Here is a 144,179-nt window from a genome sequence, read left to right as displayed (position 1 = left end):
TCAACTGACACAAACTCCGTGTCCTTTGGAGTTCACCACACTTCACCTTGGATGGAAATTTCACTTTGGGAAAACTTGGCTGAAGCTATGCTTTCTGATTGCTAAGATCTGCTCCGCGCAGAGTGTCAACACTTGACCTTGGCCTGGGGCTGCTGGATCTCTGAAAAAGTTCATGTTGATTTTCCTCCACCAGCCCTTGGTTGACATATGGCCCAGGCACAGCAGTAGAAGTATGTCATCCTCTGGCCCCAGTCCTGACCTAAAGATGGGCATGTGACCAAAGCCAGGCATGGCAGGGATGGTGATATTCGTCAAACATTCTAAATTCTCCCTCATATTCCTAGTCACCTTGCAGTTAGGCAGGGTCATTGAGCTAGCTCTGTGCAAAGAGTACTATTGGTCACTTCTGGGCTGAAGCAATGAAAAACCCATGAACAATTCTCTAGTTTTCTCCTTCTGCTGCAGCAATAAAGGAAATCTTAAGTTCCAGATGGTGCAGCTATAAAATGGGGGAACATTCAATATCCTGCATGTCTGAGGTTCAATGATGCACATCAGACATGTAATGTGAACGGAAACATGGGTGCTGAGCCTCAGATTTGAGATCGATTATTACCACAGCTTAACCAGCCCATGCTGCTGACTGATGGACCAGCCCAGAGCTCCCAAGAAAGGCCCTGCCTCTCTCTTGCTCTAGCACTGCAAGCTCATTTTGAAATGTCTTCATCTTAGAACTTCCAACTGCCATCTTGCCATCATGAAGAGAGGGCCTATCAGAAAAGGAAGCCACTCAGAAGCAAGCAGAGCCATGAGATGAAGGAAAAGAATCTTGCCAACCAATTCAGAATTCATCTGAATTCTTTGATACATTTGGGCACAAAGGCTTCTTGACTCTTTGAATCTCTCAGCTATGAGAGAAAGATGTTGCCATTTTTGCTTAAGCTAATTTGAATTGTGTTTCTGTCCTTTTCAGTGGCAAGAGTCCTTCCAACCCCTTTCTTCTGACTGGCCCACATAGCAACATGGAATTATCCTTCCCATAGAAAACAAGATTCCTGGATATTGGAGTGGGGCTCTCAGCACATTTTGTTGCCCTTAGAGAGTATGATTCTCCTCTATTCTATATGGATGTCCCCCACTGAAGTATAATTACATACCTCTTTTCCATTTCCTGAGAAGGATGTGTTTATAGTCAGGAGTAGGGAGGCAACATCATTATCAAATCACTAAAGGGAAGAATTCATCAGTGATCAAAATTGAAACAAAGGGAAAGTGAATATTGATTGATCTCATCTTACAAAAACAATGGATAGAAAATGGTGCTGCCTTTATTCTACTGTAATATTTTCTCTAGGCATTGTTTTGCCTTCACATGTTTCCTGATAGTTGGGGCCTTTGGGAAAGTGACTAGAGGTTTTGAGGGTTCTTCCCCCTGTAGAAATGATGACTGCGCACAGACCCACCCCCAGTCTCTCTTTTGTTCTCTGTAGGAGCCAGGAAGGAGGCACGTAGGAGGTGAATGTTAGGAATGAGGTTACACTCTGTGGCCATGGGATTGCACCAAGCTAGCAGGTCCACTGACGGGTCAAACCAACAGAGCTGACCTCCGCTCCACACTTTGACCAACAGTGTCAAATCCTGACCAGCTGCCTAGGCTGGGCTGAACCACACTTTGATGTGACCTGAACTGACCCCCAGTCCCCACAATCCAAACACATGATTCCTCACAAACCATCCTGAATTGACCAAATGGAAACTCCTGGCTTAGAAATGGCCAGTGGCCTGGAGGTAACAGAGTCAGCATTGCTTCAACCTTGGCCACAGCTGTGAGTCAGGGGGTAAAACTGAGTCTTCACCAAGTGTTCTTCTGGTACTGACTTGGGAATTCAGCCAGATCCAGAGGAGGGATGGCATTTTATGGAGTGCAAGATGTCAGGTTCAAGTTTTCAAAAAAAAAACTCATTATTGCCTTAGAGCCTTTTTTTTTTTTTTAAAGATCTTATTTATTTATTTGGCAGACAGAGGTTACAAGTAGACAGAGAGGCAGGCAGAGAGAGGAAGGGAAGCAGGCTCCCTGCTGAGCAGAGAGCCCAATGTGGGATCGTGACCTGAGCCCAAGGCAGAGGCTTTAACCCACTGAGCCACCCAGGCACCCCCGCCTTATAGCTTTTATTTAGCAAGGAAACATATTTGTAAATTCCTGTGTATATGTGTGTATTACGGACCCAGATGTTATCATTAGAAGATTGGGAAACTTGTTTTCTTAGTCATGATGGCCTCTGATGGAGAGTCTTCAGGTGCTTTCCCCCACAGCTGACCAAAGCCAGAATATGTGAACACATATTTCAAAAGGATCTATTTATCCATTGTAACTACTACCATCTTGGGATCAAGTCTAGATAGTACCTGATTGGATGAAAAGGAGTTAGATGCTATTGACAGTATTTTTTTAAGTTATACTTCTCATTTCTCTTGATAATTATAATGTTAGCAACATAACACATTTATTTGTTGCCAAGTGCGAACTTTGCTTTGCGAATTTAGAATTTCATATGTGAAGGGATTATCTAGCCTACATGCTCAGATCTTCTCTGCAACATTCCCCACTTCACCCTGGCATGCCACTGCTTCTAGAAGCAATCTATAGTAAGCATTGTTGGAGCCCTGTACATCACTCTGGCCCACCTCTGATCTTAGCAGAGGCTCAGACCAGACTCTTTCAGCTGACGGTATCTCACCTCTGTTGGGTGCCCCACAGATTTCCACATCTGCTCATGAGCTTCTCCCAGGCTACCTACTGGACTAGTGCTGCCTGAAGTAGAAGAGTGCTTCAGCCTTGGAGACAACCCTCAATAAGAAGGGGATGGAGGTGGGCCCTGGGTCATTCTCACTGACTGCCCTCCTCTAGGTGAATGATTGGGGGTGTAGTTTCTGCCCAATTCTCAGAGCTCTGGATAATGCTCTTTTCTATTGACTCCTCTTCCTTTCCTAACTCACTCCTCCAATCCATTCTCTTTTTTATTACCTGGGATCATCTCCCAAAGAAATGGCTTGCCTTCAAGCCCTTATCTCAGGCTCTAAATAGGAGGGAAAGCAAACTAAATTGCAGTCTATTGCATTGTAATGGATAAGAATATGGGCTTTAGAAATACACTGCCTGACACCAGCTATGTGACCCTGGGCAAGTTTCTTAACCTCTATGCCTTAGGTTTTTTTAACCTGTAAAATCAGGGTAATAATATCACCTATATCCTATGATGATTTTGAAAATCAAATATTGTAAAAGCACTTAAAGGATTGTCCTGCTCATCGTAAATGCTCCGTGAGTACTGCCCCCTATGTCGGTTTGTGGGCACATAAATAGCAGCTGTGGTTTAAGGGCTTTTCCCTAGTGTGAGGTGGATCCATCACCCTGTGAATTTCATCCTCCAGACAATGATGGCCAAGAGCTTCAGGTCACAGCCGCTCAGTTGGTTAGAAGTGTGGGGGATGGGGAAATGAATTGAGGTTACTAGAGATTCCTAGGTCACTTGTAAGTCATTTCTCTGGGGCTGGCTTTGTCCTAGGCTCTCAGGCCATTATAAACGAACAAAAAAAATTCTAAAGCAGTGAGACAAATACATTATTTTAATAAATCTGGAAGTGAATGGCAGTTGTTACAAAAATTCTAATGAAATGCTATTTAATCCAATAATTTTCAATAACTTTGAATTCTTTTCTTTAAATTTAATTAGCCAACGTACAGTACATCATTAGTTTCTGATGTAGTGTTCAATGATGAATTCTTTTCTTTTTAAAAGCAGGGTCATAAATATCAAAATACAACATCTACCCGTCTGACAATCTGAGTTTGTTACTGTACATGTTCTACTGAGAACACCCAGCCTCCTTTTGATACAGGGCCTACCACTACATACAGATTTACTGTGCAAGTACAGAGAGGAAGTTTCAAGGAAGTGATAAAAATCAAAGATTGAGAGACTACAATGGAGATTTGTGGATCACCAACTAGCAGATTGTATGCGACAAGGAATACAGGGAAAAAGACTGATTGTGATTGCAGGCTCCTACTAGCCCATGCCCCTTCCGCTCTTCTGCGAACATATTTGGAAACCCAGTTTCCAAAGCCTCTTTACTCCAAATGTGGTCAGCATCCACTACACCAGCGAGCTCAGCAGACTACAGTCCTGACAGAGGATGCTCAAGCACGTATGAGTATCTATGAGATGTATAACACCTCTGCTTCCAGAGAGCTTTTCCCCTTCACAGTTGTTACATTACGAAGACACTGCTGTTAATCAAAATACTTCTAGAATTTCACTAACACCAGAAGCACATTCTTTTGACTATCATCACAGAAGGGAAGTCCTTATCTTTGGAAGAAAGTCTTACTTCTGTAGATAATCAAAATCAAATCTTGTAAAAAAAAAAAAAACAATTATCAGCTGAGCAAAAACATTTTTGGTCAAACAATGACTAAAATTGATTTTCTGATGTGGTTCTAGAGCAAAGCACCCATCCTAGTTGCCCAAGGCTAGGTTTTTGCTGGTTATCCCAACCAAATTATTAATAGCACCCACTGTCATTCTCAAAGGGCCCCAGTGTGTGTGATAAATTGTGATATCCTGTCCTAAAGGCAATTCCAAAAAAATAAGTCACAAACATGTAAGTAGTGTCAAGATTTCAGGATTGAGTGCTCAGCTTCCTAATATGACTACTTTTAAGAACACATTGATATAAATGTACAAGTTCTGATGTGTTTGCTTTGGGGGGGGAACCCCAGAAACAAATAAACCCCCTGTACATTTTTCTTGGCTTCTTTTGGTAAAATCGTGAGCATGCAGATAGTGGGTAAACAGAGGTGAGGCGTGACAGTGATGGGCAGCAAGCCTCCCCCCTCCTCTTTCACACACTGTCAGGATGAATTTGTAGGACTCTCCCCCCTACGGATGGTCCTTGATGTTATTTTCTGTAAGTAGAATTTATTTCAGTAATAACGTTAGGAGAAAATGAAGGATCTCATTTAGTGTAATGTCCTGAGTCCTCCAGTCCCACAGGAATGGCCTTGAAAGTGTGAGTTTCTTCTTGGGTCCAGGATAAAACCAGGAGGAGTGGGCTGATCCCTGACACCATAACACAGGAGCTGTGAGAACATTCCTCTTAATGCAAGCAGCTTATTCCCCTGCATTGCCAACAACTTAATTCCATACCCGCTCTATCTCCTTCCATTTTGGGGAGGGATATACTGGCATCCCTCCATAAATACGACCTTAGTCATTATCATAATATGCTTTCCAGTAAGCTGGAGAAAGGCAAAAATACCTCCTGGGGACTGGGGATTATTGCTGTAACATCATAAAATTCCATTAGAAACATGAAGACATAATACTGACACTTCAGACTATTTTGGGCCAAGGAATGTAAATAGACAATGTTTCAAATAGAAACACCCCCAACCTTCTGATATCAGAAATAACAACTTTGCAACAGGCTATATATCTAAGGGTTCTGGCAACAAAGAATTTCAGAGTGGAATCACAAACCATAGTGATGAAACACAGAATCAAAATAACAGTTTCAACTATTTTTGGAACCCTTTTCTCCCAAGGAGGTCAACACAATGAAGACGTTTGATCATTTTTCCCAAGCTGGCTTTCTTTGAGAAGGTAGCGTAGGCAGGGCCAGGGAAGAGGAGGGGTGGGAAAATCAACAATTAACTGATGAGCAAATATTTATTGAGTGACTGTTGTGTGCAGGGCATAGCCTGGTGGTTAAATACATGAACATTAGCTCTGCCTGCCCCACGACTTACTAACCCCTGGTGACTTGCCTTCCCTCTCTCTGTCCCTGCTCTCCAATCCAATGTGGGGCTAATAACAGGACCTGCCTCGCACGTTTGTTGTGAAAACAAACAGTTTGAGGCATTTATAAATTATAACTCATCATTTGTAAAGTAAGTGGCCCAGAGCAGGCCCTCAAACGTTTTATTTAGGGGAAATAAAATACCTGTAGACAAAAATACCCATGCCAGAAGAAGGCAGCATGTAACCAGTAGGCAGTGGTAACCACAGTGACTTAAGAGGGGGCAGATCTTTCTGAATTAGCATGGAGGGGTCCCTCCTGGAGGAAGTGGGTCTCACCCTAGTCCTGATGTTAGCGGCAGGTGGAGGAGGTCATCTCGTGCCCCTCCCAAGGTACAGCCACCACAGGTACCCTGTGCCGGCGGGGAGCAGAGACGCAATAAACAGGTCATTCTGGCTGGAGTTGAGGAATCCTTCAGGAGAGACAGGAGAAGAAAAGTGGCAGATGTGGTTTGGGTTAGTTTGGAAGAATCTTGAATTTTCGCCAAAAAGGCTTTCCGACAAGGCCTTGCCTTGGTGGAACTGATGTGGTTGGAAGCATCATCCGGTGAGACTGGTTTGCTGGGCCTGGAGGATAGATGACCCTTCGGGTGCGGATCAGCTGCCCTGAAGCTTTTGCAGGGAAAGGTGTGAGGGCCTGGAATGGGGGCAGGTGGCTGAATAAAGAAGTCTCCTGTGGATTCAGCTAGACAGGAGCAGCCTCTGCTTCACTCGGTGAGGACTGACCCCAAGGTTCTGGTGGTGCTGGGGGCAGGCCTAAGGTCACAATCCAGCCCGGATTGCCAGAAAGGAGAGGTCTTAAGAAAATGACTGGTGCTTGTATTTTGTTTTTGGTGTTGGACAAGAATATCCTCAGAGTAACCATCCTCATTCATCATAAAACAATGTCCGGTAACATTCAGAAGCCATATGAAAACCAGTTCTCTAAGATCCCAAAGGATCTCACAACCAGGGTAGGGTAAGGGAGAGGAGGGATTTAAAGAGAGGCATTTCTTCAGAAGAAGACCAGATACATGGTGTCTGTTTGTTCCAGAATCGAGGGAGTAATGTGAGTAACGTGGGCCACTGAAAGTCCCAGGAGATTACAATAGTCACAGCAGTTATAGAAGGCTGATTTGATGATTTGTTATAAATTGAGATACTTCTAATTTCAGAGACAAAAAAAAAAAACAAAACAACATTTTACGTTTGGGTAGAGTGGAGAGTAAATGAGAAAAACAAAGTAAAACTCGACAATGTCTCTCATCTTTTTACTCTTACAAAGAATTCCGTCTAGCTCATAGACTTGAACTAGCAAAGAGATTTAATGGTAATAGCTAACATTTACTGAGCACTGATTTGTGTCGGGTACCATGTAACACCAATTATACCGGTTCATTAATCCTCTCAAACTTTCCTGAAGATGTCACTATTTTTTTTTTTAAGATTTATTTATTTGGTAGTGGGCAGGGGGAGTGGGAGAGGGAGAGAGAGAATCCCAAGCAGTCTTCACACTGCGTGCGGAGTCTGACACAGGGCTCAATGTCACGACCTTGATATCATGACCTGAGCTGAAACCAAGAGTCAGACACTCAACCGACTTAACCACCTAGGTGCCCCTAGGTCCACTATTGTATTCATTTTGCAAGGGGTCTAGTTCACTCTCTAAAAGATTTACTTTTCAGATTTGCTAATTAGATCTGACCCATCACGGCCCCGTTTTTGTCACCGTCTCTACCAGTCTTTTGAGACTGACAACCTTATGTTTGGGCAGCTTCAACTGTGGGGACCTTGGAGCTCTAGCTGAGGCAGATCCATGCATGCACTCTTGGCGGGGTCACCCCATCACACCTGTCCTGGATTCAGGGCTACCTGTGTTGTGTGAGCACTTCTAACTGCCACTGCCACCAGCTATCCCCTGCAGGACTCCCAGGCCGGGTCACCTGCTCTGCCTGGAACACCTGTGTGCTTGTTGGGACGCTGATGGGGAAGTGGCTGAGCCATCTAGGGTCTGGTTGGGTTGTGTGTTTCGTCGGCCCCTTGGTCGTTGTTGAAAAGGCTGGCAGCTCATTACACTTCAGTCGCTGTGTGATCCAGACAAAGTTTGCGACTCTGCCACCATCAGTTTCTCCATCTTCAATATGAGGATGAAGATAGTACCTCCCGCTTAGTGCCATGTGGTTCAGTAGCTGTAAAGCACTCAGACTGATACCTGGCACAGAGTCAGTGTTCCGTCAGTCTTTGTTCATTATTATTTCCTGAGCTTCTCCAGTGGTCACTGGGGATATTGGGTGGATGCAGGCACTAGAACCAAATCATGACTTAGGAATTGTAAATAATTATATGTAAGAAGAAGTTGTAATATGGTTACAGGACAAGGTGGACAAGTAACTATTTTATATGTACTTTGGGCTGTAACTGAAATTTCTTTACCAATTAGGAGGTAGAACCAAAGGGAGGACAGACAGCATTGCAAGGAGAGCCCAGCACCTTTGATTTGCATGAGCTGAAGGTTGTCATAAGTGCTGATCAAAGTGAAGTCTCTTGCCTGGTTACGTTTAAACAGGCAAACGCCTACTGATTCAGAAGCCATGGGAATTTCTTCCTTCTCTCTCTGTCTGCCTCTTTCTCTCTCTTTTAAACAAGTATCTTAGCTGATCGTTAGGCACTTGAAAGTTTGGCTACCATTCATCCAAGGATTGAGAAACAGCATCTCACCAGGATCAGAGTAGACATACAGCTGGGCAAAAGCACGCCTGAGCCTTGAAGTTTGACAAATGATCCCAATTCCTAGGCCTTTAGGACATCAGTTGACCAGAGTTATAATAACAAACTGGCCCCATGGGACATTTACTGAGGAAAGAGCATTGATCATCTTAAGATCCAGCCTTGCCTGATACCAGCTCTATAGGACACCCAGTGATCAAGGGACTCGGGGCTTAACAATAGCCAAGTAACAATGGCCTGATCTCCTCTCAAAACTCATCCCCTTGGGGTGCCTGGGTGGCTCAATTGGTTAAGTGACCACCTTCAGCTCAGGTCATGATCCTGGAGTCCCAGGATCGAGTCCCACATAAGGCTCCCTGCTCGGCAGGGAGTCTGCTTCTCCTGCTGACTTTTCTCCCCTCTCTCTCTCTCTCTCTCTCTCTCTCTTTCAAATAAATAAATAAAATCTTTAAAAAAAATAAAAACAAACAAACAAAAAAACAAAACTCATCCCCTTAATAACAGGAAATACAAGCAACAGCAACACCAACACAGCCATCCACATTACTAGAGGCCAAATAAAGCCCAGAAACATGAGCTACGGGGACAAAAAGAAGACGGAAGCTTGGTAAACGACTTAGTAAAATAGTACAAGGTCAGAACTAAGGTTCTGCAGAGGAAGAGCTAAGTCAAGTCAATTCACCTACGCGACTCTGGAAAGGGATCAAAATTGCAGGCACCAAGTTATTATAAAAAATGGGAAAAGATTGGGTGGATGATGCTGAAAAAAGATGAGGGGGCTAATAACAAAATATTGGCAAAACAAACCTGTTTTTAAATAGCTACATTAAGCAGGAAGCTTGACTCTCTCTCACACACGCACACGTACACGCACACGCACATGTGCACACATAGTTCCTTCCTCCTGCCCTCTCAGCTCACAGGAACCACAAGCCATTTTGCCTCCTTTTCAGGACGCCCCCCTGGATTCCAAATAACTACCCGACCCAGTTTTCCAGGAAACTGCTGAAGGATGTACTGACCAAATAGGGTATAAACTAAGAAAGAGGAAGACAAGGATTTTAGGAAACAAGAGATCCACACAGGAAGGTGGTGCAGGGAATTCCCTGGATGATGGCACAGGGAAGTCCCCTGAACAACAGCTGTGTAGCTGTGTAGCAAGAATAGAGACAAACAATCCAAAGGGGAGCAGGAGAACGGAGGACTCCAGGAACAATGTCTCCAAAGAGAGAGATAAAAACTTAAACAGTTATCTGATGGGTTTGAGGATATGAAACACTGTATTGAAAGCCATGGTACATAGCAATAGGAACACATGGAAAGATGTTGCCCTTGATTAAAAAAAAAAAAGAAGCAAGTAAAAATTTTGGTAATAATTAATTTCAGGAAAAACAAAAAGTTATACAGTATAGGAAATGTAAATAATATACATTTATTGGCTTAGAAGTGGATAGCCATCAAAAAAATGAAAACTCTGAATATGAATTTAACTAAAAATTATGATTACACTTATATTGAAGGAATAGGAGAATGAAAGTGCTCATCTACCATCGTAATAATTAAATAGATTTGCCAAAATTAAAAACCAAGAGATAGAAGTATATGAATATTATTTAGAACTCTAAGGGTAAATATCCAAAGACATAGCCTCGGAGAGTTAAAAGTCAGTGCTTCTGAGAAATGGGACAATTAGGAGAGAGAGAGAGAGTGTGTGTGTGTGTGTGTGTGTGTGTGCATGTGTTAGGAATCTGCTGCTTTTTTCCTAAGACTCTAAACTCTAAACTTTTATTATAAACTTTCTTGAAGCAGAATGCTGTAATATTATACGTACTGATTCTGGAGGAAGACTGTCAAAGGTCAGATTTTTTTTTTTAAGATTTTATTTATTTCTTTGACAGAGACAGATCACAAGTAGGCAGAGAGGCAGGCAGAGAGAGAGGGGGAAGCAGGCTCCCTGCCAAGCCGAGAGCCCGATGTGGGGCTTGATCCCGGGACCCTGAGATCATGACCTGAGCCGAAGGCAGAGGCTTAACCCACTGAGCCACCTAGGCGCCCCAAAGGTCAGATTTTAATGCCACTACTAAATAGCATTGTGGCCTAGAGGAAGTTACTTATGACCCATGTGCCTCAGTTTTAACATCAGTACAATGGGCATGATTTGGCTTGGAGGGGACTGAGAATGAAATGAGATAATACTTGTAGAATACCTGGTATGATTTTGGCATTCAACACATCCTATCCATTATCATTTCACTTTTTAACTTACATTCATGTACTATTTTGATAAGAAAGAAAAAATTTTTAGAAGCAGGTAAGACAAACAGATTTCTAACAAGAGACTTTGGGCTTCTATCCACTGCATCCTGGAGACTGCATCCTGGTTCATGATGCCAGAAAAGGAGGGTAGCTGGGCTGGGGTTCCTGTGGGCTGACAGGGAGGGAAGAAGAAACTCTGCGTGTGTGTACTCACGTGCGTGTGCATGTATGTGCGCTTTTGCACGCCCACGTGCTTGAGAGCATGTATGTTAGAGAGAGAATGAAGCTTCCTGGTTAATGTTAGTGAAACAAACCTGCTCAAAAACAGGTTTGTTTCACTAATATTTTATCATTAGCCTTCCTCTCCTAAGTCTTCCCGAGCGTGGAAACATCTCCCCTCTTAGAAGGTAGGAAGGAGAACAGTCTGGCAATTTCCTATGACTTAGCTTGGGTGCAGGCATAGTCCTGCTGTTTGCTTGGGGTGGGCATGTGCGATTCACAGGCCTGGGACAGCGGGGTTTCATGCTGCGCTGTCTCTCCACTTGTCTAGCTGGGGAAAATGACAAGTGAAGATTGGAGATAGGCTGAGCTCAAGGCTGTTTTCCTGACTGCTGCTAAATCAAAACAGCTAATTGGTACCTTTTGCAGCTCACTCTAGGTGCAATTGGCTGAAAATCAACCATAATAGCTGATACAGCTGCAACTTGATTTTGTTTCTCTTAGAGAGGTCTGTCTGCAGGGCTCTTATTAGGAGCAAATCGCGTCTGCTGATTCACTCTGCTCTGAAACTTTTCAGGCCAGCATCCACCCCCACCCAAAGGTTGATCTCCTGGGGACCCATTACACTGCAGGTGTCTGGGGTACCGCTTCCCTTACGCACTACCCCGTGCAAGGAGGTTCATTGACGTTCATGACACGCCGCCCTTTCACAGAACTCTTCTCAGGACTGACCACTGCAACAGAAATACTAACTTCTCACTTCTTCCTGCCTGGCCTTGGAAGTGTGGTCGTAGCTCTTCATGCACTTACCCTTGACCTGCATGGGTACATTCTTTTCTTAATGATTCAGCATTTACTGTTTAGGTTAAACACTTCCTATCTTGTCCCTGTCTTAGCTGGTGAATGCCCCGGGGTGGAGGGCTCTGTTTGTAGTTATTTCATTTCATATGGTAAATTCTTCTTGCCTCTATAGCTGCTTTGGTACATGGGGAGAAGTGAAAAAATTCTGAAGCTCCAAGAGCGTTTAGGAGAGGAAGAGAAAAATCCCTGACTTTGGGATAAGAGAACAGGAAAACTAAGCTCAGGGAACAGGTGTCATTTTACAGTTTGCCTCTTTGCAGCATGCCATGCATGTTGTGAGGATTGTTAAATAAGGAGTCCGGCCAGAGCTGCCGAGCTGCTTGGGAGGATGAGCCCCGTTTGGCTGCTTGCTGGCCGTCAGCAAGTCCCCTGTGTTGTGGTCCTTCGGTGTCCTTGCCGAAACATCCCCAAAACACTAGTGAGTTGTCGAGGGTGAGATCAGGTTGAGGAATGCTTCTGAGGGCTTAAACCTCAGTAGTGTCATTTTTGGCAAGTGAGAGAGAGCGGAAAGAGGAGGGGATTAACTCAGAGGTTGTTAGAGGTGGAGTGGCATTTAAGGTTTCAGTCAGGGAAGCTGGGACATCACGCCAGAGGAAGGCTGTGGGGACAATGCTAAGTGGGGACTCCTCCTTCCTGCCACAGAAATCCAGAGGCAGGAGTTCTTAACACAGCGTCCCATGTCAAAACCAACAGCAAACACTCCCCTATAATGCATCACATCGGGGCACCTTCTGATCACAACTGTATTGGTTTTTTACTGCTGCGGTAGCAAACGACAAGGACCCAAGTTAGTTACCTCAGAGTTCTGGAGGTCAGAAGTCCCAAACAAGGGCTACATCAAGGTAGAGCTGCATTGCTTCAGGAAGCCCTGGGGGAGATCCCATTCCCTTGCCTTTTCCTATAACTGAAACATTCTGTCTTTTTGGTTTGTGACCCTTCTTGCCTACTTCTGCAACCCCTGTCTTGTCTCACAGAGTGTGGTTCTCCTGAACTCCCTCCCTCTTCTGAGGGCCCTCGTGACGACATTGTTCCTCGGCCCTAAATCACCCATGATAACCTTCCCATTTTGGGATCCTTAAAGTAATCCCATCATAAAGTCCCTTTTACCAAGGAAGGTAAATTAATTCAGAGGTCCTGGGAATGAGGGGGTGGACCTCTCTGGTATCTCACCGCACTCCATGGTGAAAGTCATTCCCTTTATTAACGACTTCATATATATATACAAATATATCTAAATATATATGGAAAGCCATGACCCTCTGCAAATGCAAAACAAACATGTCAAAGATGGTATTTAACTCTCAAATTAATTAAGGAACTGGTCCCCTGGCACAACTGTTGCAAAAATGAATCAAAAACCCGCACACATACTGAGGTCCTCAGGAATCCTGAACTCAATTTGCGTATGGCTAGAAAATTGTCAATATGGACAATAATTGAGTTCATCTCTACATAATTTGCATTTCTCTGGAAGCAGTGGTTTGCGTCACTCTCTGTGTTCTACAGTTGACAGAGCTGTGGCTGAGACTTGGAACACGTGTGGTGTGGTGTCAGCATCTGCTGCCATCAGCCAGCGCCAGAGAACTTCCAGAGTTTCCCCTTGCCCCTCCGAAGCACTTGTGTTCTTCCCCCGCCTCACGTCACCAAGCTAGCCACCTCTGGGCAGGCATTTATGATGCCTACACTGTGTGACACATACACTCATGGGTGAGTGTAAAACAAATGCAGGAAATGCAGGAAAGCTGGACGTGTAGGCAGCCGTTTTCACCCTGGTCAGAACGACCTGAGGAGATTTTTTTTAAAAAGATTTTATCTATTTATTTGACAGAGAGAGAGGGAGACAGTGTGTGTGTGTGTGTGTGAGAGAGAGAGAGAGAGAGAGAACACAAGCAGGGACAATGGGAAAGGGAGAAACAGGCTCCCTCTGAGCACAGAGCCCCATGTGGGGCTCGATCCCAGGACCTGGGGATCATGACCTAAGCAGAAGGCAGATGCTTAATCAAACTCTTAACCAGAAGCTTAACAACTGAGCCACCCAAGCGCCCTGAGGAGATTTTTTTTTTTTTTAAAGTACTAGCGCTGGGGTACAATTTTACACCAACCGAATCAGCATATCTGGGGGCAGGCTCAAGCACCGACAGTCTAAAAGTCTCCCCAGATGATTCTCCTGTGAATTCTTATGTGAATTACCAATGTGGAGCTTTGCTAATTAAAGGGTGGTTTAGACACTAGGGCATAAGCAGCATCTAGAATGTCCACAGATGACTCAGGCTTTACCTAGACTTACTGAATCAAATCCTAAAGATTAACACAGTCCTAGGTATTTTGTATGTAGGTTAAAGCTTCAAGAGCACAGGCGTGGACCCGTGGCTCTCAAACTTTGGTCAAGCATGGAAGTCACCGAGATGGCTTGTTATACTCTTGATTGCTAGGTCCCATCCCCAAAACTGCTAATTTGATGAGTCTCAGTGGGGCTCAAGAGTGTGATTCTCTTACAAGTTTCTGGGCAAACACATTTTGAGAACCACTCCTGTAGGGAAGTAGAGCATGAAAGCATCACGAGGAAGCAGCCCTTCTTCCCTTCCTTCTTCCAGCCCTTCTTCCTCCTTCTTCCAGCCCTTCTTCCAGCCCTTCTTCCTTCTTCTTCCAAACCGCATCACCTTCCTGGTTTATCCTCTGAGCTGGTTGGTCCTCTGAGCAAAAAAATGGATTCACATACCCCAAACTCTTCAGGGTGACCCTAAAAGTAGTTGCAAAGCCAGACAGGGAGATTGTCCTGGGAACAGGAGTGTGCAGAATGAATCCTGGGCAGAATTTACTCACCTTCCCCTCGGAAGTCTCTTAGCATCCCTCATTCTCTAGAAGGCTTTTTTGGAAGTAGAAATGTCTTCTTTCCCCTGAAAGTCCACTTAGATGTGCAATTACTTTAGCATTTTAAGAAGTCCCTTCCTTCCTCCCTTTCTCACGACCCCCCTTCTTCCTTACCTGCTTTCCTCCCTCCCTTCCATCCTCTGTCTGCCCCACCTCTCCCTCTCTCCTCTCTTCTACTTTTTGTGCCTATCAAACAGTCCTAGTTAAATCAGGATGACTTGCAGTTAACTGCCACCTGTTGTCCTGAGGCAGTTTCTTTGAATAGTTCCCTGCTCCAAACCTCCTCCTTTGGATAACAGCAGAGGGAGTCTGATTAACTTCATTCTATGCTTGTGGCATCTAAGGCTAAGTTATAGGCCCAAAGTTACTTAGTACATTTGGTGCTAAGACCTGGTCACTACCCACAGATGTCCCCAGGGTTTTCCAACCAATAAGCCACCCATTCAGGCTGGCTTGCTCCAGCTGTCCTCCTGGGAGGAAATGCTAGTGAGGTAAGGGGAAGTGGACAAGCCTGGGGCGTGACTGGCAGAAGTGGGCAGGGAGGAATGGGTTTGTGCCTTCTTCCAGGCTGGTGCTCACCGCTGCACCTGGGGGCTGTTTGGCAGCCCTATGGACAGGGGGTGGTGAAGGCTAACGCGGAGGGAGAGTGAGTAGGGAAATCCAGCGGTCAGAAGGCCGGAGGGTAGACCCAACCCTGTGCCTGCTTTACAGAAAGCCTGCTAATAGGTGGGTAGCCCCAGGATTTCACAATCAGTCTTATGCGTTTCCTTCATGCTTTCCTTGTTCCTCACAGAGCTTACCAAAGCCACCTTCTCAGGGTGATTAGGAGGATAAAGTCCTCTTTTCCCTGCACAGTTGCGTTAAATATAACACATTGGCCTCTTTTTCCTTTTCTCTTACCCCTCTGGTTCATTTTGTCTACATTTCTTCTTGCATCTGCCACCTGCGTCCTCAGATCCTCCCCTTAACAATGCCTCTATCCTCCCCTTGGCCTGATCTAGCTCTCTTGTAATGTTACATGACCACAACAACTTTTGGTAAGTGCTCTACTTCCGAGTGATGGAACTTTGTAAGACTCTTCCTCCTTGGAGAGTCTTCACCACTCCACAGAGACGTGTTCTCTCTGTGGTTGTTTCTTAGCAATGTCTGACATTCCCTGGGCATTCTCTGTGTGCCAGCCACTGAGCTAAGTTTTATACACAGTTTTTTGCTTCCATTTACTTCTCCTAACACTGTATGGGATAGGTATTGTTATTGTACCCATTTTGCAGATGAAGGAATCAGATAGGTCACAGAGAGGTTAAGTGCGAGTTTTTAGTAAATGTGTTATGTTCCAGAATGCTTTAGCTGATTCCAACTGGGGAGGTCCTGAGGGTAGGTTACTCCCAAACCCTCCTGTGGTCAACCTCCAAACAATGAGCTTCACGTAGAGGGATGATAGAAGAGGAACTATTCTGAGTTATCTGTTGGCAAGGTGAATAGGTGATAGGAGGTAAGGCCATACATTGTGTGGGGAAGGAGCACAGGACACAGTGCTCAAGGCCTATCGTCAACCCTAAATGCTTCTCTTTGTCTTTTAGTATTGGTCCCCTCACCTGTAAAATGCAATGGTTGAGCTATATTATTTCCAAGAATGTCTCCCAACTATGAGAGGCTATAATTATAAAAGTTTTAGAAAAGCAGAAGTCCTATTTGACCTTATACATCTGCTCCCCTTTTGTGTTTGTAAACATGGAGCCAAGTCTTCCTGTGGACTAGTGGACCAGTGGGGGATATGACCTCGAGTAGCTCAGAGGCTGTGGCTGATCAGTCCCTGTCATAAGGGGAGGACTCAACAGCAGAAAGCAAAATGTGGCTCAAGTAGTTTGCTAACACCCTGCTCAACAAAATCCCGATTATTTTTGTCCTACATATGGGGATGCTTAAAGCTCTTATCTGTATGCTCCTTCTCTCCTTGCTGTGATCCAAGCTGGGAAAACATGATCTATATCCAAAGTCTTGAGAGCTGCCCTTTAATCAAGGATTTATAAAGTGTGAGCCTGATCCAGGGGCCAAGTACTATTTCCTATCTCCTGGAGCCAGGGATCTTCTTGAAATGGAGATAGTGGGAGAAAGAAGCTATGATGGGAATAGATGGAAAGAGAAGTCGTAGAAAACATGGGCATTTCTTCTCTACCCAGAACTTTACTCCAAGTAACTGAGAAGCTCTGAACCATGGGAGAATGACATATGCTAACAGGAACTCTGAACTAAGTCTAAGCTACCCTGATGCATCATCTTTCCATCATACATTCAAAACCTTCTTTGGACAGAAACAAAGATGGCCAGAGGCTGAATGAGGCTAAAGAAGGAGAAGGAAAAGAAAGTTAGTTTGGAGATAGCATGTGCAATTCCATCACTCATCTCTCTGAGCCTGTGTGTGCTCGTTTGTGATGTATAGCTTATGAGACCTGTTCTTCCTACCTCATGTAAGGTCATTATAAGGATGAACTTAAAGGGTGAGTATTAAACACTAAGAGAATGAGAATGGTAGTGTCTTGGGATTAGTGGCTTCCCAAAACAATAAACATCTATTGTAGTAGGTCAGAAATTTGGGGGAAGGTAAGCTGAGTGGCTCAGGTTTGAGAATTCTCATGAACGCAGTCAGCATGGCTGTCAGGTTTTACCGGGGCTTCATGATCTCCCGCTTAGATAATGTGCTTACATGGTTGTCAAGGTGATACTGCCCTTTTTTTTTTTTTTTTTTTTTTTGACAGGAGTCCTTAGTTCTTCACCATTTGGCCCTCTCAGTAGGGTTGCTTGAATGTTCTCATGACATCTAGCAGACTTCCCTCATATACACCTCCCCTTGGTTACATGGGTAATGTAATCAGCCATGTAATCAGCCATGTAATCAGCCCTATTCAGTGTGGAAGGGACCACAGAGGACCATGCATATCTGGGGTCAAGAATCAGTGAAACTGTCTTGGGGGTCATTTCGTAAGCTGGCTATTGCTGTTGTCATCAGCCTTATTGCCTTAACTGAGAATGTTGCTGTAACTTGGATCCACTTCCAGCTGACGTGATGACTTTGGCTAACAGTCAGGCTTTCTCTCAGCCCAGCATCTCTTTCTGTTCTCTGAACTTATGACTCCAAAATTTTTTAAAGGACATTTGGGAGAGCAGGGGTGAGTAGGGAGGTAATGCAGATGATAGGAAAGAAAAGGCAAGGAAGTGTCAAGGCTCAGAAAAGCTTCAGGAATGCTAAACCAGTATTGTCTCAGTCAGTCTTCATTGGCCTGTCTTCAGACAGAAGCAGTAACAGACTCATCTTTAACCAATAGTTTCAAATTTCCACCCTGGTAGACCTGTAATCAGTTTTGCTGACAAAAGGCAAGCGCAAGTTTGACTTCCTGTGCTATATCCTGTTCAGACTGTGTGAAGGATCAGCCGTCATGGAAATGGTCAGCCAAAGTGGCCAAATTGGAAAGTGTTAGGCCCAGCAACCTCCCTTCTGCTCTGAGCACTGCATTTTTTTTTTCCGTGATAGTGAAATACAATCAAATCTTGACAGAATTTCTCAAAGATTTTCTTTCACTTTTTGTGTCTCAGTCCAAATTTAAAAATATAAAATGTCAAAAAAGGACATTTCTTATATGCATAGGTATGTTTTTTATACTTAAATTCAATTTTAAAGGTGTTTATACAATACCAATGATGTGCCCTAGGACTTTGTGAGAGTGGGGAGGGGGCACACTGAAGAGAGAATTAAAATCATTCCATCTTAAAAAAAAAAAAAAACTTAATGTCTATGTGGAGATGACAGAATATTAAAGAAAAGGGCTGAGAGGGACTGCAATGCCACAGGGGCAGGCACCATTGACCGGTTGATGGAGGAGCCATTCTGGTACCTTCTCCTTGCCTACCTTCCACTATAGATGCATAAGTGAGGTACTTGCTTTCCTGGCCTCACCGGAAGTTAGGGGTGGCCACAAAACCCAGTCCTGGCCAAGGAGGTATAAAGTCTGCTGGAAGCATTTGGGAAAGTTTCCTTTTCCTTGTAAAAGGAACAGGTGTAAGAAGAGGGCTCATTCCTTCCTCTCCTTTCTGCCTTGATTGGAGATACGATGGCAAGAACAGGGCAGTTATCTTGTGACCCTAAACCAAGAAAGATGAGGCCCAAAACTATCTATGCAAAGCGAAGCATGAAAGGACCTCAGTCTTGGATGGCATTGTTGTGCTGCCCACTGCCGGCTTCTAGATTTCTAGTAATAGTTATTGAAGCCACTTCTAGATGGCTTTTCTCTTATTTGAAGATTATCCTTGACATGGAAGATAGAACTTAAGACCAAATGAGTGTTAGGATGTATAGACTGACAGATCAGTGAGAAATGATTCACTGGGAGTTGAAAGGCAAGGGAGGGCTGGTTAGAGGAGTTGGATCAGCGAGGAGTGCTTGGATAGATGAACATGGAGCACACGGGTGACGAACGGCAGTCTAGAGTGGATGCACCGAGAATCTGTTTACTGTTGTCACCAAATCTGTGCCTTTAAAGACAAGGTTGTTATGGGTCCGTGTTCGCTAAGATATGACACATGCTGAAGACATTTTCTATAATTGGAGATCATATAGGCTTCTGTGTCTGAACAGAGGCTCGGGCATCAGAGAGACCTGGGTTTGGGTACCAGGTCTATCACAAATTAGTTGTGTGATTTTTGAACACTCTGCATAACCTTATTAAATCTTCAACATCTTCATTTGTAAACTCAGGGCAAAAAAAGAAAAAGAATAAGGTAACATATTTAAGGCATACAGAGCTCAGTACAAGGCATTCAATAAAGTGAGTGGTAATTATTATCACCATGACTGTGACCAGATATTAATTTAGTTGTCCATCTTTACATGTCATCATAGAAATGCTTTCTTAACCCTCTGGAACCCAGATATTCCATCTTTCAAATAGGAATGTCATCTCTCAAAGGTGTATTAAATATTAATGAAAGTCCCTGTGATTGTTTTTCTTTTAAGCAAATTTGCCTATAAAGAACATATGCACTTTTGCTTTATTTTGTTTTATTTTATTTTGTTATATATTATTTTGAAGCCCTTTAAGTAGACTAGTGAGCAAAATATCACATAGTGATTTTTTCTTCCCTAGCAGAAGATATGAGTTAGGCAAAAAGACAAAGATTAAAACTTTAAACAATGACCTTTAGGTTTGGTGTAGGTTTTAGGGTTGATATAGTCTGGAGTAAATGGTCTTAGATTTTAACAGTTTCCTAAGAAGTTTGACCTCGGGGCATGCTCTGGAAAATTCAGGGTCATGAAGTGGTCTCTTGCAGTAAAATTTTCTTGTACCATACAAGGTCTCTACCACTAACAAAATATGAAGGATAGATAAGCAGCTTGAGAGTAGGACAATGTCAAGAAGAAACCTGGAAGCTGCCATCTGAATATGCTTTTGAATTCTTGAAAACTCTCCTATGGTCATCCAGATGTGGTGGTTCCTCACGTAACTGAACCTTGTGACTGAACCGTCTGAGGATTAACATGAGCAAACACATACACACATACTTTTTCTTACCTCCACACATTTTTTCATGCTTCAAACTTCATGTCTTCCAGAACTTTCCTCTCCTTGATTCATAGTATCTCTTACACGCCTTTATGACACTCCCAATCAAAACGTGCTACTTTTGCTCTCCCTTAGATATTTGCTTTTACCATTTCAAAATTCCATAGGTGTTCCAAACTCACTGAGGAAAAACAAATAGATTAAAAAAGACAAGAGACACAACACCAAAGGCAGGACCCTCTCAAAGAATTGATAATTTAGACTTCATTAAAATTAAAATAAAAAGATAAGCCACAGACTGGGAGAAAATATTTGCAAAAGACATATTTGATAAAAGGTTATTATCCAAAATATACAAAGAACTCTTAAAACCCAACAGTAAGAAAACAACCCAACTAAGAATTAAGTCAGAAACCTTATGCACATCTCACCAAAGGAGATCTACAGATGGCAAATAAACAGGTGAAAAGATGTTCCACATCATAGGTCATCTGGGAAATGCAAATTACAACAACAATGCGATGCTACAACATATCTATTAAAAGACTCTTTCCTACTGACAGGGGTGTGCTGGAGCTGAATCAAAAATCAGCTGGCTGTATTTTCAGTTATTTTGCAAGTTGGTTGTTATACACAGTTACTATTTAGAATTAAGTGATACCAACTTAAAGTCAAATAAGTTATAATCCGAAGTACCATTAAAAATTAAATTATTTGAACTTATAATCAAATAAATGTCCAAAACTCATCACTCTCAATTGTTTTAGTACCTATGTTATCATAGGTACTATTGAGGGTATCTTTTGTGTAGTGTATCTGGATAGGTGATACTGTGCTGTCTTCCCTACTCCATGTTCATTGACATACGGGACAGCTGAGGATTGAACACTTTCCATCATACCCCTGCTGGCCCTCCCTTACCTCTAGTGTCAGTTTCTCTGAACTGGGGAGGAAATGGGGAATCTGTTATGGAGTTCTGCTGAGGTTTAATAGCTGCTTAATTCCCAGAGACACCTTTTCTTCTAATGCCTTTAATCATAGGCTTCTCAGAACCTCCTTCTATTCTATCCCATCCTCACAATTTTTTGCAAGGATTTCTAAAAGTTCTATGTACTAATGGCGATTCTTCCTCTCTTGTCCCCCTTCACAGGAAAAGGCCAGAATACTTGGCCTTCCAAAGATTCATGAAGGTTATTTAGCTAAAATTCATCATTGACATCTATCTTTGAGAGATGAAGTTAAAAAAAAAAAATGTGACATTAGAAATGAACTGGAACGAGGAAATCCCATGGAACAATGGTGAACAGAATGTAATGGCACGTGAAGGTGCGCTCCAAACCAGACCGAGCTGATGTCTAGATAAGAGAATACAGTGTCTGGTTCCCCATAGCTTTGAGATTTGGCCTTGCCAGAGAGGTAACAAGGACCTCTTGGAAAGTTGCATTAACTTTGATTACCCACATGCCAAAAGTAATGTTAAGTGGCAAAACAGATTTACCACTAAGATTCTGGCCAGGAATAGTGGAGCCTATGAGCTGTGGTCTGCAATTTTGTTGCCTTTCCTCCAGAAGAACTTGCAGATCAGCTTTCTCAGGCATGTTGAAGTGAGTTCTACTCAAAAAGTGCTAGGGAATGGACAAGTACCATGAACAGGGTTTTAGAGCCAAGCCACAGAAACATCTTTCTAAATCAGTACTCGGCTTCTGCCGTAGTTTGAATGAGAAAGCACTATATGGAATGTTCTGAGACATTTTAAAATTAAGAGCATTGTGTGAGAGCTACTATCATTTACAAAGACCCCTTAGGCAGATTCCTCTCAAGTATCTGGACAAAGGAAATGCTTAAGTCACAATGAACTACAATTTCCTCCTCTAGCAGCATTAAGACTATGAAACAAAATGTAGTGCTTTTAAATTATTTATTTATTTATTTATTTATTTATTTATTTATTTATTTATTTATTTTTGCCTGACTGATAGCTCTATTTTTCTTTAATTATTGGAACTTTCCTTAGAAAGGATTTGTTTATAACTAGACTCCAAGTCAGTGCTGGTCCCCAATCACAGGGCACTTTCGTATTGGGGTATTACTTTCCAGTGGGTTGCTTCTGGTGGCTCCCTCCCCCTTCTGTTTATCCTCCGATTATCAGTCCGATCATTCCCAGTACGCTTTACCTGTCCTCGTTCCCAGATGCTTTACCTGTCCACTGGTGTCTTCTGCCCCCATAGAGATCCAGAGATCCAGATATAATCCTACATCTCAGGCTGGTTTCATGGGTGTTCAGAGTGTTCTGGTAGACATTTAGCTCACTTTAGGGGACCAGTTGAAACAGGGTCTCCTACTTCTCCACCATCTTGCCCTGCCTCCAGATTTGTTTATATTTTTAATAACTTCTCCCTTCCCCTCCTCCTTCACTACTTGTTTTGTGTCTATTTTCTGTGGTCTTTTAAAAAAATTTTGTTATACTTATGTTTAATAAAATATTATGTTTAATAAAATATTTTACAGAATAATTACATAATAGAACAGTCAATGAATCCATGATTTTGGTGTATTGGATTGTGAGTAATCCAACACTGTGTACCTAAGATCCGATAAAAGTTAAACAGTAACATAATTTTTGGAAGACAGTGGAGGTGTAAATAAATACTTCAGAAGTTAAATACCTTTTGAATGGTCTACCATATGCCCAGTGCTAGGAATGACAGTAAATCAAAAGTTGTAGATATAGTTTATTGACAATCTTACTGGATGGGAAGACTCACCAAGAGCCATAATCATTAGCTTCTGCTTATTAGACACCAGCCATGTTCCAGGTGCATTTTAAACATTATCTCATGATCTCATTTAATTCCACCTCCCCTTCTCCACTCCCTCACCCCCGGGGCCACCAGACTCTAGTTCAGTAGGTAGGGTTTCCTATTAAATCTTTACCCAGGTGAATCTAACCTGAAGGCAGAGTTGAGAGTTTCTAATCCAGAATAAAAGAACCAGTGTAAATATATGCAGTTCACATCAGATGCGAAGAAGAGGCAAGTGAGACCCTCACAATCTGTCCTGGCGTGGAGGATAGCAGCCTGCCTGGAGCGAGGGTATGAGGTCAGCTGATGGAACCACAGATGGGACATTCAATCTGGAGAAGTTGTAATGAAGATAATGCCTATGACAGTGCTTAGAGAGAAAAACAAAACTCCTTCACTTGAAAAGTGATTGTATTAAGAGATTCAATGGCTTTGCTACAAAGACACTAGCCTAGCTCTCCCGAAGGCAGGGGAGGAGTGTTACGGGCCAAATGTTTCTTTCCCCTCCAATTCATATGCTGAAATCCCAGCCCCCAACATGATGTTTAGAGATGGGAGCTTTGCTAGGTAACTGGGGTCAGATGAAGTAAGGAGACACTCAGGTGTTCCTTATACAAAGACACACGGGAGGGTCCGTTCCCTACACGCACGCACGCACACACGCACCCGAGCTCGCACCCAGACGCTAACTCGAGGTCACGTGAGCTCCTAACAGCGTCTGCCTACAAGCCAAGAGAAGAGGGAATCTGGCTTGCCATCACGTTATCTTGGATTTCCCCGCCTCTGGAACGGTAAGAAATAGGTCTCTTTTTTCTCTTATTTACAAGCTACCCTGTTTAGGGTGTTTTGTGATGGCAGCCAGAATTAAGACAAGGAGGGACCAAGAGCAGAGCCCATTTTTCTAAACTAGGTAACATTTTAAGTTATCTCCTCTCTGAACCTTTGCCCATCCCCTCTCCCTGACTTTTTGAAACTGACTCTTCATTCCCCCTCTCGACTCTCTCTCTCTTTTTTTTTTTAAGATTTTATTTATTTGACAGAGATCACAAGTAGGCAGAGAGGCAGGCAGAGAGAGAGGGGGAAGCAGGCTCCCTGCTGAGCAGAGAGCCTGATGAGGGGCTCCATCCCAGGACCCTAAGATCATGACCTCAGCCGAAGGCAGAGGCTTTAACCCACTGAGCCACCCAGGTGCCCTCAACTCTTTCTCTTGTGGTGATGAAGTTTGCCTTCACCACGAACAGAGAACTTAGGAGGCAGCCGCCTGTCTTCTTTATGCCTGGGCTTCCAGAGGGAAGCACAATGTCCTGCACCCGTAAAGTTTGTCAAATGAATCAGTAAGCTATCTTTAGACCTCTTGGCTTCACCGCCCAAGGAAACAGATCACCCCAACTGTCAGCAAACCTATTTGAAGCCACAAACCATGTGTTATGATGTGTTATGGGGTCTCTCATAAGATGACAGTAAATAGGAAGTAAAGTGACCAGCATGTTTTCTCCATTGTGATGAAGTTATCCATATTTTTTGGTTTGGAAAGGCATGGACTATAAATCACTGAACTCTGAAATAAGTCCATAAATAAATTGATTCCAGTAGGTTAGTCATGGAATGTATGGTATATTTTCCAGTCAAACCCTTAATTCTAATAAGCAGTCTTGGTGATGAATGGAACGGTCTTGTAACTTGGCTCATAAGGTGATAAGTGGAGGTAGTTGGAGGTTGACTGTCCTGTTCTCCTATTATGGGCCAAACCTTTACATATGTCAAGCCAGGTGCAGCTTTAGAATATTTTTATTTAACAATGAGCTAAGCCTGAGGTCATGCTTCAGACAGTTGTGACTGAGCTACAGAAGGCAGAGAACTGCTATATTTCCTTCTGGAAAGCAAATGCAGATAAGCATGTTGGTGATGACTCACTCCTCCCCCCCCCCCCCCCCCCCCCCCCCCGCCAGCCCCCAAAGCATCTTAGCACTTTTCTGTTGAGTTGATTTATGACATCAGTATCCAGCTGGAGATAACAAAGAGCTGTCGGTTTTTATCTTAAGTGTAAATGGTTAACAATCGATTATATCTGTTTACACTTAAGATACCACGACCGGCTTCTCATTTTGTTTTTTGTTTATTGAGATATAATTGACGTATGGCACTGCATAAATCTAATGCATACAGCATAATGTTTTGACTTATGTATATTATGAAATGATTGCCACAGTTGAGTTGACAAGCATCATCTCACAAAAATAGAAAAAAAAATATTTTTCCTTGTGATTTACTCTTAGGATTTATTCTTAGGATTTACTCTTTTGGCAACTTTGAAATATACCATTTGGTGTTAACTCTAGCAGTCATGTTGTAAGTTACATTCCAAGTACTCTTTTGTCTTATGGAAGTTTGTAACTTTTGACCACCTCCTCCAATTATCCCTCCCCTTCTGTAATAACCATTCCAGCAGGTGTGAGGCGATCTTGTGGTTTTGATTTGCATTTCCCTAATGACTAGAAATGTTGAACATAGTTGCATGTACCTGTTAGCCACTCATGTATCTCTTTTGGAAAAATAGGTCTATTTAGGTCTTTTGCACATTTTCAATTGGATTATTGTCACTGTTATTTTGCTATTGAGTTGTGTGAGTTCTTTATATATTTGGATATTAACTGGTTATCACATACATAGTTTGTAAATATTTTTTCCCATTTTTGTACCTAATTTTTTCATTTATTGATTTTTCTTTTGTCTGAAGAAGCTTTTTAGTTTGATGTAGTTCACTTGTTTACTTTTGACTTTGTTGCTTATGCTTTAGGTGTCATATGCAAAAATCATGGCCAACCTCACATCAAGGAGTTTTTTCCCCCTTTCTAGGATTATGATTATTTAAATGGGTTTAATATTAATGGATTTAAATGGATTAAATATTTAATCTGTCTTGAGTTAATTTTTTGAGTGCCTTAAGATAGGGGTCGAGCTTCATTCTTTTACACGTGAATAGCCAGTTTTCCCAACACCGTCCATTGAAGAGACCTTCTCTTGAGCATTGGTTGTCCTTGACTCTCTTGGGATTATTTCTGGGGTTTCAGGTCTATCGATTTACTTGTTTTTGTGCCAGCCAGTGCCATACTGTTTTGATTATTATAGCTTTATAGTATAATTTGAAATCAGGAAGTGCAACACCTCCCATTTTGTCCTTTTTCAGGAGTGCTTTGGCTCTTCAAGATCTTTTGTGGTTTCATGTAAATTTTAAGACGGTTTTTGTTCTTCCTATTCCTATGAAAATACCTTTGGAATCTTGAGAATTGCACTGAATGTATATATGGCTTTTTGTAACATTAATTCTTTCAATCCACGAACACCGATACCTTTGCATTTATTTTTGTCATTTTGATTTCTTTCATCAGTGACCTGTAGTTTTCAAAAAAGAGATTATTCACTTCCTTGGTTAGGTTTATTCTAAGTATTTTGCTGTTTTTGATACTATTGTAAATAGAATTGGTTTTTTTAATTCTTTGAAAGATCATTTGTTGTCAGTATATAGAAAAGCTACTGATTTTTGTGTGTTAATTTTGTATCCTATTTTGTTGAATTCATTGAATAGATACAACCTTTTTTTTTTTTGGTGGAGTCTTTAGGATTTTCTACATGTAAAATCATGTCATCTGCAAATATAGACAATTGTACTTCTTTTCCAATTTTTTTTTTAACTTGATTTCTCTGGCAAGAACTTCTAGTACTATATTGACCAGAAGTGATGAGACTGGGAATCGTTGTTTTGTTCCTAATCTTAGAGGAAAAGCTTTCAACATTCATCGTTGAGTATGCTCTTAGCTGTGGGTTGATCATTTATGGTCTTTATTTATATTGAGGGCTATTTCTTCTATACTTGCTTTGTTGAGAGTTGTTGATCAGGAATGGATGTTGAATTTGGTCCAGTGCTTTTTCTGTGTCTGTTGAGATGATAAGATTTTTTTTTTCATTCTATTAATATCTGTTTCACTTTGATGGATGTGTATGTTGGACTGTCCTTGCATCCTAGTTATAAATCCTGCATGATCATTGTGAATGATCCTTTTAATTGCTGCTGAATTTGGTTTACTAGGGTTTTTTTGTTTTGTTTTGTTTTTTAAGTATTTTTGTGTCTATATTTATCTAGGATATTGAGCTGTAGTTCTCTTTCTTGTTAGTGCACTTTCTAGCTTTGGCATGAGGTGGCTGTATAAAATGACTGGGAACATTCCTTCCTCGTCTGTTTTTTTGGGAGAGTTTGAGGATTGGTGTTAATTCTTTAAATATTTGTAATATTTACCAGTGGAATCATCTGAACCTGAGCTTTTCTTTATTGGGAGATACTGCCTCAACTCGTTATTAGTAATTTGGTTAATGCAGAGTTCCTATTTCCTCTTGATTCAATCTAGGTTGTTTGTATGTTTCTAAGAATTTTGCCATTTCTTCTAAGTTGTCCATTTTGTTGGCATGTAATTGTTAATAGGAGCCTCTTAGACTCTTTTGTATTTCTATGGTATCAGTTGTAATGTCTCCTTTTTTATTTATAATTTTGTAGATTTGGGTCCTTTTTTTTTTTTCTTGGTTAGTGTAGCTAAAGTTTTGTCAATTTGGTTTATCTTTTGAAGGAACAAATTATTAGTTTGGTTATCTTTCCTTTTGTTTTCCTGATCTCTATTTTATTCATTTCTAGTCTTTTTAATTTTTTTTACTTTTTCTAACCGGGCTCATTTCTTTTGTTGTTGTTAGGGCATAGAGTTACATTGTTTATTGGGCATCTTCCTTGCTTCTAAATGTAGTCCTATTGCTAGGACTTCATTTTTAAACTGCTTTTTCTGGATCCTCTTAGTTTTAGTATGTTGGGTTTCTTCTATTTTCTTTTTTTAATTTTTAAAAATTTTATCCAATATTTTTCTTTAAAGTATGGTTGACATACACTATTATATTAGTTTCAGGTGTACAACATAGTGATCAGACACCCAAAAACGTAACAAAATGATCACCATGATAAGTGTAGTTGCCCCCTATTATACAAAGTTATTATAATTCCGGTGACTTACTTATTTTATGAATGGAAGTTTGTTTCCTCTTAATCCCTGTCACATATTTTGCCCATTTCTCCAGCTCCCCTCCTTCTGGCAGCCACGAGTTTCACCTCTGTATTTATGAGTCAATATCTTTTTTGTCTTGGCAGTTAATTTGTTTTTTTAGATTCTATAAAAAGTGAAATCATATGGTATTTGTGTTTATGACTTACCTCAGTTAGCGTAAACCTTCTAGGATTATCCCCATTGTTGCTAATGGTAAGGTTTCATTCTTTTTTTTTTTTTTAATAACTGAGCAATGTTGCATTGTATAATATATATCACTTGTTTATCCATTTATCTATTGATGGACACTTAGGTTGCTTCCATATCTTGGCTATCGTAAGTAATGCTGCAGTAAACATAGGAATGCACGTGTCTTTTTGAATTAGTCTTTTTGTTTCTTCAGATAAATACCCAGAAGTGGAATGGCTGGATCATATGGTTCTTCTATTTTTTAATTTTTGAGGAATCTTCATACTGTTTTCCATTGTGGCTGCTTCAATTTACATTCCTCTCAACAATGCATAAGGGTTTACTCCCTCCTCATCCTCATCAGCACTTAATTGTTTTTGTGGTTTCGATCCTAGCCATTCTGACAAGTGTGAGGTGATATCTCATTGTGGTTTAATTTGCATTCCCTGATGGTGAGTGATGTTGAGCATGTTTTCATGTGTCCTGGCCATCTGTATGTCTTCTTTAGAAAAATGTCTGTTGAGGTCCTCTGCCTATTTTTTAATCAGTTGTTTGGTTTTTTTAAGTGTTCAGCTGTATGAGTTCTTTAGATATTTTAGATACCCATATCAGATCATTTGTAAATATCTTCTCCCATTCAGTAGGTTGCCTTTCCATTTAGTGGATTATTTACTTTACTGTACAAAAGCTTTTTAATTTGATGGAGTCTCAATAATTTATTTTCATTGTTATTTCCCTTGCCTGAGCAGGCAGACAAATATATATATATCTATCTCCCTTGCCTGAGCACACAGACAAATAAATAAATATATGGCTATATGTCTATATATAGGTATATATCTTCTATATAGATATATAGATATATTTAAGACCAATGACCAAGAGTTTACTGCCTATGTTTTCTTTCAGGAGTTTTAAGGTTTAAAGTCTTAAATTTAGGTCCTTAATCCATTTTAAGCTTTTTTTTTATTATTATTATATAGTGTAAGAAGGTGGTCTAGTTTCATTCTCTGCATGTAGCTGTCCATTTTCCCCAACAGCATTGATTGAAAAGGTTGTCTTTTCCCCCTTGTATATTCTTACCTCATTTGTTATAGATTAATTGACCATAAAAGTGTGGGTTTGTATCTTAGCTCTGGTTACTGTTCTTTTCATCTCTGTGTCTGTTTTTGTGCTAGTACCATCTTGTTTTTATGACTATAGTTTTCTAGTATAGTTTGAAATGTGTAAATATGATGCCTCAATTTTGTTCTTTCTCAAGATAGCTTTGGTATTTGGAGTCTTTTGTGATTCCATACAAATAACAGTATGATTTGATCTTGCTGTGTGAAAATACTGTTGATATTTGATAGGGATTGCACTGACTCTGTAGAAATCATTGGGTAGTATGGAAAATTTAACAATATAAACTCTTCTAGTTGATGAGCGTAGTGTACCTTTCCATTTATTTGTGTTCTCTGCATTTGCTTTCATCAGTGTCTTACAGTTTTCCAAGTACAGGACTTTTATGTCTTTGGTTAAATTTTTTCCTAGGTATTTTATTCTTTTTACTGTGATAATGAAAGGGATTGTTTTCTTAATTTCTTTTTCTGCTATTTTGTTATCACTCTAGAAATCAAACAGATTCTTGTGTTAGTTTTGTATGCTGCCACTTTGCTGAATTCTTCTAATAGTTGTAATAATATTTTCAGTGGAGTATTTAGGATTTTCTATTTATAGTATCATGTCATCTACATACAGTGATAATTTTACTTCTTTTTTTGATTTGGATGCCTTTTCTTTCTTTCTTCTTGTCTTTCCAGTATTAAGTTGGATAAAGTGGCCCAAGTGAGCATCCTTGCCTTTCTCCTGATCTTAGGGGAAAGCTCTCAGTTTTTCACCATTGAGTATGCTAGGTGTGGGTTGTCATATATGGCCTTCACCGAGTTGAGCTATGTTTCCTCTAAATTCACTTTGTAAAGTTTTTCTCATGAACAGATGTTGAATTTTGTCAAATGTCAAACTTCATGCATCTTTTGAGGTGATCATACAATTCTTATGATTTGTTTTATTAATGTGGTGTATCCCATTGATTGATTTGTGGGTGATTAATCATCCTGCATCCCTGGAATAAATACCACTTGATCTTGGTAAAATATTCTTTTAATGTATTGTTGAATTCTGTTTGCTAATATTTTGTTGAGGATTTTTCTACCTATGTCATCAGGGATACTGGACCATAGTGTTCTTTCTTTGTAGTGTCCCTGTCTGATTTTGGTATTAGGGTAATGATGGCCTTGTAGAGTATATTTGGAAGTTTTCCTTCCTGTTTTGCTATTTCCAATAGTTTGTGTAGGATATGTATTAACTCTTCTTTAAAGGTTTGGTGGAATTCACCCATATGGAAGACTGTATGTTTGGAAGACTGTATGTTTCTAGGAACTTAACTATTTCTTCCAGGTTGTCCAGTAGGTTGGTATAGACTTTTTGTAGTAGCCTCATAATCCTTTTACTTCTCTTTCATTTCGGATTTTATTTATTTGGGTTCTCTATCTTTTGTTCTTAGTGAGTCTGGCAAAAGGGATATTAATTTTGTTTATCTTTTCAATGAACCATCTCTTGGTTCCATTGATCTTTTCTATCTTTCCTTTTTTTTTTTTTTAATCTTATTTCATTTATTTCTGCTCTGATCTTTTCTCTCTCCTCTACGATCTTTGGACTCTTTCTGTTCTTTTTATAGTTTTTAGAGGTGTTTTTTTGATTGTTTGTTTCTGGTTACCATGAGGTTCATATATAACATCCTAAGTACATAGTGGTGTATATTAAGTTGATGGTCATTTAAGAAGATCAAACACATTCTAAAAAAAAACTTCATTTTTACTCCCCCTTTCTCCATGTTTTATATATATGTTATTGCATTTATTTTCTTTATTTTGTGAGTCCCCTTAACTAATTTTTATGATACAGTTTATTTTATTATTTTGGTCTTTTAATTTTCATCCTAGCTTTTTAAGTGATTGCTATACTACCTATCTTGTATGTTTGTTTTTACTTATGAAATTATTTTCTTTCATAATTTTTTCTAATTATGACCTTTTGTTTTCCACTTTAAGTTTCTTTGGTATTTCTTGAAGGCTGGTTTAGTGGCTATGAACTCCTTCAACTTTTGTTTCTTTGGGAAACTCCATCTGTTCTTCAAATCTGCATGATAACATTGCCAGTAGAATATTAATTGTTGTCAGATATTTCCTTTCAACACCTTGACCATATCCTGCCACTCCCTTCTGGCCTGCAAAGTGTCTGCTAAAAAATAAGCTGATAACCTTTTGTGGTTTCCCTTGTACGCAACTAGTTGCTTTTCTCCTTCTGCTTTTAAAATTCTATATCTTTAAATTTTGACATTTGAAATAATATATGTCGTGGTGTGGACCTCCTGGGGTCATCTTGTTTGGAATGCTCTGTACTTTCTGAACCTGGATGTCTGTTTCCTTTCCCAACTTGGGGAGGGTTGTAGCTGTTATTTCTTCAAATAAATTTTCATCCCTTTTTAGTTCTCTTTTCTTTCTAGGACCCCTGTAATGCAAGTATTTGCTTGATGTTATCCAAGAGATCCTATAACTTATTCTCATTAACTTTTTTTTTTTTTCTCCTATTCAGCTTGGGTGTTTTCCTTTACTGTCTTTGAAGTTGATCCATTTTTCTGCATCTTCAAATCTGTTGATTCCTTCCAGTGTATTTTCCATTTCAGTTATTGTAGTCTTCAACTGTGGCTCTTTTTAATATTTTCTCTGTTTTTCTTGAAGTTCTCACAGAGTTCATTCACTCTTCTGTCCATTCCAATGAGCATCTTTATGAACATTGCTTTGAACTCTTTGCCAGGTAGATTTGTTATCTCCATTTCATTTAGGTCTTTTTCTGAGGTGTGTGTGTGGTTTTTTGTTTGTTTGTTTTCGTATGGAGTGCACTCCTCTGTCTCCTCATTTTGTTTGACTTTTTGTGTTTGTTTCTATGAATTAGGTGAAATAACTACTTCTATACTTGAAGGAATAATCTTGTGTATGATTATCCCTGTGTAGACTGTGTGTGTCTGGTGACTTTGATTGGATGGCTGGAGCTGTGGTTAGCAGGGGCTGGGGGTCCCGGGGAACTTTGTGCTGCCTTGGTGAGATGGCTGGAGCATAAGTGAGCATGGGCCAAGGCAGCTGAGGTTGACATGGGTACAAGTTAGAGGCCCCAGGGCTCTCTGCACAGAGGATGCCCTGGCAGGACAGCTGAAGCTTAAGTGGATATAAGCTGGGGGATCCTAGGGTTGTCACTGCAAAGAACACCTGGCAGGACAGGTGAAGCTTAAGTGGACACAGAGGAGGGATTCTGGGGCACCCTACTTGGAGGCACCCTGGCAGAGCAGCTGGAGCCAAAGTGGGCACAGGCCAAATGTTCCCAGGTGCTTTGTGAGGGTGATGCCCTGGTGGCTCAGCTGAAGGTGAATCAGGCATGGGCTGTGGGGTCCTGGGGTGCTTTATGCTGGGAATGCCCTGGCAAGTTGTCTCAAGCTGAAGTAGTAGAGGCCTAGAGTGTTCCTGTAGGCTTTGGGACTGTGTCACTTTGGCAAGATGACTGGAGCTGTAGTGAGCGCTGACTGTGGGTGTCCCAATATGTACCACCCTGGGGCCACCTGGTGGGACATCTGGGTCTAGTATGGGCTAGGAGCCCAGGACTCCTTGAGAAAGTAGGCTGAGTATGGCTTTCTGAACCTTGTGTCTTTCTGTACTGTTAAGGGGGAAAGGGAGCATAAACCAGCCCCACTGACCCACTGAGAATTTCAGCAACTCCCCCACTGTTTGGGAGGGTTTTGAGGCTAGATCTTTTAAATTCTAGTTGTTCTTTTAAACCATAGCTTTTTTCCTATGGCCCCAGGGATCTGGGGCTGGTGTAGGCTAGAGGCCAGGTGCTTGCTGGGTGGGGGTGGGGGGGAGGGCAGATCATCAACACACCCAGATCCTGCTCCCAGGAACACTATTAAGTTGGAGGAGAAACATAAACCATGGAACTCTCCAGCCCCTCCAACCCAGAGGAAGTATAGCAGTTACCTTTCCTTTTGGTACAGTTCTAGGCCTGGTTCCTTTATATTTTAGTTGCCACTTTAAACAGAGGCCTTTGCTCTGTACCCTGGGGTAGACAGATCTGCCTACAGTGTCTTAGTACTGTTCCTCACCACTGCAGTTCGCAGTGTCAGGGGTGAAGGCTCCCTTCATTACCGTGTCTCTGTCTCTCTTGCCATTCTTTTTGTGGTCTGTCTTTTGGTGAGCAGAAACTGTTTGGCTAGCCCTCAGTTCTTCAGGGGGAATTGCTCTGTATAAATCAGTGTAGATTTGGTGTGTCTGTGGAGGAGGTGAGTTCATGGTCTTTGTACCTCACCATCTTAGACTGGAACTCCCCCTTTACCATTTCTTATAAGGCTGATTGAGGGTGATAAACTCCTTTAACATTTGTCTGGAAATCTCTATCTCTCCTTCAATTCTGTATGATAATCTTGCCAAGTAGAGTATTCATGGATGTAGTTTGTTTTTCTTTTAGCACTTTGAATATATCTTGCCACTCTCTCTGGCCTGCAAAGTATCTGCTGATGAATCAGCTCATAGCTTTATGGGCATTTCCTTGTATGTAACTAATAGCTTTTCTTTTGCTGCTTTTAAGATTCCCTCTTTATCTCTAATTTTTGGCTTGCTTTCATCCTGCTTGGGGCTCTCTCTACTTCCTCGATCTGGATGTCTCTCTCTTTCCTCAGGTTAGGGATGTTTTCAGCTTTCTTCAAATAAGAATGTAAGCTGAGAATGAAGGGATAAAAATATTTATTTCAAGCAACCCTTGCTTTTTTGTTGCTTACCATGTGCTTGAAATACCTATTTTTACACTGTCATTGTCAGTTTATGTGTGTCCTTAAGGCTAAAATATGTCCCTTGTAGACAGCATATTATTGGATCTATTTTTTTTAAGTTTGTTCACCTGTTCCATGTGCTTTCATTGGTGAATATAATATGTTGTTGATAATTAGGGACTTACTTTTGGCATTTTGTTATTGTTTTATAGATCCATTGTTCCTTGTTCCATCTAGCTATCTTTTCTTGTGTTTTGATGTCATGTGTTGCTCAACTATTCTTTTTTTAATTATTAATTTTTTAAAATTTCAGTGCCAGTATAGTTAATAAACAATGTTATCTTATTTCAGGTATATGATAGAGTGATTCAGCAGTTCTATACAGTGCTCATCATTAAGCTTATTCTTAAACCCCTTCATCTATGTCACCCATCCTTCCACACACGTCCTCCCCTTGGTAAATGTCAATTTTTCTGTATGGTTAAGAGTCTGTGTTTTGGTTAGTCTTTTCCCCCCTTTGTTTGTTTTGTTTCTTAAATTCCACATATAAGTGAAACCATACAATATTTCTCTTTCTCTGACCCATTCCACTTAGCATTGTGCTGCCTAGATCTGTCCATGTTGTTGCAAATGGTAAGATTTTATTCTTTTTTATGGGTAATATTTCATTGTATATATGCATATATATTATAACTAATTTTTTTATCCACATATCTAGCTATGGACACTTGGGCTACTCCCATAATATAGCTATTGTAAATAATGCTGCAGTCAACAGAGGGATTCATAGATGTTTTTGAATTAGTGTTTTTGCCTTCTTTGAGTACATATCAATTACTGGAATTGCTGAATTTATAGTAATTCTATTTTTAATTTTTTCCGGAACCTCCAAACCGTGTTCCACAGTGATTGTACCACTTTATATTCCCACCAGCAGTGTAAGAGGGTATCTTTTCTTCACATCCTTGCCAACAGTTTTCTTGTGTTTTTATTTTAGCTATTCTGACAGTGGGAGGTAGTATCTGATTATGGTTTTGATTTGCACTTCCCTGATGTGAGTGATGTGATGATGAGTGATGTTGAACATATTTTCATGTATCTGTTGGCTATCTGTATGTCTTCTTTGGAGGCATGGTCTTCTGCTCATTTTTAGTTGGGTTGTTTAATTTCTTGGTGTTGTGTTGTATAAGTTCTTTATATATTTTGGATGCTAATCCCTTATTTAAATATTTCATTTGTATATGCCTTCCCTCTTTTCAGTAGTTTGTCTTTTAGTTGTTTTTTCTTACGATTTTATTTTTTTATTATTTTTTATAAACATATAATATATTTTTGTCCCCAGGGGTACAAGTCAGTGAATCACCAGGTTTACACACTTCACAGCACTCACCATAGCACATACCCTCCCCAATGTCCATAACCCCACCCCCCCAACCCCCCTCCCCCCATCAACCCTCAGTTTGTTTTGTGAGATTAAGAGTCACTTATGGTTTGTCTCCCTCCCAATCCCATCTTGTTTCATTTACTCTTCTCCTACCCCCTTAACCCCCCATGTTGCATCTCCTCTCCCTCATATCAGGGAGATCATATGATAGTTGTCTTTCTCCGATTGACGTATTTCGCTAAGCATGATACCCTCTAGTTCCACCCACGTCATCACAAATGGCAAGATTTCATTTCTTTTGATGGCTGCATAGTATTCCATTGTGTATATATACCACATCTTCTTTATCCATTCATCTGTTGATGGACATCTAGGTTCTTTCCATAGTTTGGCTATTGTAGATATTGCTGCTATAAACATTCGGGTGCATGTGCCCCTTCGGATCACTACGTTTGTATCTTTAGGGTAAATACCCAGCAGTGCAATTGCTAGGTCATAGGGTAGTTCTATTTTCAACATTTTGAGGAACCTCCATGCTGTTTTCCAGAGTGGTTGCACCAGCTTGCATTCCCACCAACAGTGTAGGAGGGTTCCCCTTTCTCCGCATCCTCGCCAGCATCTGTCATTTCCTGACTTGTTAATTTTAGCCATTCTGACTGGTGTGAGGTGATATCTCATTGTGGTTTTGATTTGTATTTCCCTGATGCCGAGTGATATGGAGCATTTTTTCATGTGTCTGTTGGCCATCTGGATGTCTTCTTTGCAGAAATGTCTGTTCATGTCTTCTGCCCATTTCTTGATTGGATTATTTGTTCTTTGGGTGTTGAGTTTGCTAAGTTCTTTATAGGTTTTGGACACTAGCCCTTTATCTGATATGTCATTTGCAAATATCTTCTCCCATTCTGTCAGTTGTCTTTTGGTTTTGTTAACTGTTTCCTTTGCTGTGCAAAAGCTTTTGATCTTGATAAAATCCCAATAGTTCATTTTTTCCCTGGCTTCCCTTGCCTTTGGTGATCGATTTTATTTATTTGACAGAGATCACAAGTAGGCAGAGAGGCAGGCAGAGACAGAGCGAGGTGGGGAGAAGGCTCCCTGCTGAGCAGAGAGCCTGATTCAGGACTCTGTCCCAGGACTCTGAGGTCATGACCTGAGCTGAAGGTAGAGGCTTAACCCACTGAGCCACCCAGGTGTCCTGTCTTTATTTTTGTTGATTGTTTCCTTTGCTGTGCAGAAGGTTTTAATTTGATGAAGTCCTAATAGTTTATTTTTGCCTTTATTTTCCTTGCCCAAGGAGACATACCTAGAAAAATGTTATGACCTATGCCAGAGAAATTACTGCCTGTCCTGTCTTCTAGGAGTTTTATGGTTTCAGGTCTCACATTTACATCTCCAATCCATTGTGAAATTATATTTGTGTATGGAATAAGAAACTAGTCCAGTTTCATTTTTTTGCATGTAGCTCTCCAGTTTTCTCAACTCCATTGTTGAAGAGACTGTCTTGTTCCCATTGCATATTGACTTCTTGTCAAAGATTAATTGTCCTTATTGTCGTGGGTTTATTTCTGGGCTCTCTGTTCTGTTGGATTGATCGCTGTGTTTCTTTTTGTGCTGGGACCAGACTGTTTAGATTACCACAGGTTTGTAGTCTATCTTGAAATAAGAGATTGTGATATCTCCAGTTTTGTTCTTGTTTTTCAAGATCGCTTTATTATGTGGGGTCTTTTATGGTTTCATTACAATGTTAGGATTGTTTGTTCTAGTTCTGTGATAAATGCTATTGGTATTTTGGTAGGGATTGCTTTAAACATGTAGATTGCTTTGGGTAGTATGGACATTTTAACAATATTCAGTTTGTGTGCATGTAACCTCTTCCTGTTTATGTCATCTTCAATTCCTTTCATCAGTGTTTTACAGTTTTCATAGCAGTGGTCTTTTACTCCTTGGTTAAGTTAATTTATTGGTGTTTTGTTCTTTGTGCAGTTATAAATGGGATGTCTTCTTAATTTCTTTTTCTGCTTTATTATTAGTTTATAGGAATGCAATAGATTTGTTATTGATTTTGTATCCTGTGATCTTACTGAATTTATCAGTCCCAGTAGTACTTGGTGGAGTCTTTAGGGTTTTCTATGTATATAGTATCACATTAGCTTCAAAGAGTGAAAGTTGTACTTCTTCCTTACCAATTTGGATGTATTTTATCTTTTTCTTGTCATATTGTTGTGGGTAGGACTTCCATTACTATGTTGAATGAAAGTGATGAGAGTGGACATCCTTATCTTCTTCCTGATCTTAGGGGAAAAGCTTTCAGTTTTTCCACCATAGAGTATGATGTTAGCTGTGGGATTTTTATGTATATATGGCCTTAATATGTTAAAGTATGTTCTTTCTAAGCCTCTTTTATTGAGGTTTTTTTTTTTTATCATGAATGGATGTTGTACATTGTCAGATGCTTTCTCTGCATCTATTGAAATGATCATATGAATTTTATCCTTTCTCTTCTTAATGTGATGTATTATATTGATTGATTTATGAATATTCAACCACCCTTGCATCCTGGGAGTAAATCCTGCTTAATAATGGTGAATGATTTTTTAAATGTATTGTTTGGTTTGCTGATATTTTATTGAGAATTTTTGCATCTGTGTTCATCAGAGATACTGGCCTCTATTTCTCTTTTTTTGTGGGTGTCTTTATGTCGTTTTGGTACCAGGGTAATACTGGCCTCATAGAATGAATTTGGAAGCTTTCCTTCCTCTTCTCTTTTTTTGGAATAGTTTAAGAAGAATAGGTATTTACTCTTCTCTAAATAGTTGGTAGAGTTGACCTGTGAAGACTTCTGGCCCTAGACTTGTATCTTTTGGGAGTTTTTGTTTTTTTTAGGATTTTATTTATTTATGTGAGAGAAAGAATGAGAGAGGGGGGATGCTGAGCAGGGAGCCTGATGTGGGACTCGATCCTGGAACTCCAGGATCATGACCTGAGCTGAAGGCAGTCACTTAACCAACTGAGCCATCTGGGTGCCCTGTTGGGAGTTTTTTGATGACTAATTCAATTTTGTTGCTGGTGATTGGTCTCTTCAAATTTTCTCTTTCTTCCTGCTTCAGTTTGAATAGGTTGTACGTTTTTAGGAATTTATCCATTTCTTCTAGATAGTTTGTTGGCATATAATTTTTCATAATGCTCTCTTAGAATTTTTTGTATTTCTGTGATGTCAGTTGTATTTCTGTTTCGTTTCTGACTTTGAGTACTCTCTCTCTTTTTTTTTCTTGATTCTAGATAAAGGTTTATCAGTTTTGTTGATCCTTTCAAACACCTAATCCTGGTTTCATTCATCTACTCTATTTTTTTTCTTTAGTTTCTGCTTTGTTCATTTCTGCTTTAATTTTATTATTTCCTTCTACCAGTTTTGAGTTCTGTTTTCCTGTTCTAGCTCCTTTAGGTGTAAGGTTAGGTTGTTTCAGATTTTTCTTCTTGAGGTAGCCCTGTATTGCTATAAATTGCCCTCTTAGAACAGCTTTTAGGGCATCCCCAAAATTGTGAACCGTTGTATTTTCAGTTTCATTTGTTTCCATGTATTTTTTGAGGTCTTCTATGGTTTCCTGATTGACCAATTTAGGGTTTGTGTAGCATGTTATTTAAACCTGTATGTATTTGCGTTCTTTCCAGATTTCTTCTTGTGGTTGACTTCTGATTTCATGGTGTTGTCAAAACAGATGCATGGTCTGACTTCATTTTTTTTTTTTTTAAGTTTCAGAGGTAGAATTTAGTGATATATCAGTAGCATATAACACCTAGCACTCATTACATCAGGTGCCGTTCTTAATACCCATCATCCAGTTATCCCTTTGCCTCACCCACCTCCCCTCCAGCAACCCTGTTTGTTTCCTACATTTTAGAGTCTCTTATGGTTTGTCTCCTTCTCAATTTTCATTTTATTCTTTCTTCCCTTCCCCTTTGTTTATCTGTTTTGTTTCTTTAATTCCACCTATGATTTCATCCTTTTGATTTTGTTGACATATGAAATTTGTAATCTATTCTGGAGAATGTTCTGTGTGTACTTGAAAAGATTGTGTATTCTGCCATTTTAGAATGGAATGTTCTGAATATCTGTTAGATCCACCCGGTCCAATGTGTCATTCAAAGCCACTGTTTCCTTGTTGATTTTCTGATTGGACAATCTATCCATTGATGTAAGTGAAGTGTTAATATCCCCTGCTATTACTGTATCACTATCAATTACTTTCTTCATGTGTATATTTAGCTGCTTTATGTAATTTGGATACTCTCATGTTGGTTGCATAAATATTTACAATTGTTAAATCTTTTTTCTCACCTATTTATTCCCTTTATGTTATATATTGTCCTCCTTTGTCTCTTCTGGCCTGCAGAGTTCCTGCTGAAAAATCCAATGACAGTGTTATGGAGTTTCCCTTCTATGTAATTGTTTTCTTTCCCCCTCCTCTTTAAAAAATTCTCTTTTTGCCATATTAATTACTATGTATTTTGGTGTGGACCTCTGGGTTCATTTTGTTATGTGTTTTCTGTGCTCCTACATCTATATTTCTGTTTCCTTCTCCAAATTTGGAAAGTTTTCAGCTATTATTTCTTCAAATAATTTTTCTGCTCCCCTTTGTTTCTCTTCATCTTTTGGGATCCCTATAATGAGAATGGTATTACACTTGAGGGTCTTGTTGAGTTCCCTTAGTCTATTTTCATTTTTTATTACTTTTTTCTCTCCCCTGTTCAGGTCGATTGCTTTCCATTACTGTGCCCTCCAGGTGACTGATCTATTCTTGTGCTTTTGCTAGTTTACTACTTATTCTGCCTGGTGTATTTTTAATTTCACTTACTGCATTCTTCATCTCTGATTGGTTCTTATGTTTTCTGTGTCTTTGTTGAGGTTCTTCACTATATTCTCAAGTCAAGTGAGTATCTTTATGACCATTATTGTAGATTCTCAATCAGGCATACTACTTACTGTTTCATTTAGCTCTTCTGCTGTGATTTTTGTCCTGTTCTTTTATTTGGGAGATACTCCTTTGTTTCCTGATTTTGTCTAACCTGCTTTATGAAAGTAATGGCCTTCTTAAGAAGAGTTCCTGTAGTGGCCTGCTGTGCAGTGTCCCTGTTCACCCGAACCTGGCACTTCAGAAATGTCTCCTGTGTGTGTTGCATGTGCCCTATTGTTGTGGATGAGCCACCTTCTCCTACAGTCCAATCTTCTGCAATAGTTCACTTTGTCTGTTGTGGGCAGGGTTTAGTTCCTGTGTTGTTATTGGGCTAGTCTGGGGCCACACCGGCCCTGAGTTGCGATCAGGCATTTTGCCAGAGATGCGATAGCAGGGACCTGCAGGGCATTTTCCCTGTGTTAGCCCTTGAGATACTTTCACTGCTAGGCAGTCCCTGTGGTTAGAGGAGATGCCTTCCACCAGCCCACTGTGGGGGCCACATTTAGACTGGTGTGCGTGCTTATCTTGCCTTCTCCCCAGGCTAGGGGTCACTTCCTAGTGGTGCTCTCCCCGGGTGGGGCTGCTTATGCTGTCAGGCTTATGGCATTGGTTCAGATGGGCTCCTGCTAAGGGCACATTGGACCGGGCAAGTTTGCAGGAAAACTCAGGAGCAGGGTGGCAGTGTTACCAAGGTATTCACAGGTCTGCTGTGGGAGGGGAACTGGGGACCTGGACTAAAGGCCTGGTTACAGGGGTCATGTCTGTTGGAGAATGCAGGGGCAGGGCACTGTTAGCACAAGCTAAGGGGAGAGTGTTGGTGCTGCTTTGGTTCCTCTAGGTGTCCATGTATCTAGGCTGAGAAGCAGGTGAGGAAAACCTCTGTTGTTCTTGGGAGAAGTGTCCGGACAATCCCTGCCCACCCTCCACCAGCACATGATCTTGAAAGCTGTGGCCTCTTTGTCATATTTCAGCAGGCCTGTCTGCTGTGCTGTCTCTGGAAGAGCAGGGAGTCCGACTCCGTTTCCGCTTATCCTTTGGGTTTCCAAGAGCCAACACTGCAGATTTTTAAAGTTCCAGTGTTAAGCTTGCTTACTGTAAAAACTCCAGAATTTTGGCCCCTCTAGTTTTCAAAGCTTCAAATATCACTGAGGCTTGTCTTCCCTGTATAGGTTCCCCATGCCTAGAGTGCCTGGTGTGAGGGTCTGTTTCTTTCACTTTCCTGTGCCTGTGGTGTCCTTTCCTCCTGTGGACAATCCCATGGGCCTCTTTAGCTCCTGATGGTGTCTCTGCCCTTCCTATGCACTTTGATGTGGCCTCTTCTCTACATTTAGCTGTGAGGAATCTGTTCTGCCAGTTTTTGCTGTTTTTTTCTAGGTGTTGTCTGATTTTGGTGTTGTCTAGTTGAATCCATGGGAAGAGGTGAGCACAGTCTCTTCATACAATGCCCCTTTCCCTGGGAGTTTCTTGTGAAATTACTTCAGATTTTTCCCAAGTTACCATGAGTTACTCATAAAACATCTCAAAAAAAAACTACAGTGCCTTATTTTAAACCAATAACTTCAATAGAATTCCTAACCTTTACACTATTATTTCTCCTTCTCCTCAGGTTTTAGATTAGCAATGTTACAGTTTGTCTGTTTTTTTATTCTGTTTAATAACAGAAAGCTGTATTTGGATTATTGTATTTTTTTTACTTTTGAACTAGAATTGTAAGTGAATTACAACCATTGCCATATTATGGAATCCACCTTTGACTGTGGTTTTACCATTACTAGTGAGTTTGACAGTGCCTTCTTAAGTTTTTATGATGTTAAATAGTGTCTTTTTAGTTTCACTCAAAAAACTCCCTTCAGCATTTCTTGTAAGGAAAGTCTAGTGGTGATGAATTACCTCAGCTTTTGTTTGTTTTGGAAAGTCTTATCCCTCCTCCATTTCTGAAGGTATAGTGTTCTTTGTTAACAGGTTTTTTTCTTCCAATATTTTGGATATATCATTATGTTACCTCCTGGCCTAAAGTTTGTGTTTAGAAACTGCTGATAAAATTTATTATAGCTGGGGCACCTGGGTGGCTCAGTGCGTTAAAGCCTCTGCCTTCGGCTTGGGTCACGATCCCAGTGTCCTGGGATCAAGCCCCGCATCGGGCTCTCTGCTCACCAGGGAGCCTGCTTCCTCCTCTCTCTCTGCCTGCCTCTCAGCCTACTTGTGATCTCTGTCAAATAAATAAATAAATCCTTTGAAAAAATTATTGTAGTTAACTTTTCTCTTGCTGCTTTTGAAATTCTTTGTCTTTGACTGTTGACAATTTAGTTATAATGTATCTTAATGTAGCCCTATTTGTCTTCAGCCTTTTTGTGGTCCTTTTGCCTCTTGGATCTTAATGTTTATTTCTCTTCCCATTTTGGGGGAGTTTTCAACCATTATTCCTTTAAATATCCCTTTTGTCATTCCCTTGTCTTGTCCCTCTGGGATTCCCATAATGATAATAATGTTTCTTTGTGTTTTATACATTTTGTAGGCTTTCTTCACTCTTCTTGGTTCTTCTTTCTCTTTGCTCCTCTGACTGACTGAACAATTTGAAATATAAGACATTCAAAATTAACTATCTTTCTTCTGCATGGCTTAGTCTGCTTTTGAAGCTCCTTATTGAATACTTCACTTATATTTTTCTTTCTTTTTTTTTTTTTTTTTAGATTTTATTTTTTTATTTGACACAGAGAGAGAGAGAGAGATATCACAAGTAGGCAGAGAGAGAGGGAGAAGCAGGTTCTCCGCTCAGGAGACAACCTGATTCGGGGCTCAATCCCAGGACCCTGAGACCATGACCTGAGCGGAAGGCAGAGGCTTAACGCACTGAGCCACCCAGGCACCCCTTCAATTATATTTTTCCATTGTAGAATTTCTATTTTTTTTTTTTAATGGTTTCTCTTTTGTTGTTGACATTCATGTTGTCCGTGCATTTCATTTAGTTGTACATTCTTCTAATTCCTTAAAGTTCTTTAAGAGGATTATTTGGAATTTTTTGTCTGACACTACATAGATCTCCATTTCTTTAGGGTCAGTTATTAAGAGTTTTATTAGTTTCCTTTGGTGGGGTCATATTTACCTGATGTTTCATGACCGTTGACTTCTTAAGCCAGTATCTGCACATTTGAGTGACTGGTTTCATTTTTCAGAATGTAATGGTTCGCTTTGGCAGAGACCGGTTTTCATGAGTCAGTTCAGCTCAGATTTTGGGACATGTCTGCCGGTAACGTTCTTGGGCAGATGGGGCCTGGTATTAGTGTCTATTTTGGGGTGAGGCAACTGTTCAAGCTCCGAGGTCATCAGGAGGAGTGGGAGGGATGGTATGACACTGACTGAGAACAGCTGGATAGGACTGCTGTTGTGTTCCCTGGCCAAGTGAGGCTGTAGGATGGGCTCCGCAGTTGCCTGGATTTTCTGGTCAGGCTTACTAGACTGTGGGATTGGGTCCCATACTCAGCAGTACATGGGGCTGTGAATTAATTTCCCTGCCCTGGCAGGGCAGCCGGATAGGTCCCAGGGCCTGCTTGGCTCATTGTTTTGGGACCCAAATTAAGCAAGGGTGTACACTGAATGTCTTGGTCAGGTGAGGCTGCTGGTTTTATTGTGCAGTCAGGGAAAGCCATGACCTGTGCCGTCTATGCAAGTCCACCTGTAAGCAAGGCTATTGGATGGGCTCTGTAGCTTCCTGTGAGTTTTGGTAAAGTTCCCTGGTCAGGAGGGCTGAAGATTATATTCAGCAGTAAGACAGTACATGAATTAGTTTCTCTGCCTAGTGCACTGGGTGAAGTAGCTCCAAGGCCATTAATGTTTTTTTGTGGTTTTGACTTAAGCAGACCTGTGCACCAGGTTCTCTGGCCAACAGGGCCACTGGCTCTGCTCTGAGGGAGATCAGCTTGGCCTGCAGTATTCTCAGCCCTTCCTGTCAGATGGGCCTGTGGACTATGCTCTGTAGTGGAAGGGACTGTGACTTAGTCTTTCTCTGCGGTTGGGGGCAGACCAGACTTCAGGGCTGGCAAAGCCTTTTGTTTGAAGTCCCTAATAATCAGGTATCCCTGTACCTGCCGAGTACCCTGGTCAGACAGACCCCAGACATGGTTCTGCAGAGAAGCAGAACTCCTGGGTGGGAGCTACTGCTTGGGCTCTACAGGTAGGAGTTTGGTCTGCCAACATCCAAGTGTTGGTTGAGGGAAACCCCTCCTCCTTTCTGTGTTTCAGTTCGGTTGCCAGTGGCTAGTCCTATAGAATCCCCTGTGATCTCTGTGAGACAAAACCAGAAAGAGGCTCTCCAGAAATGACCGACACCCAGTGCTGTGACGGGTAGATGTCACCCATGGCCTCCCTTTCTGCGCTGGAGGAACTGTAGGGTCAGGGGAGATCTCTTGGTCTGGTGACGCACTGGCCTGAGTTGGTCCTCTCACCCATGCAAGACAGTCTGGCTGGTTCTCTGTGGGGGCACTGAGTACTTCAGCCCCACTCCCGGGTTCTAGGATTCTTTCAGGGGTGTGTTGTTCGTGAATGGTTGTTACGTCATTCCTTCCCCTCCCAAGAACAACCATGACCCTGTCTCGGTTATGTCACTTGCTATTAATAACCATTCTAACAGGTGTGAAGTGCTATCGCATTGTGGTTTTGACTTGTATTTCCCTAGTGGTTAGTGACATAGGCCACCTTCTCATGCACCTTCAGCTATTTGTTTTCTAAGGAAAAATTTCTGTTCAGGACCTCTGCCTATATTTAACTTGGATTCTTTAGGTTCTTTTTGCCATTGAGTGGAATGTGTTCTTTATGTATTTTGGACATTAACCCCTTATCTGATCTATAGTAAGCAAACATTTTCTCCCATTCCATAGATTGCCTTTTCATTTTGTTGATAGTTTCCTTTGCTTTGAGGAAGCTCTTTAGTTGATAGAGTCCCACGTTTATTATTTACTTTGTTGCTTGTGCTTTAGGGGTCATAGCCAAAAAAATGTTTGTCAAGACCTATGTCCAAGAGCTTTTTTCCTATGTTTTCTTCTAGGAGTTTCTTGGTTTCTAGTCTTACATTTAAGTCTTTTCAAAATTCTTAATTTGTAGTCAGACTTTTTAAGGGGGAAGTTGAGAAGAAAAAGTTTTTAATGGGTTGATATGGTATCTGTTCTTAACATGCCACACTTGCCTGCCTCCTGCCATGCCCCACAGGATTTTGTGAGCTATGTCCTCTGACTCAGTGCCTCATGCTTTAGATAGATAGACAAATGTCATTTCCAAGTACACTCTTCTTCACATTATCAGGAATGTGACTTCCATTTTGACTCACCTGAAGTGTAGCTTTAAGACATCAGCTAGTGAAATGGGCCCTAATTCTGCTAATGCATTCTTGGCCATGGTCACTGATGACACAAGGGACCAGTTCTTAATTGCAGTGCTCTGCAGTCACCAGTTATGTTGTGGGTTGTCACTGTGGAGAACCAGGGGGTTGAGTAGTCTCACTCATTCCACTAAATCACATCACCGTGTCTGCCACTATTTAGATTCACAACTTTATTTTTACAGATAGGGAAATAGAGGCCTAGATAGGTAAATTGAGTTGGCCAAGTTCTCATGGCTGGTTAAAGACCGAGCTAAGACCAACCTAGGCCTCCCTAACTGAAAATCAGTCTATTTTCTATATAGAGTCAATGCTGTGAATGTAAATTATAAAGTAAAATATATTTCTATCACTCATTAATGTGGCTTTTAATTAAAATACTGGCAGCATTCTTTGAACAATTAGGTGATCTTAAGTAGTGACCATCAAACTCTGGTGTGCGTTAAAATCAGTCTGAGAGCTTGTGGGAGAAGATTGCTGGGTCCTGCTCTCAGAGCGAGTAGGTGAGGGCCAAGAATCTTGGTTTTGCACTTCTGACAGGTTTTCAGGTAGTGCTGGTGCTAATGCTGTTTGTCAGGAACCCACTGGCCTAAAGCCAACATCTGCCAATTCCTGCCATTTGTTCCTGGCCTCTTGTGCCCCATCCACCAATGGAGAACCATAGTTAGATCCCCATCAGGAAGAGTAACCAGTGAACTTTTCTCTGAACCTCCTAGTGTTTCCCACTGGAAGGCTGTTATAGCGTCGGGGTGGAGAGTCTTGGCTTGAGTCAGACCACGTAGGTGTTGGACTCTGTGCTCTAATTGTTGCCTGATCTGAGTAAATCATCTAACATCGAATGGGAATATTTTCTTTAAACTCAAAGCTATGTAAGGATTAAATGAGATAATGCACAGCACGTGTTGAATGGATACTTACATGTGTTATTGATCAGATCAGCCACGGAAAAAATTCTAGTTCTTATAGAAGGGATTGACTAAATCAAGAGAATTGGTTTCTCAAGTGATGGAAGGGCTCAGAGACCAAGCAGGTGCTGGTGAGGGAATGCAAAGGATTCGCAACAGCAGAAAGCTGCTAACACTCCTTGGGCTGGCACGGATGGTATAGCTCAGAAGTCAGAGGCTTCTACTGCAAGGGAGAGCTTCTGGGGGTGGCTGAAACCTTGGTGAGAGGGTTTGTCTGGCAAGAGGTGGTGCCACAGCAAGACTCAGGACCTAGAGGCCAGAGGGCCAGAGATCCTGGGGATTAGTACAGCTCTTTGCAATACGGAACTGGGGGGTAGGGACAGGAGGAACAGGACTTGAGTTTGGTATTGCCGCACTCTGTATGTTAGTCATTGCTGCCCTGACTCTATTTTGGTGCCCTGCTCATTTCCATCACTGGACCATGCCTCCCTGTTCAGGCCCCTTGCTATGCTGCCACGTTACATGAGCACCGTATTCTTGCAAAGTAGCCTCACTTTAAATTTGCTCAGCAGTGAAAACAAATAGGCAAGTTATTTCACATTAAGAATGATGTGTAATTAGGGGCGCCTGGGTGGCTCAGTGGGTTAAAGCCTCTGCCTTCGGTTCGGGTCATGATCTCAGGGTCCTGGGATCGAGCCCCACATCGGGCTCTCTGCTCAGCAGGGAGCCTGCTTCCTCCTCTCTCTCTCTCTCTGCCTGCCCGCGTATCTGTAATCTCTGTCAAATAAATAAATAAAATCTTTAAAAAAAAAAAAAAGAATGATGTGTAATTATTACCTAGACGCTACTATGAGAAACCTCGATCTTAAGTGTATTTTAGCTCCCCCTCCAAGCTGCATGTCACACCCCGGGTCACACTTGGCTATGGTGAACATGGCCTCATGCTCTCCCTGTACCGTGGGTGTTCAGTACATGTTGACCACAGAACAGAGACAGAAACAGCTCCCTTAACAAAACATAGTTTGTCGAGAACAATCCTGAAGGTTTGGGGATGTATGGTGGACAAGGGAAAGGACTGATGGACAGTGGCCATTACAGCAAGAACATGCTTTGAAATGACATCACCTAGAGGTATTTGTTTATGTCATTAAGGATGTACTGAAATTTTGCCAACAACACTAACCCATCGTTCTTGTGACTACTTAGTGTCTTTCTCACTTTACAAAAATGAAATAACGTGATAATAGGATGAAGACAGGTAGGTGGGAGACTATGGGAACAGCAGCAACGTTTGTTAAGCAGAGGAGGAAGAGAGCAGATTTAGAAATATTTCTTCTGTGATAATGGAAATTTCAAACCACAATGTAAGTTTCAAAACAACCTTTATTCTGTTTGAAGACCTAATACAATGCATCAGAGCAACTTAAGACATAGCTCCACTGAATCTATAGCTTGAACAAAATGTCAAGGAGGCACACTCCCCCCACCCCCCAACCCAGTTGCCTTGTAAAGGCAAAATTACAACTGACCATGACATCCTCCCTCTCGTCAAAAGACCAACTTTATTTTAACAATGTCATATAAACAGATTTGTAAAAACATTGAACAAATCATAGCTTTAAAAAATACACACATATAAATGAGTTTTTTTGTTTTGCATTTTTTTTTTTTTTTTTTTAAATAGCAGCATCCTGGGCAGCTAATGCTATCTCATGGTGACAAGTTTAAGTTAAGTTGGATAGTGTTTCCAATGAACCCAATTCTGTTCCTTTGCTACTCATAATGCTAGTATTTTATACAAGTGGATTTGTAAAAAATAAGAATTTGGCATTTTTGAACTTTGTCCCATGTGAGGCATTGTGCTTTCAACTGCCCCTTTCTTAAAAGACCCTCAACTCAGATTTCAGGGTCTGCTTTCCAACTATTTGGATACCATGCATAGCAAAAGCACAGGTGTTAAAACCAGCAGAATTTTTCTCCCATTCAGGAACATCAGTAGGACTCCCAAACACGTTACTAGCTCATAACCAGCTACATGACAGAGCACTTGGTTCCCCACAGTGACAGCTCACAGAAACACGTTTGACTTGACACACTGAAAATGAGGATTTCCAAGTAAAGCAAGTCGTCTAGACCAGCTCACCAAAAGGAGGAACTTTATAAAGCAGAGAAAAGCGAAAGAATTATGAACTTCTCACTTCACTTGCAAACAGTTTTCACCTTTAGAAGACAAAACAAAGCCACTTCAAAGGAAAAAAACAACCCATACACATACACAAGAATTGTACTAGACATGTGCTTGTTATGTACTTGAACTCAACGACTGTGGATCTGTTTTGGCTCAAAGGTGTACTGAAAACAGTCCATGCACATATACATATATACATAGATCAAGGGCCTTGACCTTGTCAGATGTTGCAAACACATGCTTTTTGCCTTCTTACACGGTTAGGATTTTTCTCTTGTGGGTAGTGGGTAGCATCGGGTCCCCGAGCTCCCACTGTCCAGTCCCCTCACAGCCTTGCTGCAGCTAGCCTAGCTTCTGGCTTTTATCTCTAGAATGCTACAGTGCGTGGGGAAAGTCACTGCATGCATAAAAGCGTGTTATCAGGAGTGCCTCTGCTGTATCCATTCATACTCATGAGCCACTCAGTGTTATGAGGAGATGACCGACCGAACCCCAAGAGCCCTTCTGGTCACCCATAGGACGGATGTGGTGGGCCTGCACCAAAATAAAAAAGGCATTTGGCAGAGGCGTGACCTCATAGCTACAGTATAACTCACTATCGACAGGGAATGATGAATCCTGCCTTTGCTGTTCAGAGAGAGACCTACAGCATTTGTGTCCGTGAGATGCAGAAACAAGGCAGGTGCCTGAAGACCAAGCCGCCTTGGGAGAGTGGTAACCCCAACAACATGAACAAAGCTATCTTTTAATGAAACAGTCAATCTTAGATCTTGTATTTTCAGTGTGAAATGAAAATTATATTTAACAGCATCCATGGGTGTGCTACTAAAAAGACCCCACTGGAACACTAGTCTATCAATCACTGTGAAAGCAGCGGCGGGCTCGCGTGGGAAGTGCAAGGATAGTTTTCAGGGCAACACTTACAGGCTACAAGTAGGGCAGTCCTCGGTCTGTGGAGAGGAGAGGGAGACGGTCAGGTCTCAGGGCTGACAGTCTGGTCCTGCTCTTGACAGGAATAGCCCCGTGTAAAGAAGAAAATAATACATTCTACAGATGATGAAGTCAGCTGGTAGACTGGTTATTACAAAAGAATTTGGAAAACTACACTGAAAAACAAAACAAAAAGCCCTCCCTGCAGTATCTGAAATAAAGCCGTGTTTGAATCAATCCTGGCAAAGGAAAACTGCCAATTGTGAGATGCCACTGGAACCTGCCAGGGTTGGGACCGTCACACTGATCCTTTATCACTTCTGACACAGGGACGGTGGCCACCACGCAGAAGGGGATCAGCCTGAGTAAATCTGGGAGAGACTCTCCCTCTTGCCCCAAGTTGGATAGGATGCTCTAGGACCCCTGCCTTGCTCCCACGTTGAAGTAGAACACACACAAGGGCTTGGATGAGCCAGAAGGACCGTTGGGATCCCTGTGGTGGCCGTGACTTTCATGAGCTCTCCACAGCCCAGCACAGGAGCAGCTCAGATCATGGGTCTTGGCCATGTGGTCCCAACTGAATGGAAAGGTGGGAAAATAACAAATGCAGATGAAAATCTTTTTTCAGGTCCGGCTTTTTCTGAAATGAATGTTTATTGGTTGTAATGGGTAATCTTATGTTAAAAAGACAGATAATCTAAATGCAGCAATTATACCTTGCGATCAGCGTTCCAAACAAAGGTGAACACTGCCCCAGGAGGCCATTCTTCCTACGAATTACGTTCTCTGACCCGCCGCCACACTGCCTTAGAGTTCCAGTAGGTCTGTCCTTGTCACTCATGTCTAGTAACAAGCAGATGAGAGCGGGAAAAGACTGAAGTTTAAGTTACTCACTTCTCCATAATCGTGAGAAAGTACACACCATCTCGTCCCCCCTCCCTCTGCCCCACCTGTACAGCCCTTTGCTACATCCCCCTCCCCAGATTCAAGAAGTTCACAATTCTTTATGAAACATTACCAGGTACCGTATTTTAAGAGTCTGGAAAGAACATTGTTGAACTCAGCGATACTTTGTCATATTTATATATCTTTCTCTTTTTTATTGAATAAAGCAGCTTTGAAGCTTATCAGGCACTGCCCAACAAAACATTTAGTCCAAAAAATCTGTTAGGAACTTTTTAACCTTGGGCTAATAGCCAAGTACTCTGTACAAGAAAAACCGTAAAATATTTCATAGTTTTAATTCTGAGGCCATTTTTTTTTAAACTGGCATCCTGTACATTTTTTTTAAAAAAGGAAAAGAATCACAAATGAATATTAACAATAACAAAAAATCAGGGACAGTATTTTCAGGCAACAGAAACTAGGGTGGGGAAGCTTATTCTGAAGGTACATTTAAAACGGAGATAACAATGACAATTAAAAATTGCATAGCACTGTGAATTTAGCCTTCAGCAAAACAAAACAGAAGCTATTTGGTATTGATACAAATCCATCTAGTTGATAGTTAGTCATCCACTGTTATGTACATATTTTATATAATGAATGTCATTTAAAGTCCTGTTCTCCAAGCTCCGTTTCTCCGTCGGTGGGGTCTTTTTTTTTTTTTTTAAAAGTCTAAACAAAAACACTTCTGACACTCTGCTAGGACAGAATTTCCTCTGTACGTGAGTGGACGTTCTCCTAAAATGTCTCTTGTGAGCCGAAGTGCCTTTCTGCTACATATCGTTCATTTCTTAGGAAATTAATCCACAGTGCGACGTGTCTGGGTCCACCGTGCACAGCAAGGCCCAGGCCCAGCCAGCCTGGCGTGAGCGTTTGCAGGCCGGGGCTCTAGAGCCCGGCCATCCTCTGGTCTCCAAGGTCCCCACTTTGAGCTGGTAAAGCTTCAGAAAGCATGAACAAGCACCATGGTTAAAGGCCTCTTTGTCCCTGCACGCAGAGATTTTTGCATTTCTTTTTCTCTTTGTGTTGTTGTGGCTTAAATTAAACCAAAAGAAAGAAAAAAAACCCTCCAAAAATGTAAGGAAGGACACGCGCTCCAGATTAGAAACCCAGGGTCACTACTCGGTGCTAGGCTGCGTGTCTTCCCCTGTACTTTTGTCAGAAGCTCGAGTCCCATCTGAAGGCAGATGGCTTCGTTTCCGCAGCTCAATGACAGGTCAGGCTGGAGAGGAGCCCTGTGCTTTCCAGAGGCCTCAGGGTGGTTGAACGTCAGGAGCAGGATGTGAGGACCAGTGCTTCATCGCCTCTGCTGTGCGTATACCGGGTAGGCTAGTGTGACGTTGAGCGAGTCATTGTGCTGCACGAGGGATGTGTGTTGGTAATGTAGCACCAGCTCTTTCAGGGAGCTGTACAAGTTATAGGGTTCGGCGAAGCCATAGCCGGTGGCCGTTTTGTTGATGACACAATGCTTGACCTCGCCGTCCACCCTGCCGAGGAGAGAGAGAACACATGCCTTTTGAGCCGGTCCTAGATAATTCTCGACTCCACGAGGTGCTGCTCCTAAAATCATCATCATGGAAAAGTACACTCTGCAGGCCATCCTGCAGAACGGGAAGCCTCCCAGGCTAGCTGTCGACTCGTGGCTCTGTCACTTACTGGGTGAGCGACGTGGCCTGGTAATCCTGCCTCCCTGAGCCACTGTATTTGCATCTTTAAAATGGGATAGAGGTGACCCGGAGGCTTTGTGTAACAGCGCTCTACTATTACCGGCATTTGTAGGATTCTCTCAGGCTAGCCTTTCACTTTGCATTTCCCCTATATGCTCCTATTCTCTTGGCCTTAACTCCGAGATGCTCTTACTTCCTCCTTCCTGTACGACTATTTCTCTGCTGAAGTGGAGGGAGACCACGAATATGCTGTATTTTTGGAACCTTTCTTTCCTAGAGGACACTCTTCTGAAATGATAGGAGGGGGGAATAGTATGAGAAGTAAAAGGAAAATAGGCCCTGTGTTAGAAATGTCATCTCTTGGGTGCCCTGATCTCAAGGGCAGTGACCTTTCTCTCGTTGTTCTGACCTGTTCCTGCTGTGGCCCTGACCTGGGGGTGGAGCTCTCACAGGAATTACCTCATATTCCACTGCTATTAGCCTTGGGAAGTTTAAAAAAAAAAAAAAAGGCGGGGTGGGGGCGGGCGGCAAGTAGTGCTATTTTCATTGCAAAGATGAAAAGATCTGGACTACTCCTGATTAACCAGTTCATGAATTAGGCCCCAAAGCCCAGTCTCTGAATTCCACAGCAGGTTTCTGTACTTCTGCGTGGACTTGAAAAACAGCATGTTTTCTTTCCTGTCCTACACTACTGCACCGTGAGGTTCTTCCACATCCTTGCCCCGGCTTGGGTGGCCGAACGGACAGGAGTGAGCACCCCGTCCAGAGCGGCGTGCCCGGCGCCCAGCAGCGGGAGCTACGTACACGACAGAGCAGGCGTAGCAGCCCTGTTTGCTGCTCTCCCGGACCAGGAAGGTGCCGTCTCGTTTCCCTCGGAGTAGGTTCTCAGCTTTGTTCCTGTTGCTGCTGCCCACGTTCCAGGTCTTCTCGTCGTGGTGTGGCAAATCCTCATCATCTTCCACCAGCGAATATTGGCTAGAGAGCCAGGAGAGAGAGGGTCTCTGTGAAGCCCCCACCGGGGACGGCCTGCCCTGCCTCCCAAGCCCCGTGGGCCAGCAGCTGCGGCTCTGACTCCAGCAGCTTCTCCGGCCTGCCTTTCCTCATCCAGCTTCAGCCTTCAATGTGCCCACCCCCGCGGACAGAGAGCACTGGTAAGTTAAACTGCAGTCAGGAGCTCCACTGAGGAACCTGGGCAGAGAGGAAGGTGTCAACCAATCCTGTTCGTCCAGTTCAGATCAGGAAATGTATTGACTAGGAGGACTGCCAGTTTTCAAATAATTCAAACAAAACACATACTTAAGCTTTGGGAGATCCACTGAATGGAACTGTGTTGTGTTTTTTTTTCCCCCCGCCTCCCAACTGTTTGAGAAACCCATAGGGATTTTTTTTATCTAGGTTGGCATCCCCCTTCCCTGAACCTTCCTTTTATAACATTCAGGCTAAAGAGACATCGTTTATAGAGGATGTTCCAAATTCAGTAAAATTGCTCGCTGTTCCGCAAACAAAGCAAGTCGTGCGTTTCCCTAAAATGAAAAACCTCCTTTGCTGCCTCCCACCTGCAGTAAGTACTTACTCTTCCGTATTTTCATTGCCCAGCCACTCATTCAGCTTCTTCTGCCGAACACCTTTCTGAGTCAACCACCTGGAAAACCGAAAAAGAAAACGCATTAGTAACGTAGCCTTAATTTTTGCAACTATCAGTTGGTGGCTTCCAGGGTTTGGCTTCTGGGACTTACATCAAGTATTGGTCTCTTGTCTTTCTCAGCTGAATGAGGTCTGGTTTAATGCTGTTCATGCGTTTGTCAATCTCCCGGTACTCAGCTGCCTGCTTCTTCAGGTCTTCCTCCAGTCTCCTTCTACTGTCCACAATTTCACTGATTCGGGACTTTAACTTCTCATAATTATGCATAATCCTACAGGAAAGTGAAAGGCATGGGTCATTACCTGCTCTATCATAATGGTTTCCCAAAGCTTTCCTCAAGTTAAGAATGCTTTCTCGGGCTGTCATTTTTTTTTTTTTTCTTTCTTTCTTTCAGTTATTCAAAGCACAGAAAGCAAGACCATCTTTCAACAGTTCTGGAGGATTCTGCTTATCTTTAGCACAAAGACAACCCCCCTGATTCACCAACCTTTGTATTTCTTTCTCATTGCCTTCGCGTTTAAATTTTTCTATGTATTCTTTGCTGTACCGTTCCTGGCTTTGGCACTGTTCTTCAAATATTTTTATGGTTTCATTAAATGCTTCAATAGCTGTTCTTTTCATTTGGATTTCCTACAATACAATGTTGAATGAGACAATGTCATACCTTTCATAGAACAGATAACGTGTTACTGTGAGACACTATCTGGACATTTGATGCTATTACTATCTAGCATCTGAGTACTCTGGTACCAAGCAAGGCCCCTAATTCATAAAACCCATTAAAATAGTATCAGAAGCATACATTTACTTTGGGAATTTTTCCAGTCTATGTCCGACAATTTCCTATAGTTTTCATTGTTTTAAAAGTCATTCCCCTTTATCAGCAATTTAAGGAATCCATGTTGCCTTTTACTCCCTCTGGTGGTCCTAGATACATCATAGCCCAGAGAAGATTAAGCCTCGAGGAAAATACTGCAGGGAACGGAGCTACTTTTTTATGACAGGGTATATAATAGTTAAATCTCCATTTTGGAGGTCAGACAAGTTTGTGTGTTGTGGGGGCAGGGGGAGTTCAATCAGGAATTATGTCAAATCCACTTAAAAACTCACAGCAACCTCTTCAATTAGCATGAGTACTTATTGTGAAATCCTTAAGAGCTTCATGGGAAAGCTTATGGAGATATACTATGGTCTAGAGAGCCTATGAATAATAAACAGTGATTCACAAATATATGATCTTTTCCCCTCATCCGATTAGCAGAAACTGAAAGGACACGTCTTAGACGCTAGTAACTACAAGTTCTGAGCCTACAATGTGACTTTTGCAGAAGACTCACCTGGGAAGTACGGGTATAATCTTCATATAATCTATCATATTCCCGGCTTTTTTCTTGAAATTGAGTGTTATATTCATGTAATTTTTTCCCTACAGCTTCAATATTATCTTCTTTGACAACTTGATCCTGGAAAAATGAGAGAGAGAACTTCAGCTGATGAGGTATTTAGTCAATGTTTTGGCCGATATCAAACTGTAGTTAAAAGTTGTTAAATCTCATTACATGCAATTCATCTGCTTCACAATGTTTTTGAAACATTGCATTACTGTAACATGAGTATTCCAGTTTGGATTACCTGTTGGTATTTGGACACTGGATAAAGTAATTTCACGTCCAGTTTGGGATTATACTGAGCTAGAGACTCATTCCGGTAGTGGTTTATTAGTTCAACCACAGAGTTGAAGGTCAGTGGGTCAGAGAAGCCGTATTTCCCATCTCGGTGAAATATTTTGATTAATTTGTTATTTCCTCCTTTCCTGTAGATACAACACAATAAATGGCATTATAGTCTTCTTTAAAAAAAAAAAAAGTGTTTTGACGTCTGCTTCCACAGCTCCATCTTTGTTACGTTCCCGGACTCACCTTAGTGTAAGAGTATAATCCCCATGCATTTTAGTAGATGCGTCTCGTACCAAAAAGGTCCCATCAGCTGTATCTCGAAGTTTTTCATTCACTTCTTCCCTGAAAGGAAAATGACACAAGACAAAGCTCACTTTGAGGATTCAGTAACTGCTTTTTGTTTTTGGAGTTTTAACTTCATAGCAAAAGCAAGCACACAGTAGGTAGAGCTCCCTTCCAGCCCCCTGCTGCTCACAGAGTGCATGTACTGTTTATATAGAAATGTTATAAAGTTCATCTCCTTACAAACTGGGAGCGACAAAACAACATACCCACTTTCAGTACTGGTGTAAGCTGTGGTACAAAGTTTTATTTTGTAACCACATACACCGAGCACAAAAACACATAATCCCCAAAGGGACTCCTTAGTCCCCCTTCAAAAAACAGCAATAAATAAAGATGCCTTTGTAAGTATGTGTCAGATAATAACACAAACCCTGACAGTTTTCCCTAATGGAAAGTGACTTTGGACCCTGCCTTTAGGAAGTACCACTCCACCCGGGTGCTTTCCTGACATTTCTGTCCAGAATGAAACTTGTCAAGTATTTAATTTCCCATGGCATCCGACACCCACGGTCCCCCAGCACTCAGGGACTTCTCTGGTCTTCTCTGGAAGACAACCAACTATGCTTCGTGCTTATGTTGGAGGACATCCTAAAAATGGAACTTAGCACGCTGGTGCGTTTCTCTCTCTAAAACAAGCTCGCTCGCTCTCGTGAAAACTCAGAGCACTTATATAGCCTTACCTTGAGATATCTCCCCAGTACCACTCAGCATCTTGTAAGGACATATTGTTATTCATACCGTTGTTGGCTACACTAGTGGGTTTTGGTGGTTTAGGAGGCAATGCTGCAGATGAAAGAGAAAAGTTGTTTGCAATCTCAACTACAGTGAAACACTTAGGTCTAATTTATGTTTCTTTAGAATACTGTGAAACACAGCAGTAATTCTCAATTCTATGAAACAGAATCATTATGTTAAAAAAAAAAGGACATCTTTCAGAATATGGGTCAAAAAGAAAAAGTGGGAAAAGAACAGCTTAACAAATGAACCCGGCTGGCAATGTGAATGAATCCAGAGTCCCGGCATTTTCTACTTCTAGGCTCTAGTTATATTAAAGTTTCAGGCCTGATCAAATCCAGCTAAAAGAGGAAACTGTGAACATATGAGCAGGAGGAATCACATGGGTTGGCTTTAATTTCCTCCTCTTATTTAATTTTAAAAGACAAATTTGGTTTCTGTCCTCCACAAATGCTGTTGCTGTAATAAAACTCATCTACAGCAGTATGTTTTAAGAGGAGGAACTGGTTTTCTCTAATCTTAGTATTTCAGGCACTATTCTGCCAAAAGCCACTTTAAGAAACTCATCTGTGACCTAAATCTCTTTAGTATTCATGTTAATATTCTTTTGGACAAATTGTGCTCTATATGCCAAGACTGAGGAAAAACCATATCCCTCTTCCTCAATGTCAAATCAGTATTCATACACCAATTGGTGACAAATAAAAGACTGCAGTGTTTCTGAATTTCTTAATTGGGAGCAGGGCTAATATTGGAATACAGTTTAGGAAGCAAAATAAGGCTAACATTTTAACTGAATTCTAAGTCACAAGTTTTAAAGGACAAGTAGTACTTCATGCAAAAATTTCAGGAGTCTACCAAGAATATTTTGTAAAGCCTAGGACTAAATAAATAATGGGAAGCCAACTCCTTTTCTCATTACAGTATCTTAATATAAGAGCAGGTAAAGTCTCAGCGTTTGATTTAGAATAGTTTCAAGTCGCCTAGGACTGAGTTGCAATCACTGCTAGGTTTTACATGCTTTCTAAAAGTACTAAGTATTATCACTGCAAAGTACCACACTGTCCTCATCCACTGTCAAAAGAGAAAAGCAGCACAAAGGACGCATCCTTTTAATTAAAGGAACAGTATGAACGATACAGAACACTATAACCCAAACAGCAAAGGACCCCGGTTAAACAAAAGACACCAGTGAAAAAGTGGAATTCAATTCCTATCTGTTCAAGTAAGAAAAAGCATTCACCACATACAGGCTGATCTGCTTGCTTCCACAGGCAAACAATTTCATGTCCAAGCTATGATCAAGCTAATTTTTATTAAATTACAACAAGTTAATAAATAGAAATCTACAGAGGATCAGTTATAGTAGTTGTCAAAAAAAAAAAAAAAAAACCCACAAAATAAACTAGCTTTCTAAAAGCATACTGCAGTATTACCTGGTGGATCCATTTCTATATAAAACATCAAGTCTGTGCCACAATTTCTATCTGTCTTAGCATATTCTAAATCCAGGTCTTCCATATTCCAAACAGTGTTGTACATTTGTGCGAGAGTTTCCTTGGCTGAGCTCAGTTATAAGAAAAGAGTCCGGCTTTCTTTGTAATGGTGTCTTGGAATTCATTTTAAAACCTATAAGGGGCTGCACTGTAACCTATTACATCACACACCCGAGCCAATCAAGTCAGAAAAATGTCACCAGACCACTCCTGCTTCATCATTTCTCTTCCACATCCAGCCCTAACACAATCCCAACCTTGCCGAGAACCTACATTTACTAGACCAGCAATGTATGTACATGCTCGTTTCAAAAAGATGTTTGATTTGACTCTTCACCACCACCAGTGAGTTTTCTAATTCCTTTTTTATTACTCTTTGCAGCATGGTACGCTCCGCTGTTGGCAGGTTGACAAAAGCCGATATGCTGCAGCACGTAGCTCCCCGCCCCCAGTGCATCTGGGTTAATAGCCTGATCGTGCCTTGGTTTAAAAATCTTACAAATGCATCAAAATGGTATATTTAAGGCGTATTTTACAATCTTTAGATACTTCCTGTATATATTAAAAGCAGAAGGGATCAAGAACTCTGGATATTTCATTTCATTCCCACCGAATTCACTGGACAACTCAGAACTTAAACACTGTTACAAATGTACACCACATGAGAAAGCACAATTAAAAGAAAAATCTACCATAGTAAAGTTAAAACTAGACCTTAGGGAATAACAGTGAAAAATCTTAATAGGAATGAAGATACGTATATTCTTAGCAGACCTTAAAATGTCACTAACAAGACTAGTCAAGGTAGGTTATAGCTTCCAAAAAGAAGCCATATATCAGAATGCAGAGGTAGCACGATGTTTGCAAACTGTTTCTCACCAGCAGCACCAGAAGTCTGAAGATGGGCTTAATAGTGCTTAAGGGGGGAGAGTGATGTAATCACTTTTGAGATTTTTTTTTTTCCCCTCCATCTCAAATTCCTCCCTCTGGGGACCCTTAATCCTGGTTAGCAATATGTAATGTAAAGAAGTCAATTCCCCTATACATCTATTTAGTTCTCTAGAGCCATTCTACATATAATCCTACTACTCTTACTAGAGCCTAATGCACATTCCCATTGTAAACCATCTCTTCACGTTTACAATATAAATCAGAGAAAACAGTGGAGCAAAGGCAAGGCATTCTCTGAGCACTGTTCACTTGGCCCCATCTAGGTGAATTCATTTGCCCATTAATGAGGAAGGCAGACTCAACCCATACCCTGCAGCCTGCTCCCGGGAACACTTTTCTATTCCTAAACTCAAAATCACACACACACATATGGTCAAGGAGGGGGTGTGGGATATGTCCTTCAGATAAGGTTCAGAAGAATTTTTTTTTTTTTTTTTTGAGGAGCGACGGCCGAAGAAATTTTTTTTTAATACAAATGCATTTCCTCCCCCAAAAAGGAGTCCTGCCAGCAGCTGCGGACAGGCTAACAGCCCCAAGAGCCACCCCATGCCCCTGCCTTCGTAGTGGGGAGCACTTGGTGTGAACCAGTCCTGCTGCTGGATCCCCTGTGGCAAACCAACCCAGGGAGGAGAGGAGGGAGACAGGTGATTTTCCACGTCTCTCCCAGGCCTGGCCAGGTCCCAACTTCCAGCCAAGCACGTTGTAATTACCTCCTTCCCCACTTCTAACCCAAACCCCATCTTTTCCTCCCACCGTGCCCCTCCAGGAAAGGGGGGAGTGTCTCCGCTCATCTCTTATCTGCCCTCCCCAGACAGCACTTAATCAGCCTCACTCACACACCCGCAAAGACAAACTACAGAAGAGTGAACCTTTCACAGAAGTACACAAAGCAAAGCAGGGCAGCGGCGAGCGGGGCACGAGGGAAAGGCAACTTACTTTGCAGGTTATGCATGTCTGCAGCCTCCCGCGGCCAGGCCGGTATCCGACAGTGAGAACAATGCCCACGGCTAGTCCCGCCGCGCCTGCTCCCAGGCACTGCTCGCGCCGGCAGGGCGCAGCGGCAGCAGCGGCGGCGGCGCGGGACCCTCGGGCTCACGCGGCGCGACACGGACGCCGGGACGGGACCGCCGCAGCAGCGCCGCTCCCTGCCCGCTCCCCTCCGAGAGAGCCACTGGATGCTGGGGCTGCGGCCGGGAAGGGAAAAGCCCCTGCGCTCGCACGTCTCGCAGATAAAGATCACGGCTTCATGATTAACTTGGGCAGGTTCAAATATTTGCTGAGCTAGGGATTTCGGGTGGGGGAGGGGAGCCCGAGTCAAAGTCAAAGTTGTCATCGGCTAACAAGTGGCCACCGCCAGCCCCGCGCGCTCATGTTCGCCGAGGAAATGAGAAGGCCATTGTGGAGGGACCTAAAATAGTCTCTCTGACTGGCTGCGGCAGCGCGCGGGGCTCAAGTGGCCACAGTGAAGCGAGGCACTATGCGCGGCCAAACACAGGAAGTGGCTGAGCTAGTTCAGCAAAAATAGAATCAAAGCCTTGCTTGTAAAGGCCTGAACCGCTCCGCGCCGCCCAGAACACCGTGCCTCCCTCGGGGGCGCCTCCTCCCACACAGCAGCAGAACAGCCCCGCAGGTGCACCGCGAGACCCCGCGGGGGAGCTCGCCAGGGCACAGGTTTGGAAAAGGCCTGCTTGTGGGAGGAGCGGATCCTCCGCTGGGTTCTCTACTCCACGACCACGTGAGCACTGGCCGAACAACCCCACTGTGCAGCTGCTCCTACGGAGCCGACTTCAAGCCACGCTTAACCGGCCACTGGCGTGTCTGACGATGAAAAGGTGTGTCTGCATGAAGTTCACGTGACCGCCAAACGGCGCAAAGGATAGGGCCAGGAGGACGGTAGGCCTTCCCAGAGGATCTCTGTCCTCTGAGAAAGTGGCAATGAACCACACTAAAACTTGACCTAAGAAAATTTTCACTGGCCTCAGGGTAAGATGGGAGGGGTTTCCTGATATCCCCAGACCCCTTAACAATGTAAAGTCACAGAATCACGAACTCTAAAACCAGACAGTAATTCTAAAGAGCACTTCAAGCAAGTCCCTCAAGCTACACTCTGGGAACCCTGGTCCGGAGGGCAGAGGGGTGAAGTGGTTTGCCGGCGATCAAGGCCGGAGCGCCACAACCTAGCCTGCAGACTTCTGGTCCTTAACTTTTTCTCCACCCACTGGCCCTGGGCTTCACTTCCGTCTTCCAGAGAGAGTTAAAAGTACACATGAGACTGAGGTTAAATTCTTTTAGGCCACATGTGAAAAATTTCACACCTACAACAAAATTGACTTTTTCTGTTTTCTATTTTTAGCTTGGTTACAGTTTTTAAAAAACTACCTTCTAATTCTCCGTGAAGAAACACGGGTCTAGCCATAGTATTTACCCTCAGACACATGACCCCGTGGTCCCATAGGGAGCTAAAGGAAGATCTAGGTGCTGACATCACATGCACGCAGGCAGCCCCCGCTGCAGGATCACCCACAGTATCTGGGAAGTGCGCTAACCTCATGATGCAAGTGACTTTATAAACTTTCCTCTGGTGCAACTGATAGAGCATGAAAAACCTACTTTCCAATGGAAAGAAAAAAGTCTTTAAGTGGATCTTCCAGCTCCTGCCTGCTGATCACTGAGACATATGGTTAGTTCGGAGAACACCCTTGCACCCTGAGCTGCAGAATCTTGCCCTACTTTTAAAAATAGTCTTTCTGGGACGCCTGGGTGGCTCAGTGGCTTAAGCGGCTGCCTTCGGCTCAGGTCATGATCCCAGCGTCCTGGGATCGAGTCCCACATCGGGCTCCTTGCTCAGCGGGGAGCCTGCTTCTCCCTCTGCCTCTGCCTACCACTCTGTCTTGCCTGTGCTCATGCTCTCTCTCTCTCTCTCTCTGACAAATAAATAAATAAAATCTTTAAAAAAAAATAGTCTTTCTAAAGCTAGAAAGCTTGGAAACATCAGTCTCTTCAGCTACCTGATTCTACATGATGTTTCATGTCAAAACCTTCCAAGATGATAGTGTCTTCTAGTCCGAAAGTATATTTTCCATCTCAGAAAACTGTCCCCTGGAAAGCAGTACACTCTCCACTTAGAGAAAGCAAGTGTTAGATTTGAGAACTTTGCGTCGTTTCTCACAATAGGTACAATCCTCTACCATAGAGCTTCTGTTCTATTACTGAAAGTGTGAGCTGAGTCTTTTCCCATTTAGTTTCAGTCTTAGAAAAGTGATGGGCAAGACACTCTCTGGTCTTCATTAGCTTAAAAAGGGAGCCCTCTGCTGGTAGAACAGAATCAGTAACTTCTCTGGGAGAAAACGCTCAACTTTCTGTGTATTTCCCACTGTGTCCAAAATTTCACACAAATTAAATGGAAGATTCATTTGCAAATAACCAATAAATCAAATGCACAGATGTCATATCAACTTAGGAAGTGTTTTTCATCATGTGGCTTCTAAGTTCTTTAAAAAAAAAAAAAAACAAAAACAAAAAAAAAAAAAAAACAAAAAAAAAAACCCTCATATTTTAATTTTGGCATGTATCTGAGACCCAAAAAGACTCAGAGAACTCACACATATATTGGAAAACTGACTTTACCTTCTGGGTTCCTTGAAACAGTATGCTTTGCTACTTTTCCTTTCCTCAAAGTTTTTAAAAACTCATCTTAGAGGCAAAAAACAGACCACACTTCGTTTCTCAGCAGGTGTTATCTAGTCAGGAAAATACTGTTAATCGTGAAAACATGCTTGAAAGGTACAGACTGCCTGAACACTGTCTCACACGTGCAAATCCCCATCAGAGAGTGACTGTTCCCTACCCAGCTTCTATCGTGCACAGTTTCTTTACAAAAAGAAATGCTGTGAGAAGAAAAAAATAAAGGAACCAAAATCTTCAAGGGTTAAATGAATGCCTCCCTCCATTTTAACTTAAGACAAATTAGGACAGAAGGGCCTTTCAGTATGATGCAAATTCTTTACTCCATATCCAGTGCTCTCACGCCGCAATAAGGAAAATGTCCATTTGAATTTATAAATAAACCCAGATTGACACAGGACACATTCTACAAAACGCATGAAAAGGTGTGACAGTTGCTTAGCAGAAGGCGGCACTGCTTCCCTCTCAAATGCTGTCCCTGGAGAGGAGTCTGCACAGTGACTACCCCACCAATATATGCACCCTGAAATATGCTGCTTTTTCAGAGCACAAATAAAACTTCCTATTTTTCGTTATAACCTAGTATGGCTTGCCTCTCTGTTTATTCTGACCCATCTAAATATATGCATTTTTTTTCAAGGTTTCATTTCTCACCTTTGAAACAACCCTCTAATGTCAGACCACATTTTAAACCCAATAAAAAATAAATCAGAGAAAAGTAAAACTCTTTGAAAGTCATTTCCCTCTACCTTAGTGCTTGCTTTCGTCTTGCTTAAAAAACCAAGCCCAGAGCATTTAAAACAAGATTTATGAATCAGGCTCTTCAGGAGGAATGTTTTGCAATGCGCCAGTGGTTAAACATTAACTCTGACAGGTGTAGAAGGGCAGGAGGGAGAAAGAGTCATTTATTTTCCACTCTGGGCTTGAGGGTGCAATATTAGACTTCAATTACACTGCATTAATATTTCTGGATATACCCATGAAATCTGAAATATGTAAATACACTTATAATGGGTTTCATTCAGAGCTACCCTGTGTTAAATGGTCCTGTTTGTCCCTTAGTGGCCCTACAGAAATCTGCTTTAGCTACCCAAGTATCAATAGGGTAAACATAGCACCTAATGAGTCATGAAAACCTGCTGTTCAGCTTTAGGTATTTTTAAGACTTTTAGAAACAAAGGGGACAGCAGACTATCCAAACGCTGAGGACTCAGTGACTCTATGTTTAACCTTTCAAACCTTAGTTTCTCTCCAAATGCAGGAGATGCCTGCTTCACAGGTTTGCTGCATGCACTAAATGAGTGGGTATGCCAAAGTTCTTTGAAAGCTGCTTAGTCTGTCAAGGAACTTTTGAAAATTCATGTGGATGATTATTATCCTTTGCTCAGCTCTATGCTAGGAGGAGCTCAACAGGAGAAGCAGCCTTTGTCCTTGAGGAATGGAGCTGAGCAAAGGGAAAGAACAGGCAGAACTACAGGGCATAAGCCTATGGAATGGGTTGATCACTGCACATCCAGCATTTCCTGTGAAGTGAAGTAGATGCGCTGGTGGGGACTGCTCTGTACAGTTGTGTGTTCTGTGCACCGCAGAGAGGCACATGGCAGGAGAAGGTGCTACTGAAAACCAGGCCCTCCACTCACCAAGCCACACACACGGGAAGGGGCATGAGACCAAGTAAGAACGTTCCTCCCTCCAAGCAATGCACCCACCGGGCAGCAACTACCCAGTGAGTGTGTATTTTGCAGATTAGCCGTGAAGCCCATGCAGGCACCTCAAGGCCTGGCTCCGCAGGCTGGCAGTGTGTGGGCTCAGTGGAGGGAAGAGCCTGACAGGACTGAGGAGTTGGGAGCTGCAGAAGGGGGCCCCCTCTGGTAGGTCCTTAAAAAACCAGAGTTGAGCAATGGGTCATGAGTTTCAGTACTTGTCACCTCACTGAAATCTTAACCACCCCAGGAGAGGCATTGTTCCCATTTCACAGACTAGTGAACAGTTAAGAAAGGTTGAGTTATTTGATATGACTTTGGCAAATAAGCAGCCAAGAGCTGATTCAAATCCAGATCCATTTGAGACTCTCTCTTCCTACCAGCACACGATGGATGGAGTGACTCTGAGTTTTATCCACCACAGCTATGGAAATCACACTGGGGCTCTTTACTGCAAACTTCAGAGGACTTCAGACTGGACACTAAAAGCAGCCCCATTCCTCATGAAGCTTCCCCAAACCCAGGAAGCAGGTGCAGTGCTGAGACCCTGGCAGGAGACCGGGACTGGGTCCCTTCTGCACGGGGCCTCCCTGGGGTGACCTGGTTCTGGCACACACTGGTTAGCACCACGTGACCGTGCAACCTCCGGGGGCGCTTCTGTCTCCTAATGAGCAAAGTTAGAGCTGGGCAATGCTTTCAACTCTAAAATGATGCTTTTTACAATATTGTCATTTAAAACAGTTACTACTTTTTTGTATCAAGCCATTCATTTTGTATTTTGCAATTTATTTTGAATAAACCTTTGAAACTCCTTGAATTGAAATACTGTTTCCTCTTCCCCTTTTCAAACTACCAATTCTTCAAAGCCCATTCAAGTACCATTTTTTTCTCTAAGCCTTTTCTGTCTACTTAATTGCCCTACAAAGTCACCCATCACATCTAAAATTCTTTTCATATTTAGAGTAAGCACCCTCCCCCAGTACTTAATTAGATACTGTGTGCTAATGGTCTTCTATGAATTGACACATTGCCTCTAACATCATTTTTGCCTAGCAGTTCAGGTTCTACCAGGTTAAAAACTATAAAAGAGGTCTATCTATCCCTTAATAGCCTTGCTTCCCTGTCTCCCCAGCAACGCCCCCCCAATTATTCAAGTACTCCTTCTATTCACAAGAATAAAGTCATTGCAAATGAATGATTTATGACTATTCACTGGAGATACCCCGGTGCTGTGCTTCCAGAGCCCTGTGGTAACAGCACGTGCTGGGGCAATGATGAAGGAGTCTAGGAAAATGTCAGATTCCTACCAGGCCTAAGAAATCATTTCTCTAACCAAGAGTGCCCCGCCAGTCATCGGCACGAAGCCATTCCTGAATACGAAGGGGTTCGGCATGAGGACATTCTTCCTGAGGTGGTCAGTATGTTTCCACAAGGCAGACATACTGAAGCATTTATTTTATTCCCAAGGGCCTGAACATTCTTCAGAATAGCTAAGAGATACCAAACAAAGGGAAGAATGGCTCAAACTAGCATTCAGAGATGACCCAGATACAATTTTCTTGAAGAGGCTGCATGAATCTCGGGCAAGTCTAGGGAATGTTCAATGCATTGCTCACCATTCAGCATGGCTGGCAGGACTAACCCGCCTCTGACACCAGTTTCTTAGTAGAGGAAAGCAGTGGGGTCCATGCCTAGCAGGCAGTCTTAGGTGCACTCAGTGAAAACGGATGAATGTGAATTTTTTTTGTTTTTGAATGGAATTAGGCTCAAACTTGTAAGGACATTTAACTGGTTTATACCAGTCAGACAAATTAAACTCCAACTGATTCTCCTTGGTGTGTAGCAGAAATTCTCAAAGATTTCATGATAAATTCATTGGTGGGTTATCTATCAAACCCTGTCTGGCTTTTAAGCTTCCATGTCAACCTGTCTCCAGAGGGGTGGGCGCTGAGAAGACTGGGACCACCCTCAGCCCTTTACTGCATGCGGTGCTCAGCTGTCCCTAGTCTGAGACAGACCTCCACACCGGCCACCAGAAAGTGGGAGGCAGGGCTCCGCCCTTTGGCCCAGGGGCCCATTTTGTTGTTACTACTCTTCTTTTGTACTCAAAAGAAGTAGTGCAGTCGTACTACTAGTACTAGTCATACTACTACGTACTAGTAGTACTCAAAAAAATACTACTACTACTACTACAACAAAAAAGTAGTACTACTACTACTCTTTTGTTGTTACTACACTTCTTTCTCCACTCTTGTATTTAGTCTGGGGTGGGGTGTGGGGGGAGCAGTCAATAAAGGACTAAAGTGTCATGTTTCACACCTGCCCCCTGTCCCCTTATCACAGGGTACTTTTAATCTACCATTGAATCTTTTCTGTTGAGCCCGAAGGTAGCCTGTGAACACCAACACAGAGTTCCCAAATCCATTAACAAATGCACCAAGCAGTCACAGGACATGAAACCTGTGGGCCGCCCCCTGGACTAAAGTCCTCAGCCACTGTTGACAGACTTCTCTGATGCCATTCACCTACAATTCAGAGTATCCCTGCTGAACATCCTGCTTGCTGTGACCTGCAACATTTGGAGCATAACCACTCGTGCCTTATGTACTGCTTCTGCTGCCCCTCCTACCTGTGGATGCCGTATCCTGGTCCTGTCCACAGGAGCCCTTCCAAATACGCGCACTGTGAGTGGTTACCTGTCCGGTCGCGCAATCCACACCCCACCGAGCCTCGCTGGGTAACACCTACAAAACCCAACCTAATTCCCCACTGCTCAACGCAGGGGGGACCCCATGCCTGTTAGTACAGAGATAAACTGGGCAGTCTGCATGAGTTACCGGTAATAAAGAATTATTATCTTAACATCTTATTCATGATGTTTTATTTTAATTCTAGGCATAAATTAAGACTATAAGCAACATCTCCACCGGTCCTGAAACTTCACTTCACTGACTGGACCCTACTATTCCCAATGACCAGCTTCTGTTAGCTAATTTTTAACAAGCACACAGGCAAAGTGTTTAGACTTTCCACAGTAGAAGAAAAATACATCAGTTTAAATTAAATCCACTGCTAACGTGGTCTACATTTCCTGCTTTGTTAAATGGCTAACCGAATGCCAGCCTGCTTTCAAAGAAGTGTCTGGCCTGCTCTAACTTGCTCCGGTGAACACCCTGGTTTCACACTGCTTGCATTCTTGAAAATGTTTATTTGGACAGACATTTCTCAGCAGACCTCCTTCCAAAACACACATTCCAAAATATTTCAAATTATATAGTAATTATAAATCCCCTACTTTATAAGTATTAGAAAGAAAAACAAGAATGTCAACAACTAAAATGAGCTCCGTAATTTATGCAACAACTGGAAGCATCAAAGTTGAGGGGACGGGAGAGAGCTCCCCACAACCCACGTCTAAAACCAAGACCATCCACAGATACTGAAATCCACAGACACTGAAAAATCCAGATACTGAAATCCAGATATAATTTCCGCATACACTACCACTCAGCCATTCTTTCTGTAAATCGCAAGGTGACACGTTATGGATCACAATTCTACCAGAAACGTACGTTCCTTCAGAGAAGGTCTAAAGCCACCATTCTAAAAAAACAAACCAGGACAGAATTTTAAAAGTTCAAAACGCCTTACCTGGTGCAGGCTGTCGCTCATTCCACTCCGTTGAGATTAAAATTTCTATAACTTTAATGAGGTGTTCAGTATTCTCAGAGCTACAAAAAAAGAGAGTTTTATTAGAAACTTGTTTTCAAAACAGCAAACTCATGTTCATTTATACACATTCAAGTCACTGTGTCTGGTAGGAAGGTGCGCGTGCATCTGCGAGAGAGCACCTTCGGAGTAAGTTGAATGATCCATCAGCTCAGGACCTCCCCCACCACCCAAAACTACACACTTCTCCTTCTTTCACCTTACCTGGCTGCTGGGAATCTGAAAAGCAGAGGGCTGAAAAGTTCAGAGAGCACTCTCGCACTCAGGAGATTCTTGCTGGAGGTCTGACAGAGCTTGAAGAAATGTTTTAGCAAATACTGAAGCGTCAGCCAATACTGATGAGGTATGTTAGGTGCCCTAATGAGCTTCTTCAACAGCTGGATGTAGTCCTCAGAGCTTTGTACTTCTACAGAGTTTAAAAAAACAAAACAAAACAAAACAGATTGTTTCTAGATATCAGTGACTAAACACCTAGAACGTTTCTGTTCTAGCTAAAGAAGAACAAGTCCCTTTAAACGAAGTCATCAGAAACAGGACACTTGTTCTTCTCATCGGAAAAGGCATTGTGAGAAAGTAGAGCTCTCAAGTCAAATGGAAATGCAAGAAACTCTTGGTGTAAGAAGCCACCAGAGGATCAGGCTGTGCTGGCAGAGATCCACCCTCTACTGAGCAGCTTCCAGTGTGATTGGCTGATTTAGAGGAGCATCAGATAAGTATCACACGTTTTGACTTTGAAGGTTACGAACCACAATTTCCTGTCCCCAAAGCACTTTAACTGAGCATTAGCTCCTCAGCATGAGAGTCCTCGTCCCTCAGCACATTCTGTAATGGCCACTTGAGGAAAATGGTAAGAACATCCCCAGTCAGTGGGTCCCGGTCCCAGGTTCCCCGAATCCGAAGATGGCACTTGGAGCGCCGCGGCCTTCCCTGACATAGTGAACTTTGTTAATGCTGATAAAAGGTTAACAATTAGCCATTTCAACATGTAGAGAATCTTCCTAAGCAAATGAGAATCTGGGTCTTCTATCGGATGCCCTGGTAAGGGAGGGAATTGGTGCTAATGGGGAGGGAGGGGGCCGGGGCGAGGGCAGATTCCTACTAATGTTTTCTAAAACATCGCTCTTTATATCTGTGACAGAAACATTTTAAAAAGGATTTCAGACACTGTGTACATTGGTTGGGCCCATTTTTCTGAATATGTGACTTATTTATTATTTATATGCTGCATTTAATAGAGTTTACATACATCTGCACATCTCAATACATGCTCATTGAGGTTTTCAGAACAGAAAACAAACCTTGGGCTAAATAAATCATTTCATTGTAAACCGCTACTGGAATGACAGGATTCGGTAAGTCCATAAGATAGCGTTTGAAAGCGTCTCCCAAAACTTGCACATCGATCATTTCCAAGTCCATGGAGGCGGCATCTGTGACAGAAACATTTTTAAAAAGATTTCAGACACTGTATATATTGGTTGGGCCCATTTTTCTGAATGTTTGACATAAACATGACACAGGAAAGGAAGCAACAGGAGGACAGCTCTAAAATTCTTGAGTATTTATGAGCAGTGTTTCTCACAGAGGTTGTTCCTGGCATTGCAAACAGACCACTTTTTCTTTGTGGAAGTCTGTCCCCTAAGTGGTAAGCATTTCGCATGATGTCTTCTGCCCGTGCCACAGGCATGTTCCCAGACGGTGAGGCAACAACAGTAAGAAAATCACGTCCCCGTTTTGAGCTGAATCAGGTCCCCCACAAGTCACAGGTTGAAGCCCTAACTCCCACTGTCTCTGAAGGTGAATATACTTGGAGACAGGGCCTTTAAGAAGGTGAATATACTTGGAGACAGGGCCTTTAAGAAGTTTAGCTAAAATGAGGCCATTGGGGCTAGACCCTGATCCAACTTGGCTGGTATCCTTTTAAGAAGAGGAGATGTGGACACACAAAGAGACACCAGGAGCAGAAGCATGGAGGGAATGCCTCGTGAGGACACAGTGAGAAGATGGCCATCAGTAAGCCAAGGAGAGAGGCCTCACAGGAAACCAAACCTGCCTGGACCTGGGTCTTCTACTCTCAAGAACAGGGGGAAAATAGGTTTGCGTGTGAAGCCAACCAGTCTGTGGAGTTTTGTTTATGTCAGCCCTAGCACACTAAAGGAGCCCCCAGAATATTTCCAAATACCTTCTGGAGGGTGTTTCTGCTCTGAGAAGGGCTCTGTCTAGGGATGGCTAATCATTTAGTAAATGCTTCCTAAAACCTCAACAGGAAAACATGAAATGCAAATCCAGAGATTGCCTAAATTTTGAGTTGCTAAATACTGCATCTCAGAAGTCATACAATTTAGCTCAACAGAGTGACTGAACAAACAGTAAGATACACAGAATTTTAGCAATCTCAAAAATAGCCATAAAAATATTTTTAACATTTTCTCCCTAATTCTGACAGGGTACTCGAATTAGGATATAACTAATCTAACCTGAAGGCACTGAACTAGCTCCTAAGAAAGATGAACACATCTGTCCAGTAAATCCTTCACCCAGAAAAGAGGTCAGGCAATTCAATAATGGGGTGATGCTAACGGACTAACTCACTCGGGATACAAAAAGGCACAGTGTCCAGCAGAGAGAGGGGATGCCTGGGCAGGAAGGGCCATGGGCATCTCTGCATGAGGAGAAGCATCCAGCTGCCGCTGAAGGAAGCACTCCAGTGACGTGAAGGCCAACCTGAAGATTATCTGCAGACTTGTGTACTCAGTGGAGAAGTGAGCTGACGAACGAAATGCTACATTTTTCAGCAGCTTTATTCTTTTTAGTGTTAAAAATCAGCTGGAACAGAAAGTTGCTGGAAGTGAAGGGAACACTTCTGGTAATTTGAATTATAATGCGGGAGACGTGGGAGACATTGTCAAGAACTGACACAACCTGGCGACTGACTGGATCATGTGGAGGCCTGGAGTCCTCCGAGGTGTGGGAGCCGGAGGAGGAAAAGGTGGCATCCTGGACGGCCAAAGGGGGTGTGATACTAGATATTACTCTGGGTTCAACGTGAAGCCACAGAAGTTCGTGGGACACATCGTTATCATACACCAAACCTGGCCCGCTCACAAGGCAGACCGTACAAAACAATCCCACACACCAATAAAGCTCAGGGAAGTGCCTCTGGTAGAGAATGCGCAGAGGTGAGCTGAAAGAGGAGAATTCTTAAACTCAGAGAGTGGAGGGGCACAGAGTTGTACCCCACAGAACGAACGGCACACATCGCATCCCCAATAAGGCTGGGGGAGGCAGTACTGGGTCTGGGCACAAAGGGCCCACGTGAGAAGTAATGCAACCACCAGTGTGCCTGTCAGCCAAAACTGTGTGCACCGCTCGAGCACTCCACAGCCACTGACCGCATGACAAGCTGCTAGGCCCGGGGCCTTCACACCCTGTATGCTTCATTTAGGAGATCTCTTTGCCCGGGGGGGGGGGGGGGGGGGGGGGTAGATTACTATTACCTAATTTGTGTATTGTCAGAATAGGACAAACTTCAGTGATGGTAAAAAACAACCAAAACAAACACACATTAATATGCTCACTACTTCACAGGCCCCTCCCTCAGGCAGGGTTTCTACTGCCTTCTCAAGCAGTGCTGACGATCCCCGTCTCTATCATGACACTTCCCAGACAGTGCAGTAATCCGGTGTCTCTCTACTACACTGAGACTATCTCAAGGGCACGAGCTGTGGCTTTTCCCTGCTCTTCCTGCTCCTCTCCGTGCCCAACACGTAGGATGTGCTTGCTAAACGTTTGTGGACTGAGCCACAGCAGGTCCTCAGGGTAATGTTAATTCACCCAAGCCCTTCTCTAACACAAGAGCTATGTTCCCAAGAGCCTTAAGCCTTTGAACAAAATCATCTCATTTGGAGTCTCGGGATTAGCCTTTGGATAAGCTCACTTTGTCAAATCCACTAGTGCTGATGACATAGTATATTATTTTTTAAATGTAGCTTCTAAAGCTCCTTAGAGTTCCTGAATTTTGTTCTATAAGTCTCCTTTTCTTCATCCAAACTATCCTAATGAGCTCTTCTTCTAAGAGCTGTGGAAATCTGTCATGTGATAACTTCTGCGGATAGCTAGGCAATACGAAACAAACTTTAGGTCTAGAATGGAGGAGTTTATACCCTCTAAACCCCAGCTTTGCATGGAGTCTGCTCAAGACAGGTCAACTAGTAAGCTTGCCAGTATGTCACCCCTCCTCCCAAAGGGATGGAGTCCCCTCCCCGGTTCACCTCTACCTAAGCCAGCAGTTCTCAGTTAGGGGTTTCCATTTTATTGCCCCATCCCCGACCCCAACCCCGACTCCCAGGAGACATGTGGCAATGTCTGGACAATTTTTGATTGTTAAAATTCAGGGACCATGCTATTGGCATCTAGTGAGTAAAGGGCAGGTGTGCCGAGGCTGCTAAAAGCCTCATTTTTAAAAGCGAGTATAATTCACATGTAACTCTATCATTACAGCAACAGGATTTGATATTTATGTATGTTACAGATGATCACCACAGTCAGTCCAGTTAGCATCTATCACCATAGTTACAGAATTTCTCTTTCCTGTAATGAGAACTTTGAAAGAGAAGGAGGCCTGCTTCGGGTCAGGAGAAACCAAAAAAAAAAAAAAAAAAAAAATCAGGAGAAAAATCAAATGAGAACAACAAAGATCTAATTCACTCTAGGTCAATACAGCAGAAAAAAAAGAGTAAGGGCTTTTGGAGTGAGACTAATTTGGGTGCAAATCCCAGCTTTGCCATCAGCGGTGAGGAATACTGCTATCACATGGGCAATATGGAGATGAACAAAATAACTTAGGAGGGTGCTAATAAAAGTGGGATGCTGTCCTCCACATCCACATCCACCCTTGGTGGATGCTTGGTAATTCACAAGCTTGGTTAAAAGCCATGAATTCTCTTTTCTCTCTCTTTTTTTAAAGTGAAGTGGCTTATCCCTGAGCTTCCTCCAAGGTATTACAGTATTTTTATGTACTGAAAAATCCTTAAGCTATTAGAGTCCTAGAGGACCCACTCCTAAATCTATCTTATTCTGCTCACAAAATTCACTTTTATGACACAGAATCCACAAGAAACCATTTTTTTACGTATGGGTTTTGACCTCAAGTGGTGAGGAAAAGCTGTCTATCAAAATACATTGCTGACGTGATTTTTGGTTACTTATTCCATCTCAAAGGTGATGTGAAGGTTTTTTTCTAAAGCTAAAGTGCATCATTTGTATTCAGTCACATTTAAAAGCTTAACCGCTATTTCTCAAATAACTCCCATCTCATCAGTCTCTGATGTCTAAACATTTCCTGTGACTGTTGTTCAGTCTGACCAATTTTCTGACCAAAACATGTATCTCAAGTTCAACTGGCTAAGGACAAAATTCAGTCTCCTTACCACTCTGGTCAGGCTGTGAGAAAGAAAGAACATGTGTTTCACCTTGAGTTTTCTGCCAGTCAGCTCCTCCTGGCCTGCTCTAGGGGGAAGGCAGGAGACCAGCCGCCAGGGCCCATGCCCTGCACATGTGAGAGGCTGGCTTCATGCACAAAATAAAAATGAAAGTTTGAAAAAAAAACTTTTTTCAAACTTCAAACATTTGGGTGGTGCATTTCAGGTAAAACTATTTACTGATAGAGATAGAATCTTTTTTTCCCAGAAACCTCTTTTCTAGAAATTGTCATGAGCTGCCTCGACTTCACATTTTCACTTACTACATTCTTTGAACAAGTACCTTGTTTAAAAGAGCTTCTTCCCGAATGAGGTTTCATTCTTTTGGTTTCAGAAGTCCAAATTCAATTATAAGAATGTGAAGCAGAGAAATATTTTTCCAAAAGAAAAATTCTGAGAGGCAATGAAGAATCTGAGAGATTTTACAAGTTGCTACAGAAGATGACTGGCCAGAATGATGGCCAGTAAATTTATTCACGTTTGTAGTTTTATTCTATTTGGCAAAGAAGAAAGGAACCAATAATGAAGGCACCACTAAGATGAAATAATTGATGTCATTTAACCAATGGTGCACCGTAGCTGGCCTGCTCTAAGGGCCACCTGTGCTCAATTCTTTCCAAGTTGGGAGTTTGGTGATAACATGCTGGCAGCCTGAAACTGACCACAGTGGGCGTAGTTACACGGTGGAAATGGGCAAATGCTATGAACCAGGCTTCCCCTACCTCCCGGAGAGTTCAGCACAGCACTGAATAGAACAGCATCATGGCATTACTTACTATAAACATGGCATGAGAAAGCAAAGAAGCATGAAAGGAAAGAAGACTGAGACAGTAAAGAAAAGGAGAGGGGGCACCTGGGTGGCTCAGTGGGTTAAAAACCTCTGCCTTCGGCTCGGGTCAAGCCCCACATTGGGCTCTCTGCTCAGCGGGGAGCCTGCTTCCCCCTCTCTCCCTGCCTGCTGCTCTACCTACTTGTGATCTCTGTCAAATAAATAAATAAAATCTTTAAAAAAAAAAAGGAGAGGAAAATGGAAAGAGACCTCTGTTAAATGACATAGACTTATAAATATTTTTAAAGCTGATCCAGATGAATCAGCTGTAGCCAACGGCACAATCAGAGAAAGACGGTCGACATGCAGAGCCAACGAAATCCCAAGGGGGTGTTCCTCTCCTCAGCAACTCCTGCAGGACCCAAAGGCTCTTTGCCGTGAGGTCAGACCACACGCCTGCAGGCAGGCAGGCACACACACACACCCCAACTCAGGAGACAAACATCAAAGTTCCGGGCTGGTTTGCACTGTTACCTTAATAGGGCAGAAGGAACTGGGTGTGATTTCTGAACTTCCTTCAAACTTAGAACACTGCACGGTTACGTTCCAGTTTTTGGTGCTTTACCTGAGACCGAAAGGTAAGAGCCATGCTTCCCATCTGTCTTTCCAGTTCCATGACACTCACCACAATCAAGAAGCTGTCGCAATTCGGCCGGGTTGCTGGAGCTCTGTGTTCTGTATAGAGTTGAACATTCCAGACCTAAGACACAAAACAGACTGAGCATGCAAAACACAGCTCTCTGGAGAACCTGTGAGCCTGCTGCCAGAAAGACATTCCAGCTTCCATCCCATATCTATTCTAGATGTGTACCAAATATTCTTGGAAGTGAACTCCTACTTATTAATCTTAGCTGGCATGTCAATAACTTTGGCAAAGTCATCTGGCCCCTAAAGAGCAAGTTAATTATATTTATTAAATTATGGAGAATTTAATAGTTTCCACACAGCAAGTACATGGTAACATGGGGTTAGGAATCAGACCAAGATTATTTCCCCACTGCACGGCAACAAAGAGCTCATGTGTCTAGCACAAGGAGCGAGAAATGTATTTAATGAATGCCCAACAGACAAATGTAAATCACAACACCCATGAAATAAGAATATAACAAGGTAAGAGAGCCCCTCTACCAGCTGATTACCTTTCTTTTCAATGGCTTCCAGGAGCTTCACGAGAAGAGGCGGAGCAATGTCGGGAGGCGCAAACTGCTCAGCGAGATCTGGAAGAGCCAAAGCTGCAAATAAACAAAATCCTACGATTATACTGAATTGGGGTAATCAAATGCATGAGACGGCAAAGAAGAGAATTTAAATACAAAACAATGTAGTTCTGACACTGGCAAACTCAGGCCTGAGCAAGACCGGGCCCGGTGCTGGGCCCTGCACTTAAGAAGGCTTCTCTCTCGAGCCCTCTTGCAGCCGGGCCTCTTTCTGTACCTTAAGGTTTGGGGGCCCAGCGGACAGGCCTGCTTCTTCCCTAGGACACACTCGGAGTACCTAGCTAGAACCCAGGAATTCCCTGCCCAACTGGCCTCTCAGGGCCTCTAACCCAGGTCCATCCTCCCCAGGGCAGAAACTCCCTTGGGAGTTGCCCCTGGGCCTGAGGCACCTGGCTTGGGCTGGGGGGGACGGGGGCGCAGGGTGGTGGTCCATTCCCCCCCGCCCCCACCCAACACCACCACACTCTGGGGCAGAACCTGGAACCCAAGAAACCCAAATTCAATTCATTATGAAGGAATAACTGTACAGGTAGGAGAATGGGACAGATTTGACTCAATAGGTCATGAATATGATTTATAACTTTAAAATATTTAGACACAGGGCACTTGCAAATGATCACCAGCCCCCTGATGTTCACATTAAGCCCCTGTGTACCTGCCACCCAAGCCTTTGTTTGCTGACACGTGTTTGGTCAATTAATATCTTAAGAAATGTGACGCTTTCACAACAGTTTTTCCATGCTTTCTCTCCGTGTTTTACCAATTGCAATGATACAAGAAGAAACTAATTGGATGGCACAAATAATGGTCTTCAGCTTCACATTTATAACTGTAGTCTCACTCCAAAAATCCATAAAGCCATTTTAAGTAAAAATATTCATCTCGTAATACACCAGAAGAGGGAGCTAAATATATTCACCTCACTCTTCTCACAAGCTGCAAAATACACCTAAAGGAGTGTCTCTATAAAAATATCTGCAGGTGTGAACTTCTCATTAGCCACCAATACAGAACGTTTTCGACACTCCAGGTTCATTCCTGTGCAAGCCTATCTAGGAATTAGCAGTTTATATAATTTAAGAAAGATGAAATATTTTAAATTTTGTTTCAGTGAACGAAAGCCTGAATGAAGCCTATCTTCCTAATACTGAGTCATCACAGAAGAAGAGTCACGATACAAAAGTCAACCTCAGAGAATGAAGCATGATTTATGTCACTTTACAAACCCTAAACCCTGTGGTTTAAGAGCCTTCTGCACAGCAGTATGCCCTGGGAGAAACAGACGCATGTGATCTTGCCCCCTATGTCAACAGGATAAAAGAAGAGCTAGAGGAGGGAAGAAAACCCCACAGCAGTACTGTGCACTAGAGCTCTCTGTGAGGACGGAAATGCCCTATTAGCTGTGCTCTCCCAAAAAAGCAGTGACTAGTCAACTAGCCACATGTGGCTATGGAGCACAAGAAATGTAGCCACCGCAGCTTAGCAAAGGAATTCTCTTACCGCTTTAAACCTAAAAAGCTGTGTGTGCTAGTGGCCACAGCATCAGAGTGCAGTCCTGCAGCCTGAGCGAGGCTAGACTCTGTCAAGAGCAAATAAGAGAGTCCTGAGCTGGCTCCGGGCTACTAAGACCCCACCATAAAGCCATCCAAGGGGACAGGGCTTTTGGGTGTCGGGCTCATCGACACCTGAGCTCAGGGCACGAAAAGTCTGTCACAGCTTCCCGGTGACTTTGTTCAACTGCAACGTCACCAAAACACGTTATGGACTTCATAAGGGAGGGACAGAAATGCCAGACTTTCCAGACAGCCATGATGCCGACAGCTGAGTGGGAACTCCATCTCCCCTGGACTCCCTGTACCTGCCCAAGTCTATGGAGCACCTGGACTGCTTGCTAGGAACACAGAGCCCCAGGTACGACCACCAACCCCTGGAATCAGAAAATCCAGGAATGGAGCTAGTCATTGTTTTTGGGTTGGCACTACATTTTAGGACATGCTATTGTGATAAGCAAATTTAGGTGGGTAACCCCCCCCAAAAAAGAACCAGTAATGTCATCCCCCAAATCTCTAAATGTCATAATGTGAAGTGTATCTGAAAAGCACTGAAAATAAAAACATCTTCCAAGTTTCATGTAGTCTTTTTCATTCAAAGCATTGTAATATAAGGATCAACTGCAAAATGAAAGAGCATATTATTTCATTTCCCCTGATAAACTGATAAACCTTTTGCCTTAGAAGATTATCAGCTCACAAAAATTGTCCTCCCCCATAAATGCCTTCTACACTGAACAAACTGGCATGTATCGTCCCATCAGCAGATGTAACAGAGGAAAACAAGGGTCGAGAAATGGGGTGGAGAAATATTAGTCAGAATTCACTGTAATGTCTCTCCTCAGCCTTCTCAAACTTACGGGGCTTAACTTAGCACACGCCAAGACACAAATAGCTAAAGATTAACCAATAAATATACACACCCACGGGGCCACTCAACGCTCGTCCAACTAATATGCCCCGTTCCTCTGTTCCCGCCCTCAGAAACTACGCAGGCCTTTTCTCTCTTTTTTTTTTAGTTAAAAAAAAAAAAAAATCTTTAAAGTTGGCAACTAAAAATGGAATTACTTAATAAAGGTTTATCTCCTTCCAGAATCTTATCAACACCATCATTTCTGCAGGCGAATTTGAAAGTTAAATTAACTGATAATTAAAGATTTCACCTAATTGCGACTGAAATATGCACCCAGCAGTTGTTTTATGACTGGGCTGGCAAATACTACATAGAAAAGGGGTTTCTACCTCTCTATTTGTTCCCTTTGGCTTGAGGAAGAAAAAAGGAAAAAAGGAAAACCTCCTTTCCCAGTCCTCTCAAATGTTTCTGTGGCAAAAAAATGGTAGTTTACCTTCAGTATCCCAAGCTACAAAATATCATGTATTTCACTCAAGAACTCAAGGGGCACCTGGGTGACTCAGTTGGTTAAGTGTCCAACTCATGATCTCAGGGTTATGAGATCGAGCCCCACACCTCAGGCTCTGCACTGGGCATGGAATGTATTTGAGATTCATTCTCTCCCCCCAGCCCCAGGCAGCCCCCCACCCCTCTCTCTCTAAAAAAAAAAAAAAGAAAAAATAAAGAAAAAATAAACTTACATGGAGTGTTGGAAAAGCACCATGCTAGCCATCAGGTACCTACAACAACACTGGGACTTTTCCCAGAGCACCCCAGAATACAGAGAAGCAAGCTAGAAGTACACAGAGAGGGTACAGGTACACTTCTTGTGATAGGTCTGTGAATTTCCCACTGAGTTTTTAATACTGATAAAAGCTGTATTACTCAAATGTCTGAATCATTATAGCTGATTAAGGTTTTGCAATGGGAGCTTTTTAAAGGAGAAATTTTAAAAGGAAAGACCTTGTTTTTTTAAATAACAATTCAGGGATTTCCTATTCTCCAGTACAAAATCTGTGATTCAATCCATTTCCCCTTTCAAATATTTAAACATAGGGACCATGAAGTCCTACCCAAGAAGTCTTTAAAGTTCGCATTTTCTACTTTAGGCAACAGGATCCATTGAAACCAAAATCTAAAAACTATTCTAAAGCAAAATATTAATTATTTCAACAATCCTAAAATCAACTATTCCTCTAATTTTATTAAGTACAGAAGGCTAATATTCCCTTTTCCATTACATCCCATTTTAAGAAATTCCAGCAGGAAATTACAATTGTTAGGCACTACCAAATTTGGCAAGTTGTTCTTTGAATGGTTCATGATAAAGCACCCACATCATACACGTCAATAAACTAAGACAGTGGAATAAAAAAAAAATACAGAATATACAGATCATATATGGTGGCTATCGTACAAAACACAAAATGACACACCATGTTCATCATGAAGTTTATATATACATTCTTACTGGATTTCGTCTTCCAGACAAATTTTTTGTACGTGAACGAGAAGAGCTTTTTGGCTTTGAAGCCTGCTGTAGCCAGTGTGTACACCTGGAGAGCCAAGTGTGCTCTTAAGAATCTGGATGAATACACAGATTCGCCTACTATAGTCCAACACCAGTTTCTGTCATTTTTTTAAAAAGATTTATTTATTTTAGAGAGAGAGGAGGAGGAGGAGAGAGAAGGGACACAAGGAGAGGGAGGAGAGAAGCAGACTCCCCACTGAGTGCGGGGTCCAACACGGGGCTCCACCCAAGGCCTGGTCCCACCACCCTGAGATCATGACCTGAGCTGAAATCAAGAGTCGGACGCTTACCCAAATGAGCCACCCAGGCGCCCCTGTCCAAGACCAGTGTTTTTCTTAGTGGGATCAGGTTTCATCAATAGAAATTAATATAAACTTAAGGAGAAAGAAGACAAGAAAGAACAGCAGAAGGGTCTAGAAGTGGGGAAGCCAAGACACGTATTGTTTCAAAAGAGGAACCAATCTTCAACACTGATAGGAACACCAATGAATTAGGTGTCCCTAGTTGCAGAAAAAATTTCTGATGACACATCAGATGCTGTGTTTTCCATTAGTTCTATTTCTCAACCCTAACCCTGGTAACGACCAACCACATGGAAGAGCAGAGAGCCTTCTCTCCAAACTCAGACCCTTCCCAAACCATGAACATGGACAGGCCCGAACAGTCCTCGGGCCCCAGTGTTGTGTGGGAGATGGTGGCATTCCTCACACGTAACACTGCCAACACCGCTACAAAGTGCAAGACGAAACCAGCACACAGCTGCACCTTTTGGAGGCGGTCTCCATAAAACAAGATATTTCAGAGTCAGTGCCTGGCGGGGACGAATGGAAAGTTGAAGCTGAAATTCTGGGACTCCACAGACGGCCCAAGCCAAGTATTTTATTACCGATGGAAGTAGCTTGGAAGTACATGAAAAACTGCCATTTACCTTTTAAAATGTCCTACAAATACACAGAAAAGAAAGTGTATATGCGAGGCGTGGGTCAATATTAAATCAAGATGTTTGTCGATTAGCTGTTGCTGAATCAGAACTTTATTTCTGTCTGAAACAACCACTCTCATTATTTCAAATGGGGGGAAAAAAAAAAAAGGTAAAATCTGGTGGGCAAAACCCTAACAAATCCCAGTCCTTGTCTGAGATAACCTGTGTAAGCACATTCATACCTATGTCCATAATGGTTAATATCCTGACGTTTAAACGTCTTAAGTTCTCCTGGCAAAACCCCAACAAATGCTGGCTAAGATGATATAGCTAAAAAAACTAAAACAAAGCCAAAAACCAGGCCAGGTTCCTTCACTCTGGAACACACCTGCTCAATCAACAGTAGTGCAATTATTAAAAGCACACATTTAAAGCCAAAGAGACCTCAGATTTAACCTTGGCTTTGCTACTTACTGAGTATATTCCTGGACACGTTAATTAGCTTAAACTTCAGTTTCTTCATCTGTAAAATGGGAATAATTATGAATGCAATAAGGACTAAATGAATAATACAGATAAACATGGTAGGCACAGTGCCTAGTATATAGAATGCACCAACGAATGGGTAGCTGTTATGAATTTACAATTATTTATGTAATCTTTTTCACTATTGCAGAATTTTAATTGTAATGGGAAATATTAAGACCAGAAAATATTATAATGGAGACAAAGAATTTTCAGTACATTTTTTTAAAAGACATTATTTGTTTGTTTATTTGAGAGAAAACACAAGCCGGTGGGGAGGGGGGCAGGGAGAACAGGGAGGGAGAGGGAGAAGCAGACTCTGCCACTGAGCAGGGATGTATTCTGGATCATGACCTGAGCAGAAGGCAGATGTTTAAGGGACTGAGCCTCCCAGGCACCCCTCAATATAGGCATTTTGAGAGGGTATACATTTCCATCTTGCCTTTCATTGTAACATATAAACAGAAGTCGTGCCTAAAATATCACATTATTTTCAATATATTGCACTTTTCCCTATAAAGACTAATCTCTTTGAGTTATGATACTTCAGTTTTCTGAACATGAAAGAAAAATGAGGTTGGAATGATACTGAACTTGGTGGAAACAAGGACTTTTGCAGGGGGAAGGAGGAGAAAAAAGTATGGGTAAAAAAGAAAATTGTGGAGTCCACGTGGAAATAACTCTTCAGCCGTAACTACATTATTTTCAGAGATAACTACAGACATATCTAGTCAGTGGGAATTAAAAGACCTGTCAACAGATTTAAATAGGAAGTTTGCAAATCTTTTCAGACACCCTAAACTAATTAGTCTTTAATATCTTTATCTTCTCCCACTTACCCCTTCTGCTCCACAGCTCAAAAACAAAGGAAAGGGATCTGAGATCTCTGCCCATTTAGTTTTATTTCTAGACTACAGCCTAGTATAGGAAAAAAACAGCAGGCACAGATTTTATTAAACATAAGCAGCTATTACAGCTTTGCTTTGGAAGGCCTTAGCCGGAACCTCGGAGTTGGAAGATCACCCACGTGCGAGATTGTACTTAATCTTTGACAGGCTAGCCTAATTAATTGTGGTTGTTACCGCCCAAACTGGAGTCTGATTTGAAGATTACAATTTACAGCATACAGTGCAAAATTAAAATGCTAGGTAGGAGGTAAGTGAGGAAGAAAGAGACTGACTCCCCTTCTGCACCCCAGGAAATAATGTAGAGGTGGAGTCCCTGGGACTCTGGGGGCTAATGATTTATAAGGGAAGTGGTCTTTCGGTCTGTTGGCTTAGAAAGATTTGCTACGAAGTGTGATGGAAAAGCCCCAAAAGGGAAGGAAAGAAGAGAAAAATCACGGGACACACCACAGTGGGTGTCTAACCATTTGTGGAATGAATATTGCTGAACATCCCTTAGGAGCCACACCCCGCTGGAAGACATGATTTCCATTTTTTTATTCCTAGCAGCCCAAGACTTACCGTCCTTATCAACCAGACTCCAGAACCGAGGAAGTTGAGCCTTACAGAAATTAAGTCATTTGGTCACGGTCGCAATCCTGAAGTTGGGCTTGTACCTGTTCCCGCCTCCCCCCACCCCCGCCCCCAGGACCTGACAAGGAAGTCCCAGTAAGGAAAGAAACCTGTGAGAAGTTTGCCAGAATTTGCTGCCAAGGCTCCCTAATTTAAGGGGACCGATGACAACGGTGTTGCATAACACAGAGATAACTGATGCTTGATCCCACCAGTGAGCAGCCACAGTACTTCTGGCATGTGCAAGTAAAACTACCCTGATAACACTCATTTCTGCCCTGGACCCAAATACGCAAGGCAGCACCTAGTCCCTCACTATCAAACCTTCCCCATACAGACCATTAACACCATAAAGAGGAAGCAAGGAGAGCCCCTGCCGTAACCAGAGGTAGGTAGGGGCTGCAGGAGAACCTGCAGACACTGGCTTCTCTCTCACTGCCCTCTGGTAATAGATTTCAGTCAAACATATGAAAATATCACGTTAAAAATGTTTCAAAGTAAAATAAAGTAGGGTCTTCCCTTGTAACCTGAGAAGCTCGTCTCTCAAGAATTAAAGATCCGCTGATCAGGAGGGCACAAAAGCCAGAGAGAACTGGGAAGACACTCCTGGTGCAACGAGAGACCTGGAAGAAACATCTTGATCTTGGCTAGACCCTCACTACCTGCGTGACAGCAGGACACTGGGAGTCCCAAGAGCAAGTGCCAGAAGAGGGAGGAACTGCAGAAGAGGCAGATTCGCCCATGGGGGAGGGGGACAGCTTCTTCACAAAGCCTGGATGGAAATCAGAGAAAAGAACCACCAGATTCCATTCTAATAACTACAGCGAGAGCTGGGTAGTTTCGCTGACATTTTAAAACATACCCACACGCTGAAGGAATTGTACAGTGAGTGCCCATTCATTCTCCTCCTCGAGTCCACAAGCAATGTTTATCTGTTTCATTACCTATCCACCCATCAATCCACCTTTCTTTTGGTGACATGCTTCAAAGGAGGCTGCAGAAATCGGTTGCTGTGGATGGAACTGCTTTGCACACCCTGTCCCCCCATCCCTACAATGAAGCCTTAACTACTGTCATGACAGTATTTGGAGATGGGATTTTTGAGAGGTAATTAGGCTGAACTGAGGTCATGAGGGTGGGGCCATCACAATGGGACACGTGTCCTTCTCAGACTCTAGAAACCTCCCCCTTTCTCTCTCTGCCATAGGAGCACAGGAAGACAGGCAACTGGGTGTAAGCCAGGAGAGGCTGGGACCCAACTGTGCCGGCTCCTGGACCTTGGATGTCCAGCCACCTGAACAAGGGTGAACAAATAAAGTCTGCTGTTTAAGCCACTCAGCCTATGGTATTTTTGTCACAGTTGCCCAAGGTGACCGAAACATCAATGCACTCCACCCGAAGAAAGAAAGGAACTGCAAGTCTAGGGAAAAAAATCAATGTCAAATAGAATTCTACGGGGATTTAGTAAATACCTTCTGTGGATCAGAATATTCGCCAAGGGCAGTGCTTTCTAAACTTTACCTGATTCAATCAATAACCTGATTGGGATCCAGGTGGGGCTACAGGATTCTGCAGATCCAACAAGCTCCCAGGTGAGGCCGGTGCTGCTGGTCCCTGTAACATACTTGGAGTAGCAAAGGCTGAGTGTGAGCCCACCAATCCCAGAGAGAAAATCCGGATCACTCCAGGAGAGAGAATCCCAATGGTTAACTGGCATACTTCACACGTATTGCCGAAATGCCCTGGGCTTTGAGGGCTGGTCTTATACCAGATCCCAGGAGCCTAGCATCTAAACATGTGTTGTGCAGACGACAGGACTGACTCGGAGGGTCTAGCTATCAAATCTCATCAGCTCTGGTATCATACCTGATTAGAAATCAAAGGAGTAAGATCAGTGAGATCTGTTTACCTGTGTACTGCTGTGTGTGGGGAGAGGGGTCCCCTGGGTCACAACTCATAAAGGTCCCAAAGTTAAGTTCAGGCTGACGACCAGCACCCAGTTCCCCTGACATCCACAGCAAAGCTTTCCCGAAGGGCCACACTCAAGAGGACACAGCCGGTTACACTGTGCTAGGAGGAGAGGAACAGAAAGTATGACTACCCCAGCTACAAGGACCACCACTACTACCACCGGCATGGCGATGCTACTGCTTCTACTACTGCTAGTTCTTGCGTATTTAACACTTAGTACTGGAAACTGTGCTCAGTGCTTCGTGTGCCTGATTGTCATTTAATCTGGGCAACCTTGTAAAATACTCTTAATTGTCCCCATTTTACAGGTAAGGAAACTGGGCCTAAGAAGAGTTAAGCACATTAGCCAAAGTCATGCCAGCAGTAAGTGGGAAAGGAATGATTTCATAGGACAGACTGACTTCAAAGCGAGCAGTAACACTCCATGAATCTTGGGTGCCTCCTCAGGGGGAGGCACTACAGGACTCCACTCCGCACAGGGGGTGGGGGGTGACCAAGCCATGACAAGAGAATAAAGATCAAAAAGCATATGGCAAGAAGAGGATCCCCAACCCACCTCCCCCACCCCCAGCCAGTGACAACCCTTAGTGACAAGGGGTGCATTTGTTCAACACAAGCTCTGGCCAGCGAGCCAGCTTCTCACCATCACCTTATCAGGACTAAACCCCTTGCCAGTCAACTCGGCCAGGCTAAATATTTTAAGGACAGCATTTATTAAATATTTTCTCATAAGACTAAACTAAGCACATTCTTCCCCAAAGATGTAATGGGTTTTATTCAGCTAAATATAATTAGCTAGCTTATCACTTTCAGCAAGGTACAGATGGACTATTCTAGTTAATCATCCGGAGGAGAAAGACCCCAGCAAATGATTGACAACCGCATAGGTGTTTTAATTTGTATTACAAAGGATTCCAAAATGAAATCCTCATAGGATACACTTAAGAGTCATATGAAAGGAGCCGAAGTGCTCATGATCATAGAGGGAGAGAAAAGGAAAAGGATGACCCGTCTGTGGGGCTGGGAAGAAAAAGAAAATAAGAACAAAAAAAGACAAGGGGCCAGAAAATAATGAACAGAGAATTGCCCATCAGCTATTGCAGAAAAATTATATGAGAAAATGTGTATTCAGATTTTTTCAACGGAAAACATTAAAAAAAAATCACTGATAAATGAAACTAAAGTATCCATTTATAATAAAGCAATTAGTAGCAACTGCTAGCAATTTTAAGATAAAAGTACAAACAACCCTTAATAATTATGTGAGCAATCAGAATAAAAAATAAAAATCAAACAATATGCTTTCACTAGCTCAGACAAATGTGATTAATTCTGGGGGGCTATTAAGTCTCCTTACCTCAGAATATATACTATGATCCCTGCTGAAGTGAGCCAGAGATTATTCACCTCTCAGCTACAAAAATCCAGGGACTTATGCCGGCTGCAATTTTCCATCTGAGGACACCAGTTTTGGAAGGGTCAATTTGGGTAGCAGTTGGACCCTATTATTACACTCTCAAAAAAGCCAGGGTAATACATAGTACTTTGTCACACACACAGGTATTTTTGTCATATCCATCTACCTTGTTTTAAATATACAGGAGGCCCTACAGACAGAGCAAAAGCAAAATATAAACTACATATCAATTACAGAAAGTCTGACCATGTTCCCACGAAGATTCTCAGAAATAAGCTAAAAAAAAACCCCAACCCATATAGATGGGTGATATCTGAGGAGTGGGTGCATTTGATAATTGCTTCCAAGTCAGCTGGGGAAAAGTGGCTATGTCACATAAGCCAGAGTGAATGGATCAAAGACGAGGAGTAAAGTAAAAAATTAAGGGGGACCCAGAAACAGAACTGTTCGGTCAGTGATTGTAACCAACAGTTGGGACTCTTGATGGACAATACTCTGTACCAGTTTGCAGATTTCACACTAAAACTGCCCCAGCCTGAGTGGGGATGGTCAGGACAATGTGGGTCACCTATTATGGATAGGACTGTGATGCTGTTCATGAAAAAGGTGCCCTGGGGGACACCCCATAGGGGGAAGCCGCCGCTGACCACTGTGCCTGTGCCTCTCCAACGTTCTGGTCTCAGAGCCACCGCGGTCCTAGCAACTGTGACAGACTGCGCCCTGCCTCTCCCTCCTGCACCACCTCTGCCTTCACTTCAAAGGGAAGTGACAGGGCCTGAACCGCAGGAGGGAGTTTTGTACATTTTGTTCTATCAGATTAGGCCTCAGTAACTTTATGAATTATGAGCTGTCAACTTCTTTTTCATCTGCTATAGAATATGCTTCTTAGAAATTGGGGCTATAAATAAAACAACAGATGTTTTTTGCTGGCTTCAACAGGAGCCTGGGTCATTTTTTTTAAAAAGGAGCTATAAATTAAGTGAATTAATCCAAAAGGATGTACTAGGTTTCCCCCTGTTGGTCACTTTCTGCATTATTCCAAAAGATTCACGGATCCATTTTACTCCATAAAATACTTTTTGGGGCCACTGTATATAATCTACTGAAGAAACTAGAAAGGGCTTTATAACACACTGCATCCTTTCTGTGACTTCTATTTAAAAGGGAAAAAAACTACTACTAGATGCCTTACCTATGCTTATTACTGGATGACACCATAAACAACCAAAAAGCCACTGTTCAGCGGCAGACAAGAGGTAAAACATGAGTTCTAGATGCTTCTCTAAGTGACAGGTTGGGAACTTTGAGGAAAACATTTCATACCTCTGGGCCTTCACCTAACAGTGATGTGATAAGGTTTAGCTAAATAATTTTAAAATAACTTCTAGTTCTTAAATCTGTAATTGGAAGATAAAAGTCGAGGAAATCACAGGGCCAACGTAAAACCACTGAATTACATTTCAACATGAATTACTTTATAAATAATCTTATTCTCTTCAGCCATTATGTTGTTGTATCACATAGCTGACAAAAATCACAGGAGGGCACCAAGGAGAGGGCTGGAGATGGTAGCAGGAAAAAAAAGTTACTTCAAATAAGGGTGGGGCGGGTCAGGGAAAAAAAATCAATTAAATGCATTAAAAGAAAGCAAAAATGGCAAAATTTAATTATATTTCATTGGGTTACCTTAACCTGTAATTTCTGACAAGGGGTGGGGAAACTTTTCTGAGGTTGGCTTTTCAACTGAGATACAAACTTTCACTTTGTCAGCATGAACACTTTCAAAAGAAGTAAAACATTTCTCCAATTTGTATCCAGATCCAACAGAAGACAACTTACTGTGTGTTCTTAAATGTATTCCAAAGTCATGACTGCTACAAATCAAAGAATGCAATTTCTACTCAGTTTCTATAGATCACAATTTGGAGGAATGGGTGTGGAGACCAAGAAATTGAGAGCAACATATGAGTCAGGCCAAGGGAAGGGAAGGAGGGAGGGCAGTCAGTGGCCTAGATACTGCTCGAGTCACTTGGCTTACTTCCATGAGTCACGCTGACAGCCTTGGAAAGGACATCAGTCTTATTTTGCGTGTGGGAAGAACTGAGAGGTTAGGTGACTACAACAAGATCACTTGTTCAGTGCCTGGCAGAGCAGACACCAACAACCCACGTCCGTCTGAATCTAAGGGCCCTGCTCTTTCCACTTCCCCTTTGATCTCTCCTACAGGTAGTTTTTTCTCCTCTTCTCCTCAGTTTCCGATTTAAGTTGCTTGTAAATGCAGCCCTTTTTAACATTTTGGAATTTCTGACCAACACATGCTGGGTTCTAAGAGATAGGAGGGAGGGTCCGTGCAAAAGGGGCTCCCCATCTACACGGTCAGTGAATACAAATGTCTGTGATCAAACACGTAAAGGGGTTAATGAGAAGTAATGATACTCAGGGGAAAGTGCTCTGTTCCCCAAAACCTAGATCTTTGTAAGTTTATTCAATTCCTTTTGAGGGGATTAGTCTTCAGTCCTTTGGAAGGTGATACATTCTCAAACATGTGGTAGTAAGAGGCGATCCCAAATCAAACAAGATCAGAAGGAAGACACCAAAGGCTGCCCTTCACATCCGAGGCTCTCCTTACCAAGATGCTAATAATGGCTAGCGCTTACCACGATGCACTTAGTATATGACAGGTACTGTGCTAAGTTGTTTTAATGAAATTATCCCATTATGGGGCAGGTTCTATCCACAGAGTTCATCTCCATTTTACCAAGGGTAACTGAGGCTCAGAGATGCTAAGTGATTTGTCTAGGCTCACACAGCAGTACCCGTCAGAGCCAGGACTTAAAGTGACAGAGGTTTAGACATAAAGGCTGCTCCCCTCTAGGGATCCTTATTTACTAATGGAGTGTTATCTCACTGGGTTCCTTTAGGGCACCTAGTTTCCTTAAAGACTTCATCTTTTTTTTTTTCTTTTTTTTTTTTGGGTACAGCACAGTCCACTATCCTGGCAGGTGGGACCACCTAGAGCCAGACAACAAAGTTAGAAAAAGAAGAGTTCTCTAGCTCAAGAACAGATGTGGAAAGTTGAGAGCTCAAGAACAGCACCACTCTGCTCCGTGACTGGCCCATTTCTCTAGTTACTGTCTTTTTCCAATTCTGTGACATTCTACAAGATGTTGAACATACCTGCGAAGTGAGGGCAGAATGTGCCAGTCATGGTGACAACCCACCTCTCAAATCCTTGAAAAACAGTGTGATACCAACCATTTCCATGGTCCTATGTTCTACCAGATGATCATTCATTTTGGAAGAAATGACAGAGATACACATGAGTAAGAAACCCACCAGAATTGACAGAAATGGTCACCACGCAGAATGTATATCAGAATTTCAGAGCCAAAGAGTGACTTTAGTACTCTGTAATGATGCGATCCAAATCTAAACCATACATGTTAATTTAAAATTTTCTAGTAGCCACATGATGGGTAAAAATAAACAGAAGAAAATTTAATCTTTTATTTAACCCTATTTATCCAAAATATGATCATTTCTACATATAAGCAAGATAGAAGTTATCAATGGGATAGTTTACATTCCTTATTTCCTCTTTTACGCTCCCGGCACATCTCCGTTTGGATGAGCCACATTTCAACAGCATAGTGTGTGACCGTGACATGTGACTGGGGGATCTGTACTGGGCAGCACAGCTCCAGGAAACACGGCCTTCAGCTCTCCCCAGCGTGCGCAGTCTGCTGACCGCAGCTGACAGAAGTGCCATGATCAGGGAATGGCTGCCACAGTCCAGCTAGGGAGTGAGGCAATCTGCGGTCCACTTAGGTTCACATCTTGACGGTATGAGCCTCAATAATGTCATTTGTAAGACATTATAGTGATCATTAACATGTTCAACACTGGCTACAAGACAAATGACCATAAAAGGCGCAGAGGGACAGTGATGTCTACGGAGTCTCCTGTGGGCAGAAGGAGCAGCCTGAGGCTGCTTTCCTTCTGGTAAGATGGCCCAAGGCTGTGTATTTTTTTAAAGCCCCGTACCTTCAAATTCGAAGTCTTGAATATACCCCTCTTTCCAAAACATGCCCTTTAACAAATCCATTCTTATAAAAACTTGGAAACTCCTTTTGCTCAACTGTGTTGGTGACAATATTAAGTACATTTTGGGCTTCAAAGCCCCACTATAAAGGAAGCATGACAAAGGGCTGTAGACAAGGCTAGAGCAATGGCAGTGATGTCTCGTTCATTCAATGGCATCTCTCTCCCAACACCTGCCCGTGCTCCTGCTCCCAGGTCTAAAAACTTGACTCTTTCCAAGTATGTGAAATGTGAAGCTTAAACCCAGCTCCTAACTGATGCTTCTGCGGGGAAAAAAAAATGCATTTCACAGTTCAAATTTCTGCTTTGGACCCAGAACAAAAACTCTTTAATAAGTCAAAGCTGATTATCGTTTCCCCCAAATGTAAAATGTTTTACAAGTGGTAGAAACTAGAAGTGGGAAGCAGTTCCCAGCTCAGATTATAGGATAACATTATATAAAGCTAAAAGGTACTGAATCAAATATTATTATTTAGGTACGGCAACAAGAATGTGGATTTATAGCAAGCTCCTCAGACCTCTGGGCTCTTTCTGGGAGAAGGCCTGAGTCTGAAGGCAGTGGCCGTCACTGTGCCTGAATTTCAAAGGAGACGATTAAAAGAGCCTGCCCTTAACAAACACCTAACATCTTGAGAGAGTTTATCAAGTTGATGCGGCTTTCAACGTGTCAAGTTCAATGGTTTTAGCACTTAGCTATGCAGGTCAAACCTCGGTGTAAGGTGCTACTTGATGACGATACCCAGGAAACTGGCTCTCAGGAGGAAGTGCATGGTCGGTAACGTGTGTCCGCCAACGTGTGTCCGCCCTGCCTGCACCAAACAGCTAAAGACAGACTAATTTTGGATGTAAACCAGGGTTTCAAAAAGGGGGCTCAAGATCGCCAAGAGAACGTAAGCTTTGGAAGTCACTCACAGAATGTGTCCCAAACCCACGTCACCAGGACACAGAGGATGAGCTCAATGAATGTTGCTGACTGAATGCTCTGAGGAATGAGTCCATTTCTCCCAAACTGTTCAAGAATTCTTGGGCTAGGAGAACCACTTGAAGATGAGATTTATGACAGACTATGACCCACGTGAGATTCTTAATTAAGAGATCTTAATTAAGTTTAACGTAAATGAAAGTACAATCAGTTTACAAGTACTGTGCCCTGAGTTCAAATGATATGTCCGTTTCTTTTCCCAGCCACAGGGCGGTGTTTCCCAAGCAGGCACCTAGAGCATGGGTGTTCGTCCCCGCACCTTGTGCTCTGTGCACTGCCTGACACAAGGAAGCTTTTCTATGAACAGGGGTTGGGACTTCTCTAACTTGAGTCTTTCTGGACCTTTGTTTTCTTGGACATAAACTACATGGACTGGGTTATCATTTCTAAGATCTTCTCAAATGCTCTACGAATATTGTGAATTGAACTTGCTGTCTGAAAATAACTGAGTAAAAGGGACGCCTGGGTGGCTCTATCGGTTAAGCACTGGACTCTTGACTTGGCTCAGGTCATGGTCTCAGGGGCGTGAGATCAAGCCCCAAGTCAGGCTCCTCACAGAAGCCTTCGTAAGATTCTCTCTCACTCCCTCTGCCCCTTTCCTCTCACCTGTGCTCGCTCTCTCAGTCTCTCTCTCTCTGAAAATAAATAAATAAATAAATAAATAAATAAATAAATAAATAAGTAACTGAACAATTATATTATATATTTCTGCCAACAATCCTGAATATAAGCCCTGAGGAAATTATCATTGAGATTTTAACACCCAAAAGGAATAGCCCTTTCCTTGCCTGGTACTTGAATATAATACATGAATACTTCAGAGATTACTGATGAACAAAAAAAATATTAGGGCGTTGGAAATATCAAAACCTGAACAAACAAAAACCCAAACAACAGACCATATACAGTGAATGTTTGGAAAGGTTAATTAATCTGTTCCATAAAGAACAGCACTCTTTTGCAGGACACAGGAAAAAGCATTAGCAGAACAAAGTATTACAAATGTAGTAGGCACCTTCCCCCACTCCTCACTGACTGTCATGATCGTATTACTCCTTCTGAAAACGTTCATCAGACAGTAAGCCACAAGCAGAAAGGGACCACTGTAGAATCACTGAAGGTTTCAGCCTTGTGTTAATGAGGGTTACTCTCTCATGGTTCTAGCTGCCTTTCACCAGGCTCTTCGACAGACAGGAAGAGGTGAAATCTGGGGATAGAAGGAAGTTTGTGGCTCCTCTCAATGAGGAGTCAGCCTCTATCACCCATCTGTCTCTATTTCACTGCGTTAGGAATCCCTTTACTTCTTCGTTTCATTCAAAATGCTGAAGGGTAAAGAAACAGGAAGTGGAGGTGAGCCAGGCCTACCCGGCCATGTGGCTCTCACCTCTTCTGGTTTTCCCACCTCAGACTGTGGCCCACGCAGCACCCTACATCTGTGGTGGTACATCTCACATTAATGGCCGAAAAAGCCCCCATCAAGCACGCTGCCACTCCCTCCTGTACCCAGGCCCCGAGAAGAAGGCTCTCAACTACAGCACACGCGTGGGGGTGGGGGGGCACCGCGACCCTGGCTTGGCAGGTCACCTACCTACTGCTGGCTGGGTGAATACAACGACCTTTGAGAAAGAGGCAGGCCTAGGCTACAGTGAGAAACAGAACACTTCTCTTGAGCATTTCCATCTTCCTTTCCCAAACCCTTCCCCCAATTTGGCCATATTCTTCTTTCTCTATCGTCTCATTTTCTTGCTAATCCTCCTCCCTGATCCATGAGATTGCTCAGTGCCTGGTGGTCTCTCTGGTCTCCCGCAGGCTCAAATACCAGCCAATCACAGAAGGGCCTGACCAATGATCACAGTGAAATGGGAATGACCAGGGAAGTTTCATGTGTTATCATACAGAAGCACAGGATTGATTTTAAAAGGATCTCCAGGGGCACCTGGGTGGCTCAGTGGGTTAAAGCCTCTGCCTTCGACTTAGGTCATGATCCTGGGGTCCTGGGCTCGAGCCCCTCGTCGGGCTCTCTGCTCAGTAGGGAGCCTGCTTCCTTCTTCTCTCTCTCTGCCTGCCTCTCTGACTACTTGTGATCTGTCAAATAAATAATAAAATCTTAAAAAAAAAATAAAAGGATCTCTAGCCACATCTGTCTAATTATAGAATTCCAGGCATAATCTTCTCTTAAGACACACACCCACATATATATGGCTCTTTAGTACTTTGCTGTGAATTAGTCATCAGAATGTGTCTCATTAAGATCAAAAAAGCTCTGGTCAATAGTCGATTTTGCAAAGCTGAGTGAGACCAGATGATCACTGAGGACACCAACCACGCTCACTGTGTGTACTTCAACAACAACCAACGTCATACCACAACAGTAAAATTAACAAACATCACAATAATACCTTAAATTTCTGCATTTAGGTGACAAAATGCTTTTATACCTTTCCTTTTTTTTGATCCTGAAACTATAGAGAGAGAGAGAGAACTGGTTAAAGAGAAAAGCAAGAAAAGGGGGTGGTCAAGGCAGAGAAAGACACAGGTTAATAAATAAATTCTGGCTATTCACATTAAATAACAGGAAAACATGTAGTTGGGGTCATCAACATTGCTTTGAAGGATGTTTTATTTTGAACAAACAGATACTTGGTTTTAAAAATTTCTGTGAACGCCCTTATGAATTGTGTCCCTCCCACCTGCAAGCAGGTGCTTTAGTGAAAAGAGAATAAAACCACACCAGAAAGGCAATTGGTTATCAAGCCTGCAAAAAGCCCATGTCTTTGTGGTTTTTAAAGATGATATCAGCATTTTAACGTGAAATGTCTTGCAGACTAAGGTTCCAAACAATCGCCGCTTTTTGGGAATTGTGCAAAGCATAAACAGTGCTCCCCATGACAAAGGAACATTCATGAACATGCATATTATAATCTATTACAAGAACAATTAATGAAAAGAGATACCAATTCTAGACAGAGTCGCTGTTTCACACTCACACTCACAGCCAGTGGGTTTACGTCGGCCCTTTGATTCCCTCCCAAGACGAGCAGTGAGAGCTGGGATGTGAAAACAACACTATGAAAGCAGTGAAGCCGCCATTCAAAATAAAGATGCAGCTCACACCAAGCAAGCTCAGGCGTTTTCCCCAATCGCCCCCTGTCCCCTGTTCTTCATACAATTACTAACCCATTTCCCCCAAGGACTATTTCACAGAGCATGGCTTCAAATGAATGCTTGGTGCATGAGGCTCCTGAAGAAGTGGCTAACAAGTGACAATTGTTTACCACCCCCCTGCTGAAGTAGATGATGTGGCTGAAGCAGAGGCTGAGCAGATAAAGATGCTATTCGCATATAGCTTGGTCAAGAATGAATACAGTCGAAGACCCTGGAGAAGCCCTGAATTCTCCATTTGTTCCCGTACAACACTAACTTTCCTTTATCAGTAAGAGTGGGTTATTTCTTCCACATCTGTCGCATGGTAAATCTTTATCGGACAAAAATTCCACAAGGACTAAAGAGTGAGTACTTTGTAAATCAGGGGATGAGACGATTCTCCTTAGGTAGTTTTAGTAAATTAGACGCTCCTAAATTTTATCACTGTCTTAAAAAATCTCTGAAGTTAAGTGCTAAGAAGCTTCTGGAGCAACCCAGTAACTAAAGCTTCAGGCCATTCCAGAGTAATTTCCCTTTAAGGATTTCTCGCCCCACCAAGTTAGCCACAGAGCAGCATCAGGTCTGTTTGTGGCATGAACCGTGGCCTGATCTGTGTCAACTAGGGACAAAGGCAAGAGAAGGATTTCGAGGTTACCCAGTGGAAAATTTAGGAATAAGATTCCAGAACCGCAGGAAACCCTGATTTAATTTAAGATACTACTTTGCCTTGTTGAAATAAAAAACAAAAAAAGCAAGACTTTGTTCATGCAACCCATTCCCCCGTATTATATAAAGTTTTAAGACCTAAAATAAACATAATTACCAATACGAACCATACCCTAGCACTTCCAAGGGTGGCTTCTCTTAAATCACATTAAAATTGCAAAAAATAAGTTACAAATGGCAACTAACGAAAACGCTTCATGGTCCATTCGGGCCAGCTCCAAGAGAAGGGACTTGACTGTATAATCCAATGAAACATCTACACATTGACTTTTAGATCTAGGATCCTTTTGTCAACAACAAATCTCTCCTGGTCTAGCTTTCAATTAGCTGACAGTGCCACAAGAACTGGAATTCACAGAGCTATCTTCAGAAGTTTGCTCAAACACACACTGGTCGACTGATTCGTGTAATACTCAAGCATGCAGGCTCACATTTATTTCCCACATTTAAGACCAAAATGACAAACACAAATCACTCAAGACTCTGGAAAGGTCGTAAAAATACAAAAACAAAAAAAAACAAAAAAAAAACAAAAAAAAAAGTTGGGGGGGGGAGGTTTCATGGGAAGATACAATATAGATATTTAATAGCTCCTGGAATGGATATAGATGGGTTTACAGTTCATTGTTTTCAGTAATCCCTCTGACTAAATCAACTTTCCACCTGCTTAGTCCAGTGCTAAGAGAACACGACAACACTGAAGTATGTATGAAGCATGCATTTCATTTACCATAAAGAGCTCTAATAAGGCAAATGTGTGCAGCTGGAACTAACTTGTACCACATTTCACCAATCTCCCATCTCATGGTAGATATTTGCAAACACCTCTCTAAGTCCCAGCTGTTTTCAGTTAATAGCTAATGTGGAGAGAATCTTGCCTAACTTTCTGGACTATCATTTTATTAAAAAGAGGATTCTGAACCTTTTTTTTTTTTTTAAATAAAGACTAGATCCATTTATTTTCAAGTCAAATATATGACCCAAAGATAAATTTAAGGTTAGCTCTTTTAAAAACAGTAATATTTCACATTGAATGTGCTCCTGAGGCCAGAGGAAATGTTCTTTCCTTTCCTAAAATTTCTAGCCAAGTCCTAACAAACTCAGTTTCTTCCCAAGAATATTTGTTTTCTATTTCTCCGAGTCTAGTTTAAAAGGGCTGGAACCTTTCACAAGACAGAATTATTCCATTTGCTGGCTGGCTCTTTCTCTGAGTCCAGCTCCGATCCTACGGGACACATAAATCCTCATCTGAGATGTAGGGTAAGTGTCAAGAAACATACTTGGAAACTGGGAAACCACAGTTCAAAGCACAAACACAAAGACAGAAGTGAAGACCCACTTTAAATGAAAGCTCTAACAAGCAGAAATACCGCTGACCATTAATTTTTTAGTAAAAAAAATCAAAAACATTCAAGAAAAAACCATACATATTATTACTAACTTAGGGGGAAAGACATTAATGTGGATGATAGTTCATACCGCTAGGAAGCAGGGACAATGTCAGTAAACTCACATTTACCCTGAATGACTTAAGCCAGACATACAGTTCATTTCCCTCATCAAATACTGTGTCAGATGGCATCTGGAAAAAAAACAAGACTAGGAGCAGCACAAAGGTGGGGGCTCAGCTGCAAAAAGGTGGACAGCAGGACATGGCTGGTTTCAGTGGCGCAGTGCTGCACGGACAGCGGCCACTGGATGGCAGCGGGGTGTCACCCAGGTAAGGTGCTGGGCGCAGGGCAGTCCTGCCCCAGGACTCCATGCTCAGGGGAAATAAAAAAGTAGTTCCTCTCTCGCAAAAAAGGCCAGGGACCTCTGGCCTAGGGACATGCAAACTGTCATTCTGATCATCACCCAGTGCCTTTGTCAGAGTATGGACACCGGGACTGAAACAAATTAAAACTTCTAAATGACTTCTAGGATTCTGAAATTCAGAGCGCGTGCATGTGCACGCGCGCGCACACACACACACACTCCCTGCCTCCCGTTTACTACTGAAACATTATCATCCCAAGCCCAGTACAGCAAATTGAAACCACATTTTATTCTACTTTTTCTTGTTAACTTGATGGCTTCACCACACTTTTAAATGCTACACTCTCTCCTCCCTCTCCCTTGGCATTTGATGCTTGCTTTTTTTTTTTTTTTTTTGTGAAATCAGTAATCTCACCAGTGACAAGCTAAGCTCTCAGTAAGTGTCTCTGCCAACTCAAACAGCGTCTCCTCAGGCAACGATAATGAAAGACACATGTAGGTACTTGCCCATCATTAGACACAAACTCCTCAAGTCGGCCTGAAATTGGGCCTGTAATTCTAGTGATCCTTGGGTTTGAGACAACTGTCCAGAGTGGTCTAGGATGGTCTAGGTCTTAGTCTCAGCACGTCAGTCTTGACTCTCAAACAAGAGACACAAGTGGCCGACTTTCTCATCTGCACTGGGCTCACCCGGAGACGAGTCCAAACTCTTCAGTTCAATGGGGGAGATGTGAAGGATTGCTCAACACTTGGCAAACGGTAAGGTCTCAAGACATCAAATCGTGAATTCTGCCTCATTCCTGCTAGTGAACTTGAGGGAGGGCTTTCCAAGCCCAACCTCCATGATCCAACCAGAACATCTCCAAGGTTAGCCATTCCTTCTGCACACAGCCAAGGCTCCACCAATTCCCAACCGAGCTGGAGCCTACAGAACTGATCTGAGTCCTTCCATGGATGACACACGGTGCACTCCTTTCTCCCTCTCTCTCCACTGTCAACGGGGTACTCTCCTGTGAACACGGATTCTAAAACCTAAGAAGTCTGAAGAATGGACTAATAATAGAAAGTCTGGATGGCCTGAAAGACCAGGACAGGAACTGTAGTTCCAGCTCACAAGCAGTTTCTTCCTTTTTGCAGCTGGGTCTACCCACAGAAATCAGTGGCTGATTAATCCAGCCCTACAGGAACTCCTCTGTTCTGCACAACCCAACCCCAACCTGGAGACTGACTTCAGCACATTTTTATGCATTTCCCATGAGTGTGAGTCAATGGCTCACAAACGTCCAGTCCCCTTACTTCTGCCCAACAAGTAAAAACCTGGAGGACTATTAGGCCTCATAAAGACTTTTCATTAGTAAAATTACTACTTTTTTTTTTTAATATAACAAAGTACACTGAAAAACCAACTCAGAAACAGCTGACACCTTTCATCTTCTGAACCAAGAATCTGAGTCATCTGACTGAAGCACAGCACAGAATCAGGATGTGTTGCAAAGGCTTTATCAAGAATACATTTCCACTCTACATTATTAGAAAGCTATTTTAAAATCAAATCTAAAATCCAAGAATTTTAACTTTCTTAATGACAAAGGCAATGTTAGCCAACAGAACCACCGTTATCACCTACCACCCTGTAGCCCCCCACCAAATCCTAAATCCTAACATAAATGGAATCCTTATCTGAAAGCAATAGAAGTAACCCCTTGTGTGCTGATAGGTTTTGAAGATAAATCTTTAATAGCTAAGAGTTGATTACTGTGTCAGGAAATGAATCATTTCCCCGCACTTCCCTTCTCCCTTGGAGAGTCACAAGGCAACAAGTTCTTGGAGCACCAGATTAATTTAAGTAATATGCATATAAAGTAAGCACACACTCTTAACTTAAGAAGACCTTTTAGGATATGAATTAGGTTCCCTTTAGCTCAGTGGCTCTGGTAAGCAGGTTTGGAAAATGAATGATTAACTTCAAGAACTCCAGGAGAGTCCATTCAAAATCCCAAGCAGCACAGAAGTCTGGGGACACCTAAGAGCTAACAAAGCTTTCCTAGCATGGCTACGTATCAGCGCAAGAAGCCAACTTACATGGGGATGACATTTCCAAAGCTCATTTCTAAGTCGGTTGTGCAAAACTCGGAACGCATTTGCCCCTAGAGATGTTATAAAGGGTGGTCAGGTCCCCAGATTTGACCACCAAAGGTGGAGTTATTTTGAGTAACTACATGGGTGATGACCACACATGGGCATATTTCAGTGACGTTATGGGTAATAAAAATTTTAGTATATAAATACGGGAACCTAACGCACTTGATGGTAATTTCTATTATCTAAGTATGTCAAGACCAAGGGGAATAATCCAATCCACGTCCCTTTGCAAATAACGTCAGAGGTGAGGGTGCAGTCAGAGGTGAGGGTGTGGACAGAGCAACGAGAATTACAAGGGGTGGGAGGAAGGAGCCAGAAGAGGTCTGGTGACGCAGAGAGCAACACTGTGGAGGGTTGGGGGTGGGGTCTCGCAGCCTTGGTATCCTGAGCAAGGGCCTGTCAATGAGATCCCAGACCCTGATCCTGCTTTGACAATCTGCGGAGGGGCCAATGCTGCCCCAGCCACCCAAGAAAGGGCAGTGACACAACAGTGGATGAAGAGAGTGAAGGAAGGCCCCTCCCCGTGTTTCCAGGCACAGTACTGCTCACAGAGCGGGAGAGGCATGCCACTCATATACCCTGCTTCCTTCCACCAGGTTTTCAGCTTCACAGGAAGCAGTGAAGATACTGTATTTATGATGGTGACCCCAGCATCCTGCCTAGTGCCTGGCATACAGTAAGCGCATAATAAAAGACCGTGAACGGGCTGCCCAACGAATCACCTCCAGATCTCCAGGGAAACAACTTAAGGTCAAGGGCATATGGACATTCACCCATTGATTCATGTACTCACCAGACAGTCTGTCATCTGCCTTCTGTGTGGAATGTTCAAACAGCCGTCCAACTGAGAAAGTATCTGTTAACCTTTTCTCCCAGCAGTTTCCATTTGGAGTACTTGAAACGCCTGGTAAGTGCTGCCTATAAACACCTACTGAAATGCAGCTTTATGGGAGGTTCAGTCGTGACCGAGAAGCACAGCCCCAGGAGCTATATGGGCTAGCAGTAACCTACAGTGGTCTGTTGAGCCAACCAATGTCAACTGGAGAAAGAAATGGTTTTGTTACAAAGTCCAACTGCCCAATACAATATTCTAGAACATCATCTTTGAATTTAAAATGTTTGATCACATGTGTTTAAGTACAGGATTTTGTGAAAAGAGCACTTAAGTGCTAGAATAGATAATCCAGACAGCACTGAAAAGGCCCAGTGTATCTGCTTTTATGGAAACACACTATAAAAAAGACCAACGAGAGATAGCACTACACTCACGTGAAGGTGGAAAGAGGAGAACTTAAAAGGGGATAGTTGAAAAAAGCAAAACTGAAGAGAGATCAAAGTTTCACATGTACCTAATTCTATTCTTCGTTAATGTTAAGAATAAAACCAACCAGAACAGGAAAATGACTCTGAATTTTAAATAATGACTAAGCATATATTCCTCTTCCTAAAGGAAGGGACAAAAATAGGAGAGAAAAAAAGTATCATTACTGGTAAATGGGCAAGACTTCACAAAAGGAAATTACACAGACTGAGTATAACAATGCACTCTGACTTTCCTACATAAAATGCTCATGTCTTAAATTCCCTGACAATGTTCACAAAGCTATCTTCCCCCTCTCCCTCAAGTTTTCAGAGCATACTGCAACACTAGGTATGAGCTTACTGCTAACATCCACAGGAAGCTGCTGGAAAAGATATTTTACTTTCTTCAGGAAACATTTCTTGATTTATTATGGACTCACTCAAACGACTCTTCGGTTTGGTTTTTGCTTTTAGCGAGCCTACTAATTTAAATTCACCAATATGTTGCTTTATGACAGTTTATATACATATTTTCACACATATATAGGTGTACTACATAAAAATTAAAGCAAATAACATATGGTTCTCCCAGTTTCCCAGTACTAAATTCCCAATGTGAGGTGGAGTAAGGGCTGGTGGTAAATAAACTTTACCAAAACAATTAACTGAATATGTAATGCCACCAAAGGGTATCAAATTATTATTTCGGAGCATCAAATGGCTTAAAATTACAAATACGAACAGACATGTGAGCAAAAAATAAGGACATAATATAGAAGAGTGGTGGCTTTTATTACTAAATTTCTCACACACTATCGCAGATGAAATAGTAATTTATGTAGGTTCTGATTTTCTCAAGATCTGAAAAGTATTTAGATATTGGGAACATGGAGAGGTGGATTTAAGATGATCAGCATTATCATCTTATAATGTGCTATATCACTGTTTTATATTTAAATCCGAGTATTCTTGGGACGCCTGGGTGGCTCAGTTGGTTGGACGACTGCCTTCGGCTCAGGTCATGATCCTGGAGTCCCGGGATCGAGTCCCGCATCGGGCTCCCAGCTCCACGGGGAGTCTGCTTCTCTCTCGACCTTCTCCTAGCTCATGCTCTCTCTCACTGTCTCTCTCTCAAATAAATAAATAAAATCTTAAAAAAAAATAAATAAATCCGAGTATTCTTAATAATTGAATTTATGTAACCATCCTAACATGGAAAGAATTATTATGAGGAACATTTTCCAAGTCTGTAGCCACTTGAGACTTTTCAACAAAAACAATGCACCATTTTTTTGGGGGGGGGGGGCGTATTATCAATGTACCTTGATGTTCAATGACTATGGGGAGATGACATCCCTCAGGACAGGGTTCTCTGTGTAGTGCTCATGATCTGGAAAAACAGATTCTGGAACCAAGAGGCACAGAAGGCCAATGTCACCAAGCCTGTCCCATTTTGGCTAGACAGGAAATGCTGGACTTTAAAGCCTGGTGTAAAGGAAAGCCCAAACTAACAATAAAGTTAGAAAAGTGTTTTCAAAATCAAGCCTCCAACATTTGCCTAAGTAAAAATCCATTTATCCACTTAATATTCCATTAAGACGGAATTCTGACAGTCTCAAAAATATGCTTTTAAAAGGAACCATGAGAGCAGTATACCTCCTCTCCTTCAATATCTACTACGATTTCATGAGATGGGCTGTGAAAAAGTGGAAGCACAAAAAAAAGGGTTCCTCATCAAATTCCACATTTCAAACACTGCAGCCAAGAGCACCACCAAAATAATTCTGTTCTAATCACACCCACTACCTGTTTGTTTGGCAAACATCTTTCGGTTTTATTTCTTTTTTTAACCAATAGGTGGCAATCTTTATTGCTAAGATTGTTTAAGCCAAACAGTTGAGAAAGATGGTTTTTCCTTCCTCCCGTCAAGATTCAGAATCTCTTTTACTAATGAGCTATTGGATAAGTGATTACTAATCATAAAATCGAAATAGTTGTGATTTATTATGCTACTGTAATGTCGGCTTTCTAAGGAAAAAAAAAAAAAAAAACCTGACAATCTCCTCAATAACACACCAACAAAGCAAAGTGAGTCTTTATTCCTCAGCAAGACTTTGATGGTGTTATTACTACAAAGGAAGGCAGAGAGTAAGTATAGGATAAGTATATTCTATTCTCTGCATATGGCATATTAAAGACTGTGGAATGGCTCCCCACCAAATGGTTGAGGGAATGAAGACATACAATGTAAAAAGAATACAGGAGTTGACCAGACTGCATCTTCCAGGGAACAGGACTTGTTAAGTGAAGATAAAGACACTGCCTTAAGAAAGCAAGCACGATACCTACCAGTGGTTTTTTGTTGGAGGGCAACACGCACACAGGTGTTTGGTGAATTCACTGCCCCTTTCACTGAAAATAAAGACAAGATTCAAGAATGTGTCTCAGAAAACAGGTCAACGTCACCGCTGGTGCTAACTTCAGTAATTTAATTAACCTCATTTCTTCTTGGGAGAGCCGCAAAGAAAGTATCAAAGAATTCGTTACTATTCTCCATAAAACACTGTCACGTACAATTTTCAGACTTTTAAATCGGCTCTAGGTCTTTATTTCCTGTGGCTGAACAATTTCAACCCCTTTCATTTCTTTCAGATCTGAATGTATCAATGAAGTTCAAGAACTTCTTTGGTGTGTATGCCAAATTTGTTTTTAAAATTTCTGAATGGGATCAATGAGTTGTTGGTTTTCACCAGACACTTGATTTTTAATACTCTAAGTATCTTTTTAGGGGCTTGGTTGGGACCATGATGCCTCACCGAAATCCTTGGCTTGGTAGAGTATCATTAAATTCTATTTTACAGATAAGAAAACCAAAGTGAAGCATGTTACTGTCCTTAGGACACACAGCAAATTAGTCACAGTAATTAGGACTAACGGTTGGACAAGGGCATTGTTCAAAGCCCAGCCTATTCAGAAGCGTTCTGACGTAAGCGAGAACAATGAAAAAGGACGTTGAACAAAAGTGATCCTACATAAGTAAGAAACCCCATCTCCTATATAGCTTCCAAATGCCCTCAAACATCCAAACTTAGCATATTCAAAACTAAGCTAACTTGAAATCAATGAAGAAAGCAAGCACATTTATCAGAATTCCTCAACTTTCCAACAGGTGAAATGACTGTTAAGTATATCCATTTACAGTGCAATAAGTAATTATGAAATATATAAGAATTTGCTCATGTCTAAAAGTATTTCAAAATCTTCCTCAAACCACAAGGCTTTTTTGAAGAAGGAAAAAAAGAGTAAGACCCATCATATATTGTGTGCTATGTTCTTTCAGGATGCTAAAATGTCTTTCTGTTCCTTTTGAAGACAGCAGCTGAGTCTCAGAGAACCAACCCCAAGCAGAGTGACTTGGATGTCTGATTTAATCCGGTAATTAACTGTGAGTCATTTCACCCCCGGTTTGTCCCTTCAATGACAAAAATAATTCCTTGGGCCAAAGGCACGCAGGGAGGTTGATTAGACTGTACACTCCTTTGGACTTCTGTAGAAATGATCTATAAAACACCCATGGGGTGTGTTACTCAATAAAATATTACAGAAGTTTAGGTGATGTTCAGTTGAAGCTATTTCTTATCTCTAGTCCCACTGACTGCCACACGAGATCTGAGTTCAAAGACGTGCATTTTTTGAAAGCCTGCACCTTCTTACAATGATTGTTAGAAAACAAAGGGAGAAAACTAAAAATTACCATGGATCTGACCAGTCAACTATTCAGTGAACGGTGGCATTAATACATTCAGCATGAGCTACAATTACTGGTACAGCAAAAACTCTTCATCGTACCAAGAAATTTAATTTCTTGATATAAAATACACAGTTAGAAGACAAGTTTTCACAAGGACCACTGAGTGAGCTTAATAATCTAATTAAAAGCAATACATCCTAAAGTCTTTAATTAAGACCCATTTAAGTAAGAAACTTTCAACACATGCTGCTAAGTCCCACTGAGTGAGAGAATTTTCCACCACTCACTCCCGCACCCATGCAAATACTCTTCTCACAACTGTTTTGCATTTAGATTCTTTTTTTTTTCTTGTACCTAACTAGAAGGAAAAAAAAAAATCAAGTCTAATTATTTCAATTTGAAAGGGTTTTTATGTGTAAGTAAAAGATCACCAAGGATCAGTGATTCACAGAACACTGGTTTGCTCCTGATAAGCCATACTGTGGCTTATATGCCTCTGTCAAATCCACGGGCATGTAATCTTAGTCAAGATATAATTAATGCGGCCACAGAACACTCCAAATTAATGCTTTAATTTAAACTACAGCTGTTTAATCTTCTCATTGTAAGAGACCAGAATACCTAATGCTTCATTCTAGAAGAGTAGGAAGTAAACAAGAGGAAGAGAGGAAACCAAAGTTACTCAATTGTCTATGAAGCTTAAGGAACCATTTCATGTAGTCTCAATTAAGATAGTCACTCATCACTCTGGTCCATGTGATTGTTTAATGGAAGATTATTCAGACTCTGAATCCCAAAGCTAACTCCCATTTCTGTCCCAAGCCACCAAAGTTAACTGAGCACTTGCTTTATGCCTCAAGCGCTTGGCTGGGAGCCAGTCCCCATGCAGCTAGCTTCTTTCTGTCTGACAAACCAAACCATCTCTACAGCCAGAGAAAGGCTGCCACTGGATGTGTGTGTCTGCCATGGTTGGTTTATATGGATTCTCTTCAGTGAACATTTTGAGGAGGAGAGAAAAGTAGGACTCTTTTTTTTTTTTTAAGATTTTATTTATTTATTTGACAGATCACAAGTAGGCAGAGAGGCAGAGAGAGGGAGGGAAGCAGGCTCCCTGCAGAGCAGAGAGCCCGACTCGGGGCTCGATCTCAGAACCCTGGGATCATGACCTGAGCCGAAGGCAGAGGCTTAACCCACTGAGCCACCCAGGCGCCTGGACTGTTGATACAAACTCCCAGTGGGGTCCAGGCTACCTCTCTCCTCCACTGTGAAGGCAAATCAGTGAGGTCTGTGAGCAATAACGGGACTGCCCAGCATCCAGGCTGAAATGGGTTTTTTCAGCTATAGCTGTGGTAGAACAGAACTTTGGGCTTCCTAATTCTGCCCTGTTTTAATTCACTGAAACTTCCCTTCAAAAATGTTTTAGGTTATGAGCTTCACATAGATGGTTCTTCCCAGAGATAAATTTTCTATGAGGAAAATCCTCTCATCTAGTCAGAGTTTGTAAGAGAGGACACGTTTTTTTAAAACAGGAAACACAATATCAAAACCTTTCAAAGTTTTATGTGTCTCATCATAGCAGCAAACAAATCTTTTCTTAATCAAAGTTACATGTTAACAGTTAGAGAGCCCAGGTTTTACATGCCTATGAGAGGTTCAAAAATAACCATTCTCCTGATAGCCAAGAGCAGAAACACAAGCATGTTTCACATAACACAGAGTTTGCAAAGGCCTCAAAATGGGTCTTCCTCTTTCATCATGGCCTTTTGTGAAAATTGCGACAGTGGGCCAGTGGGAATTCTGGCAGGAAAAAAGTCCCATCAGAGACTGGCTTTTCGTTTAAAAAAAAAAAAAAAAAAAAAAAAAAAAAAAAAAAAAAGGCATGCTTATGCAGAAAATTCTTGCTTTTTCCATTATGTGGTGTCTGGGGGAGGGTGGGAAGAGGAAGGCTTTTTTCTATATCTGTAGAGCACTGTAATTTAAAATGAGTCATGTAAAACATAAATGAAAATGTTAACCTCTGAGACAGGGGTCAGAAAATTTTATTAGTGCTTAAATCCATTTTTCTCTGGCAAGCTTGACTAATCCCAAACCTGGGGCTTTCCCTATAGACACACTCCAACTTACCCAGAAACTGAGGGTTAAGTCTGAAAATGGTCAGCTTGAGGAGGAGGAGGCCTCAAGGATTGAGAAATCCTTGGCCACAGCTTAGCCTTGGGCTCACCCTAGGCTAGCCCATCAGTCCAGCAGACCTCCCATTTCCCAAACACAGCTATAGAGGATACCCCAACTCCAGTGAGGGGTGGAATTATTTTTCATAGTGTCAACTACAGCAATATGGTTTAGCTCTAGCTCCTGCGTCGGGCCTGGGAAAGCATCTGCTTGCTTGTCTACCCATGGAAGACCTCTCTTTCTGGGTACCCCGCTGCCTTAAATCCATCTTGCTGGTTTAAAGGGATCTCCTAGCATCAAGGACTTTTATTCTGCCTCCATCCCTCAGGAGTATGACAGGAACTGAAGTGTGACTGCTGTGCTCTCTGAACAAGCTCAAAGTGGGGATCACATGGAGACGTCCAGATGTCTCATCCGTAGCCAGCCTCACATGCTCTCCATCGGGGCTGATCTCTTCTCTAAGATTAACCTTTTACTAAACCAAGCAATTAAAACACAGGCATTCTTCTAGATTTTAACTGCTATAAACGGACCCAATTCTAGGTTCAAACACTGGTAACGTTCTAATAACACAATACTTTCGCCTGGATGGAGTAAGGTCACTGCTTTACCTTACGGTATTTCATACAGTCTTCCCTCTTTACTGCTAAGAAAACTTCTAAAGACGGTGATGATTTGGTACAAACCGTCTCATCTAAGTCTCTGGTTCCATGTATGGTTCAAGTACAAACATGATCTTGACAGAAACAAGATACGGGCCAACTGAAGATTGTTAATACCTAGATCTTGAACATTTTTAAAATTAGTATGAGAGTAACTGAATATGGTCAAAGATTATAGAGATGTGAGACTCAAAAGTCTATGACATACAGGGGCGCCTGGGTGGCTCAGTGGGTTAAGCCTCTGCCTTCGGCTCCAGTCATGATCCCAGGGTCCTGGGATCGAGCCCCGCATCGGGCTCTCTGCTCCGTGGGGAGCCTGCTTCCTCCTCTCTCTCTGCCTGACTCTCTGCCTACTTGTGAGCTCTATCAAATAAAAACATAAAATATTAAAAAAAAAAAAAAAGTCTATGACATACAGGCCACCTCTTCCTAATATTTACTTAATATTCGCCTCCAGCCTCGGTGATTGGTCTAACACGACATGACCTCTGGGGAAGTTCATACGGCCAGAGGTTCCCTTTCTTCCCGTTTCAGTTTGAGGGTGGGACACAGCATGATGCTGGAAAGCACACACCCTGAAGTCAGAGTCTGCGTGCAAACCCCAGCTCTCTACCCTTTACTAGTATTTGCTTCTGGGCTTCTGGCTCTAAGCCTCAACCTGAAAACAGCAACAAGTGAGATGACCCAGGCAGTGTATGCAGCCAGTGCCTGGCACAAAGCAAATGCTCAATGCGTACCAAGCAAACCTTAAGAATCATGAGAAAACATTTCAAACTCTTCATCCCAGATGTAAAACACCTCATGCTACAACACATGCTTAAGAAAAAGGTAGTAACCAGATGCAATGCACTAAAAAGGGTAATATAAAAAAAAAAATGCAAAGACACCCTTTTTAGCAAATAAAAAATTCAGGTACTCATTCAGTGACATGCCTCTAAGTGAAAGGTCCAGAATAAGGTGGCAAAATTAATGAGAACGTACACTGCCATTGCCTAAAACATCAAATATCAACTCTGTGAGATGGATTTCGGGGAAAAGGCTAACCCTATCAGTCTTCTTTTCAACTCCTATAAGCAAAATATTTGTGCTTTCATTTTAAGCTTCAATTACTGGAACTGTTAACTCCCAGCCTTCTTCATCCTTCTCTTAGCAAATTATACATTAAATGTGAGATAACATAATTTGGAGGTTACTAACCACATTTGCTAGGATAGAGAATTTTTTTTTACAAGACTTTATTTATTTGACAGAGAGAAATGACAAATAGGCAGAGAGGCAGGCAGAGAGAAAGAGGAGGAAGCAGCCTCCCTGCCAAGTAGAGAGCCTGATGCGGAACTCGATCCCAGGACCCTGAGATCATGACCTGAGCCGAAGGCAGAGGCTCAACCCACTGAGCCACCCAAGCACCGTAGGATAGAGAATTTTAAACATTGTAGAATGTGAACTCCACACAGCATGTGATGCTGGCAAAAGATGGTCCCTTAGCGATTCACTGAATCAAGAGATTCTTAAGCAAAAGCCTAGTTTTATTTCCAACACGTTTTATTTAGAAAATGGATTGTGTGGGGGTTGCCTGAGAGGTGGCAGGGACCATGGTTTTGTATTCTAGGAAAAAAGATCATTGTACAACTGTCTCCATCTTTCTCTTTCAGAGTATACGAAAGGCAACTAGTCTCATAGACAGATAACATTACCCTCCCCCATGAAAAAAAAAATTTTTTTTTCACTCTGATGGCTAAAGAATATGCCAAATACTAAATACTAAAAGGATGTTGTTAACAGCTAGGCTGGAATTCACCAACAGCAGTTAAGGGAATAAAATAGTTACGTGATTAGACAAATTCCCTTATTTGACCACACTGCCATCAGATAGGCGGAGGGCTCAGGGTCCGCTGCACAGACTCCGGAAGCCGGCGAAGACAAGAGTAAAATAAACAGTGCCTCTTGTGAAACTTGTCCTGAGTGCGGGCCACAGTTAGCTGACTCCAATCACGTAAGAGCTGGATAGATGTAGTCCGACAGGAAACGGAGTTTCAACCTAAACAACTGTGAATTTTATGCTCCAATGTTTAAACTTCCTCTAAATGTTAAAGCTGACGGGGTTTCTCAAGTTTCCCTTATGGGGAAGATTAGACCACAAATGACAGTTACAATATAACCGTACAAGTAACTACAAGCATCTGATGGCTAGTGGAGTAGCAAGTTACAACTAGCTTTCAATCCTTTAAAGCTGATTTTAGTGAAATTAGCAAACTCAATTGCAAAGGCGCATTTGCATCACCAAAGCAACAATGACTTGTCTATATTGCTTTACATACTGTGCTATCAGACATGTTTATATATAATGTTATGTATGAATGCTCTTCTATATATTTAGATGTTAGGCCATCTTATAAAGATATAACATCACATCTACATGTATATACCATTTTAAGAAGCACTAGTGAGTCCACTGAGTGCTAACTTGAAGGTTAATATTGCAATCACTTATGCTCCAGAGATTCCAACACGACTTTAAATCACCTCTTTCCGGCCTACTGTTTTGATGAGGTCCTTCTGCTGAAAAGGAAAGTAACTCACACAACTGCCTCATTCTCCGTCATTTTTCTTGGTTCTATTTCCTGAAAGTGGAAAAATCTTGTTTAACTCACTGCCTAGTATCAGGCCATGTCACAGGTCACTAGTAAGCCAGGGGATCATCTGCCTTTGGCTCGGGGGTGCCCTCCTGGCCAATGGGCTGTGTCCGGGAATATCGCGTCATCACAGAACGTGGACACTCCCACCCAAGGCCCATTTGCTGGGCAGTACAGATGCTTAACTGCACTGGGGTGGCAGACGGTCTGGGCTCAGATCCCAACTTATCCACTAGCTCTGTGAGCCTGGGCTATCATTTAACTAAACTTCAACTTCTTTTCCTTTATAACACTTGTAATAATAAGGCCAATGTCATAGAATTCTTACGAAAAGTAACAAGTTAATGGAGCACAATGTTAGCACAGCCCCTGACCAAGAACTAGCATTTGCTGAAAACACAAATACAGGCAGGTATAAATCCACACTTCTCCACTTGTATACCTATACACACGTACACGTGCATGTTTACATAGGTATATCTGTAAAATTTTCATACAAGCTAAGGATTTTCCCCATGTCCATAATACTGTCACACTTTCTCTGCAGTCTGTGTTTTCAAAGACACATTTTATTTTTAGGTGTTTGGAAAATACACACCTTAGAGTTTTATTCTTTGGGTAATTATTCTTCAAGGTAATCAACTTCTGCCTTTCTCATTACAAAGTTTAAATGAAAAACAATGTTTAAGTTTTCCCATGGGACATGGGCAGGTTAACGTATCTTTTTGAGCTCTTGCTGATATTATCAGAGTGTGTCTCTTAACTGCCTTTCCATGTAAAATATAAAGAAGCCAGACCCTAAGTTCTCAAGTCACCATCTTTTCTCCTCAAAACTCTGCTACTGTCTTTTGGCATTTACAGCTATAAAGGAGAAGGAAGCCTCAATTTTATTTCTTGGTACTTAAGTAGGTATTGTGACTAGATGCTTTAATGATGATTTTTATACTTAAAACTTTTTTTTTTTTTTTTTTTTTGCCAACACGCATCTAGAGGCAGCTTTCCATTGTCTCCTATAAACAAGGTGGAGGACATGTTCAAATGTGCACACATGCATGCAAGGTTATTTTTATTATGTTGCTCTCTTTGACTTGATACAATTTCCTGTTTATCAGCACTTAGAAGTCTCATGTTAGATCTTCAGGTCCACGTATCTATCATCTTTACCCCTCACTTTTCTTTTTCTTTGCATTCTGGAAGAGCTTTGTCTACATTTCTTGTTCACAACACTGATTTTATTTTCAGCTGCATTATTGTCCCTCATATGTTACTGAAATTTTTTTTTTAAAGATTTTATTTATTTATTTGACAGAGAGAGAGATCACAAGTAGGCAGAGAGGCAGTCAGAGAGAGAGAGGAGGAAGCAGGCTCCCCGCTGAGCAGAGAGCCCGATGCGGGCCTCGATCCCAGGACCCTGGGACCATGACCTGAGCTGAAGGCAGAGGCTTTAACCCACTGAGCCACCCAGGCGCCCTGTTACTGAAATTTTAATTTCTTTACATTCAGTCTTTTTTTTTTTATGGTTTTACTCCCATTTCATCCCATCCTACCATTTTTTTCCCCCCAACTCTAACATTTAACAGCTTTCTCCCCCTCTTTCATTAGGGCCATGTCATTTTGAAGTAATAAATCATTGGTGGAGATCTGTTTTTTCTTAAAATGGCCTATCTGATCTCCTCTTTCCCTTTCTGGGGCAACACTGTTCAGCAGGATCAGCTATGCCTTCCCTGATCAGTGATCACTAAGCAAGGAGAAATCTACCCAGATCTAGCATTTTCTCTGAGTTACCCTGATCCTTTGGTACTGGCTTCAGACCCAGAGCTGACTGGCCAGTTAGAATGAAGAGTTCTGGGGCGCCTGGGTAGCTCAGTGGGTTAAGCCTCTGCCTTTGGCTCAGGTCATGATCTCAGGGTCCTGGGACTGAGCCCCGCATCGGGCTCTCTGCTCAGTGGGGAGTCTGCTTCCCCCCTCTCTCTGCCTGCCTCTCTGCCTGCTTGTGATCTCTCTCTCTCTCTGTCAAATAAATAAATAAAATCTTAAAAAAAAAAAAAATGAAGAGTTCCCAGCCCAATTCCCAATGCGGTCTTCATTCCAGTATAGTTTCACTGGCCTGAAAGAAAACCTCCTGCCTTCACTGGCTGGCCTTCTGAGGTCTGAATGGTGGAGAACTCAACTAGTACTCAAACCCCGAGTCAACAGAGGTCTTTCTAACCCTTCCCTACCTCCAACACTTTACTTTTGTGGAGGAAGATTCTCAGGATATAACAGTAATATCCCCTGTCCCACTACCCTGCCTGGTTATTTTCTGAGCTATGATCTTCCACTGAATAAAAAAGCATCACTGGGGGAGATGAGAAAGAGGAAGGGAAGGACATCCTGAGAACAGCTGCCTAGGCTCTTTCTGAATTATAGGCAGAGAGTCCGGGAGGACACGGCTCTGCCTCCCTGTTTATAGGTATCAGAACTTACTCTGCCTATGTTCTTAAACCTGGCTCTGTTTAGTTTACGGTAGACATTCACCCAGCTACTTCTCACTTTTATAACTCTTGAGAATACAAGTGTTTTTCTCTACCTTCTTAGGGATTCTAGTGAGAAGCCTCACGAGGCTAGGTCAGGCCCACCAGGCAGAGACCTTTTTCAGTGAGGAAACTTTCAAATGTTTCAAGGGGAAAAAAAACATGAGCAAAACTAAAGGTATCCAAGAGGTTCTGCTGGCACTCATCACCTTTGAGAGACTATCTCTGTGCAATGTCACATTGTCCTTTTTTTTTTTTTTTAAGATTTTATTTATTTATTTGACAGACAGAGATCACAAGTAGGCAAAGAGGCAGGCAGAGAGAGAAAGAGGAGGAAGCAGGCTCCCCACGGAGCAGAGAGCCCGATGCGGGGCTCGATCCCAGCACGCTGGGATCATGACCTAAGCCGAAGGCAGAGGCTTTAACCCACTGAGCCACCCAGGTGCCCCTCATATTGTCCTTTTAAACACCCAGAAATAAAATTCACCTGTGCCTTTCACGTGCCCTCATCGACCCTCCTGTCCTTGGAATTCTAGAAACAGAAACACAATGTTTATGTTATAAACTTGGCAGTGACTGACTTTCCTGAGAAATAAAGTTTGACATTCAAAGGAATTTAGCCATTTAGCCAGTCTTTAAAATGGCGTTTACTGCTAACTCTGACAGAACTCAGGCTTAGGTTTAAGACTTCAAATTCATTTTAGTCAGCTTGGGATTTCTTGTATTTATGAAGTTCAAGCAGCCACTATCTACATGCCAAAACACAGAATTCTTATGCTGGACATACTCCGCTTTCTGGCTTTTAAACAGGTAATAACCAGCCTGCGCTCCATTTCAATCAAAATGATATAATTATAAGACAAAAAGAAGAAAGTTAGAAATTCAGAGAAATATTTGAAATAGACAGTAACTTCTTCCAAAATAACAGACACGGAGGGAAAATCATTTATCAATGGTACGTAACTTCTGAGGATCTGATCAAGGTTTATTTCTTCTTAAGAAAAACCACATACACACACACACGTACCCAAAACTTTGTCTTAGTTTCATGGCCTCGTCAGTCATGTAACTCAAACCTTTAATATATTTAACAGACATGAGAAAATGCAATGAGTGTGTGTAAAACAAAGATAATTTGTTGTTTGGTTGTATGAATGTAACAGCCAATGAAACCTGAAAGATCATACAAACATAATTAAAGACCACCCAAAAAGCTGAAACTATCTGGTTTCTTCGGTTACTGATAACTTCACAAAAGACTACCTAACAAGATCCACACAGCTATGTGTTGGAGGGCTCTGAACTGTCTGAATGCCCCTTCTATGAAGCCCCCTTCTTAAATATTTACAAAATCATTTGAGCTTTAGCTTCTTAATCTGGAAAACGATTTTAATAATGCAATCTTTGCAGGATGGATAGAAGAATCAAATGGAAAATAGCTATGAAATGCCTAGCAGAATGCCTGGCGAACTAAGCCTACAGATTTTATGGTCCCCCCCTCTTTTTTTTTTTTTTTTTAATTTTAAAGCCTTGGTGAGCTTTATTTTGTTAGTTTAAGGTACATTTTGAAAAAGGCATTTTCAGCATTTAAATACATCCACGTATTTAAGTGTGATATAATGACTACACTATATATTTCTGATATATTCTAGCCAAATTCACTAAATCTCATTCCTTGGTACTCAGTAGATGATCAGTGTTATTTAGCAATAAAGTCATCTTGCTCTAACTTTTTGGAATCAATCTTTCTCCTTCGATAATGGGAAATTTACTTTTTGGCTACCTAAAAAAGCAAGTTAGCCATGTTGTCTACTTTCAAATTACAAAGTAATGATACAAACATTCAACTATGTTTCTACAATTAGGACACAGGGACAGAAAGATATATTTCAAATAAACCATTCACTGATAAAGAAGCAACATTCTTAAACATTAAAAATTATTTTAAAAAACATGCTAAAAATAGACCCAGTGGTATTTAATGTGGATTCACAGTAGATTATCTTCTTTGCAACCTGAAGTAACTTTGAAAACTGAATTTTCCAAGACCCAGCAATAAGCTGGAGCTGACTTTTTCTCAGTGTCAATGGTACCACGTGCCAAATCAAGGCACTATGGCAGGTCCCTTCCTGGGGGTAAGCTTGGAGGATGAGGATGACTGCCCCCACGCCCACTATCTGGCTGACTTTACTACAAAGCAGCCCTGCCCAATGCCTATGCTAATGTGTTACCTCTTGGGCACACACTCCAATACCTCTATCACATAAATCTGAAGAGCTCTGAATAAACAAATCTTTATAACCCCAATAGACAAACGTTATAACCACCACCCTGTCTACCTGCCTTGAAGAATTTAACAAAAAACCCACAACACAAATCCTTAGGAAATCTGAGCTCCTATCACGTCAAAAAATTTAGTTACACCACAGAGACATCGTACAAGGCAGGGATTCCATGAGTATCTCCTCATTCATTCATGAGCTGCAACATGTCAACCCGGAAGTCACAAACTCACTTAGACATCCGCCATTCCTGAGAGTCCACCAACAGAGGGAAAGCATAAATTCTCATACTGGTGATATGTACCTTAAGGTCATTTTGTATGAAGTTTTGCAAACTCTTGCTACCAATCTGGCACCTTCATCAGCAAAAATCCCAACTGATTTCACAGCCCAACCTCCACATCAGGTCTTGCCATGAGGTCACGTAAGCATATATGCCCAACCATCCTAGCTTTTTTTTTTTAACCTAAGTCCCTTCGTCTGCCTTCTGGGCAGATGTACTGAGGAAACACTATTGGGGACAACTTAAGTTTCCTGGATTATGTGTCTCAACAATTCTTTAAGTAGGAATAAAGAAATTTTTACTGACCAAGTGGCAGCAAGGCTAAAACTAAAATAGAGTAAAAAATCAGAAGAGACAATACCTACCTCTATTTTACAACTAGAGAACACTGGATTAGAAGGGTTAAGGAATTAAAAAAAAAAAAAAAAAAAAAGGTTAAGGACTTTATAGAAAGCAAAGCAGAGTGGAATTTCTGGCTCAAATACTGTATCACAGAGATTTATATTTCACTTATACCAACATCTTTACTATCTTGGATACCAAATTTGGTCACCAAATTACAGAGAGTCTCCTACAATGCAGTGTAATAAATTCACAGTCAGAACTTTAATATGCATCAAATTGTGACAGGATAGAAGAATCTATAGGCACCACATGATAAGTGCAACCAAATGGAAATAGATGAGCAGATGAATGCCAACACCTCCAAGCAAGACAGTGTCCAGAAAGGTATTCCTGAAAATGAAAGCCATACGTCAGATGGCATAAAGCTACTGGGACAAAGTTCCGCATGCATAATTAAACAGAAAGATCTGCTGCTTGTTTTTATTTTTACTTGCAAAGTTCTACTTTATCAGATGATTTAACAATGTATAGTGCATAGGATTATCATAGTAAAAACAAAATACTGTGGTCATTTATAGAAATTAGTAAGTAAGAATAATACACTTACAAAGAATTCTGACAGTATTTTGTTAAACTTGACATTTTAGGGAAATTATACCCCAGAAATTAAAATATAGCCAACTTCTAGTACACTCTGACCTCCTCTATTTAGATTAGTTTCAATGAAAGCCTAAGAACTGTTTTGGTACCGAATGCTAGAAAATCAACCAAGACCTCAAAACATTAGATATAATCCATCATGCAATTATGCTTCTCATTTCTAGCTATCACACCAAGTTATTTTCTCCCATTTCAGCCTTCAAACCAATTTGATGTCATTCCTCATGGAAATTTGTTCGCAACAAAGACACACATATATGCAACAGCCAGTTCTACTGCTAACATCTGTTTTCTTTTACTAAGAAAAACATGGATATGTAAATGGCACCACGTATTTGGTATTCTTTTCTGCCAGAGGTACAAAATTCTCCCCTTTTGGGACGCTACTTAGCAGATGTAAGACACCCTTTGTTGTTGAATTTAAGAATTTGAATTGTTTATTTTCTCAAACTCTGACTTACTGGAGAAGTGCTTATTAATCAGAATTTCTCCTGTTTTAGACAAAGATGCATTTACCTAGAAACCAGAGAAGACGTCAAAGTTATCAAAGAATCTACTGACAACTAAACTAAAAAAGAAACATTTTCAAAATATAAAGTTCTACTTTTATGACAAGGAAAATTTCATTAGAACATCATCATTAGCTTGGTTGCTAGGAAACAAAATAGGCTCACTCCACTTAACAGAGATCCTGCTCGAATCAGAGGTGTGAGGCTTTACTTAGGTAGTACAGATATGGACTTTGGATACTTTACCCATTTTGGGAGGGAAAAAAAAGGCAGAGTGAAAAGTCTAAAGCCAGAAGCCTTAACGCAATCATCTGAACATATATCTCACTTAAGAAAATGCAACCTGCATACCATAGCTCTGTGATTCTAAATGACACGTGTCATGGTAACATGGCAGAAATCTTTTCCTCAAGCAATGTCTTATCTGAAACCTTGAACTTAACTGTCACCACAGCTCCAGGAAAGAGAAATATCAGGTTCTTCTGGTCAAATAACAGACTAGAGGAAGGAGGGAGGAATGTCTCCCTCTCTGGGAGTGTACCAACAGGAACTCCCTACTCATCCCCCCTTAGGGTTTGCTTTTATTTTTTGTTATTTATTTTTTATTTTATTTTATTATTTACATTTTCATTCCCCTATCCCTATTTATCTATTTGACAGAGAGACACAGAGAGAGCACAAGTAGGCAGAGAGGCAGGCCAAGGGAGAGGGAGAAGCAGGCTCTCTGCTGAGCAGGAAGCCTAACTTGGGGCTTGATCCCAGAACCCTGGGATCATAATCTGAGCGTAAGGCAGATGCTTAACCTACTGAGCCACCCAGGTGTCCCTAGGGTTTGCTTTTAATTCCTAACATGGTCATCCAGGTTGGGCAGGGCAGAACTTTTCCGCTATTAAGTAGGAAAGATGTGAAAGTCTTTTCTCTGTCAGTTTCCTTCTCAACTAACCATGGATTAGTTGTAAATTACTAATTAGGGTTACTTTTCTTTCTCTTCAAATTTCTAGGGAGACAAAATAATTAAACTTAAAATTCATGGGGCGCCTGGGTGGTTCAGTCGGTTAAGCAGCTGCCTTCAGCTCAGGTCATGTTCCCAGGATCCTGGTATCGAGTCCCATATCGGGCTCCCTGTTTAGCAGAGGGTCTGTTTCTCCCTCTCCCTGCTGCTCTGCCTACTTGTGCTCTCTATCTCTCTGTCAAATAAATCAATGAAATCTTTAAAAAAAAAAACAACCTTAAGATTCACAGGAAAAATACCTTAAAAATCAAGCATTTAGTAAAAAGATTTGAAACAGGAAAAAAAAGAAAAGAAAAATGCTGGCACTCGGGCAGGAGAACTCTATCACAACATGTAACTTAATATGTGAGTAATTCCTTCTTGGATCTTAAGAGAAGTGGTTAAGCTCATCTGATTTTATAAAAAATAATTATCACATTTGTTTTCTCCAGACCTACTTTTAATCAGTTACATTTATGGTATCTTTTGGAAATTAATTTCATTTCGTATTAAGGTCAGACACTTAAGTTTTTATACCTGGGTAAAAGCCCTAGTGTTCTGATTAATGTTTCCAGCCAAGAGTTAGAGGCAGGGCTCTAAGGCTTTATCTTCAAATACCCTCTAAACAGCCGCTTCTCACAGAAGCGGCATGGTCAATGCAGACCGCAAGTCCGAGGTCTCACCCCACCGTTCAGGGCAGCTCAGCAGGACAATCCTCTAATGCACAGCAAAGTCTCACTTAAGTCGGAGAACAGGTGAAGAAAGTTATGACAACGCATAATCTCAACCAAAACAGAACTCATGAAGGCAGGAATTTGTGGCGCAAAGCAAACGACTTTCACAGATGCTGTCTGGGTAAGCATCAGCAGTATGTTATGACCATGAGGCTCAGCAAAGGTATATAATTTGGGATCAGGTCGCTGTCTTCTGTGACCTCTGTACAGTATAGTCAATTTCTGTGATTTACTACAGCCTCGCTTCCTAGACGGTGAATGATAACCATGGAGGGGCACTCAAATGCTGGGTATGAGAAATGTAGAAATAACTTGGTCAGGGAAACCTTGAAAGCAAGGTACATGCTTTTTTCTTTTCTGCTTATAAAGAATTCTAATCAAAATTTAAAACAGGCCTCACCCAATGTGTGCTTTTGTGTTTTATATGTGGAACCAGCTGGGACCCGGGACTTACTGTTAGGGTCCAAAGTGGGAGCCGGTAAGGAGTGTGGATGGGGGACGGAGGTGGGTATGAATTCAAATTCCTAAGTGCTCTCTCCAGTTAGCAGATTCCAATGTTCCCGTTACAAAGTAACATGGTCACTAGTCTATACAATAAACGAGATTCTAGGTACTAGAATCTCACTAGTCTAAACAGTGTGCATTGGTATGACTTTAATTAATGAATCGCAGAATACTGTCTCAAGAAACAGCCCCGCTGGACTTATAAAAGGAAGGAATACATTTTCATTCCCCTATCCCTACATCTCCACCTCCATTATTCTTTGTGTACAGAGGAAACCGGGACCATGGCTGAATGGGGCTGTATGTTCGGGAACGGAATGCCAGTGTCTGAAGAGCCTAATGCAGAAAGAGCTGGAGTACTGTCTTTCAACAGCATGGCTCCCCTAATGACCATGTGACACCCATTTTGCACACCCTTCACCTGCATTCAACACTGAGCAGGTTCTCTCCAAAGCAGGTCACACAGGGTTTCACCCCATTGAGGGAAAGTGTAACGTGACACTCCTCTTGGCAATTTTAGCCCCATCCCATGCAAAGGGAAGGAGATGAAAGGAGGGGAGAGGGAATAAAAGCTGTGCCTGAGGACACTTGCTGATCCTGACACATGTTCTAATCACTTTGCTTAAGTGGCTGACAGAACCCACTATCTTAACACACTTTTCCGCTAGCAGAACAACCTACCCTAAGCACTGGAGTAGGAAGTAACAGTTTTGGAGACACAGAATTCAATGGTCAAGGCTGAGGCTGCAAGACTCCTCAGATGTGAAGGATGTGAAAACAAATCAACTGTGATTTCTAATAACAGAATGGGCTGTTACAGCCTCGTGTGCCTGCCCAGGACAGACAGAGTGTGTGGCTCACCTTCAAAAATCACCTGGATGGGGGCGCCTGGGTGTCTCAGTGGGCTAAAGCCTCTGCCTTCGGCTCAGGTCATGGTCTCAGGGTCCTGGGATCGAGCCCCCAACGGGTTCTCTGCTCAGCGGAGAGCCTGCTTCCTCCTCTCTCTCTCTCTCTGGCTCTCTGCCTACTTATGATCTCTGTCAAATAAATAAAATCTTTAAAAATAAATACAATAAAATAAAATCACCTGGATATGAAACATTTCGATGAAGAACCTCAAAAGCAAGCCTTTATCCACTGACAACCTATTGTACTGTTCTAGATACTCGGGATAATGGAAGAACCACCAAGATTCCCACCGTCATGGAGCCTACAATCTAGCAGAGGGAAGATACAACCCATATCAACGTGGGAAGTAAATTCTATAGCAGGTTAGATAATAAATGGTTTGCAAAAGCAGAGGGGCAGGTCACCACGTGAAACAGGGTGAGCAGAGCCAGCCTCCATGAGAAGATGGGAGCAGAGGGCAGAGTAGGTTGCCCAAAGGATGTGTGAGGAAGAGCTGGCCAAGGGGAGGAAGGAAGCACAGCCCGGAGGCGGGAGGGGAAAGGACACAGTATCAGAAGGCACGCTACCTCTTCTCGAATTTTGACTTCATTTGTCATCACCACTTGCCAGCACGAAATAGCGATGCAGCTCATGTTTACTGAATGACTTTGAAGGCGGTAAGTACATCAATGTCCAATGAACAAATGCAATTCAGTCGACAGGCTGGGCTTCCTAAGAGGCTACACGCAAAACGCACCGGCTTAGCAGATTTTCAAATGAGTTTCAGAAGCTCAACTTCACAGCTTTATTTCCAGGAACACTCAAGGAAAAGTGGAAAAGTGGCTTCTACTATGTAAGGAGCAATCCCTCACACAATCTACTTGTGGCCAGAGTCCAATCCCAACCTTCTTTGAAGGAGGGAGAAGGCTGCAAGAGGAGGAGACAAGAACCACACAATTAGCAGGCAGGCAGGCAGACGTGAACACCCTCTGTCTATCCCCTGCCCATGATGGGGGGTGCCAACTCCCCCAGTGACACGGTCTCAACAGGACACCTGCATGGACCTCAGGCCTCAGAGGTAAGCTTCTAAGTAAAACAAAGAAATAAACACAAAAAACAGGCTACATCAAGTATGCGAAGTAAAAAAAAAAAAAAGTGCTAAACGATTCAACTACAGTAAGAAAAGAACCATCCTCTCACTGCTCCAGTGTGTCACTGTAAAGGCTTCCAAATAAACAACCACGTGGGCAAAAGAAACCAGAATCCGATAGTTCCAACATACATGTTTGTCTTTACAATTACCTTCCTTTCAATGTGACAGGCAACCAGTAGGAGCTACTGAGTCCTCATTTCAGACAAATCCTATTTTTTATTTATTTATATTAGAAGATTTTATTTATTTATTTGAGAGACAGATAGCACAAGTAGGAAGAGCAGCAGGCAGAAGCAGGCTCTCCGAAGAGCAGGAAGCCCGATGTGGGGCTCGATTCCAGGATCTTGGGATCATAACCTGAGCAGAAGGCAGACCTTTAACCCACTGAGCCACCCAGGTGCCCCTCCTATTTAAATGAGAACAGAGGACTAACATTTCTGGAAAACCTAATGTTTATTACTACACTCCCCTCACAACCTCCCCTTTCTCCCTTTTCAACATTTTACTTCTAATTTCTCATTTATATTTAGGCCCACTCTTTCTAATACCTGAATGCACATTATCATGGGTTTCTTTCCTAAATTCTGCTAAAAATCTTCAATTACTCTACCTTTTCATGTGTTACAAAGAAAAAAGAAAGGCTGTGAAAAATCTCCATTGTCACTGAATCACATGAGAAAGAAAGCATTATAAAATAGTTTAGGACCTAAAAAGAGAAAATCATTTTACTTATAATGAAAGTTATACCTAATAGCAATTATCAAATGCAATTTTGCCTAGAAATTATTTTTACAAAATCTGTATGTCACTAATCTTGACAAGATGCCCCTTCTTCTCACCTTTTAAATAATCTTCTCTAATCCAACACAGATACTTGTAGGATTCTGTCATCTTTTGTATTCTGGGAAAACTAAATAATTTTTCCTTTGGAATCAGCCTACTTTAAGTGTTTTTTTTTTTTTTAAACTTAAAAAATAAACAGCCAAGTTAAAATACATAGTTTGGTGTGGGGAAAAAAAAAAAACAAAACCCTCGTAACGTATACACCTTCAATCTGCTCAATGAAATGCAATGGTTGAAATAACTGTATCTACATATGCAGTCAAGGTTTTCTGACTTACCTGTGAAGAAAAATTTACTTTTGCTTTTCAACTGTAGGGTAAAAGACATTTGGACATTGTTTATAAAGTTCGATGTCACGTTCACCCAACAAGTATCCCTTTTGGGTCAGGGAAGGGGAGGAAAGGGCACGTGCCCCTTCAGGTATCTCTAGGCAGGGATGCTTGACTTTTATAAAAGATTCCCTGTCGTATTATGACCCAGTGCTAAAAGGCAGGCCTTTACCTTGCATTCTGCTCCTTTAACCCCATGTTACCTCATTTTTTAAAAAAATTTTATTTATTTATTTGACAGACAGAGATCACAAGTAGGCAGAGAGGCAGGCATAGAGAGCGGGGTGGGAAGCAGGCTCCCCGCTGAGCAGAGAGCCCGATGCGGGGCTCGATCTCAGGACCCTGAGATCATGACCTGGGCCAAAGGCAGAGGCTTAATCCACTGAGCCACCCGGGCACCCCTGTTACCTCATTTTTAAGTGCTGTAAAGAGCCAGCTTAAAGAAGGCAGAAGAGTATCAGAATCCCTCCCAGAAACACACTGTAATACCATGGGCAGTTCTACTTCACATGCAAGTAGGGGTTTTGGGGGGCGAGGGGGGCTCTTTTAAACCTACCTTTCTAAACCCTTCTCAGTCTGAGAAGAAAAAAAAAAATTATGAGGGGAAAAAAAAGCTTGAAATTTACTAACAAGGAAATGAGTATTTAACAAAGGTCGAAACAGCAAAGCTGAGCAAAGGGCCTGTCTCTGCTTGACACTGCACAGCAGAAAAACCTTCAGTGACCAGCTATGCACAAAGCTCTAGCGTGGCCCATCTCCAATAATAAACAAGGAGCGGGTTTTGAATCAAGGTGGTTTCCATTTAAGAAAAGCATTCAGTAATTTTTTCTTCCCCTCATGATGGCCAAGCACACTAGAGGCAATAGTGCTAGGAAATGTCCCTGCGGTGAAGGGAGAGAACTCCCTCTCCACCAATACTGAGTACGGGATTAGGCGTCAGCTAAAGCCACAGTGTTTCTGGAGAGGAAACCAAGAGGGAGACACCAGGTTATAAATGCTTTCTTCCCTGCTGAGTTCTGTGGTCACTTTATTGCTTTCGATATTTTTCCATACACGTTAAATTAACGTTAAATATACTGACTTACCCTCTACTTTCCCCTAATGATTATTTCAATATATTAATACCAATTACAAGAGGAAGAACGCAGTGTGTTTAATTCCATGGCAACTATAATAACAGGGTTTAAAGATGCTTACGAAACAGGTTCTCATCTACCATCTCCCTCTTTTTACAACGCTCTACCCCACAAACACAAATTTCTATTCTTGTAATGATTGACCAAGCTTTTTATATACCAAGCATAAATTCAGATAAAATTGCCAGAATGAGTCCTTCCCTGAGGACAACAGCCCAACACAAATCTCAGGCTTTTCCTTAAAAAAAAAAAAAAAAAGCCATAAAAAGCAATCGCTTAGGAATACTGACCTTGCTGTTGTTCACTATCTGCTTCAGCTTTCGAAGAACCTGGTGCAACAGGAAGGGGTCGAGGTGGTCGGGGCTTTGGTGTGGGAGGCGAGATTCTTTTCCTTCCAATATATTCAACATAAGTTCCCGGAAAGTCCCCTCTTTCCCCCGTGGTTTCATTATAACCATTTAACCAGCCGATTTCTTCAGGCCTGGCTTCCTGTCCGTCACTGAATCCAAGAGCTACTAAGGACCCTTTATTCACAGTCAAGATATCACCCAAGTGCAAGTCAATATCTTCGTCCCGTTCCTTTTTGTAATCATACAATGCTCGGTACTGGTAGCCCTCGGCACTCATGGTGGCGAGTCTGGGACCATGCAACAGAGCAGTCCGGTTTCCCGCTGCAGTCTGGTCTTATGTTTCTGTGGAAAGCGAATTCAGAGTGTAATTTAAGATTCCTAATACGTGTCCAGCAGAGGACAAAGGACAACTCTCCAAAGGTTTAAGAGGAGAGGCGACTGGCTGTCCGGCTGTCCATCTGTCCTCCATCAATGGTGTGACTGAAGACAGAGTGCCACTTCCTCTGCGGCCCACAGTCCTCCCACTGGCTTCCTTTTCAGCAGCTCGTCAACACTTGGCCTCCAGGCTGATTCTCGCAGCGCGGCCCAATCCTTTCTGACACTCCTGTCTCACTGTCCATCTGGCGTCTGATTTGACTGTGTCACTCCACACGCAAGCTTCACCTAGCAGAGGAAAAACAAGACGTATGAATGAACATCACGCTTTGCCATCTGTGTGAATTTGAATTTCTATTTCCATTCAACAAGTATTTAATCAATTTGGCACACACACTCGGGCCAGCGTGCTATTGCTCAACATGATATATACAACAAGGTTAGTGAGACAGTCCCTGCCTTCCAAGAACATTAGGCAAGGGTGGGAGGTGTGCTGGCATGTGGCAATGTCTCTCAGATAAGAACGGGACACAAGGAACCGTAACACTAGGGAAAGTGCAGAAGACAGGCAGAGACGAAACGCTGCTGGGTTCTGGCGAGGGAGAAACCGTGTCTAACTGCAGGGATCTAAAGACACAATGGAATGCATGGCATGAACTTAGGTACAGATGTGACTAAGCAAATGTCCTATTCTGGGAAGAGCTACAACAGGCAGTCCAAAGCGTCTGAAGCCAAAGAGGGAACACTAGAACTGGATTAGAAAGACAGGGAGGGGTTATGTGACATGACACATGCCTGCACTGAGCTTGAGGTGGGGGGTACTCGAGAGCCAATGAAGACGTTTAGAGAAAGGGGAGCAACACCATGAGAGAGGGGCACTTGAAGAATCTCGGTCCAACTACGGTGAATGGGACGGATGGGCAAAAGGGATGAAGGGGGTAGGATGAAAGCTGAACTACCATGGTGTGGGAGAAAGGCCCCGAGCGTGTGAACCAAGGTAGGGAAGGGGAGGGATGAAGCAAGAGACACTGCAGAGAAAGCACGAGTGCGGTGGTGATGCTTGAATCGGAGTCAAGACGGAACAGGAGCCGAAGGCCAAACCGGAGTTAACTCCAGTGGGCTTTAGGGAATGCTGGGAATACAACTGCTAGTGTGGTGGGGCTCAGGGGCAAACCCAGCCTGTGATTCAAGAGAGGGAACCCGCTCCAGATTTGATCAGCTGCAAATAAGGTGAGACTGAACTCAGTGGAATGGAGGAGCTCCCAGGGGAAAAAAAAAATATCGGAGGTTAAAAAATGATCCGAAGCTCAAACACACTGGGGTTCACTGAAAGCAGCCTTAAAAGCAAAGTCAAGGTTTGGAGACAGGCTCTGTTGGTCTTACCTAGGAAACAACGGACAAGAAGATTTGGGTGGGAAAAGGTGATCCCTAAGACCAAATCCTGCAGGGGCCTCCAGCAGGGGGAAAGTGAGGCAAGGCTAGATAACCTGGGGCTCTGCATCACCCTATCATCACTGACTTCTGAGAAACCAGCCGCCAGTCTAGAGACATCGAGAACAGTCCGAGAATTGAAGGAGTTAAGAGCCTGGAGAGGAAGTAGAAATGGTTGCCTGAGATTACCCTGGAAAGACAGCCTGGTGCAGGGGGAAACCAGCAGTGCAAGTTTTTGCTTTTCTTGTAACATAGTGGAAGCAGAGGAATTAAAGACTCTCTAGAGAAAAAGTCAGCACGTGGCCTGCCAACAGCACAAGGTGTTCATGTACACACTTTGCACTCCGGTCACTTCTCAGCACTATCTTCATTATCAAAAGTAGAAGCAACTGAAAGGTTAAAGTTAACGCTGGCTGAGTAGCAAAGCAATAAAGGAGCGCCATATAACATCAGCGTGCTATATCAAAGAGAGCTCCGTAAGTTTTAATGCAGGGGCACTTGAGAAGTTCAGTATTACAGGAACTTGCCAGTGTGTGCATCTTAATATGCAAAATCTAATCACAGCTCACGATGCAGGTATTCAGAAGTGTCGAGTATTCAACTTTATGTGGTTAGAGACTCTTCATGGTAGTACAGTAACACTCTTAGGAGAGTTAATATTAAAAGAAGCAAAAACAAACACTGGAAACCTTCGAGTAATAAGAATACTAATTTGAGATAGCAGTCTTAACTTTGCATTTCAGTCGTCAGATTAAGAAAAAAAAAACTAAAGCAACTAGCATGGTGTATTAGAAAAATAAACTGTATTATGTTTGAAGACCACCTCTCCGTTTGATGGATCCGGAATCAAATTAAGTATTCATAGCAGAAATTCACACAAAAATGTAGGACTAGCAAATCTCATTTTTAGTACTAATGTACTCTGTACAAATGAGACACAGAACTCTAAGGAACATGAAAATTTACATATCCCTAAATGCCTGGAAACCAGGCAACATGCCTAAGAATAATTTAATTCCTCCAAATCTGCCTTGAAATTTTTGTTAGCTTTTCCTGGCAATGTAGGTCTTTTTGGGGGGGAAAAAATCCTCAACTAGTACATTGGATAGATCTTTCCACCAGCTGCTGCCTATGGCTTGTTCTATTTCAACAACCCAGTGGGCCAGTTTGGTGAGATTCTTAACAGAATGGGGAATATTATATCCACCCCCTTGTTTTCCCTTTCTCCCTCTCTCCCTGTCTGTCTCTCTTCATTACTCCCTTCCCTACACAGTCCTCAGCAACCACCGGGGTCCCTGGTCAAAGCACGCCTCTGCAGATATGCAATGGTCCTGAAGAGGAGACACCATACTAAGAGGCCCCATGACGGGTCAAGGTTTTACCAACCTGAAAACTATGTTTATGTTAGCCCGAGGCTAAATCTGTGCAAAGAGAAAAAGAACCCCAAGGAACCTGATGACTGAGAGTAGCAATCCCCAACCCAGGTGTCAAAGACCTCGATGTCTCTACGAATTCCCAACCCTCACTGTTTTTAAAAGGAGAAAGTTAACTGTGTGAGAAGAGCTGTGCAGAATTCTGGGTCTTCATCTGATTCAAAAACAAAACACAAAACAGAACTCCTGGGGGCTCAGTAGGTTACGCCTCTGCCTTTGGCTCAGGTCATGATCTCAGGGTCCTGGGATCGAGCCCTGCACCAGGCTCTCTGCTCAGTAGGGAGCCTACTTCCCCCTCTCTCTCTGCTGCCTCTCTGCTACTTGTGATCTCTCTCTGCCACATAAATAAAATCTTTAATAAATAAAATAAAAACAAAACAAAACAAAAAAACCAAAATCAACAAAACCCTCATCTTCTGTGATGCTAGGATTATAAGAACACACCACATTCCTGTCTTCTGGGATTCCACAACATCAAGGCCAGGAAGACCAATCCATACAATTCTAGGTTGGCCAAAAGTTGGCGCCAGCTAAACAGCTGGAGAGCAACGTTGTAAGAGAAGACGGAGCACTGACTAGTCATCTGGGCGGCAACTGGACAGTGTCCTGTGGCCCAGTGCACGGCGGCCTTGGCCGGGGAGAAGGGGCAGGCACTTCGACCCCAACGCAGGCGGCATACTTTCTCCTGACAGCCACACCCATTTCGAGGACTGTCACTGTCATCATGGACATCACAGGCATCCTCTAACACTTATTGGGAGCTGGATGTGTATTAACTCACTCAACCATTGCCACCTAATGTTCATTAGGAATTATGCGTGCATCAACATGGTCGCTCTTCTCCATAACCCCAAGGCAGCACTATCAATAGTCTCACTTTGCAGAGGAGGAAACTGAGGCACAGAGAATTGAGTACCTTGGCCATGGTAACACTCAGCAACTGGGAGTTGGAATCCCAGTTCACATTCTAGCCGTCTGGCTCCAGGGCCACGACTTTTGACAGCACTAGAACCTACTGCCCAAATTCAACCTGCTTTGCTGACCGAGGACAGCCCAGGTATGTCCACAGGGTGAACGATGCAGATTCTTTGCCGGCACATTCTGACCCCCTGAGATTAATCCTGAATGTCTGTTTTTTATTTACTCTCTGTGACAGTGGCCTCACTGATAGTGTTGGTGGCTCTTTTACAAACACACCTGACCAAAAAAGCCACTACAACTTGGCAAGAGTTCCTTCAAGTTCAGGACCCAGTATCTTGGACAATGCAAATTTTCTTGCAAAGAGACTTCAGTAAAATGCATCCTTGCCAAAGAAATCTATAGACTAGTGAATGAGAGAATACTGGACACAAACTTCTGGAAGGCTGCCCACTTCTGGAATCCTGCCCACTTCTGCTCTATGAGCTGAAGCTTCTGCCACCTGTATCCCTCTTGGCATCTATGCCCTCTACGGATATCCCAGGCCCCTGACTACACAATTTCTAACAACTCAGCTCCTCCCTAGGGGAATACATGGAACATTAATCCATAGTCACACAACTGTCTTACCTAGACAACAACAAGTTCTTTTTTCTCTTACCCTCACATTCTCCCCAGGACTGCAGAAGACTCAGCAGCCTGAGACACTGGCAGCACCTCTGTCATATAAACCTCCTAGGATCAATTTGGAGCTGGAACTGCCCACACATATATCAACAGGATATATGCCGCCCAGATTATAAGACTACGCCTCCGATCTCTCTGGCTACATTCACCAGTCCAGTGAACTATTTCCACCTAGCTCCAACACAACTGTTAACACAGTAAAGGTTTTATAGGTGGGTAATACCTACCCATCTATAATTTAATGTTTTCAAATAAGCCATGCAATTTTATGATCTAGGTGCCAAGCTAGCGCATAAGTTACAGTAACAAAAGATATAAAGGAACTTTATAAACAAGTAACTAACTTATTCTTACAAAATATTGCATGCAGCAGTTCGAAATTTCTTTGATGGTAATTACCGTGTTCCAGTTTTTCGACCCTTTTAAAGACTGCCCGCCTGCAACACCACTAATTGATGTATATTTTCTCCCTTTGCTAGGATACTGCACAATTCCCATTTTGTTCTCCAAAATAAAATTGTGTCTGATGCCTGACAATCAGCAACCCATGACTTCTTAATGTAGAAAGGCCCGAATACAAACTTTCAATTTAACCCTATAACCCACAGGTATTCTGGCAAAGAACCAAACAAAATTCTTTTGAAAAGTCCTCTGACTGTGCTGACTTACTCATTCCCCTTTTACAAAGGACAAGGATTTAGCAAACGTGGTGAGGAGACAGGAGTATAGGGTATTTTTAAATCACTTGAAGTAAATCAGGATACGCCTGTGATTCAATGAGCAGTTTGCCACTGGGTCCCAGCACACAGTGGGTCTTCACCTCGGCTGCAAAGGCAACGGAGGGTTCCTGGGCCCACAGCCCTTACTTCCCTGCATTCCACCTCTCCACCCTCCCCGGGCTAGCTCTGAGTCTAGGGCAAGCTCCCAACCTAAATTCACTGTCTTTTAAAGACAAATCATCATTTAAAAATTTCTTCACCTGTCCAACACAATGTCCTGGAAATCGTAAAAATCAAAGTTAGAGCAAACTCAGATTAAGCCTAAAGTAAAAGTCATCAGATATCCTCAATCATTTTCAAACCAACCACAATGTCTTACGGGCTGTGAAGCTCAGGGCTGAGTCCATACTGTGGGCAAGCAGGCTGCCTAGGGCAAGACTCCTGGCTGCAGCCCTTCTTGGGCTGGAGGAGCAGTCGGGGTGGGCAGGACACAGGAAAAGCCCGGGTGAAACAACACGGAGGCAGGATTTTCCAGAAGGCAAAGTGATGACACAGAACTGGAACACTTCAGGAGGGGCAGAGAAGAGAGGCCCAGGTCCAGCTGGAGTCCTCACTGGAGGCCCGCAGAAAGATGCCAGTGCTCCTGCTGCAGGTCCGAGGGGCCTGAGAAACATACCCCACCAGCCAGGCAAGGCCGTGGGGGTTGACTGTTCCAGTTTCCTGCACCATCACAGGGAACAGGCCCATGGAAACTGCTGTGGAACTGAATGAGATGATCTGAACCTCCTCCTCTTGTGAAAATACAATGCGATTTTGCAAAAGTCTTAACGAGATTAGTATAAGCACTAAGCTTCGGACAAAAGCAGCTGTCCCCATCACTGTCTGGATTTTTAACCTTGGGCAAGTTACTCAGATCTCTCTGTGGCACAATTTTATCATCTGTGAGACAGCTACAATGAGCAAACTTACACCTCCCGGGGTTACCATGAGAATTAAATGAAATTACATATATAAAGTGCTTACCTCCGTGCTTGATAATTAGAACTTAATATAATTAACACCACCATAGTGTTTACTATGCGCCAGGCACAGCTCTTAAGAGTTTTGCATAGAACTCGATGAACCCTCACAACCATCCTAGATACAATTACTAACCCTATTTTACAGATGAGAAAACAAGCACAGAAAAGTTAAAGGCTTTGCCTGATGTTACATAGCTAGTAAACTGCAGCTATGTTATTACTGGTATCATTACTCCTATTTATTTATACTATTTATACTATTATTATTACCATTTATATGATCCTTACTTGAAACAGGAATATTTGCTAGGAGTTTTTGTTTGCACTGCTTCTAAAGGCTTGCGAACTCTTGTAAAGGAATCCTCAAGTTAGCCCAAAATAAAAATCTCTGCTGTCCCTTTAACTCCTTTTCAGAGTAAGCAGACACAAAAAGGCTGCTTGTGGACTTTGCCCACCTACTCCTCTCCCAGCCTGAGGGAAAGGGGTGGCTCTGGAGGTCCCAGGGAGAGGAGACAGGGGAGGGGCCAAAACTCCTCTATGGCAAGGTCTGGTGAAGGCTCTGCCCTCAAACAGGAAAAGAGTCCTTCATGGACTAAAAAGGTAGCTGAGTTCTGAGGCTTCAGCCCTAGGTCCTCTGGGGTCTGAGTCCAGGGTCTGGACCTCCGGGGTCCAGCCAGGAAGGAGAGGGGCAGCATGTCTGCCCAGACACCTGGCTCTATTAACTCACTCTTGCACACCGGGGGAGTCTTCTCACACTCTGGGACTCTCTGGGGTGATCCTGAACCTGAAAACTATTTTGACTACAGGAGCCTGTGGGTATGTATTTGATTTACTTTAAGGAAAACAATGCTGGAAAGATAAAATCTCCAAAGATGTTTTCATAGCAAGATTTTTTTTTTTCCCAGCAAAAAACTACGCTATGCTCATTATACACTTGGGAGGGGGGTAAAAAAAACAACCAACATAAGCCAAACAGACAATTTTATGAGTAATTATGTAGTCTATTTTTCAGCTCATTTGGCATAATGCACATGAAATGGCCTTTAATCGCCATTTTTTAAGGCAAGTAATTCCAATAAGAGAGCTGGCAGAAGCATAGCAAGAAATCACATTAGGATGGAGATGGAGGAGTCAGAGAAAAAAGCAATACCATGAATATTTTAAAAATCACTTACAACCTAAGTTCTCTATTAAAAACAGTCACAGAATTTATACTGTGCCTTCTAAGGTATAAAAACTAAATTGATAAGCCATTCTTCCACTGGTAAGTAACCTCATTTTCTGAGAGCTTCACTAAGAGGCTCCATTCTCTTGAGTTCACTGATAAATTCCTGTTCCCTCCAAAACAGATCTGTGGGGAGCCCATCGAAATATGTAACGTACAGAAAGAAGCACTTCCCATTTTCTTCTGCACGGTATATGCCCCACAGGTGAGAGCCCAATGGCTCCCCACATAGGCAGCCATCATCTCAGCTCTTTATCATCTACCTGACCATAAAATCATTTTCTGCTCATTCACCATCTCTTTATTCAATAAAACGCATTTCGGGAATCACAAAATGCAAACACAACAGAAGATGAACTGAAACTGTCCCTGTTTTAATGAGTAAGTGGACAATCTTTCAGAGTGGATGCCTTTTTAGAACCTGACCCATGAACCACCTAAGAAAAAAAGTAAATTCTGGACAACACATTACCTTAAAAATTACATGGCAATTATGGAAAAATGTAATTAACACGTATGGTCACTTTTAACAACACAAGATTCGGGCAGGCGGTGTATGTTTGCATTCAAGATACAAAATCCTTCAAAAATCGGCTGAGGTGCAAGTGGCATTTCCAGAAGATAAACGCATATTACCAGCACCACCACCAACAACCAAAACATCTATAAACTATAATTTATTGTACCACTTCTGTTCCCCAAAACTAACTTTATTCACTGTGGGGATTTCCGGATCTTAATAAATATGAACTTCAAAAAATAGCTAAGAAAAGACAATATAATTAATTGAAGGGAAGGGAAGTGCTTTTTCACCCTATCAGCATCACACACGTGAAAGGACACAGTGATAACATCATTTTACAAAAGCAGATAAAACAGCAGATAGACACGTGTACACTAGAGTTCTGTTATGCAACTGACAAGAACAGGTCCCAAATCAGGACGGAAGTTAAAAAGCAAAAGCACCTCACACTTTGAAAGCCAATATGAGATAGACAGATCTTCCTCCCAATCACAAAAACCTATACACTGTTAGGAATAAAGTAGGACTATCTACTACCTACCTGAGACAGGAATGTAAAAGCTGAAGAGGCCAGCAGTGACATAACCCAACAATTCTGCAAGGCAGGTAGTCGCCTCCACTGACCTTTCCAGTTTAAAGCTTGATTCTGAACCAAACACATTTTCTCAAACTTTAGAGGGACACTGCCCACCCCCCAACAACTTTTAGGGTTTTTTCTTTGTAACAACTGAAACACTTGATTCCCAAAATTTAAGCAACTTCTGTTTCTAAGAAACTACCCTCTATTGATTTGAACTGTTTATTTCGAGGACAGTGTGAGCTATCAAAAACCTGTATTTGGGGGGAGGGGGTTCCTTTTTGAAGATAAAAGCTGTTTGTGGTCTTCTCTGCAGAACTCACCAAATTCCCAATGATTTGCACCTTGAAGATCCATTACTCTTAACAGCGTGCCTCAGATATGAACCTGTCTTCTCTGATCTTTTCTAGCTAATACCTACCCATCTTTAGAGTTGCAAAACAAAACCCCGAGCTAATGAAACATTTAAATACAATTCAACATAAATGCCTGGGTCAATAAGCTCTGTGAATGTCCCGCCTAACAACTAAAACCTGAACCTCATTACACTGAAATGACAATCTTATGCTGCACTCAAAACCCGGAACTGCTTTACCCAGTCGTACTTCACACTGAATGACAAAGAGAAAAGAACAGAACAGAAAAAGAAAAAAGGGGGAAAAAAGTGTTGCTTCCACAGTCATAAAAGCCTCAAATAAAAAGTAAACTCATACTGGGCTACCAACCGTGCTGCAGCTCCACCAGGGATTAACGGTGGAAGTGAGATCTTTTCGATATTAATAGCTCTCAGAGAAGCCTAAGAAATTCCCCAAATCCAGTTCACATGCGTTCTGCATTCAACATGTAACAGCCATTGCACTCACACCCTTCCAGTTCATGCTCAAATTCTGGTTACCGAAGTATGTATATGTACAGGAGTGGCTAGCTTGAGCTTTTCAGTTCTCTTTGTCTTGTGATCTGCGGGGCAGTTTCTGCTCTTGGGAAGTGTTAGAGCCGTGGTTGCCAGACAATTCCCCACGATATTTTAGCTCGGGCTTGCCACACTCTTGCTCTCCCTAGCCGGCTCCATATTGCTGGGCAGGTCCCACCAGTCTCGACCCGCGATAAAGCTGGGTTTCCGGGCTGTTCGAGGACCCCATCAAATATGCCTCCAACAACCTGTCCAGGCCCAGCCGGCACTAGACGCCTTTAGGGCCCCAGCGACCAGCCTCCCCGAGGAGCACTTCCCCCACCCCGGAAGAGGAGGAAGGCAAACTTCGGAGGGCGGGGGCTCCCGGCGAGCTCCGGGGACCACCGCCGCCCCACCCGCTCGGAGGAACGGCCGGAGCAGCGACCCTGGTTGCAGCTGGAGGACGCGGGGGAAGACTCCGCTCCTTCCCGCTAACTCAAAGGCAACGGTCTGGGCGCTCTTCTCCGGTGAAGGACCCCGGAAAACCGCAGCAAGGCGACAGTAAGGACCCTCAGAAGTGTGCGGTAACCAAGGGGTGGGGACAAGCCCGAGATCGCCTGCAACTCGGGGGACGAACGAGTCCGGCGGCGTGCAGAGCCAGCTCGTTAGAGGACCGGGGAAACGGGAGCTCAAAAGCCGCCAGAGCACGCAGAACGCTGGCCGAGAACCGGCGATGCCGGCGGCTGGCCCGCTTTCCCCCGGCTCGGCTCTGCAAAAGCGGCTGCTGGTGACAGGAAGAGAACGGCGGCAGCCGCGCGCGCACGCACCGCCTCCCCCTCCCGGGCACACACACACCCGGACCCGCTGCCGCCGCCTACCTCCCCCGCCGGCCGGCTTCCTTCCTCTGCGGGGCCCAGGCTGCAGCGGCGGCTTCCGACGCGCCTCTGACCCGGCCCCGACCCGCCCGTCGTTCCCGATCCGAGCTCGGCGGCTCCAACCCGCTAGCCCGCCGCCCTCGTCGCGGCCGCCGCTTCCTCCAACTCCGCTCCAGCTGCTCGCGACTCCTCTCCGTCAGCCCGCAGCTCCAGCGCCCGGCCCCGGCCCCGGCCCCGCCTCCGGCCCGGCCCAGCGCGCCCCGCCCCCGAGCCCGAGCCAACCAGCGCGCACGTCCCCGCCCCTCCCCGCTGGCGCCGCGCCCACTCACTGTGCCGGCCTGCGAGCCGGGCGGCGGGAGGGGTGGAGCTCCGGCTCTGCCGACCCTTCCTGCGGCCGGGCTAGCCTTCCGCCCCCGGCCGCGGGGATGCCCCGGACCGCGGGACCGCGCGCTACCTCCGCGGTAGAGCGCTCTGGGTCTGTGCCTGCCCGCGGCATCGCCAGCAGCCGGTGTCTCCGAGACCAGAGACGGTGGGGCTAGGAGAGAGGTGGAGGGCGAGTTCAGACTTAGAGGCTGCGTCTCTAATCAGAGTGTCTGGAGACGAACTCCATCCAGCGTCTTTAGAGCCCCCAGCGCCCTAGCCGAGTGCCAGGAGCAGGGAGGACTCAGATTCCAGGGCTCTTCAAGGCGGGAAGGCCATGCAATTCCCAGCCTCTCCAGCACGGCCTAGGGAGTGGGCGGAAAAACCACGCCACCCGCGTGTCGCCCGGGGGTGAACGAAGGGTGAAAGGGTGAGCCGGAGGGGCTGGTGCCCGCAGGCTGCCGCGAGCTCCAGCAGCCTGGCACCGCTGCCACCAGGAGCCAGGCGGGCCCACGAAAAGGGAAGAGCGTTTAATGAGGAGGGCACACGCTGACTGATCCCTTCCAGCCTCTGCATCACCGAGCAGCGGACCATGGCCCCTCTCCTTGCTCAGGGTGTCGGCAGTGGAAGCTCTCGTAAATTATACTGTCCCATAAATTCGCTTCCAAATGCAGATTAGCCCACTAACAATCATTACAATTGCTCAAAAAAATCTGTTGGTTCAGACCTTCCAATGACGGGTAAGATGCACTGCGAGCAACTTGGGTTCTGTCTGCCCTTTACTATTAAGCCCCGTTAAGAGTCCGCTGTTTAGACCTCTGTTTCCAGATTCCTCTTTCAGCAGTTTTGAGATCCGCACCCACCCAGTCTGCTTGCCCTAGAGCACCTTCTTTAGCTCTCTCCCCGTTTCCTTGCAAGGATATTCCTTTTTTTTTTTTTTTAAACAAGCATTTAAACTTTTGTCAAACTCTGAATTTGGTGCTTTATTCCCATGGGTGTTGGAAGTAAAGAAAACCCTGAAATGTCTGTCTTGAGTATCCTCAGAGAATAAAATCATTTTTAAAGGTGACTCACACTCTAACAGAAGAGTTAGTTCCACTTCAGGTATCAGGTATTGGCCTTTCTATTATTCCAACATGTCTCTTGAAATGGAGGCAGAGAGAGAGCTACCCACATGTTTAAGAATCCACTTAATCTGAAAGTTTACCCAAGCGAAGTCCTTTCCACCTACTCTGTGAAATGAAGGGCCTCATTTATTGTTTGCCTGAGCTTTGTAACTGAAATGAGGTGTCTCATCCTGTGATAGAATTACTTTGACCCAATCCGATATGCTGAGCTGTAAGTGGTGTGATGTTTACAGTATTTCCTTAAGGCTTGGGTCTGAAGAAACCCCACCAGCCATCTCCTCCTTTTGTACCTGAGGAAATCCTGGAAAGGGAATTAGTATCATTAGGATGGGGTTCTATTCCCCCCAAACCTAAAACCGCATGAAATCTTTAATTAAGCTTCCTTTTTTAAGATGGTCTTCAGCAATTTATATCTTCTTTCATCTTTTCCATCATACTGGACCACAGAGCTTAAGTCCAAAGAGTATTCCATGGGAGGACAATAGGGCTTTTTTTTGATAAACTAAGTTCAGTCTTTGTTTCATGTGTATTGATACCTGCCCCCCCAAATCACTAACAATAGTTTTTTTGTTTCCATTTTCCACTGATTTCTATGAATAAAAAGCAACAGAACAGCAGTACCCAGACTTTAAAATAAAGCTTTTTCCTAAATAAAATCTTATAAGCTACACGGCGAGGCCAAGGGGAACCTCTAAGTCTTTGGGCAAGCGTTGTTATTCTCTCCTGGGGAAGTGTTGGAAATGCAAATTCTCTGTCCTTACTGAATCAGAAATGCTGGGGCTGGAGCCTCACAATGTTTAAGTAAGCCTTGCAAATTGCCTCAGGCAAGAGGAGGTTTGAGAGCCTCTGCTCTAGGCCTAGGGCATCTGGGAACACAAACTGAAAACCACCGCAAGGAAATGCTCAAATGGCCACAGAAACACCACCGTCCCATTCAGTAGCAGCCAAACTACTGGCTGCCACGTGGTGCTACCACCAAGGAGCATAAAGTATCAGAGAATGTACAATTTCTTGAAGGGATGTCATATACATTTGGTGACAATGAAGGTGGTTTGAAGTCAGACCTAACAAAGAGAAGGACCCCCAAGCAACCTGAAAGGCTTCCAGCAGTCACAGCAAGCTAGGGGTCCTCACTAAAGATGACTGGCAGGATACTCTCTCATTTGCCACCATCGCTCCAGCTACTGTAATAATGTGAGGGCTTGAATACAATTCCTTTAGACTCAAACCCAAGTATGTAGTTTAGGGTTCAAAAGCCAAAATATAGCAAATACAACAAATGCCTTTGAGTCTTATTTCTCAAAGAAAGGTCCATACACCAGCAGCATTGGCACCATCTAGGAGGTTCTTAGAGATGAAGCATGCCAGGCACTACCCCAGACCTACTGAATCACAATCTGCATTTTAACAAAACCCCCAGGTGACTGAAGTGCAATATACAGGTTGCAAAGCTCTGTCTCAGCAGGGGTCCTCAATTCTGGCTACAGCCCTTGTAATTGCCTGGGAAACGTATACAAATCCTGATGCCTGGTCTGCACCCCAGAGAGATTATACCAAAACCTCTGTGGGCACAACAAGGGCATCCCTCCAGTGTGAAGCTGGGATGAAGAACCACTGCCCTGGAGGACCCAGGTAGGAAAGATGCCATCAGGAAAGCCAGCTGGGAGAGATGGAGCCCAAATGGCTGATCTTACAGGAAGCAGCTGGTACTAGCGTTCAATGGTTGTTACCACACAGGAACGTGAGCCCAGATTTGCCAGACCTTCCAGTTTTCACAGAGAAACTGGAAACCCAGATTTGTATGGGCAATTTCTCAACTCCTAAATGCTGGCAATTAATTCAACATCTTCTGAAACCTAGGTTAGCCCACACGATGACCACCAGTTTATGGTTTTACGATGCCTTACATCATAAAATTAGGTGGACCTCAACCAAAAAAGGACACCCAACAGGACAACTAATCTGTTGAAATGTCAGACTTCTGGTCTACAGACCCATGCATTTTCAGTCTTTTGTTCTTTATGGCACCAAACATTGCAGGCACTCAACAGCTGAGAGAGGGTAGCAGTGAGATCCCCCCCGCCCCCGCCCAGCACCGCCTCCCAACTGAGCCACACTAGAGCCCAACACTAAGGAATGTGGCCTAATATTTCTCTTTTCCCTTTCTCCTGCCTTGATAGCTGAAATGCTTTTTGGGTGGAGGGGCAGAGGTGGGGGCAGTCAATCCTTGTGTTACTTAGCTTAAGATCTTACCTACGGTGAGTTAACTAGGTTAAACACATACTAGGAGAAACATGAACAAGCTGTTAACCATGGTGAAGTACTAGAAAGAGTGGCAACTTCTGACTGTACCCCAGAGAACATATCAGGTCATAATGACCTGGACTTTAAGTTCTCTGATGACCATCTGTTCTCTAGGCATTCCTGTCTAATATTTTAGTGTCCAAATCCTCAAACTTTTGGGAAGAAGATCCAACAAATCAACCAGTATGAGATGCAAGTGAATGAGCAAACTTTGGGGTAGTTTCAGTTACATTTTACTCCGTAACTGTTCTCAAAATCCCTTGAAATAAGAAGCTGGCCTTTAAAAAAAAAAAAAAAAAAGTTACAATACAGTAATCTCAATAGATCTGATAAAATGTGAAACATAGAAACAAATTTCTGTGTAGATATTTTCCTAAATGCAAGGGCCACTTTTTACTTTTGTGTAACTCTGGCAGCTAACAGACTTACTGGTACATAGCGGGCACTCAGCAAGGGAGAAAGGCCTGGAAAGCTCAAGGAAATGCAATGCAAATTCCTGTATTTGTGACTGTTAGAACACTAGTATGCAAGTGTGAATCAGAAAGAACCTCTGAGAGTCCCAGTAAGTTAGAGCCAGGCTGGGGACAGAGCAGGTCTCCCTACATACACGGAAAAATGAACTTCAGTGCTGATGTCCCACCAAATAAAGACTGGAAATGAGCCATAGACCTAAAAATTTCAAAGACAACAAAACTCCTAAAAGAAAGTATACACTTAGAAAAGATTTCTTAAAAATTAGGACACAAAAGTGTCAACTATAAAAGAAAAAAAATCGATAAACTGAACTTCATTGAAACTGAAACATTTTGGGGCACCTGAGTTGCTCAATCACTTGGGCGTCCAACTCTTCATTTCAGCTCACATCATGATCTCAGGGTCATGAGATTGAGCCCCACGTTGGGCTCAACACTCGGTATGGAGTCTGAGATTCTTTCTCTCTTCCTCTGCCCTCCCCCACTCATTTTTTCTCTCTCTCTCTCAAATAAATAAATTCTTAAATCGAAATGTTGTTTTCTTCAAATGACACTGTTACGAAAATAAAAAGTCACATCTTGGGAGAAAATATTTGCAAAATGTGTACCCAACAAAAGACTTGTATTAAGAGTATATTAAGAATGGGGTGCCTGGGTGGCTCAGTGGGTTATAGCCTCTGCTTTTGGCTCCGGTCATGATCCCAGGGTCCTGGGATCGAGCCCCGCATCGGGCTCTCTGCTCAGCCGGGAGCCTGCTTCCTCCTCTCTCTCTCTCTCTGCCTGCCTCTGTGCCTACTTGTGATCTCTGTCAAATAAATAAATAAATAATCTTTAAAAAAAAAAAAAAGAGTACATTAAGAAGTCTCACAGCACAATAATGAAAAAGCAAATACATTTTTTCAAAATTGACAGTTTTAAACACCTTACCAAAGATGATATATGGATGGCAAATAAACTCATATATATATATAGAAGTTATACATCTTTAGTTATTAGAGAAATGCAAATTAAAACCACAAGGTGAAGACTCAAATAGAAATTTGTATGCCAATGTCTGTAACAGCATTATTCACAATTGCCAAAAGCTGGAAACAACCCAAGGGTTCATCAACTGATTAATGCATGAGCAAATGTGGTATATCCATACAATAAAATAGTATTTGGCCATAAAAAAGGAATGGAGCTCTGATCCACACCACAATGTGGAGGAGCCTTAGAAGCATTTGGTGTAAACTGAGAAATATTTCCTCCTGGCTCTGGAAAGCCTTCTTGAAATGTCCCAGGCACCCAGTGGAGTACACCTCCCTTGTAAACAGCATGTTTGTATCTCCCACCTCAGGAACTTTCTCCTTGGTGTTGTCTCCCTCTTACTTTCTGACATTCCTTTGCATGGACTCTGTGAAACTACCTCACTTTGATTAAAAATCTTTTATAAAGCTTACAGGACACTTAGCTTTCAGCTTTCTGAACTAACATCACACTCCAGGCTTGCCTCTTAGAAACTAAAACAGACTTAGTGGATATAAGATTTTCTTCATCACTATTTATAGGCTCTCTATCACACACACAAGACACACACACACACACACACACACACACACACATACACACACACAAAATGCTACATCATGTGTTGTTAACACAGATTTCTTTCTCAGACTGCCGCTTTTCCCCAACCTTCTGGAGCCACCTTACTCCAACACAAGCAACCCACTTAGATCCATACGCATGTGTCAGCTGAGCTAAGAAAGCAATTCTGAAACATTCTACTATTCTTTTTTATTTGAAAATGAGCTTGCATTTGAAAAGTGACAAGTGTAAATACAATGAGAAGCAAGCAAATAAATTGTATTTTTTGATGATTCAAGTGAGCGGAAATTTAACCCATAGTTGATTATATTCCACACCCAAGCTCTGAGTGCTGGCACGAATTGTCAGGGTGCTGTTACAGCTGTCTGGGTAAAAGGATTTGCTTAAATATGCTCATGTTGGCCCTGCCAGCATGAAAATTAAGGGCAAAGTCATACCGATAGATAATGAGCCCTTTATCAAGGAAACTGTGTTGGACAATCTCAGTGCTCAGAAAGAATTTTTCAAAAGAAACTCTAGCCTTTGTTCCCTCCACTGGAGGAGATCCAGAACTGTCAGAGCTTCTGACAGAACCTAGCCTAAGTATTCAGACAGCCTCGCAGAATAAAGGAAACACATTACCATCAGCCTCCCCAATCCAGCTCCAAGCACACAGCCTTTTCTCTGGGTCTTGCCAAGCTGTGTACACAAAGAAAACACTTTAGATCAGGTAAGGCTGTATTCTGACAGGACCAATTTTTCTAAAATTGGTTAGTCTTTTTCTTTAACACTCAAAATCCTTGCTGGGTGGATATATCATGTTTACAAGGATTTCCTTTCTTCAGTTATGAATAAGATGCATCTTGAAGGAATGACTGACCACTCAGAATTTAGGATGTTTTGTAGATTATCAGTTTCTTTAGCCACTTAGGTATTCCGTTTTCTGTTTTAAGAAGGGTATTGTGCTTATGATGGCTTTTGTACTGGATTTCAGTGTTTAAAGAGGACTTTCACGTGAACTGTTTTATTTGATGCGCCCCGGGCCCTGGGTTGCAGGCAGAGCATGTGTCGTGATTTCCATTTTACAGATGAAGAAACAGACTCAGAGAGGCTGTGTGATTTGGCCCAGGTCCCACTGATGGTAAGCAGCAGAAGCGAATCTCCACTTGGGCCTTCTGCCTTGGGGACTGTAGTCCCTGCTGCCTCACTGTTCAGTGATACCTTCCCCCTTCCCGTTAATGAGCCTCTTATCCTGAATTTGTGACAGGCCAGTTCGAGGCAACTTTCTCCTAACCACTGCAATTATGAACTCATTTATCATCACCACCAATCAAGGAGAAACTCTAAAAGGACTCCCAAGGGCACCTGGGTGGCTCAGTGGGTTAGGCCTCTGACTTCAGCTCAGGTCATGATCTTGGGGTCCTGGGATCAAGCCCCGTATCAGGCTCTCTCGGTGGGGAGCCTGCTTCCCCCCTCTTTCTGCCTGCCTCTCTGCCTACTTGTGATCTCTCTCTCTCTCTTTGAAATAAATAAACAAAATCTTAAAAGATAATAAAAATAAAAAGGCTCCCAAATGATCTGGGTTCATCAACTTAGAATTTCAGACCTCTGGGACTGCCTGGTCTCTCTCCTTGGGTAATCCTGAATTACGGAGCTGCCAAGTGCCTTCGGCCTCTACCTTACCTTGTTCTTTTTCAGATGAGAAAACTGAGTCCCAGAGAAATTAGGTAACCATCTCTGTGCTATAAAATTAGCTGATGCTCCAAGCCACCAGCCCCTGAGTGCCAGCATCATGACAAGTACCTGAGCCTCCCTGACTCAGGCATTCACCTCCCTTGTGCAGCTTGTGGCCTTACTGGTATCACTGGGGTTTAGCTAGTGCCTGGTAAATACTGGTCAAAGAGAAAAGGCACTGTTGAGTTATTAAAGAAAAGATTTATGATTCTTATGCATGCTTGAAGGCCTGTCAACAATGCTTTTATAAAGATTACTAATCTTGTGCATAACTTAGGCACCGTGCCCCTCGAAAAATAGGAGAAACTATGCAGACTGATGATGCAATCTGAGGCAGAACTTCTTTAAACCTGAAATGCCATTAAATACTTGACCACACAGTTCTGTGGCAAAGGAGCCGGCAATTCCTGCTATTTTTTTTAAATCACTGAATTCGGAGAGGAAAAAAAGAATACATGTCTATCCCCAAGCCATTTACCTGACCATGAAGGATGGCTCACACACCCTCGTGCCCCCCAGTACTTTCCTGCCACAGGCCACAGTGAAACCCATTAAAACTGTATCCTGGGGCGTCTGGGTGGCTCAGTGGGTTAAAGCCTCTGCCTTCGGCTCAGGTCATGATCCCAGGGTACTGGGATCGAGCCCCGCATCAGGCTCTCTGCTCCTCAGGGAGCCTGCTTCCTCCTCTCTCTCTGCCTGCCTCTCAGCCTACTTCTGATCTCTCTCTGTGTCAAATAAATAAAATCTTAAAAAAAAAACACAAAAAACTGTATCCTAAGATTCCCCTCATTCAGGGAATGTTCCCTCACCAACCCCTGCACAGTTACTAAGTCTGAAAAGCTCACTCTTCTCCCTAACAGAGATGGTTTGGCCACCCTTTCCCTTCTTTGTTCTTTTTTGGAAGGGTGCTCCGAAGCTGGCTTACCAAGAGGCTACCACGTAGAAGGCTGCAAGACCATTCTTCTAGAGTCAAAACAGCATCACACAAGTGAGCACGAGAACCGCTAGTGGGAAATGGGCCGAGCTGATGCGCTTTTGCTCTGGTAAGAAGCTTTGACTCCACCTATGACTTTCCACTGGAAGAAAGTTCACAAATAGAGAAGTTTCCTTGTAAGGACAGGTCTTTCTTCACCTGGCAGGTGAGTGGCTCTTGCCCTCTTTCTACCTCCCTGCAGAAGAGGTTGTTGGGCCAGGCTCAGCAACAGAAAAACACTCTACAAAAGCAAACGATGAAGCTGAAAAGAGGAAGCAGAACAAGGGCTAAAGGCACTTCTTATAAATTGAGCATGGGTCCCAGCGCTTTTCACAGATGAATTCAGGGACTCCCCACAGCCACCCTAGGAGGGACGGCTACACCACTTCTCTCACTATTCATGGATGAGGCAACTGGGCATGGAGAGGTTAGGTAGCTGGGAGAGCTGAGTGGTGAACGCAAGCAGACACCAAATTCTAAACTAGGGGTCTGAAAACTATGCCTCGCAGGCCAAGTCCAGCCACATCTATTTGTGTAAACAAAGTGTGCTGTCTACAGCTGCTTTCACATCACCAAGGCAGAGTTAGTACTTGCAACAGGGACCACACGGCCCACAAAGCCTAAAATATTTACTCTCTGGCTCTTTACAGAAAAGTGTGCTGACCCTGCCTCTGAATATCATCCAAGCAAAGGAGGAGGACTGTCCATCTCGCACCTTTTAAAGATACAAATACATCTGAAAGCTGTTGTTATACAGCTTAACAATTTAATATCTGGAAGAAAGCTTAGCATCAATCTAATTTTCTCCTGTCTGATTTAATGATGAGAAAGTGGAGGTCTGGGACAGAAAGAAACTAGCCCTAGATGACACTGAGTGACACCAGCAGAGCCAGGTCCAAAATCTGAATCCCCATCCCTCAGTTCTGCTGTGTCTGAAATAACACCTCAATTATCAATTAATACCTTAGCAGAGATTAGTTGAAAATGGGTTGAGAACAAGACTGGAGGAAATTATAGGCACCATCCAGTAGATGGAAGTTAAAGGGAAGTATGGAGAGTCCAAAAGGGAGCAAACAGAGTCCTTGCTGATAAAGGGAGCAAGGGCACCAGAGGCAAACCACACCTGCTTCATAGCCTGGTCAAGGGCCAGTCCTGGCAGGGCCACTCAAGCCTGCCTATGTTCCCAGACTCTGGCTTCTCACTCAACTAACAGAGATGGTCTGTGGGACAATCAAGAATAGAAGAGTTTATAAATGTTATTGACCATATCATTTGTTTAGTCCTAATTATACATTTCTTGAGGGAAATTTCAAAGGTCATGAACACATGATGTGTAGAGTCTGCAAAGAGGGCCGTACCCTGGGAAGTCCAAATGGAAATACTGGCCTTGTTTTTTCCTAGTTGTCTGCCCTACCCATTCATAAGAAAGCTCATGGAAAATCTTTATTTATGATCATTTTCATCACCAGTAATTAGCACAGCCCTCATTTCATCTTGGAGCTTCAAAAGAATACACTGTCAAAACCAGCTTCTTCAGGACTTTTCATCTAGCATGTTCTGCGTTATTTCTTAGGGAACAAAAACCATACTTTTCCCCACTGCAACTGAAATCTCCATTCTCGCTACTTCTGTTTGGGCTTTGGGGAGTCTCAGTGTTAAGAAGATACTAA

At 42.6% G+C, this 144,179-nt stretch overlaps 1 protein-coding gene across 3 annotated transcripts; it reads right to left on the bottom strand.

Annotated features, from left to right (window-relative positions):
* Nucleotides 1-48,231: 48,231 nt before the first annotated feature.
* On the bottom strand, nt 48,232-134,110 carry PIK3R1 (phosphoinositide-3-kinase regulatory subunit 1). Of its 3 annotated transcripts, XM_047729251.1 has the most exons (16): nt 133,973-134,110; nt 123,236-123,958; nt 76,006-76,098; nt 75,492-75,566; nt 69,856-69,987; nt 68,762-68,963; nt 68,480-68,559; nt 56,940-57,042; nt 56,158-56,256; nt 55,871-56,051; nt 55,576-55,701; nt 54,726-54,868; nt 54,333-54,509; nt 54,170-54,238; nt 53,401-53,571; nt 48,232-52,416 (listed from the first exon to the last, which is right to left on the bottom strand). In XM_047729251.1, exons 2-16 carry the CDS (start codon nt 123,570-123,572, stop codon nt 52,227-52,229), a joined length of 2,178 nt encoding a protein of 725 aa, XP_047585207.1. In that variant the 5' UTR covers nt 123,573-123,958; nt 133,973-134,110; the 3' UTR covers nt 48,232-52,226. The 3 variants fall into 3 exon arrangements, with proteins under 3 accessions (XP_047585207.1, XP_047585208.1, XP_047585209.1); XM_047729252.1 differs by lacking the exons at nt 68,480-68,559; nt 68,762-68,963; nt 69,856-69,987; ... (2 more) ...; nt 123,236-123,958; nt 133,973-134,110 and adding an exon at nt 60,378-60,963; XM_047729253.1 differs by lacking the exons at nt 68,480-68,559; nt 68,762-68,963; nt 69,856-69,987; ... (2 more) ...; nt 123,236-123,958; nt 133,973-134,110 and adding an exon at nt 58,431-58,846.
* Between the last annotated feature and the right edge of the window lie 10,069 nt (nt 134,111-144,179).

Source organism: Lutra lutra, chromosome 5 (assembly GCF_902655055.1).
Source record: "Lutra lutra chromosome 5, mLutLut1.2, whole genome shotgun sequence".
In the NCBI taxonomy this organism is placed as follows: Eukaryota; Metazoa; Chordata; class Mammalia; order Carnivora; family Mustelidae; genus Lutra; species Lutra lutra.
Note: the sequence above shows the minus strand (reverse complement) of the source record. Positions and strands in the feature narration are given on the sequence as shown.

What these genes read in the sequence shown, in the direction of transcription:
- PIK3R1 (XM_047729251.1), bottom strand. Translation starts at nt 123,572, where the DNA reads ATGAGTGCCGAGGGCTACCAGTACCGAGCATTGTATGATTACAAAAAG. An exon ending in AATGATTTATTTAGCCCAAG is followed by an intron (nt 68,964 to 69,855) that starts GTTTGTTTTCTG and finishes TAAACTCTGTAG; the next exon opens with AAGTACAAAGCTCTGAGGAC. An exon ending in TGCTACGCCTGCTCTGTCGT is followed by an intron (nt 52,417 to 53,400) that starts GTACGTAGCTCC and finishes TCTCCTCGGCAG; the next exon opens with GGTGGACGGCGAGGTCAAGC.